The sequence below is a fragment of the Corvus cornix genome, chromosome 3 (assembly GCF_000738735.6).
Source record: "Corvus cornix cornix isolate S_Up_H32 chromosome 3, ASM73873v5, whole genome shotgun sequence".
Taxonomy (NCBI): Eukaryota; Metazoa; Chordata; class Aves; order Passeriformes; family Corvidae; genus Corvus; species Corvus cornix.
This window is the reverse complement of record NC_047056.1, coordinates 51,625,978-51,770,156: the sequence shown is the minus strand read 5'-3', so window position 1 is coordinate 51,770,156 and position 144,179 is coordinate 51,625,978. Positions and strand designations below refer to the sequence as shown.

Here is a 144,179-nt window from a genome sequence, read left to right as displayed (position 1 = left end):
TATAACTGTATTATCAGGATGCTATGAAATGTATATTTTTATATGATTAAATTTCGGACCTTGATAAAGAATTTTTCAACTCTGTTTCCTCTTAATGAAATGTCCATTAAACACTGCTTGCATTTGTCTCTCTATGTACATGAGTATATACAAAAGAGTGGATAGAAATGAGAAAAGCATATCTATACTGAAATATTATAAGGGAAACAAGTTGTCTCTCACAGGAACTCCAGACAGCCACTGTGGTGCTTCCTGACAGAGTAAAGCAGCAGGAGACAGCTAATGAGGCAAGTCATCCGTTATCATTGCAGTGCTTAGCCTGATTTAGTTATCTGAATCAAAATGACAGATTCAGGAGGAAGGCTCCTGGGAACCTGACTGAAAATGTTGTGTTGATGTTACCATGCATTGATCAATCTAGTGGAGTGCCTCTTTGTCTCCATGCCAACAATGAATAGAAACAAAAAGCAGGGGTTAAAGGGCATGCTTTTGGAAAACTGATATTAGGGGAGATATTTTCTTTATAAACAAGTTTTGTTAAACACTGAAATAAGCTTCATGCCTGAGACAAGTCATGGCTCTTCAAAATGTGGGAGGCTTTATAATGTAATTTCAGCTTGTCAGGAACAATTTTCCTCCTTCCTTTTAAGATTACTTAGAAGTTTAGCTTCAGAAGCTACACTCTATGTCACTGGTTGCTTATTAACTTTATTCTAACATTAAGAGAAAGAAAGAGACTTTAAGCATTTCAATACCAGCAAAATGCCAGCCAGTAACTTTTAAAAATGTGTGATCATATTTTTATAGAATATTCATCTTATTAGATGGGGAAAGTTAATCTTCATAGCATTAAATATTTTTAGAAAATATGCAATTTAGAAGACAGAAGGTAGTTACTATCTGCAAAATGAAGATCCAAATGGTGACTAATTTTTATGAGGAGTTAAACTTAGAGCTAGGGTTTTTTGAATGAGAGCTCTGGACTAGGCTTTCTTGCAAAATGAATAAATGATATTTAAAAAAGAAAACAAAGGGAAAAAGCAGTCTTTGAAAAGAAAATCAAGTCCATAGAATCAGAGAATCATAGGATATACTGAGTTGGAAGGGACTCATCAGGATCACCAAGTCCAACTCCTGGCCCTGGGGAGGACACTCCAAAAATCACACCATGTGCCTGAAAGCGCAGAGAAGAGCAGGGCAATTCCCTCCCTTTCCCAGCTGGCAATGTTGTGTCTGATGCCCCCCAGGACACAATTGTCCCTCCTGTCTGCTGGGGCACTGCTGACTCATGTTCAACCTGCCATTGACCAGGACCCCCAGGCCCCTTTCTGTGGCACTGCTGTCCAGCGTCTCATTCCCCAGTCTATAAACACAACCAGCCTTGCCCCATCCCAGGTGCAGAATCCAGCACTTCCCCTTGTTAAACTTCATACAGTTGGTGATTGTACATGACTGTAATTTGTAGAGGTTTCTCTGCTGGGCCTCTATGCCCTTGAGGGAGTTGATAGCTCCTCCCAATTTAGTGTTGTCAACAAACTTGCTTAGTATCCCTTCAAGTCCTGTATCCAAGTCATTAATGAAGATGTTGAAGAGAACTGGGCCAAGGATGGAGCCCTGTGAAATCCCACTGGTGACAGATCACCAGCCTGATGTCACCCCATTCCCTGTAACCCTTTGTTCCCAACCCATGAGCCTGGTGTTTTCCCTTTCCCTCTTCCAAGTTAGATTAACACTTTGTCACGGAGGCCCAATAGCTACTGTGCTTGAATTCTTTCTCCCCCCTGAGAAAAGTGCATCCCATCAGGTTTCAGTAGACCGGGTGTTGAATAGATCATTCCATGGTCAAGAAACCCAAAATTTTTCTAGTTACACCAGCCTCAGAGCCACACATAGACCTGATGGATCTGCCTATTCCTATCAATATTACCCCTTGTTACCAGAAGGATCCCGGAAATCACTACCAGTGCTTCTTATCCTTCAACCAATCATACCGAGTCCCTGAAGTCTCTTTTGATTACTATTGGACTTCTCTTTGTTATTTTGTCACTGCTCTCTTGAACAAACAATAACAAATAGTAATCACTCCTTACTAGTGTGGAGAGTTTTCCAGTAATGCCCCTGATCGGAGGAAAGTGTTAAAAGTGGCAGAATGGAGAGGAGGATTATAGACTCGTTAAAGTGACTTTGTGGCTGGGAATGCTGAGGTCTGGAAAATAACAGTGTGGGAAACCCCACATATTGTGCCTCCTGCTGTTTATCCTCTGCCTGTTTTGGGAAGTAGAATCTCTGTGTAGAGATAACATAGGTGTTCATGGAGACTGGGAGGCACTCTCACAGACATGCCTGAGCTCCCTATTTTGGAAGAAAGATCAAAGCTCAGAGATCCTAAAGAGCACAAGGAAGTTCATAGTATGGTGGTAAACTACACATGTGCAGACCTTTTTTAAATTGCTGCAAACAGCAGCCCCACAGCTCTGTCAGAATAGATCTTAACGGAGCCCACATTCTGGCTGGTGTGTCTCTGCCCAGGGTATTGCTTCAGGATCTTCCAGTTTGAGAGGTAATGGAATAAACTTACTCTTTGCATTTCAGCCATGGTTTTGTGGTTTTTCTACCTGCCTGCCTGTGGTGACTCACACAGTCCCTTACCCAAGCCCTTGGGAAACAGCAGACTTCCCTGTGACCTGAGTCCAGTCTGTATGTTGGGCTCTTCATTCCCCTTAGAAGGGAGTCACCTTTTAGAACTACTCTTCTTTTCCTCTTAACAGAGGAGGTCATGATATGGGGTACAGATGGTGTTGCTTTAGGAGGCCCCTCTACCCCAGAAGGGCCTTTTCCCACCTCATCAGTTGTCTGGACTTCTGGTTCCAGGGCCTCATACCTCTTGCAGAAGGTGCCAGTCCTACTTACTACATTTTCAGAATGAGGAGTGACCTTGCTCCTTGTACATGCGGTGACTCACTTTCAGCTTTTGTCTTCAACAGACCCTTGACTAATTGCCTTGCGGGGTTCTGAGTCCACCAGCTTCTCAGCTACAACTGATGTTTGAAACTCCTGAGGGTCTTGAGACTGTAGCATCTCTGAAAACAACCAGTCTTGCTCATTCCCCAAACACCCAAACACTACATAGCCTATTTACTTCCTCCTGTAGCTCCCTCACCTGGAGATGCAGGTCTTGAGGCACAAGACACCTTCTGCAAAGGAGCTGTTTGGTTGCACCAGCCTTGCAGGAGGCATGAGGCAATACTGGCAACCTGTGTGCTGGAGCATTGCTGAGTGGGAAGCTGAAGTTTTACTTTTGGTGGGGCCAAGGCAGTTTCTTTTGTAGACTCAAAGGGGTTGCTGATCTCAAAAGGAGCCATCATTCCCTTTTTCCAGCCATTCAACAGGCAGATGGTGCTGAAATCAGAACCTGGAAATTCCAGTATCCCAAACAATAAGAAGTCACAAACCTGGAAGAATATGGTAATTTTCCTATTTATATTTGAAATAAGAATTTATAATAATATCAACAACAATGACTATGGAATTAAGCAACTACAGCCAAAAGGCACAGACTGTGGACTTAAGAAACAGTAATTACTACAGTGTTGAACACTTCTAAATAAGGATACAGAGAAGAAGGAGTTTGGAGATGATAAGAATAAGACTCTTGACCCAAATTTAGAATCATAAAATTGTTCACATGAAAAAAGCTTTTTAAATTATCCAGTTCAACCATTAACCCAGCACTGACAAATCCACCATTAAATCATTTCCCTGAGTGCTACAACTACCTGTCTTTTAAATAATTCCAGGGATAGTGATTCAAACACTTCCTAGAGCATGAAAACTCTCGGTGAGGACATTTTTCCTAATAATGAATCTAAACCTCTCCTAGCACAGCTTGAAGACTTTTCCTCTTGCCCTGTTACTAGCTCCCTGGGAGAAGAGATGACCCCCACCTGCCTACACCCTCCTTTCAGGGAGTTGTAGAGAGTGATTAGGTCTCCCACAGCCTCCTTTCCTCCAGGCTAAACATCCCCATCTTCCTCAGCCGCTCCTCATCAGACCCGTGCTCCAGACCGTTCACCAGCTCAGTTGCCCTTCTCTGGACACACCCCAGCACCTCAATGTCCTTCTTGTAGTGACGGGCTCAGAACTGGACCCAGCACTCAAGGTGTGGCCTCACCAGTGCTGAGTACAGGGGGGACAATCACTGTGCTGGTCCTGCTGGCCACAATACTTGTGCTGCAGGCCAAGATGTTATAGACTTGTGTAATTTTTTTGTGCCTCTCTTCATCATCTCCTTCATAGAAGCCCTATTCCTCATCCTGTCTTTCAAATCTAGACTTTAAGCTGCCTCAGCTTTTCATAGCCATCTAACCTGATCAGACTATCTAAAATACTCATATACCTCATAATATGGACATGCATTGCTTTGTATGGAAGCTCGCAACTATTCCCATGTGACAGCAAACTAATACAGACTAATCTTGTACCTGGGTTAAAACAAAAAAAAAAGAAATAAAGAAGGATTAATGGAAAAATATGTAAATATGTGCAGAGAAAGAGGTTATGCTGTCCTGTTATGCCATATTCATGTCAGTTTTCTGTTCTGCTCATAACCCAACTGCAGGTCCAGTGCAGATCTTGTAGCGAGCTAACCATGATGCATTTTCGGATATTTCTTAATATTTTTTAAGGTCCTGCTTCTTTTGATGTGGAAGGTTGTAAGGATATTATGATGCTTGAAAAATGCAGGACTTTTGCAAATATGTAGAAGTTAAAAAATATATATTTATTTAGAAAACTGTGGGTTTTTTATATTAACTGTATGTCCTCATCTTTCCTGGGAGCACAATATGTATTTCCATCAGTTCTTCCGTTTGAGTGCTCTGTCACAAATATGGAAAAGCTGTTTTCGTTAAAACAACTGAAGCGTTCTTTACTGGAGCACCTGTATGACACAGATAGAGCTGGATATCTGTGGATCTGCATGTTCCTGCCAGAGTGGCATTATGCACAGCACTTCAAGGGAACTCTTAGTACAAGTAGTGTTTGCATAAATGGAAAAAACAAAAGTTAAAACCTTACAGAAATACAAAAAGTTTGGGGTTGTAACATTGCAACCATGTTACAAAGGTTCAAACTAGTGATCAAGGCTTATAGATTGGAAGATTTTTTTTATGTCAGAAGGATTTTATCTTAAATTGCTTGAATCCCCTTGTACTCAAGAGATGGGGGTGCTGGGCTGTTTTGGGGTTCTTTTAAGCAAAAACTCTTATTGGATAAAATAAATACATAATAGGGTAGTGCTATTTCTGGAGTGGATTCATCTACTTTTCTAGCACTACTTGTGTTATTGCTGGCATTATTAATGCAGTATGCAGACACTGACACTACTCAGTCTTGTGTGACCTGAATAAAACTAGTGTTTTAATAGTCTAACCACTGTAAATGTCATGGATGGGATGGAGACCTGTCAAACAGGCAATTTATTACCAGAAGGAATATGAGTGAAAATATATTCCATGATCTTATGGGGCTGTAGAAATTGTTATATTTTAGTTTTTTGAATTGAACAGCAAATGAGATACAGAGAGCAAATTATTTTTGTCTGTCACTATTAGTTGCAGATACACTGGGCAGAGTGAATGTGAAAATGCAGCTTTACTTCCTGTCTTAATAAAATATTTCACATTTTTTTTACACCAGTACTGTAGTAGATGGGAGGAATGATTGACTGTCTCAAAGCAACCAGGTGGAAAGTGTGTGTGGGGGGACAGAGAGAGTTCTGCATAGGTGAGACAGTGCTTAACAAATGCAAATGATGGTCTATCTAATCCTTATATACTGAGATGGAACAGCACCTATACCTATGACTAAGGGATTCAAAAAATAGCATTAATCAAACTCAGTAATAATGAAAGTTTTACATTAAATAGACTGAGTACATAAAAAGCAGAGTAGACACATGGTGCATAAAAAAAGCCAAGTTAATGTAACAGGAATTCTGATGAAGTGCAAGACTGAAGATTGCACGTCAAAAATGTATGTGGCTTAGTTTTTATACTCTTTAATTTCTTCTTGTCATTAGTTTTCTTGCCATGTTAATGTTTCTTTTTTCATCTGAGGCATCACCTAAGTTGCATAAATGGAGTGACATAAAGTGTCTTAAGATATAAGTCTAATGCTATTTACAATAAAATTGCTAAAGGAAATGGTCTATTCAATGGTAAACTTTAAACCAAAATGTAGTGCTCAAAACTAGTTAATTTGCTTGTTCCCATGTCAAAGTTGAAGGATACTTTTTATAAATTGTGTTCAAATTAGGAATCATATGCAAACGCTAGGCTTCCTGTTGCATTCAAAAAGGAAAAAACAGCAGTTTGAATATTACGAAAGGAGATAGCTTCTGCTGTAAGCTTACCCTTAGATGAATCTAAAATTAATTCAATCAGAGCCAACACTTTATAAGTTCTGAAAGTACATAACCACTTAGTTCTTATCTCCTTATTTGAGAAAAATAAATTAACTCTATCCCTTCCTCATTTAAAGGTATTTCCAGATTGTCTGCTAAATTGTTATTGCATTCAACTTTGTTGCTGAATCAGAAGTTTATTGACTATTCCAGCCATGTGTCATGCAAAGAGAGTTTGATTCATGTTCCTTATTCATGTTGACTTTCTTATCTCTGAAAGAAGACTCACTTAAAATATTTCAGCTGACTTCAGCCTGACTTCAGTATATAGTAGTCAAATTTGGCTTAGGAAATCTTTTTTTCATATTAGGCAGTACTGTATATTAAAAATGGCCTGAAATCAATCAGATGGTTTCCTTCTAGGAATTTCCATGTAATATGGATGGGATTCAAATATCTTTACAGAGAAGCACACTGAATTAATAACAGATGAAAAGTGAAAGACATTTCTTCTTGTAAGAGACATACAAGTTTCTTAGTATGGGAAATTGCAGGCAGTGTTGTATATGCATCACACACTCTCCTTGAAACTTGTCAGGAGCTCACAGGCTCCAGGAACAGTCTGTAATGAAGAGCAAATCACAATGACTTTTCTTCTCTGTATTTCTTTGTGATTTGGTGTAGTTCAGGTATGTCAGTGGCAGCGGAAGGGAGGACAGACTTTCAAATTGCATTTTTTGTTACCTAGTACAAAACAGGACAGAGAATCAGATTCCAGAAGTAAAAAGCTTTCAGGGCCTTGTACTAAACATTTTGAACAACAAAAGTGTCAGACCATTGCCCTTCTCTTCTTTGTGGTAAAAAATGTTTAGGACACTTTTAACTTCGGTAGCATTTTCATTCTTATCTCCAAATAGTGCAGCCAGCCTCCTCTAGTGCAATTTGATTCTTTGGGATGGTTTGAATTGTTTTCCTGCTTGGTTTTCTTCATAATCTTATGTTCAGTTTACAGAATTCAGTCATTCCCTTAATGAACTATATATGATGCCCTAGAAAAAATGGTCAAGCAGTAATAGTTCAGAGAATTAATTTGTTCATTATAGAGCTCTCAAAAGGGAAGTGTCCCCGTTGTGGTTTAGCACAGCTTGAGTTTTAGTTAAGGAGAACTCTACCAGCCATGGAAGTGATTTTTTTACAAGGGGCTGCAGACAGCTTTGTCTAGACCCAACAGAACCAATCAACTGGCTAGTTTGAATATTGACAACTCTGTTAAGCTGCCTAAGAAGCTTGACATGCCTCTGTGATCTACATTTAAGAACAAACAAACCCCGCGAAAGCTCTCTTGCTTCTGGCTTTTGGACAGGTAACTGGGGGTACCATTCCTCCAAAGGACTTGCTTTTCAATACCCAAGATGATGTTACAGGCAGTTATATATATGAGAATCACACATTTACTTCAGGATAGATCAGGTGAAAGCTGGATGTGTTTCCAAATGCACAGAGTATTATTTATTTTACATCTTTATCATTTTCTTTGAGTTCAGCCTTTTGGTATTGCTTCAGTATGGGTCCAGGTCTTCAGTTCAAGGTAGATTTGGGTATCTGACAAGTAGATAGTGGAGAAAATTTGGAGATTCTCTGGATTATTTTATTTATTTTATTTCTCAAAAAAAACCTGCAATAGGCTTAGTAATACCAAAATCATCTCTGAATTTAATGCAACTTTAGCCACAGTTTTAACAAAGAAAGGCTGAAAAAACATTAAAAAATGTTATAATTTTATGCTGTATGCTTTACATACAACTAATGTTTTTCCTTTCTTACTTAGAACTGTCAGCATTTATTCTGTGAGAATTCTATGCCCTAAAATTTTAACTTTTGGTTAAAAAAAGTGATATGGCAATCAAAACAATGCTGATTTTTTTTTCTTTTGAGGATTTACGTTTTTTTTAGATTAATGTAATTTATGTTTTTAAAAGTTTTTTTTCTTGTTCCATCAGCAAGCTGAGAAATTCATCTACTGTTTGCACAGTTAAGGCTTCATGTTCACCTGTCATCCTTGGAACCAGGTTGTTTCTTTTGTCTATATTAATACAGTGACAAAGATTCAACAGTGCAAAAATATTCACTGACTGCAATTTGTGTGACCTCCTAGTTTTCAAATTAGGTTGTCATTTATGCACATCTATAATTGAGGGTAATGTTTGTCCTGCAAATATTTATTACCATAATGTGAGAGAAGGCAAGAATGTAGCTTGTCTCAGAATGCAGTCAGCATAAGCATTAACAGCAATTAAAAAAGATAAAATTTTTTGTTTGTAAACTAAAAAATTAAAGGCTGAAATAATGAGAACTTTAACCATTTTAAAGTCATTTTACACACTGTCTTTTCTATACATCACTTCTTCCATTTAGCCAAAGGCAAAGAAGGGAAAGGGAATGAGTAAACAGCCTGAATCTGTTTTGTAAGAGATCATGTCAGTTGTTATTAACTGTTGTATTATGTTTCATTGGGCTGGTTGAAGGCAAACAGAAGGTCAAAATATTTGTTTTTCTTATTTGGCTTTCTTGTCTTTGAAAGAAGATTTACTTAAAATATTTCAGCTGACTTCAGTATTTTTTAATGTATTTTATTAGAATCACCATTTTCAGCAATATTTTTAGAAAGTGGAAGGTTTTTAAGAGGAACATATGGATGCAATACCTTTGGGAGGTGGGGGGAAGTGCTTATGTGCTGGTATAAAAATGTCATGCCTGTAAGGACTTATATGAAGAACATGAGCTCATTCTAACTTAACCCTGTAAGCAAAGGAAAATGATTATGAATTGTATCAATAAACATTAGGAATATTCCTCATTCCCAAGTATTATTGTCAATTAGCGGACCTAAAAGAACTTTATCCTTTTGTTTTGCCTTTTTTTTTTTTTTCTTCCAGATGAATGAAGCACAAGTTATCCAAGGTAAAGTGTAGGCAATGTGAGAGCCAGTAAAAGAACCTGATTTCCCTGAAAACCAGCTATTTCCATCAGGCAATGTTTTAAGTTTTTCTGCAATCTTATTTTAACCATACTGACAAATGAAGCTTATTCCCTGGAATTTTTTTTCATTTACAATCACAGTCTTGCACTCTTTTCCCCATGCTTTAGACCAATCTGAGATTTATATATGTTACCACATATTAGTTCTGTAAACTGTTTCCAGTAGTTTCAGGAGGTTGGTCTATTCAACCCTACACTAGCAAGTTCCTCGCAGAGATGGACGTTTTGTCCTACAGAATTGCTGTACCCAACAATGCTATTGCATTAAGTAAATGCTTCTCTGTGTCCATTCAGTGATGTGTGATACTATAGGCTCTGGCAACAGACATGCTTTCCTACAGCATTAATGGCTCAAGCACAAAAGCTCAGCACTACATAGATTTGAAGCAACCTGCCCTTCCTCACTGTCAAATGGCAAAATGCAGGATAGCAGCTTGATGTTGTAGAGTATTCAATAAAGTAGAAGCTTTCACAGTTTGGCATGATAGACAAATAAAAGCCCCTGACAAAAGTATGGGCTCTGAAATTGCCCATAATGTTGCACTTGCCAACATATGGATGAAATCCTTTCATCCCACCTTGCTTTGAGGAAGGAAATATCAGTGCTTTACTCTTACCTATGTATGGGAAGGTTCTTCACTGCTGATTTGGTGAAGAGAAGTGGCTGACTGGGTGTATCCATTATTTGAAGTAATTTTTCAAAAACCCAGAACTTGTTTGTGGACACTTTTCTCAATTTTAGTAAAAAACAAAAATCATAGCAATATTTTTAAAAGGACTCCTGTCAAATAAATATGAACTATTACATCCAGAAAGCCATGCTCACCTGGAAGATCCTATACAGCAATCTCCAAATAACCACTTTCCAAGTGCTCTTAAGAGTTAAACAGCAAAAAGAAACTTCTCAGGTAATTGCTTTCAGAAAATCAGGAATTGCTTGTAGTTTCCCACACAGCAATATTTCAGATTACTATTGTGATAGATAAATAAAGTGGGGCAGTCCATTACTAAATAGTGCATGAGTCATATTTAGTATGCAGTAGATCAGGTACTGAGAATTGAGTGATTTTTAAAACCTATTCAACACTGGAAAATCTGTGCCACATTTACACATATTGTAGAACTCCCCCTGGGATTCCAAATTTATTTCTAGAATTTTACAAACAGTTCTTTAAGATGTCATTATTTAACCTCCCAGGCCTGGGAGCAAAGGAAAAGAAAACTTCTAATTTTTCAAGTCCATCTATATTTTTCAAGTACCACCAGTCCTAACTATGTGCTAGAGACTTTCACCCAGTACAAACAGTTATTGGAAGGCAGAGTGGGATGCATGAGTTAATAAATTACTTATAATTATGACAGTTTTTCTTGAATTACCCATCTGTAAAATTCTTATATGAATGGCCCTTCAAATAGCTTGGAGCTGAGCAGGTATTCCAGTGAGTTAAACTGGCAGCAAAGAGGTACAACACACTAGTAATGAAAACCAGATAGCAGAGACTCTAGAAAACACCACTGGAGTTGTAAGATGTTTTTGATATGGTGATAATGAGACAAATCAAAGAAGCTATATATATATATATATATATATATATATATATATCTATATAAATAAACAGATTCTTAGGAAGATAAAAAGCAAAATGTGCAAAATACAATAGCTGTTTGTGACTACTGTCTCTCCAACCACGTGGGACCTGTTCAATAAAGCATGGTTTGGGTTGGGAGGCATCTGGACGTTTTTATTCTGCAGGGATTTTTAAATTATTCAGACCTGTTTTCTTCTAGCTTGGACAAGGAGACAGACATTTTAACTGAAGATGATGTGCAAAAACTACTATTTGGAATCATGGAAATGCGTGCATATTTATGTGTGGTCAAGATACTTTTGCTTTGAATGTAAAGCTTATTCATTATGCAAGATGGATCAGATTGTAAAAGGGGAAGGCTTTTTAAATTTTTATTTGCTATGGAAGATGAGACTGGGATGAACGATCAGTCAAGGAAAGGGAAAAGAAAAAGGAATGGCTCCATTTTTAAACTATCACTCTACAAAATTATCCTTATCTGATAAAGAATTTCTGCATGAGTTTAAGCATCCTCTCATGAGTAGTCAGTAACTGTGCATTCATCGTATTCTGGGCTTGACCTGAGATCATGGGGTCTGGTCTGCAGAAGTGTTCAACTTTCATGGATCTCACACAAAAGTGCTTTGAACATTTAAATGTTCTGTAATGCATGCTGGAAAATCAGATTCTATGCCCTCAATTGTGGGATATGCCCAGCCACTCCCCTGGAGGGATGTCTGCTGAGATAGAGATTTTGCAACCGCCCAGCAGGACTCCCTGGAAAGGACTTGAGTCATGGTGAGGAAAAGTAGACCCACAATCCTTTGGGATACCCTATGCAGATCATTCTGTAACCCATTGGTCTATCCCAGACCCTCTGTAACCCATTGGTCCCCTTGCTGATCCCCTGTATCCCTATAAAAGACCAATTCACCTCTGTAGAAGAGAGCTCGTCCCTGGCCTTCCCTTCGCCGGAGGGAACCCACAATAACGCTACCTTCGTGCGGAACCAGCCACACGGGTCCTCTCGTCTCTCTCTCTGGTCTGGTTTGGCCTAGAGGCTGCCCTGCAGAGCTGAGCTGGAATCACGAGCTGATAATCACTAAAGAGCTGACAGCTTCTGCAAGGGCTCCTCTGCCAGCAGCTGAGAGGAAGACACCGGACCCCGGGAAGGCGATTCCTTTCGGGACCATCTCCCCGGACCGGTCACCTCTTCCTGGGTCACAGCCTCGGACCCCACCACCAGCTGTAATACTCAACTTGGACTCTAAAAATCCATGAGTGCACTTGACCTCTTTGTCTCTTTCTAGTACCTATAAAATTGGGAATTATACCATCTCTTCATATCACTAGAGTGCTATGAAGATTAAATAATTTTTGTGATGCACTCTGATATTGCTATTTAGACATCATAGAGAAACCCATGAGAAAATTAATCATCCTGTCTTCAGAATGACTGTGCACTTCATAAATCCTACGGCTATACATTTGACAATAAAATTTACCGAACAGCTAATTTTCTAACTTCTTTGTTCTTGTTCTTTCTTCAGTCATTCTTCTTCTTTTCTTTCCCACAATGCCCAAAAGTTTTTTCTCCTACACTTGCCAGAGATTCCTGGTGATAATAGCCTTCCTCTAGTCCTGCAAAATTTATCCCTCTATCCCCTCCCTGATATGTTGGTGAATTCTCCTCTTCCCCTACTGCCTTCCTAAAGTGCATTCCAAAGTAAATAACACAAAACGTCTGAGTAATTATTCATTGATGTCTTATTATTTCTTCTGTGGAGAAGAAATAATAATTTTTATTGTGTGTGTAACTTGGTACAATGAGTTCTGATCCTGATCACAGCATTTTCATGATGCTATAAAATTAAAGTAAAATACTATTACTGTCATGGCTGTCTCATAATTTAGTATAGAAATCTTGCACCACATGCAGTTTAGTTTGAGTGTGACCTCATCAATTTCCTGGCATATGAGAATTAAGAGGGACAAAAAATAATGAGAACACTGTTGTACATTTTTCCGTTTTCCTGTAAATTTAATCAATTCAGTTTTTAGCATGTGTCTAGAAGACCAATCTGTATATTCTCTTTTTAATTTACATAATTTGTTTCCAAATATATAGCACACAAAATAGTTCAGGAATCATTTGCCTGTATTCTTCTTTAAAAATTCTCTGCAACTACTTTCCTTGCCATTTTTATTGAGAGACAGTTCTTGAACCCAAAAAGCATCCTGAAATATCAATCTAACACACTAGCTTTGGTTAATGACTTCTCTTAGATAGGAAACATTAGCTATGCCACACTAAAATGGATTTTTAAGCTTGTAGGGTCAGAAATATAGATTACATAACTCCCAGAATTTAACAGAGTTAGCAAAGTACTTGAACAGAGAATCAGGTTCATAAAACCAGGTTTAGAATAGCTTTGGTGTGTTGTTTTTATATTTCCCAAGGAAATAATTATTTTATAACACAGCTACAACTGTCTATCTTACATCAACACAGATCTGAGTTTTTCAGAAAGCTTCAGAAAAAAAAAAAATTAATGGGAAGATAAAACAGGGAAGAAAGACCACCAGAAATTGAATTGATGATTTATGCACGCTTAACCTTGGGCAATTCAATTTCCCCTGATTTTAAAAGTGAAACTACCTCTTTAATGGGAACACACTCTATTAGATTAGATGATTTGTAAAAATTTTTGATATAAATTCCCACACAAATATTAAAAGCAAAAAGCTTTTTAACTGTGTCGTAACTAGGTATAAGAAAATCCATAGGTATCAGTTGGGCAATTGGATTTTACTATGATAGGAGTGTTTAGAAGACCAGCAAGTCAGACCAGTTTAAAATTTTAGGATGACGCTTTTCTGGATTTACACTTGTTAACAATGAACATTGTGTTGTCAAAGGCTGTTTAAACACTAACAATCATTACCATTGCATATGCAAAATACTGAGACCTTAACAATCTTAACCTAAACCAGCTATGAGTCTGCAGTACCCTGGAATTGATTGGTTTTAGTTGGCACTGGGGGCTGTCCTTCACTTGACCAAGATCAGTCAGCCAAGGTTTTTCCCAGGGGAAGACAGTTGCATTTTCTTTCCTCCCCATCTTTCTTTTCTCATTGCTCTGTCCAATTCCCTAAAAGAAATGAGGTGATCTCATCTAGTTTTGACAACTTATTTTTTGGGATCAGCATGTAGGCTGGCTTATCTTATTCTGCAGAATTCTGGTTTCAACAGACGCCTTTCCTGCATGTTCCCCATCCTTAGCTCTGCTCTGGCATATTTTACTGCTTGAGCATGTTTTTCTTCTTCCTGCTTGTGCAACTATACTAGAGACCTCTCTTTGCTATGGCTATTGTTTTAATATTTAAGCTTAGCTGTCTTACACAATGTTATTGGTAGTGTGACAATGGTGCAAAATCCTTGGACATTTTACCAGTCATAGTATTTTAAGTTTTTTCTTTGGATTGAGGGCACCCAAATATTAATAATGTCTTCCTTTATGTCTTCCTTCTACAGGTCCAATTGACCTCTGCTTTGTCTTGAGGAGTGGTGAATCTGTCTTTCATCAAACTAGCTAGTAATTTTTCATGTTTTGTCCACTAACTTTATTATTCCTTCACAATTTGATGGCCAAAACGTTATAAATTTAGGAAAACACCATCACATGATTTGTAGACCTTACTTATAGCTGGATTCCTACCCACTTGGCTTCTGACCGTAATACCTCCACTGGAGAGATGCACCCTGGGGCCTCCAGGAAACTCTTGGGCCAGAGTTCATGCCCTTACTATGATAGTGAACTAGCTGTGTTCATAAATCCATAGTACTGATCTTAAACAAAGTTACTTTTCTGGAAGGTCCTGCAGAACGACTGTTTCAAAACCTCAGTCCTCTTAAAGCCTCTAATACTCAGACTAAATATACTCATTGATGACCTAGCTATGTTCTTGTGCAGTAATAACTTTGCACAGCTTTTCTAGCTTTGCATCATTTATCCTAATTTCTCAGTTCTTTTTAACTCCCTGCGGTAGATGTTTCCTCTTTCCTGACCACACCCATTCTATAGATTGAGTGGGAAATACATCCTGCAGTGGTTCTCAGGAGAGCCGTGTAGTTGTCCTGCCGTACAGGACCTGGTGTCAGCAGCTGTGCTTGGACATGGCAGAGCAACCTCAGACTGGTTCTGCTGGTCCTGGATCATTTCTGAACAGTGGGATTGGCATTCTCCAGTCCTTGTTAGAATGTCTCACTAATGTGTCTGAGAGGTAGAGATGGGACAGGAAATTGCCATTAGAGGATTTTCTGACGGAAAATGCCTTTATATCAAAAGCAAATTTTTCTGCAGAAAAATTCTATTATTTGTTGTGAAAGTTACAAAAAACATTCAACTGTTCATTTCTCAATCTGTCTTGTACAGTAATCAGGAAGCATGTCTAAGGATGCCAAGAGGATTGTTCTGCCAATCCCTACATTGCATTTGTTTGGATACAAATTTCTTTTCCAGTAGGTGACTACTGAAATCTCTCTTAATCATGACATGTCTAGAAGAACTTCTAACAATAAGTAACATTCTTCTGACTATACACATTCATTGAATTCAAACCCACATGCCTTTTAAGCCAAGAGGTTTGGAATGAAATTGCCAAATTGGAATTGCCAAATTTGGAATGAATTGCCTTCTCCACCCTGCTATGACCCAACCTCCCCACCCTAGAGTGAAAATGTTAAAAATGAAATCTTTATAAGAGATTACAATGTTGGTTATGTGAGTTTAGTTAAAATGTGAATATGTATCCAAAAATGAGGTTGCAGCTTCATAATATGACAAGTGAATGAGGCTGCCAGCTGAGTCAGAATTTTTATGTGAATAAAAATCTTTTGGGATGGTTCTTCCTGCTTTCACACGCATTAAAATTACTTTTAGGAAAGAATCTGTCATTACATTATAATTCCTCCATTTTGATGCATGCCAGAATCTATACAGTATTTCTATTAGTGAAAAAAAGCAAATGAAAAAAAGAAAAAAAAGGAGGAATTCTTGCAAGCAGAATAAATAGTTTAAATAGCTTGGTTAAGAGAGAGTGATTTTTGAACAAATAAATAGGGTTTTTTTGTTAATTGATTTACTCAGTCACAAGAGCAGATTGGAAGACTGGTGGATTTTTTATATCTATTTTAACCTGATAAATAAATCCTTCATTGATTGTACCTATCCAAATGGAGTGTAAGTATTTAAAAAAATCTGAAGGCAAGTCTTTTTCAGTTCATGACTGAAATGGAGTTCCATTCCAATAGCTAGGAAAAGTTTTATTTATTTGAATTTCAATCTTCAAAGAATTTTGCTATAAATTAGCTTAATTTCCAAGCATAATTGTCCAAACAACATAACAAAAAATATATTGCCTTTTGAAAAATGTCAAATGTGCACTTCAATAACTGTAAAAAGTCATGATTTATTTATGCAAAATACATTTTTCAGAAATGACCGTTTCTCAGTTGAAGTCTCAATTTCAACAAATCCTTCTTTCCCAATATGAGAGGTGATATATTGCTAGAATTCCTTTGGTCTTCTTTATGCTACAGTGATATTTGAAAGATAACTACTACTCCCTGCTTCTGTGGTCCTGGGTAACTGGCAACAATGAGCAGCCCGTGTAAAACTATGTCATGCATTGCTTCAATGTATTCCTGCTACCATATCATGACCTTGACTAGACTGTGCAAATTAATGCAAATTATCATCTGTAATTTGGTTCTTCTCTGCCAAAACTGGAGCAACTATCACTCCTGGATGCCATATTTTTCTGTCGACCTAGGTAGGTGGTTACTTGGGGCAACACCTGGCATTTCCTTTATATTTCTACTTCCTCATAATGCAGTTAACTCATTAATACTAAATAATATAAATTATGGCTATCATTCCAAGGAAATAAAAACAGAAAAAAAATATAAAGTTTACCTTTTCGTAAAGCAGTTACAGATATCACAAATAAATCTTTATCAAAATAAACAGGCAGGAGTTCAACTTCACTGTCATTGCTCTTTTTTATTGAAAAAACCTGTTAGATATAAGGAAATGTTCTTCCTCCATGGAGATATCATTACTTTTCTTGGCCATAAACAGGCTGCCACAGCAAACAGTGCACATTTGTCTAACATTCTAAAGGATAATTTTGTCTCTGGTGAAATACATCATTTTGCTCAGCAGGCTTGACTGAAACGAATGCTTCAATTGATTAAAAATATTTTATTCTCTGGCTCTGTGAACAACATAAACCAAAAGCAGGGATGTAGAGGACACTCTTCTCCATTTTAAGGAATTTTTTTATTTATCCTATATAATAGACAAGGATGTCATACCTACACTTAGATATGCTTAATTTACAGTACCCTAAAAAGGGGAATAATAACAAACAGTGTCAATGACATTTTTTTCTTGCATGTTCTCTGAGTTGCAGTATGAAATGGGGATTAGTAAACACAGCAGCTTTCCAGTAAAGAGTATTTTTTAGCTTTCTGTAGTGTGTAGCATGGCAAGCTGGAACATCAATATTTCTTCAAAATCACTTAAGTGCTTGTCATCAAATGAAGGATTAATTCCTTCACAGTAAACTTGCACACAGTGTGTAGGTTCCAATTCTCTGAAAAGCATAATGATCCTAGAGCTTTGAAAGATGCCAAGCCTGACATTTCAGGAGACTGAAAAACTGTACTCAGCCATAAAACAGAGATCACAGAGGGAACTAACTCCAGCATGATTCTTTCCTTCTATTAAGTCACCTCTCCTCCACACGGCAAGTACCACTTCTAAAGACTTGCCTTAGATATGCCCACTTTATCCCTGTCTGCAGAAAACTCTGGCAACCTGTGGTGGTGACAGTGTTCTGGAAAAAAATGTCTGATAAACAGTAGGAAGTGCTAGGATTTCCTAGCAATGTGCATTTGTTGCTTGGTTGGTTTTTAATTACCTTGATAAAGCTGTTGGAAAGATGGGTGATGAAAATAACTTTACCTACTTCGACTGCTACCAGTGTCCACACATCTCCAGGCAAATTTCATGTTTTTCTCCTTGGTATATTGATGACTTCTTTTCCACAGCTGCTTTCTTCTCACAGTCCTGTTCTGACATTTCATAAATTTAACTGTCCATTGCAATTTTGCTGTGGTTGTTCTTTTGCTCAATTTCCATTTCAGAGGAAGTAAATATGATGAACTCATAATAAATCTGTTGGTGTAAACAACACGGGAAAAGGAGTAGGATAACTATTCCAATTCACACCAGAAAAGAATAAGCTGTTGCTTTTGCTCTGCACCTCCTTTTTCAGACACAGGCCTAACCTAGGCAATCAATGTCAACCACTTACTGAAGTGATATGCATGCTTTTACTAGTCTAAAATATGGCTATCAAATATCTAACCCTTTAGCTTTTATCTATTTTCTTTATTTTTTTTCTGCTCTTTGAATTCACTGACATGACAAGCTAATTAAACATAGGAACATGTTTATACTGCAAAGGATTATCAGAACCACCCCCCCCCATTCCCTGCAGATTTCATGAAATCCAGGGTTCCTTTGAAAATTCTTGGATGTAACAAATGTGGGCTGATGACAAACTGATCTTTCTTGTACAAATTCATTGTGTCTTTACCACCTGTATGTAAATAATATAAAATACCTTTTTTAAATTGAAAAAAAATTACTTGAAAGGGATTCCACCTCAAGGCTGGAACACGACAACAAATACTTCAGATTCCACCATCATGTCTTGTCCTGTATGAGTGATAAATGTAATTACTTCTTCCAGCTTGTCTAGATTTAGCAGTATGATACTTGAAATATGTGTACAATCTGCAAAGGATCTTTCAGGTAAAAAATCCCCCTCTAACTCATTTTAGCAAGTATTTCTAAGCTTTGGATATGAGTTTCTACCCAGTCCTGAAGGAACTGCTTGTACTGAACCTCCAACTGCCTTGTCATCATGCCAGACCACTGAGCCCTGCATGTGGCTGATGAATTATTTCAATCTGCTTTAGGATTAACCTGTTTTTTCTATGACACAACACCTACTGTATGTCGACTGGAAAGGACGATTAACTAATTTTCAATTTGTTTGTGGACAGACTCCCATTTATAAAATAAACAGGCAAATCACTTCAAACAGAGAGAACACTCAAAGCTAAGTGGTACATTTCTTCAGCTGATACCCAATGACCTTTCAAGATGAAAGGATAATAGTCGACACAGAAAAGGAAGAAAAAAAGCCCTGTGTGCTGTTTGCAAGGTTTAGAGGTCACTTGGCTACAGAGAGAGAAGGATACAATGGAAGCTGCAGAAAACACTGCAGAGGCAAACATGGACTAGGGTTTAGATTTTTTCTTCTGAGCCTCACCATTCACCACTGGCCATCTCCATTTAACAAGAGCCTCTGTTTCCCTGACTAAGGATATGTTCTGTTTATTGTGTGGCGAAGGCTCCACTTATGTATTAGCTGCCTATCTGAACTCCTCTTTGGAGAGCAAATAATTGGTCAAACCCAAAAGCAAAATGGCATGCTTATCCCATTCAATTGTCTGGCGATCATATGACAGGGTTGAGAGAAGATGGTGGGGGTCTTACAAGACAAAGTAAGATATTATTCCCAATGAAATCCTGTGGCTAGATGCACCTCTGTCTTCAAGTACAATCAAGGTCTTTGTTCTGTCACAGATCCTGGGAGTCAGCTTGCTTCTCCCTTTGAGAAAACTCAAAGCAATTTCCCACACTCGTAGCAAGACATCACCAGGCCATAAAGATTGTTCTGTCCTCTGAGCACACAATGTTTAGACAGAAATAGAAAATTAAAAACAAATTCCTTTTCATTTTACTGACCTTCAGAAGCTGTACTCTTAAAAGCAGACACAGCATTTGCACCAACAGAACCTGAGTCTTCACTACACAGAATATGCTTTCAGAAAAACTTCTTCCCATGCTCACTTTTGATTAAAACTTTTTATACTGCTTCTCTTGAAAGAAATCAGTGTCAGCTTAAGGGCTGGAGATACCAGTCACTTCCTACATATTTCATATCCTTGCACTTTCACTCTTGCACACACACACATCCATCCTCACACAGCCACCAAATTAATAACTCTTCTCCCACATGCAGGTTTGAGAAACAATCCTGATCACTGCTTAGATATGTTAAACATTTTTTAATGGTAGTCTCTATATAGATAAATGCAAAACTGATCACCATTTTCAAGGCAGGAGTCAGCATTCAAAGTCACCTTGAACACTACTGTCAGAAATTATTGTTTACCCTTGGGCTATTCTGTCTGCATTTAAATAATATTAATAATAAAGAAAATGATTGAAAGGAGCAAAAAGCTAGTGAAATATAGTTTAGTTTTAACACTATTTTCTACATGGGAGCAATATGTTCCCACCTATATCTTACCATTCATCTGAAATATTATTTTTTATTGTGACTTCTTTTTTACTTTTTATTGTACTACTTCGGTAAAAATTACAGATTAGTTATATTTCTCCTCTCTGAAAGTTGTCTCCAGGTTTGGTTTTTGTTTTGCTATGAAGCTAAAGGTTTTATGTAGAGAAGCAATATTTGGATGGTATGAAGGCTAGGTTGCATATTTAGCAGGAGGTTAGAAAAGCTCTGTTTGTTTAGCTTTGTGAAACAAAGGCTGAGAAGGAAGTCTATAAATACATCAGCAGGGTAAACAACAGGAGAAAAAAGGACCATTGAAGTGAAACGCCAGTGTTGTCACAGGAACAAATGGATGTGAACAGCTGGAAATAAATTTAGCGGGAAATTAAAAGAAATGTCCCAACTCTTAGAGTAGTCAGGCTCTGGAACATAGCCTTCCAATAAGAAAACATAGGACACAAACCCCCCCAAATAGTTTTGAGTATAGAGGTTATTAATAAATGAGCTTTCTGAAAGGTGAGAAAATATATCAAAGAATTTCAAAGATTTTCTCCAGCCTTAGGTTCTTGGGATTTTTATAGTGTTTTTAGTTATTTATTTTGATTTGCCGTAGCTGAAAAACCTGAATGGAATTTCAAAAGCAAGCTAAAGGAACTAGATGTTGAAAACAAGTTAATTAGGTCTTTAATTTCTGCCTGGTCTCCTTTGAAAATCCCAGTGCTGAAATGGATCTCTTTAGATACGAGTAAGGATTACATTACCTTGCTCTTGAAATATTCAGTGCTCTTCTGGGAAACTAAAGCTCTCGAATGATTCAGGGAAATGCAGGCATAGTGGCTAAAAGGTGAGTAAAGCGTTTTTAAGCAACCACCCCTCCCCATGATCAGCTCTCAAACACCCACAGTTGTAATTATCTACCTGCTGTAACCCACAGTCAGTGGGTCCAACTATTTGCAGACCAAGGCCCAGCTCTGTGAAACCCAACTGTATGACCTTGGCTTGGTTTTACCAATTTGGTAAAAGTTATTGCTGAGCTGTGGTAGAGTTCTTACACTGAAGATGTGCATGATGAGAAAAAAAAAAAAAAAAAAAGACAGAAGTGAAATTTTTGAAGTGATTCTAGTTACTAGCTCAGGGAATAAAGAGAAAAATATCAGTATGAAACAATATAAAATACTGAGAAAAGAAAGCAGATAACTGAAAGGTAGAACTCAGCAAGAGCCTTGTTCCAAAGCTAATATTCCTCCCTCTGCCCCAAAAGGTGTCTGGACAGCATAAGATCATGAAGTGTCTGCATGCTAGTGACTGGTCTAGTAACACATTAGTCTCATGTATAAGCTGACATGCCTATCTAACAAGCACATTAAAATAAAAATAATTGTTGTACACTTGTAAGCTCTGCATGAGGTAAAAAACCTCACATTTTGCCAAAAAGATGTTGAAATGTGATTCAGCAGAGGAAGGGTTACCTGATATGAACAGGAATTCAGAATAATATTTTAGGATTCAGAGGTTCAAGACAACAATTGGCAAACTCAGTTTGATATTTTTAGGCATATTTACTTTTTTAAAATGCTATCCTCCTGACAATTTTGGCCAAAATTCTTACCGCCTCGAAGGAGCTGACAAAGCACATGTGTCCACTGTCACCTTGACTGAGCTGGAAGTATTTTGTGGATTGTGACAGAAAAGAGGATTTAAAGGATTTCTGCTTCCACCACAGGCCATGTCATGGCCTTCCACCATATCTATACATGTCAAAACTGTTTCCTGTCAGATCGAATTGGCTCCTTACTCCTTAATATCATCAACACTGATGAGGCAGATGAGCACATTTCTATCTAACTGGTGTTAGATCTGCGCTGCAAACTTTGCCTTTTCGATGGCAATGCTGTAAGGAAGCATCTGTAATAAGTAACAAGATGGTACAACACAGAGCAAATTGCTTGGAGACAGTAACTCATGCAGTTGCTAAGAGAAGCAGCTAATAAATATGGTTTGAATAGAAATGCTAATGAAATAGAGCTGGATGCTTGTTATGTCGTTTAACACTACTGCATATACAGCAGTTAATCTTTTTCGGGATTCTCTTTATTGTCACTGAGGTCTATGCCTGTTTTTACTGCTTTTATTGCAAATCAGATAAATACTGTCATATGGCAGGAAACAGTGAACAAATGTAGTGATGTAAGGTTACATTCAGCTGGACAACATCTATCTGAATGATTAATTGAAGGTGTATGCAAAAAGCTACTGAAACTCAGCACTTCTGTCAAACAGCAAAAAAAAAATCAATAAGAACACCACTGTCTTGGTCTCTTGTACTTTTGTGAAAAACACAAAGACAAATCAAGGATATATTTTCAAACCTGCCAGGAAGTTGCTGCAAGATGAAAGTCTTTTATTTTTTCCCCACTGAATTATAGCTTCTATTAATAAAATGGCATCTGCAGTAAGGACAGAATCTAATATGCAACAGTCTTCCTATGCATTTCATCATCTCTGAGGTTTTAAATGTATTCTTGTTCAACCTTTAGTTAAAGATCATTGCTACTATGAAATCAATTTTTGCTCTCGTCCTGGGTAAATGATTAAGAAAGATTTTAGTACAGTTATGTCAGAAAAGGGGCATTTTGGCACAAGATATTTACATGTATGTGACGTGTCATGTTCAGTTAGCTTAGTCCATTGGGATACCGTGATGAAGGAATACTAATTTCTATAGACAATTGACCACATGCAAGTCCATCTTCTTTACAGTTCATGTACATCCATGTGGGACTTCTTCACTGGGGTGCTAGTGGGGAAACATCTTTTGTCATGAGTCTCTGAACCAAAACCAATTTACATTTCAGAACATGTAGAGCAGCATCTAAATTACCTAGCCACTATGCCAAATCTATTTTTAGCAAACACACAAAGAGACTGAGTGTTTCAAGCCAAGGAGATCAAACCACGTTGGGGAGTACCAAAGACAGCTAGTTTCTAATCCTGAAAATAAATGTCAACAGTTTCAGTGCTTGCTTTATCAGAGAATGAAGAAATTGTATTTGTGATTTTTTTCCCCCAAATACAAACTCCCAGTCCAGTATGTTGTGAGATTTTTAAGATCAAATGAATGGTCTCTGAGAACTTTTGAAAATATTCAAAATGCAAGAAGCTTTCTGAGTGCCATATGAACTCATTCTGAGGCCAGTGTATTTATCAGAAAGACAAAATGGATTTGTTCTTTAATACTCTCTTTGAAATACTACAGTCATAGAATTAATGGAAACGGTATGATGTCTCTTTCCTGACTAGAAGTATGTGAATAATCAAAGCTTACAACTTGGTTCCTGTTCAGTAGTTTTTAATGTTATTCAGAAATAAATAAGAGTCCAATCCAGAATGATTCACTAATTCACAGACATAATGAATGCCTGAATAGTTCAGCCTCTAATGAATGCAGTTTCCAGTATCTTAGTAAGATGTGCTAAACATCAAATAGATAATATTGAGAGTAGTATGTCAGTATAAATACCAGAGGATTTTGCCTCCATAATCTGTAGCTGCTTTTGAAATACAGATTTTTACTTCTGAACGCATTCAGACATACAGTGTAGCTCCTAGAAACTGAAGAGCACAAAAGCTTTATGAAGAATATTGTATGAATGTTCCTGAACTAGAATCAAAAAATAGACAAGGAGAAAAGAAGCTTCTGCAGTGTCATGGTTTGATTCAAGAAGTAGAAATGGGATGTAAATGGTGCTTAGTGTACTTGAAACAGACTATACCTGCACTGGTCTGTTGCCAGTGTTAACTGGCTGCTAATGGCTTTTCTAGAAGCCTTCACACAGGTGGCCACAGGGCAGAATTAAAAAGCAATGAGAGGTATACAGTGACATCTCTGTATGAAATTCTCAATCTCCTTGTCAGATTGTTGACATTTCTGAGTAATATCAAGATCATGTAAGTTCATAAAATTTGTATAATAAGATTAGATAACTTTGCTAAGCTGATATACTTAGTAACAAGAAAATAGTTTTAATTGCAAGTGGAAAGAGATGGAAATCTTCAAGGAATGATGTATCCTCTCCTAAAATTCTTAGGTGGAATTAATTGCTGTCTGGAGATATCCACTTCTCTGTATCACTCATCCTCACCTAAGGTAATGATTCTGGGAGATCTCTTCCACATCTCATATGTTTAATTATGTGCATAAGGCTTCTAAGGTGAAGACAGCAGAAGGTGAAGGCATTGCAGTAATGCCATTACTACACATCACTATAGATTTATAAACTCTGTTTTGCTTTCATTTCCTGAAGAAAGCTGAAGATGACTAACAGATAAGGTTGAAATACTGGGTTACTAGTAAATAATCTAGTAATTCATAACTTTAATGACCTTTATGAATACTCAGAAAAGTTGGTATGGTTGTTGTTTCAAGATAAGAAGCTAACAACTTAGATTAAGGCTTATGCTTGCTTACAAAAATGCAAGAGGAAACAAGAAAAAAACCAGAATTTTGGTATTCCTTTTGATTATGGAAACTTGTATGTTTGGCTAAAGATGAAAAGAATGAGGAAGGCATTTTTAAGTCAAATTCTTGCTCAAAGAAGAACATTGTTTTTGTCATTAAGAAGGACCTTTTTTATAACCACCTATATTAGCAGAATGTTTGCTTACCAATGCGTAGCAATCAGATCACAGAATCTCAGAGTTTCTGAGATTGAAATACCGCATCAGTTATTTTTATACACTGATAAGGTCCCTCTGAACCTTTTTTGCTCCAGGCTGAACAATCACAACTCTTTCAGCCTCTCCTTGTGTGAGAGATGCTCCAAGTCCTTGACAATCTTTTTGGATCTTCAGTGGACTTGCTCCAACCTGTCCAGCTTACTCAGATACTGGGAAGCCTAGACTCAGAAATCCAGATGGACGCATGGGCTGAGCAGAGGAAAAGGATCACCTTTCTTGTCATTATTTATCCTGACAATGAAAATGTTTCATACATATATATATATATACATATATATGAATGAAAATACATATATATCTTTTGCAGGAAATTACTGTTTTCAACAGTATTTTTGATAGTGTGAGGAAATGGATGTTCTGAAGCTTTCAGATGTACTAATTGGAGAGTAAAAAATGTTCATAGTTAATCTGAAAAATATTTCACATATAGAAAAGTTATTTACAAGAAAAAATTGGAAATAAAGAGAGAAAATTTAAAATAAAATGTATTGCTTTACCTTGAAAGAATATTCTGAATATTTTATATCCTTATTTAATGCAGGAAATTTATTTGGAATTCTTTAAATTGTGATAGGATAAAAAATAATGTGGAAGGCTTAAAGGTTAAAAGGTTATAATGGAAAAAACCCCAATAAATAATGATTATTTGCTGCTATGGTAAGGGAAAAAAAAGTGCAAAATATTATATCTCTCAATCTTGAGGAAAATACCTGCTACATTTACATAACAGTCTGATCTTCAGAGAATGATTATTTACTGATTATCTGATTATTTACTAATTTCAGTTCAGTCCTTCTTGCTTCACCACAAAACATTCAAGTTTTATAAGATGGTGCATAAGTTCAAATACTGCTGTCTAATTTTCTGGGTTTTTTTCTTAAATAAATTCTACTTTTAAGAGACACTCCTTTATTCAATGAGTGAAATGTGTGATCTACAATAAAACTACTGAAATTATCATAAAAAATGTTGTTGCAAAGTTCTGGCATTGTGGTATAGTAAAGGGAAAAGATTTTGTCTTTTAATATATCCAATATATTGCTTTGCATTAGATAACAATTGAACTGATTTACTCTTTTATAGATTGTTCATTAGTTCTGAAGTCAACCCTTTGAAAATGATGTCAGCTACATGACTTACTTTAACAACTTGCACTGATGCTAGAGTTCTCTCAAGTGGTCTGTATTCAAGGAAATCATCATCTATTCACAAAAATTTCTCAATGATTTTCCTCTTTACTCATTCCCTTTGTACTTCATCAAAACTGATTTTACTATGACATGCTTTAGGGTGGTCAGGTCTTTCATGGCAAACCTGTCCTTTCTTTTTACCCCCCTAGAGTGTTTACAGCAATGATCAAACAGAAGCTTACATTTTAGAGGATACTTTTTTCAAATTTCCTTTGACTGCTTGGACTTTGTCTGGTTAAAGCTTGCTTATAAACATTTCTGGCATTAACGGAAATCAATGAGAGACTTTTTCTTACCAGAGTAGAATATGGGGCAGTCATGGATGAAAAGCCAGTGACCTCACAATTGGGAAGTATATGAGGTTTTGTACAAGTAATCTTGTATTGAAAACAGAAGTCTTTCTGAAGGCGTGTTGGTAGTCCTAAGAGTAAAGCTAATTTATTTTTCTTGTTATTATACCTCTAGCTGCCAGGTCATTTTTTAAATAAGAAGACTTAATAGATGTCAGTGCTGATTTAAAATTCATTCTAAGATTTATAAATCTCACTTACAAGGTGAAGGATGGTCATAAGCCAAAATAAGCCAAAATGACAGACACCCCCACCACCATTCAGGGAAGAAACAGAGAGCAAATGTTAGCTTCCTTTTAACCCTACTACCACAGAAAAGTTAGAGATGTTAATAGAATACAAATATCTCATGTTTGGTTTGCCTGTGCTGTTGAAATTACAGTTTAAGTTTTGGGTTTTTTTCCTAGTGTGAGTAACACTGTAAATACATGGATTTCACTCACTGTATTAGTTTTGGACTCTACATATCACAGCCAATCTCTCTTTTTTTTTTTTTTCCCCAGTCCATTATTATCCATGGAAATCTTAAGAGTAGGAAAATAAAATAGGAAGTAGTGGAGTCCTTTTTTTTGCACATATAACAAGCATTATATTTGGGATAAGAAGAACATCTCCTATAAATTATTTCAACTCAATTAAATGAGTGCAGCAATCAATTAAGCAGCACTGAAGGAGATGTGAAAATGTTCATTCCCTTAAGAAAAGGTGAATTTTCTTCATATGACTGTCTCTCCAAATGACTGAGACTTCTGGTGAAGTGTGTGCTATTTCAAGGTAAGATGCAAACAATGAAAAAGGAAACAAATGATGAAGCCATCACCTCTGACCTCATTGAAACAGAACTCTTAAGAGAAAAATGCACTTCATGCCTCCAGTCACAGGATTCTGATTTAAATTAAGGCAAACATACTGTGCAAGCTGCATATTTTTTTCCTTTTAAATTTAAATCTGTGCATAACAGGCAAATGCATTACCTATGTTATAATAGGTGTTCCCAAATCTACTTTGATTTAATGAGTAGTTGATTGAGGAATGGATAGAGCTCCTTAGGGGGCCACAAGGCAGGGACCTGATGGCCAAGACCTGTCCCATCACCTCTGGACACCAGCCCCCATCTAGGGAGCAGGACAGGCTGGGGGGCAGCTAAGAAACACCTATATCTTACATAACATAGATAAAGAACCAACTTTATTTGGAGACCACTTGGACTGAACTACCTTAAAGAATGCCTTGCACAAGGATTTGAACATCATTTCTCCTCTTGCGTACTTAGTTGATGTCTAAGGGGATTATATAGTTGTTTCCTTTTATCAAGTAGATAGTAGCATATTTAAAATAGAATATAAATTAAAAACAGCAATTGTTATATTCTATAGACAAAGGAAACACAAAAGTGAATGGAAAAAATATAGAACACTTTGTTCTTACATGGCTCAATACATTCAAAAATAATTTTGATTGATATTGAGTTAAAAGGTGTCTCTGTATAGAATGTATGGTTAAAAAAATGACAGTAACTTACTTTTAATAACTGACTTTAATTCCAGTTGTAGCCAGTAGTTCATCTTAATTCAGGATTTTTCATTTATCTCCAGGGCCCAAGGTTACGTCTATTAAAAGGTAAAGTGCTGGTAAAGACCCTGCTCTCTCTTCCCTTTTTCCATGGGTTCTGTCCTTGGCCATGGTCATCATATTGGACTCACGATCATTAGCAGTCTACTGTCATGGGAACAGCCAGCATTTCCATAGGAAATTTTGGTAGAACAACAGGGAGAAAAAAGTGTCTGGCAGCACAAGGACAGGAGACAGAGGAGAAAGATGAACTGGAAAGACATTATTCTGAGATATAAATCCTGTAGCAACTCAACTCCCAGGGGACCTAAGACGGAACTTTTTTACTCATTTATTTAGATTCCTGACAAGAACAGAGACAATCATGCATATTCTGAAAAAATGGGTAAAGATTGAAGTACCCAAGTTGTTGGAATAAGACTGACAAAGACAAGAAGATTGCTTTCACATTTACTAACTGGAACCTCGTGACCCAGTGATCATTCCTAATTAGTAGAATGTCTTGCTCTTCTGTTAAATCTGAAGAGAAGAAGCAAGCTGAGTGGAACAGGGCTTTGTACAGTTTACACAGCAAAAACTTTTTGTCAAGAAAAATTCCAAATCAGGCCACCTAATCAGCACAAACTGGGCCCTACTCCAGTCTATTAGGCCCGAGTGAGGCTCTGCAGTCCTGCCAAATTCTGAATGAGACTCAGTTCCTGAAAAAGTGGCTCCCAGGATAAGATCATGTAAAGCAGAAAGACTTTTCAGCAGTTCTCTCATCTAGGCTTTTCACTTCCACGACATCCCAGCTAGCTTGCTGCTTATAAAAAGATCTTCTAACTCATCAAGTCCCAAACTTATCTGGAAACTCTCTTGAAATATTTTGTATTTATAGCAGTAAACAACAACAACAAAAAAACCCAACAAAGCCAAAACCAAACAAAAAACCCCCCAAACAGCCCTAAATCAAATGATTCAGGCTGTAATTATGCCAAGAATTCAATAAAAATAACGCTGACTTTGCCGCTGAACAAATCACCTCTGAACTGGTGCAGAGATCTTTGACCAGTACCAGATATTGGAGCAATGCCTGATTCATTCCTCCTTTTTTACAGCGCTTAACTTTTTAGTTGATAATTCCCTGAGAGGACTATGTCTTTTTCCACTTGTAGTGAAATTAAAAGTAGGGTTTTAAATGCTAATTTCTTTGAAAGAAGAGGGAAAAATACTAAAACTACTATTAGAAGCTTAGGGTTTTAAATACTTGCTAAGACACCTTCCTAACATTCACCATATGGCATTTTATCACATGAGCCGTGTACAGGAGGCACATAAGTTTAACGTCCCATAGGAATGGAATCACATCAATTTTCTTTACGAGTGTGTCTATCACTTATACAATTATTTGTTATGCAAATATATTGTATTTATTCCATAAATTATTTTATTTATTATGTAAATATATTTTTGAATATTATTCTTATCCAGACAGTCTCACATCTAACTATGTATTTTTCCTTGTTTGGTTATCTTTATTTTGTATGGAATACTAATCATTATTTTAAAGTGCAATTTTCCGTGAATGGATTTCACTCATTTTTCCCCAAACAGATCCTGATTTGACATGGAGGAAAATACTTTAAAAAGAATTTCACCCACAGGATATTATTCTGTTTTATTATAAAGACTAACATATTGTAATTGGAGTTGAATAGAATATAGCTTTTCCAATCTATTAATGTTTTCAGGTTAAGAAAAATCTCCCCCACACTTAATAAAACCCAAAGTTTTGCCCTAATCAGCAAAAAACCTTGTCTGTTGCTCAAAAGCACAATGATCTGTGAGAGTTAGATTCAGTAAGGATACTGCTATAATAATTACTTACACGTACAAAAACTTCAAATGGAAAATATTCATAATGGTTTTCTTCTTCACAGACAAATCAGGACCAAGTGTTCAGGACTACAGTGTAGATTTCCAGACAGAATTAGAGACTTGAATTTTGCCTTTCCTTAACCTAAATAAGCACACAGACCTATAGACTTTTACCAAATCTGTGCCAAGTTTCTCTTTCAGTTTAGTGAGAAATTTAATTAATTCTGAAGTTAGACTACCTCCTAAAAGTTTTCAGTTTAAGTAGAATTTTGGACAAAAATACTAAAATAAAATATATTGGAGACACTTCAGCTTTAAGCTTTCATTTTCTATGTGACAATTTGCAAACGTACATGTATCAAATATGTCAAAAAGTAGTTAAAATACCTAAGCTTAAAGATTTTTGAATCTGACTTTCCACAAAGAGGAAATATCCACAGATTTCCTCCAAGATGTTTCAAATTAGTGTTCTAAATTTAACCAGCTGAAGAAGGGTATTTTGCATAAACTTATCTATTGAACCAGAAATATGGGCTTTTAATTTTTGCTTTTTATTTCCTAGCAGCAAAATCTATTTTAGGATTAAAGTGGGAAAAGGAAACAAAGTTTACATTGCAAACATATACACATTCAAATAAATTAAAGTATTTACAAACAATCTGGATACAGTAAAGGACTCCAAGATTTCTAGCAGACTTAATTAATAGGACTACTGCTAAAATGAGTCAATTTATCCCCTCAAGCGTAGCATAACGCTCCCAAGTAACTTAATCAGAGTCATAAAAACTTATGGAGAAGATCAGACAATTTTAATGATCTTCTTCATTGCCTCTGAAAAGCTAATCTAAATAAGACAGATATCTGTATAGACCTAATGATACCACAGGTATCCAAATTTACTCTCTTCTGGTGACTGAGACACTGGAATGGTTCTTTTCATTCCACTAAAAAAATTGAATTTTAAAGCATAAATTCATTTGTGATTTCAATTCTAGACCAAGCTCAATTAGCTCAAAAATAGAAAGTAGGAATAAAAAAATGGTCACAAGGCTTTCTCAATAAATTAAGTCCATGTAGCATTCAGAATCATGGTCATAACTTTTTATGCTAGTTACAAGTATACGCTCAATTATTTTTTAATGTTGTTTGCACTTTAAAGAGAATATAGCTGAGACCAATAGAGTGGATTAAACCATTTCATTTCTTTCTCCTGTGCTGTTTAAGAAATTGAGCTGAATTATAGAACAAAGTAACTAATGATTAAATACCTCCACTTTGGGTGACTAACTTGAAACATCTTTTATAGCCATGACTTTTAAAGCCATGATTTCCAAAGTCAGAAAAACAACATTTTTATTAAGGGCCTTCAAGAAAAATGTGATGATAAGCCAAATATTGAGATACTGAATAATTCCTAATCATAGGTTTCTATATTCCTGTTTTGTACAAGATGATTTGTTTGCTAGATTTTGGCAAATAATAACTGAACAAGTATATCGAAAACAATGATGTTGAAAAGGTGACCTGAGATCAAGATATGGAGTGGCAGAGATTTGCAGACATAAGTAAGGATCTAATGTATCAATATACATGTCAAATAAACTCAATCTGGCTTGATGAGGCACTGGTGATAAATAACCAATATGACTGTATACTTAGAGATCAATTCATGCACTGAAGTGCTGTTGACTGAAACAGAAGAAGCATGAGAGAGAGCAGTCCAGATAACAGTATATTAAAGGTCATGTAAGATATTTATAACAGAGCTGTGAAGTAAATCACTTGATTTTGCTCTTTGGGAGAGAAGGTATTTTTCCATGCTCCCAGGCCCAGAATGGGTACTAGCATGGTAATGCCAGGGTTCCCTATCCACGTGCTTCATTGATTTCCTTCTAGCTAGGGAAACCACCACCACTAAAGGAAGTTCTAAAGGAGGTTTGGCCCTTGTGGTATTGTCAGAACAGAGGGGTTTAGTGCCCCGATTAGATTGTAATAATCAAGCTGGAGCCTACTCATATGTACCTTTAAAGCATTGATCATATTATTCACTTACCTCGTTACCCTTCTTCCTGTTTCTTGACCTATCTCTTCGCTATCTTCACTCCAGTCTTCTCCAAAATAAACAAAGTTTTCTTCCAATTGATCCCACTTTTGCTGCACCTATTGCTTTTTCTGATACTGTAACCTAAGTGATCTCAACCTTATACGGTGTTGTCACCCTCACAAGACTCTTTTCCCAAAAGCCAACACTTCAGGTACCTTTGAAGTTTCTCCATTTGTCATTTGTTATGTGTCCTGCCTACTGGTTTCACATGTCACATCCACATCCTGCTCAGTTAGCTTTATTGTGAGCCAGGGCTTTGTTGGGGATCCAGTCATTCACTGGCAGCTGTAATATCAGCTCACAGTTTCCCTCTTCCATTTATTTGTACTCACGATGATGGAAGAAAAAGGAGAGACATCCATTCAATTCTGAGTCCAGCCTGATCTTTGTCATCTGATTACACCTCCTCTAACTTCACAGAGATACAGTGAGCACAGAAACTTACCATTTCAATTTTATGTTTCCTTTTCAGAGTTCAACTGCCAAGGCAAAAATCTGCCTTTAGAGTTAGCCTTTTGCCTGTCATTGCTATTAAATAAGACCCAGGTGAAAATATCTAAAAGAGAATAAAACTTAAGATGAACCACCTAAGCCAGTCATTTTTCCAGACTCTACAATAGAGAAATTTTTAATTATCTCACAGGGTTGGTTATATTAGGATAGGATTTGGAAGGGAAAGAAAAAGAGGCAATAAAATAGCAGAAAAAGACTCCAAAGCATTTAATACAGTGGAGGAAAAAGGAAGCAACATAAAACAATGGAAGGAGATGCTTATTTTACTAAGAGGCTGATAGGAAAAATGCAAAAGAGGTATCAGAGAAGAAAAACAGAGGTAAATAGCATAAGATGAATAGTATTGCTGAGATTGCTTGTTTACCAGCAGAATGTCTGGACTTGCCAACCCAGAGAGTCTCTTTTGCTTTTATGTTCCTAAATTGCATAAGCAGAAAGGGGTAAGAAACAAATCCAAAATGTGTGATAAAAATATTTCAGAAGCACTTTGTCATCAACTGTACCAGAAGAACTATTTATTGAGAAGATTCTCATAGGAAAGCAACTATGAACTGAGCTTGCATTTCTCCAATAGGATGAAGAGAGGAAGGAAGGAAGGAAGGAAGGAAGGAAGGAAGGAAGGAAGGAAGGAAGGAAGGAAGGAAGGAAGGAAGGAAGGAAGGAAAGAAGGAAGGAATTTTCCAGAGGAAAATAGTAAAAAACATTTTTACAAATATTGTTAGCTGGAGAGAAAATTTGGTATCTTTCTAAATGATACTTCTATTATCTGTCTGCCAGATAATCCCTGGATTTCTCTGGTTTTGCAGGCATGCAGATTAAGAAAGAGGAGAAAAATTATATAAATCTTTACATTTTGTCTGATCACTTCCTCTGGAAGAGGAATATGCAAAAAATTTAAAGTTAATGACCTTTGCTGGTATGCTGAATGGAACTGAGCAACTAGCATGACGATATGGTATCTTCATGTCCAAAACAGGGAGATAATTTTTGCCATTAATAACGCACTTGCATATGCAATTACAGACTAAAAGGTCTGTGTAGGTGTGAGACATAGCAATCACAGGGCTGAAGCTTCTGTATATGACAAAATCTGGTACTCACTGGAATAACATTACAACACAAATTCAATACACAGTAGGTTAAACATCATAGTGCAAGTCTTCAATACTCTTAGGCATGACAACAGCACCAAGGTATTATAGTGATTTGCATTCTGTGTGTCCAAAACAGATTAAATACTCTGTTCAATGTGTCAAGTCAGTTTGCAATGCAAAACAGATGTATATTTGCTTTGGCTTCTGCAACCAATATTTAAAACAGAAACTGGGAAGCTGATGCAGAGAAATACCATTTTAACATTCAATTTCATTTTACTGCTTTGTCCCTAGTTAAGCCTTCATTTCAGCAGTAATGAATGCACACAGTTGTTGGTTTTTAGTATCTCTTTTCTTTAGCATAAAATTAAAATGTGCTCCTGTTGGAGCAGAACAAATATAAATTAAAAAATTAGGAAACAAAGACTCCTTCTGCATCTCACATCTCTAAATCCATAACACTCTATTAGAAGCCTCATTTACTTTAATAAAAGGTGTTCTGTAGAATTTAGATATTCCACTGTTAGAAATCACAAGATTCTTGAAAAAATCAGTTATAAAACATTATAGCATAATGACTATATGCTAGATCACAGTTTTGTGTCAAGATTTGTAAAACAAATTAAGATGAACAAGTGTTTTAGATTAACTCTCAAATCACTTCAAATTGACCACTACTGTCCCTTTGTGTTTCCAATCCAATTTTACCATATGCAAATGTTGTTGAGTCAAACAAATGGGTAAACGTAAAAAATAACCCAACTCCACAAACCTCTCATCCTCAAGAAGGCACATTTTTGATCTTATGTGTTCTTCAGCTTGATTTGATGCCAGTCCTGTTTCTATTAAATTCGACAATGTAAAAATCTTTCTCTTAATTTCAGTGGATTTTAGTTTTCTAACATGTAGCATTTATAAATGGTGTCCAGAACTTTTCTGTGAAAGACAAGCAATTACAGTAGTTGTAGTTCCTTCCAGTCATACTATAGTAAGAATCCCAGGAAGTTATTTCCTTGAGGGATTTTTCCCCTATTTGTACTGAAGCCAGTGTCTGCAGGGTCACTTTTGACTGCAGTATTAAGCAAGAACATAAAGATATTAAACCCACACATTTTGGTCAAGAACATATATTTACAGATGCTCTGAAGTCTCTGAGAATTTTTTTTCAAACATTACATGTTAAGCATTTAGAGACCAATTTTTTTGTTGTTGTTTTAATTCAGTCAGTTCTTTCCAAGAAGGATTCTGACAGAAAATCAGTATCTTCCCTATCATTCATGAAAACTTGTTCTTTATTCCTGATCAAAAGTCAAAAATTCCTGATGCTCCTTTCTCCCACCTAAACAAATTGGATGTAAATTAGAAGAAAAAAAAAAAAAAATGCACTAGTCTACCTAGACAGAGCAAAGTAACAGTTTGCTAAACTAGCAAACACTCCAAGATAAGATTGTTGGAGTACAAGAAGCTGAAAATTCACTGATGGAAAAGAATCATTCTGGTTTTTTTGTTATGTAACGCTACATGCAAGGACATCTTGTGTTTTGAATATTATTTATTTTATGTTGTTTTAGTGACAGTTCTTCCCAGCCTCCAGACAGAACAGTTTAGAATCTGTCAAAAATAAAGATATATTTTCCAATTCTATTTCTGACTATTCAGCCTGAGATCTCAATGTTACATATTTCTGTGTGATTTATAAATGATCACAAATTATAATGGTTATTTTATGTCAAGTTTTATCCTCTGGTGTTTTGTTGATTGCAAGATGCAGACCTAAGCAGATTTTTCTCATGTAGTTTTAGGAATGTCAAGGTGAACTTTAATACCCACTTTACCCATGTGTCTTGACCGGCATTTTCTGTATCTTGTACCTGTAGTGGTCACATAAAATTGTTTGTGTAACAGAATTTCTCCAAAGGATTTTGTAGTTATCAGAAGCAAGGTACTCTTCAGGTTTACATTGCTTGTTTTTTGGGGTTTTTTTTGGTTGTTTTTGTTTTTGTTTTGGGGTTTTTTTTGTTTGTTTTTGTTGTGGGGTATTTGTTTGGTTTTGGGTTTGTTTTTTTTTCCTTTTCTTTTTGCTTTATCCTGGACTGTAAAAGGCAGTTTAAAAGCTACCTTCTACTACTGTACACCTTTCTTCAATACAGACTTACAATGCAAAGTAACACAGTTCAAGTATCTCTTGGCTACTTTAGAAAAGATTCTGTACATAGGTGAACTCCAACAGCTAGCAGTAACCTTTAAGAAACCTACAGGGAAATGGGAACTGCAGGTTTCTAGGTCTATCCCAAAGCTTCAGAAATGAACTTAAAGCAGCATTGAACTCAAAGCAAACAGTGCAAATCAACAGGTCAGAACTGCCACGGTACATGCAGGTAATATTGGCATCATAAGTTAAAAACCGAGCAGGGAATAACAGACTGCACAGGGTGGAAGACCGTCCTTGAAAGACAAGGAAGAGGAATATGCAAAAAATTAACAAAGTTAATGACATTTGCAGGTATACTGAACAAAACTGAGCAACTGTCATGAAATGGAAGTATTTAAGTCAATGGCTGGTTCAGTATATGGCCAAACTGACAGGACTATTATTAACACTTTATGCTTCATGTAAAAAGGAATGAATGATTTCTGCATTAAGCTTCACTACTGGTGTAGCCAAAGTGATGCTTTATTAAAAAGGAAGGTGTTACGCTAAACTGTGAATTCATAACACTGTGTGACTAGGATGAAACAGCATTCACTGAGGAGCACTTATGAGTGAAAATTAAGAGTTTTCCAGAGCTCTGGGAGTATAATGCACATTTTCACTAAATGTTAATGGGATTTTGGAACCTAACTGCATTAGTGACCTCTGAAAATCCCTATCAAAGTGACTGAATTGCAAACAAAAAATAGAGTTTCTCATTAATCTCCACTATTGTGCAAGTAGACTGGAGGGTAGCCAGTATTGTAGCCATCTTAAATGATGTGTTAGGGGTGAACCTAAAAATTATAGACCAGTGAACATGATTTTAGTATTAGGTAAATTAGCTGAAAACACATTTAATGAGACTTGTAAAACACACAAATGAGCATAATATAATAGAAATCAGCAAAGCTTCTGTAAATGGGAAGCACACTTCTTAAGCCTCATTTTACTCAAAAGAATTGAAATGATGGAAAAATAATTCTTAAATATAATTTAGTTGAATTCTGAAAGGCCCTCTAGGAAATATCTGGCCCAAAGGTGCTAGTAAGAGGAAAAGGTAGTCTTAGGAAACAGTGTAGTATTAGTTTAATTTTTAATAGGTGTGCTGACATAAAAGGAAATTTTTGAAAAACACAGTGTCTATTAAAATTAAATATTTTCAAATATAACAGAGGTAATAGAAATCAATAATGGAAACAATATTACGCTACTCTGTAGGGAGGTGATGGGTCCCTATCTTAACACATATGGTTGGTTTTGGTCAACAAGCTTTAACATTGCATAAAGGTCTAAAATACAGAAAAATGCAAACAGAATAACAGGCCTTGTGATTGCCACTATTTCTATCATGCTGTAACATAAATTTTAAAAGGCAATTACTTTAAAACGGAAAGAAAACAAATAATTATCGATAGTAAAAGAGTAATTACACTGTATTTATAGCTAATTTTTCCAGTGTCTCTGCTGGCAAATTGCTTGAGCCTATTCACTGTCATTGAGGCCAGTATCTACCAAGCACCTACGTCTTTCCTCATAAACTTTCAGACTTAAAAAAAACCCTCAAAATTTTTTCTATTGAATATTCTCTGTTAAATCTGAAAAAAAATCGGTAATTATTTCAGAGTTGTAGTTTTGTAGACCAAAAAACTTTCAAGGACTTTTCTAAAAATTTGATAGTGTTGATATCCAAGTTTAAATTCCTAGAAATGTTCCTTAGCACTTAGCTAATATAGAAATAGCCATTATGGCTGAGATCCAGGTTCATTATTAGAAAAAAAAAAGATCAAAATAAATAGATAAATAGATAAGTAAAGACAACCAGAATTAATTACTTGATTTGCTACTTCTCTGTGTAATTTTTAGTACTTAAAGCAAAACTCAGGTTGTTACAATATTGCTACCAAGTCAGAACAAAATACCAAGCTTGTATTTTCCTAGAACTGCTGTAAATTAATATAAAATACTTTCATCCAAGACAAGGCAAGATTTATGCTTACAGTAAAAATTTCATTTACCACCATGCCAGTCAGAAAACAATTATAAGTCTACCAGCCACCTCTCATCAAATAACAATTGCTCATTCCTTACATATGTTTAGAAACAAGCTTGCCCTTTACAAATAACCCCTAAACTGCAGCTCCTTCTAGCTGTGCTGATTCAGAAATGGCACAGTCACTTGAAAACTCAATTTACCTAGGCCTAATTCTGAGTCCGGCCTGGCTCCTTTGAAGTACAATGTAGACATGCATTTGGAAGTCCATGTTTAACTGAAATCCATGAAGTTTATGAGTTTTGTGATGAGGCACAGTTCTGAAACAGAAATTTCAGGTAAGATAAACCATAATTCTTTTCCTCTAGGGAGAGAGAATAACTGTTATGCAACTTGAGTACACCCACATCCGAATCCTACAGTCTGCAGCTTAATCTCTAGGATTATTATAGGTCTCACTATAAAGAACTGAATCTCAGTCCCTGGAAGAGCTGTAGACACAGAACTTCGTTTAGTTGCCTAAAGATTGCTCACCAAAAGCCTCGGTGTGACTGAGGCGTTTCACGAGGGAAGCAGATAGGACAGTGAAGTGAGCAGAGACCTGCAGTTTTCTGAAGCAAGGAGACAACTCCATTAAATTTCATCTGGCACTAGATGGAATAAACAGCAAGGCCGTGTCTACTCTTCTGAATGGAGTCCTAGAAATCAGTACATAAGCAGTAGGACTGTGACTACAATCACTTTCAGTACACTTTCTTAGCAGACTAAATACACTTACACAAATGATATAGAAGGCTTTTGTGAATTGGACCCTGCATTTTCAAAGCTAAGCACTTTTTTTCCATTTACAGAAACCATTCATTTAATTCCAAGAGAAAAAGACATACATACCATTTCATAACTTAGAATCTTTATTTGCTCGAGTGAATTATTGAAAAAAACAAATTTAATTTCATGTTTTATTTTGCCCACAAATAAATTTCTGAACACAGTACGTCATACAAAGCTAAGTTCCTTTTGTCAGGGAAAAAACATCATCATATTGAATGCCAAAATCTTTCTAAGCATATCTTGCTTGCAAAAGAAGAACTTTTAATTAACTTAGATATAATGATACATCACCTTACAGATGTAAAATATCCCATCTGTCAGCTTCTTTCTTTTCTTCCCCTAATGTTGAAATCTATGAGGCCAGAAACCCCCAAAATCCTGGCTGACAAATTGCTTAAGTGTCAACAGAGTGGTTTCTGTGAGGGTTCTATTCTATCTTTGTACTTCAAATCCCACACCTGTAACTTTTTTACTGTTCCTCTCTCTAAATTTCTGATTTTCAGTACATCTGATGAGTACAGAAACTCATTTGTAATTGAGAAAAAATAGGGCCCTTTATTTTTAGATTGTGTATCAACATGCTCTGCAGTCCTACAGCCTTTCTGTTCTACAAAACACACAGAGTATTCCCGCTGGTTGTCATGAAAAAATTGTCAGCTCCCCGCTCCTTTTGTACTGAGAAACTTATAATTTGTGTTTGCCACATGACTACTAGTACACGTAGTAGCATATGAAATACATAGTATTAACATCCCTATGAATTTATGACTTATCATTAAACACACATTCAGATATTCCCATACCTTTCCAAAAAAGTCTTATTGCATGCACAGACTTTCATGATGCAATGTTTGCATGCTTTTATGAGAAGATTCTTCTCCAAGTACTGTAGACCATTTGGATAGTGCTTCACTTGGATATTGAAATGGTTTTTATATTGGGTGTATAAGGAATTTGGTTTTTTCAGTGTAGTATTCAGGGTTGCATTTCAGCAGTATAAAGTTTAGGGAAGCTGGAATCAAAGAGGAAGTTTATACATTATAACTTCCAGTCAGCAACTTTTGCAGTGTTTTTAAGGAGACAGAGATGCTTGTTCCTGTTGCAGTGGGGATACTGCAACATGCATATATCAAACCAGGAGTCCCGTGGAAAGGAAATATATATGGACAGACAGATTCTTGATAGCTGTTTCAGAGAGATGTTTATTTCTCCAGCCGCATGGCCGGAGCTCTGCCAGGAACTGTTCCAGTCACGGGACCAAGGGTCCTTCTGCCCGCGCAGGGAACACAAACCAACCAATGGGAACGAGGCTGAGCAGGGGCAGGGAAACCCCGTGTCTGTGCCCTCAGGGCCCCTCTCCCAGGGCTACACGGCGGGGGAGGGACCCCAACACCTCACCCGTTTTATTTTAATAAAAGGAGAATGAAAACAACTGGATAAACATAACAAGAACAGTTTCAAAACAAAACAAGCCACCCTCCTGAGTCTTTAAATGTCCAAACAGATTCTGTGGAACATCTTAGGGCTGACAGAAGGGAGACAGAATCTCTGAGCATGCTTTGTGGGGAAACTGAGGCAGGAGAGGGTTTAACTTCTTCCCTCCCCCTTTTCATCCCCCACTCGGCATTGGAAAGGGATTTTTGGGGAAACAATTGGCAAAAGCATGGTTTTGTGAGGGAAACCATGGATGAAAAAACGGATTGGGAATACACTGGGGGTAATAGGACATAGGGTAAAAGGGAAAGGTGGGATTAGGAAAGGGAGACTGTAGGGGGGCTTACAATGGAGATATTGTCTAACATGACTACGATTTTTTGCATATATACTGCCTTTTACAGGAACACCATCAGGCCCAGTGACCTGCGATGCTTGTAACCCTTTTCTACCTGTATAATTTTGAATTCCACCTCTCCATCTCCCAAGCTTGGGATGCATTTTTCAGGGTTATTCTTTTTAATAGCAGTTCTATGCACGAATATGTCTTGCTGGTTGTCACACCTTGTTATAAAACCATAATTTTGCTTAACATTATACCATTTTACTATCCCTAAGATCTTAGTTACTGATCTTTTCCTTTTTCCGAGTGGCTGCTGTTTTCTGTCTCGCTGCGTCTTTGCTCTCTCCTTTCGGTCGCTCCCGTGTTGGAATTGTCGGGGCTGCTGTGCCTGCGCGCTCTTCCCGGGGTCGCGTTCGGGGCTGCGCGGGCCGGGCCGGGCCGCGCTCAGTTCTCCGCCGCGTCGCCTCCTCTGGTCGCAGCTTCGCTGCGATGCCGGGTGCTGCACCCACGTCTCGGCCGGGCCCCCGAGCGACGACTCCCCTGCGTCCGCTCCAGCACGCGTTTCGGCTGGGCGCGGCTCCGTTCTACCGCCACCCGCTGCCCGCGCCCGTGAGCCGCCCCTCTCGGCCGGGCGTTCATGGGGCTCGTCCACCACGCGCTGCGCGGGGCCGGGCGGGCACCGCCGGGTCCCCGCTCCCGCCGCTCCTCGCTCCCCACCGACACTGCGGCTCCGTGGCTCCGCCCGCACGCGGGAACTGCCTCGCTGCTGCTCGCAGAGCGCTCGGTGCACGTGGCCTGGGCCGCACGGTCCCTGCGCCAGGCTTCCCTTCGCCAGGACACAGCTGACATTGCTCAACAGTCTCGGTAACTAAATAATATTCACGAAAATATTCTTCCATCGGCATATATTTTGACTCCAGTATTAACTGTGTCCAAACGGTTTTCCAAAAGCCCTTGGTAAGAATTAAATCCCAAGAAACATAGAAAAAGTTCTTAAACAACCATGCCAGGAAGTGTTTCAGTTCTTTTTGAGCTTGAATCAAGCTAAAATTTACAAATCGTTGTTCAAGAATCATTTTAAGTTTAAGATAAATGTCCATATGCGGCTCTGAGAGCCAAGAGTCTTCCCACGGTTCCTCCATAGTTTAGATATGGAATAGCAAAGCAAAACCAAGAAGAGGAATCCAAAGTTTCCAGGGTTTACTCACACAAATCAGTCGCTTAGGGATCGGGGATCGTTCTCTCCAATTCTCCACCATTTGTTGCAGTGGGGATCCTGCAACACGCATATATCAAACCAGGAGTCCCGTGGAAAGGAAATATATATGGACAGACAGATTCTTGATAGCTGTTTCAGAGATGTTTATTTCTCCAGCCGCATGGCCGGAGCTCTGCCAGGAACTGTTCCAGTCACGGGACCAAGGGTCCTTCTGCCCGCGCAGGGAACACAAACCAACCAATGGGAACGAGGCTGAGCAGGGGCAGGGAAGCCCCGTGTCTGTCCTCTCAGGGCCCCTTTCCCAGGGCTACACGGCAGGGGAGGGACCCCAACATGTTCCATCTTACATAACCAGAAATTTCATTGCAATACAAGAACTAAGTTTTGAGGGCTGTTAATTCTCTTGAATTTTAAAACCTTATCTGTGTTAACTGACAGCTCTCTGTTACTTATTCTTGCTCAGGTACACAGCAGTTAGAAATAAATTAGAGACCCAATTCCTAGTAAGTCTGGAACTTTTCAATACAAGCTTAGTATTTTGTCTAGTAAAAGATTTAAATCAGATTTATGTCCTTCCTGACAGCCAGTTCCATTATTCATTGTCCTTCACAGCTTCTTAATCAAGAAGTTTTCCCCAATCATTCATTATTTCTACTTTCTTTTTGTTTTCTAGCTTTCCCAAATAGTTATTTTTGTTCTTGGAAGGACAGATGAAGCTACTGTAAGTTATAGCACTGGTAAAACAGGTAAGATTCAGCTGGGGTGTGTGTGATTGATTGAATGATCTGGTTTAAAGGTGTTCTGATGAGATACATTGTTGTAGTGGCCCCTTAAATAGATTTATTGTATCTCCATGGAAGACATTGAAGTCAGATGAATCCTGGGCAAAGTGAGTGCATTGTGCCACATCAGCATATTTCTGATAGTTTAGTGCAGTATGAATATATTAACAGTAATATCTTACAGTATATCAAATACTGTTTTGTATGTGGCATATTGTACTGAGTTTATAACCCTTTACAAAATACATTCCTTGTGCTTAAAAATTCTCTGTGTTAAAAATACTATGGGCTTTTTCACAGGAGAAGGTACATTATTCCTAACTTCCAATCTATATAAAGTAAATATAACTCACATTTTTCATCTTGGACCGTTGAAAGTTCTGTGAAAGAGCTTCTTCCTTTCCTTTATAACAAAACTGTAGTAAAAGAAAGTAAAAAATAAATACACTGTCCATTAAATTTCTAAACTTTCACTTAAACTGTCCATCCAAACCTAATGTCATTCATGGAGATAATCCAGCATAAATTTCATGCCATTTTTCTACCAGTATAGTTTCTCCTCTAGGAAGTTATTGTAATCTGGAAGTTGCTATGGAATTTTCTTCTCAAACTGGAAAAGAAAGTACATATGCTAGAGAAAACATTTAAGAGCTAACATCCTTAACTTCTAGAAGAGGCCATAACCATCTTCTCAGAATGAAAAAGTAAATTATTTAAGTCCATAATGTCAAATAATTGGAAGCAAAATATGCTCAGAACCTTCTGTTTGCATTTGGTCTGACATTTTGGGAATTAAAGGCATCCCTAAAGCATCATCAAAATGGATATATACAAGCTTAATGATTGCTAAAAGGCTGATATTCCGGACCTGGAAAAATATAAAAGATTTATCTGTGGTAAGAGTTTTGGCAGACCTTGTGAGAACTGGCTCAAATGAAAAAGGTTACGTGGTGGGTAGAAGATAAACTCAATTTTTAAAGAGTGTGGGAAGAGTCTATGGAATTTTTACAGTTGTTTTACATGTGTGACAACATTAGACATACCAGTATAAAATCAAATTAACTAAATTAATAAAAATACAAGGGAATAAGGAAAAGGATATATTTACTTTTCCATAGGTATAATTTTATCAGCAGCTCTTACTGTGCTATAGCTCAAGAGAAACTACCTACTCAAAGTAAATGCATAAAACCAAAATATGATGTTTGAGGAGGGCTGAGGTGTTATGCTTTATCTCAGTTATGAATATAACTTTATAGAGAGAAGTGAAAAAAGATTCTTCAGCAGCAGCATAAAAACTGTCTGTTCAGTTTGCCAATACATCTAACAAGAGGAAAAAGCATACATTTTTTGGAAGATCCAACATGCATTTCCTAGAAAGCAATTTAACAACTTGGAGAATACATCTGCATGAAATAGAATCTTACTTTGTTTCAGTTTGGAGTTGAAAATTCTTGAACATAATCTGCTCAAGGTTATGGCTGCCATATGGTTTTTCTATGATAAATTGCTACAGTGTGTAAATAAATAAGAATACACAAATCATAGAAATTAAGTCATGCTATTCCTAACAGAATATTTTAGATCTAAACCACTGTTGGCAGATCAATGGTCAAGCAATTTTCAAATTAGTGGAGGATATTTATGTGGATCATTCCGATAGTTAATCAATTTACAATATGTTTAGTACGCAGTCTTCCTAGCATTAGTATGAGTTACTCTGAGAGCAGTCCTTTCCCACTTCTATTCAGTACTTCTCTTTTGTGCAAATTGGATGCTTTAAAAACTGCTAGAGATGGAATATGATTGTTTTGTCACCAAGAGGATCAAGTGGTTACAAATCTTGCTGAATTTTTTAAGGGGAGGAAGAGGAAAAACATCAACTCTTCTGGAAATCCCACCATCAGCAACCCACAGCAAGGATTTAAAATTAGTTATCTATGCCTATGTCCTCATATTCCTTTGCTGTGAAAGACATAAGTGAGGATAAAGGTGAGATGGAAACCAGAGCTGGCATGGAGTGGGAATGAGGAAACATGGACAGATCTTAAAAACATCACACAGCTCCTACAAGCACAGGCATGACCAGGAGTTAATCACAGCAATCTCTAGGTGCAGTGATGAATGATAAATAATCAGACTCATCCTGTGCTAGTCGTTTGATATGGTGTTTTGGAGAATAGTGCCTAGAAAGATTATCAACTGCAGTGTGTAGAGGAGGAACACAAAAATGGGAATGACACTTTTTTTTCCCCCTAAATATACTTGATTGATGCAAAAATGTGTGGCTTTTGTGGGAAACAGCAGAAAGGGAAAACAGCAAATAATATTGTTTACTTTGTATAATTATGCAGCTTTGCTGGTAACTGTTAGAAATAGTTGGATCCCTGTTTCTGGTACACTTTTTAAATAGTTCCTGTTAAGATGACTCAGATGTTTCTGAAAATAACATTAGGGTAAGAATCATGTTGTCAATATAAAAGAAATTATATTTTTAAGTGAAACCTTGTGCCTGTACTTTGGACAATGAACATGAAATCTGGAGAGTATGTCAGATGGGAATCAGAGAATTTCCTCTGTTTCTGTAAATGCTGACTTTAATTTCCACCTAATTACTTCATTTATGATATTCTTTTTCAGGCTATTTATTACACTCCAGAATTAATGTAAAATGAAATAGTCCTATGTAACAAGAACACTATAACTGCAATAACAAAGTGCTAAAGATTTAAAGAAGTGTCCAAATTTACTGACCTCCATAAATTTAACTGGGTGTATTTAAATTACAAAATTATTTTTAATAGTATGACAATGTGTTAATTTGTTCCTGTGAAAGACTTGCAACACAGTGAAATCTCAAAGCTATATGAAAAGTGTTGTTATTTTCCCATCCTTTTCATTTGATAATTTATTTAATGCTGAATAGAAAAACAAAAGTCTTCTTCCAAATGAAAATTAGGACATTTTAAAGTGTCTATTTATTTTGAACTACAATTACATCCAAAGATTTAACAATGGAATAAAAGGAAGAGTTAGCATTTTTAAACAAAAGCAATTATCTATGTATCTGCAGAATTTATTTAATAGTGGTCAGTCTAGCACACATCAATACAGATAAGTCTGTACTCAATAATGAACACAAATCATGATTTATAATAGACTAAGCAAAATCAATATAATTTGAAGAAAAATCAAAGTCAAAATGAAATGTTTCAATAGGATTGAAACCAGGAACACAAGCAAAGGAGTCCATATAGGCACCTGTTTAGCAGGAAATAAACCCCCTCTCCAATACCTTTACTGCTTCTGTGGCCTCCATTCAAATATCCATCAAATCCATAATTATTCACTTTCTCAATGACTTTTCACTGGTATCTCAAAATGAATTACCATAGCATGCTTATGCTTATCTGTGTACTTTTTGTTTTCAGTTATTTCAAGTGCCTATTCATTACTTGGGGCACATTAAAAGTATGGCAATATCTTCCACTGTGTCTCTTGTGGTTTGTATTTTACTTTTATTACAACATAGTAATCGGTTATATAAAGCTGAAGGCTTTTAAAACATGACTATTAAACTTTTATCAATAAAATGCACACTATACACATTGGTTCAAAAATAATAAAAAGGAAAGAATAAAATCTAGGATAAAATAAAAATATAGGTCACTGTTTCTGGCATGACAGCTAGAAAGTGTTTGAAAATGGAATAAAACTTGGAGACACAACCTAGAATAGATGAGATTAGAAAAAAACCAATAACTTTGCCTCCCCGTCTAAATTTTCATATGGTACATCCTCCCACTAGGTCTGAGGCAATCAAAGAATATTCAAAAATTATTAATTTCTGCTAGCCTATAGTATGCCTGTACTCTAAATACAACAGAAGTGCTACCCTGTGTTGAATGCACAGTCCTTTAACAGTGGCAGTAATTAACCTGAAGAGCAGTCAGGGAAGAGAAAAGCTCAGTTTTCCCATTTTCATCCTCAGAAAAAGACCTGGATATGCAAAGGTGTCCTTCTATGCTGTATTTTCCAGAGAAATAACCTTTCTCCTTCTTGCTTCCAGTATTACTCCTATCTTTCATTTGTGAACAGCTTTTCACCAGTCCTGTGGTGCTGTTTTCTTCCACCTCCTATATGAACAGCTGCTGGATCACATCTTCAATAAAGAATCAGGAAAATTAAGCAGTTTAGAAAAAGGAGGACAAATTTCATGCCATATTCCAGTGTCCATATTTTGTGCCGGGTCCCTGCCAGCAGTTGTGTGGGCCCTACAGAGGGAGAAATGATCTCCAGCATGAGAACAGGAGAGATTGGTCAAGGTCAATGAGAACTGCCTACTGGGAGTCTACCTTTTCTCAACATGTATACTAGAGACAAACACAAGTTATTGGCAACTGCATCAGCTGTGAGCTGAGAACAAAAGATGTAGTACACAGGTTTTAAAGCCTATCAATCCATGAGAGCCTATGGGAACAGAAAATTTGACTGGCAGTGCAAGGAGAGGATTTTGTCACCCACTTGGTAAATCACAAATAATTAAATATTATTAACTGCATTTCAGTATGTCCCATTAGAATTAAAACTAATATTTTATCTTTGACAAAGAAAATTTATTGACCCTATACTGAATATTCAGGTCACTGGTGTTATATATGTCTCTTTCCAGTAAAATATCCATCACCAGTATCATTTAGCCTCAAAAGATAAATCTGAGTTCATTTTCTCATGAATATTATACTCCCCCAGAAGATATGAAATATACAGGCTTTCAGAGTTAAACATGTGAAACCAAAGCATTTTCTTGGTTAATTTTCAAAACTGGTCATTGCCCAAGGGAGGTAAATTCAAATAAACACAAAGATACTGAATCTTACTGCTTTCAAGTACTATGAAGGCCCTTCTCTATTCACTGAGGGCTGTATACAAACTGGATGTTATCTATTTATAACATCCAGCACATACTGAATCAGTATCTCCTGTGATAGAAGAGTTACGCATCTGTGTAGGTGCAGTTTGACACCAGTATAGCTGATGTAATTCCAGTGTACTTAAATCAGCTGTATCAGTGTAAGCATTTTTAGCAATACCTCTGGGATTACGTCAGGGAAGGCAGGGGGTGTTTTAATTTTACCAGCCAACTGTAAAGACAGCACAATAAGTTTGATTAGAATGCAACAAAATGCTGATACCTTGTGCCATAAAATCCAAATTCTGTTATGGAAACTATTCAAAGATGGAAAGAAAAAAAGAAAAAAAATAATAATAATATGGTATTGTTCATTCAGGGGGAGAGCCATCCAATTTTCGCAGGGAGAACACTTTCTTTCCTGGTTCAAATTGTACCTTCACCTCAAAAATGTAGTCCATTCCTGTAACATGGGGGAAATTGGTTAGTGCTCTCCATGGCTGGGCATGCCTTATAGAATAGGTCTTCTGCATCATGGGAGATTGCTGTAATATCTGAACAATTACCCCATAGCAACATTATCCCTAATCCCTAAAGGAAGTGCCAAGGGTGCTGCTCTGGGTAGATTTTCAACCAGTGTCTGTCCTGTTGATTTCTAGGCTAGGTCTGAAATCAGAATTGCACCTCCTTCCATTTCACCCTGAGGCACCTGACTCTTCCTATAGAGCTGAAAAATCTTACAGACTGTTCTGCAGTCCTCAGCTGAGGGCAGGTCTCTGAAGATTTTAGGAGTATAAGACCTTAACTGACCCAGCCCTACCTAATTCTAGACAACAGAAGATATGGCAGCCATTAAATATTCTGCAATGAGAAATGCTCCATTTATGATTTTGTTCACATCTTTTAAATTCATGCCTTTGAGCAGGACTTCCAGCATTCTGAGATAATAACGAGGTAATGAAAAATTGCTGGTTTTGATGTCTGTTTGGCTAGCAGCCACTAGCAGTGGTTAGGATCAAGAGAACGACAGATGTCCTTTAAAATATATCAGTTACTGATGGGAAGATCCCAGATCTGAAGCACCATAAGTCCCTTCAAGGGAAGGACATAAAGTTGGAAAATATCACAGAGGTAGAATTAGATTATACAAAATATATATTTCACATGAGTACCTTAGGCATCTCTTTGATTTCTTGGGTCAATCAGTGCTAAGTTTAGTTATAAAGGATGAAACCAAGCAGTCAGACTGCTGGAAAAGATTGAAATAAAATAAGTATGTTCAGGACAATAAGTAAAGGATGTTTATCAGTTTATACCACATGTCTAGATTTAGAAATGATTTGCTAGAAACAGTGTTGGTATGCTTCCCAGAGATAATGTTTCTCTCTTTTGCCTTTTCTGTGTGATACAGACGCTTTCAGATGGCAGATATTAAACTAGAAACAGCTGTATCCTCTCCACAAAATATTTTATTACTGACAAGCCATATGTCTATTGCCTGTCCTTAAAAAGACAACTGCGTGCCACACAGCATGCAGAGAATTGGGGCATATAATACAGACCAAAAAAAAAAAAGGAGGAAAACCTCTCTGTCAAGACTGGTGTAGATTATGTTGTTGTTGTTTCACCCTGTACCATAACTAATTGTTTACACAGACAGACACAGAAACAGAAGACAGATACCACTTAACTTTGTAAGACAGGGCATTTTCCATAAAATGTATGCTTGTGGCCTCCCCAAACTGCAGCTTGGACCTCCAGAAGAGACTGCCTTTTCCTTCCTGTCCATTGTCACAGACCAGGGTTTTCCTCTCTTCTTAGGTATTTTCCACAAGCCATTGCTTTCTCACACTCAAGAGTTTAAATTTGCAACTGATTTCATATTGCTTTTTCCAAAGGTCAATTAAGGCTGTTCTCTTTTGGCTGCCGGAGTATGTGCAAATCTCAGAATTTCTCATGAAAATGAAAAGCACAGATTTTTTCAAACAGAAGACTGGCTATAGAAATTATTCAAATGATACAAAAGGGCAAGAAATAAATGCAACTTTTAATTTGCCATAACAGACACACTCACAATTTTGATTTGGACTTAGAGGAAATGACATTCAACAAGTTGATGAAAACTTTTCTTTTGAAACATCCTTACTACAGAGTATGTGAAAGCCCACTTAACACTGTAAGAGATACCTGTGGGTACTGGTCTGCTTCTCCACATGGAACAAGAGTCTGCAGTATCATGTGAAATTCCTAACTTGGCTTCTGCGCATCATACAGATAACATTTGCTTCTTTTTAATGGTGTGATATCCTTTCAGAAATACTAACACTCTGCACTTAGAGAATTTTATCTCCAGTATAGTGGCCAATTTATGCCATCAGCAATTTAACCCAGTGTAAAGTAGCACATTAATCTTGGAATATTGTCCAAAATTCAGGGACAATACAGTTTATACATATACATGTAGATTTTTTATATGTATATATAATCTGACAAATCATTGGATACAACACAAAATCTGACCAATCATTGAGTTAAAATCTGAGTAGAAAAGTACAACATGCCTCTACTGTGTTGGAGATGATACTTCTCTGGAACACCATCAGATATAATTTTCTGGTTTGTTTAGCGTATGACTGAGGATGGACAATTTCCCTCATGCAGATTTCTGTTGCTGAAAGCTGCAGTAACTGCAAGATACACTCAATTCAAATCCTTTTTAACAGTTCAGAGAAGTCAATGGCTCAATCCTTCATATTTCCTTTTTTTTATTTCTGTAAGGACTAAATTTAACATTCTTTAGTGATCTGATAAATTTACTGGAAGAAGGGATTTTGCCATTCTCTCCCACAGTGGCCCAGAGGGAGACTGAAAATTTAATACATTTTGGCTCCTAAGTTCCAAACAATTCCCGCTCTAACCAATTATAGATGCAGTTCATCATGCCTTATTTTCAGTTGTCCAAATGTTAGATATCTTAGTATTAGCCATCTGACACAGCCTTTATATGCTGTGTGCAGAAATGTGTGAATTTCAGGAGAATGATTAATCTCATCCTAAAATAGGTATAAAAAATTGAAGATATTATTCAGTTGAAAAGGTTCCTGTTCCTTTCCTTTAATGATTAGCTGAGATTCAAACATTTAAGAACTTTTGAACATTTGAGTTCACCTGGAGAAATTCCAGCTATGGTGTTCATTGTGTTTTGTTATTTTTAATCCTGAAACATAAGCATGAGGTTTTCAGCATGAGAAAATACATCAGAATTTAGATATATCACTTTGAATACTGAGAAATAGAAATACTGAAAAATAAGGCGTGTCATGTGTGATTTCACAGAAGAAAATGCGAACACTGAAAGTTGTCAATAGAGACTTGTGAATTGGAACTTCAAAAGTATTTTCTTCTTTACTGTTAAAAAGAGGTGCAGGTTTGTCCTATTTTTCACATAAACACCTGCCTCTAGATAATCTGCAAAGGTGCATTTTTGTCTTCTTCATTATTCATAAGCAAAAGTTCAGGTCTCACTAAAAAAACCACATTAGATGTATAGATTAACTACGATTGCATTTGTACAAAATATTGTATGATTTGTCTCACAAATGAAAAAGTTGAAAATGGAGAAGATCATTTGTCGAATATGCTTAGTGACAGAAATGCTGACAAGAGGAAATCTATGGACTTTGGTAGCACAAGAATTTAGATAAGCACAGAAGAAAAATTAGTTGTTTACATTACTGCTATATCGTAAAAGCCAATGCATTGGAAACACTCATCAAGAAATTTCTTCCATTATATTATAGCATTTAATAAAATCACAAATTCCAAAATTATCAAAACTCAAATGCAAATGTACATGGAGCATCCTAATGCATAATTGTTCCGTTTGCCAACCCTTTCAACATTTTTGCAAAAATAATGACCTTCATATTTTTTCCTGCCCTCCTCACTATACAAATTTTTTGGACAGAATTCTGGACTGATTGACAGATCCCAAAGAAAAAGCTCTCCAGGATCTCACTTTAGCCTCCTCTTATACACCACAGGAAAAGGTGATACCCTACTTAAGAAAAAATTATAAAAGATCTTCATGTAATTGTAATGTGAGCAATAAGGTTAAACATGCAATATCTATACATGAGGAAATGGGACTTTGATGAATTCCCACGCTGCAGTAATGGGGTTGAAGCAATAAAGTTATCTATTTTCTCATGTCTTTATATTTTACCCATTAATTCACAGAAGGAAAATGAAATCACTAGTGGCAAATAAAAATGACTGCTCTGCAAACAAAAATAAAGAAAAAATTATTGCTTCATGGAAATACTAAGGAGTTCAGTTTGCTTTAGAGTTTTTTTTTTAATATCTCCAAATATTTGCAATAATAGAAGGTATCAAATTTAGAAATACTGATTTAGAAATTTGATTGCAATTTTCATGTTCTAAGTCTTCCTGTCATAGCTAGCTTGAGGCACTACTGCAGTAGGGGAATTTCATTTATACAAGTTCAATTAACTTCTTTTCAAAATACAGCAAGATCCATTGTTCCAAGACAGTAGTTTAAATGACTGAAAATGGAAAGCAAGAGCACTAAGAGCTTTTTCTCTTGGAAATGCTGGAAATACATTTTTCCTTCTCTTTTTTTTTTTTTGTCTCTGGATGGGAATTGGAATTAAATGCCATTGGTGGTTTCCCAGTAACAATGGGAGCTAATTCTTCTTGGAACTGATTTTCAGTATTATTTTATAGTCTACCTGACTTACCTTAATAGAAATTTTAAAAAGCTGCATTAAAAGGGAAAAGAAGCCCCAGTCACAGACAGCTTTCTGTTTTCTGTTCATATCACAAGAATTTGTTTGTATCCCATTTTGTCTTGCAGGCTTTGGTTCATTCTCCTGTTGTCACTGTGAAGATGACATCTGCACCATTATTTTATTATCATATTTTAAAACCACTCTCTGTAACTATTATTTTCATGAAAACCATTTTGAACCATGCTACAGAAAGGAATAATTGTCCCTGTGAAGTTGCATAAATTTATCAAATATAAACATTAATGTAGCTATACTCAGGAAACATATTTTAAGGACTTCCATGAAAAAATCCCTCGGTCTGTTGTATACTAATTAGTTTTAAGTAAAATACTTAAGTTTGTACTAAAGTAAAAAAGAACTACATTTAACCAAAACAAGAGTATCTTTACTATGCATTATATGTGAGTGAAAAAAGCCCCATAATTTATAAATGAGTAATTGTTTATATGTGTCTGTTGGACTAAAATCCACCTGTTTTGTACGCAAGGACCAGGATCCTTTGCTGTAGAACAAGAGTCTTCTCAGTAGAGACCAGATTTCGCATACATAACCATGATGAAAATAGAGACTAATAGGTTAAAAACTGTAAGGCCCATCCTAAATTTTAGTAAACCTGGAAAATATGGAGGAGTTACTGTATTTGACTAACTAAAAGATACTCTTAATGGACCTCTCTAATCTTTATGCAACAATGAGCAGGCACTGGAAATGGACAAGTTGTGCCACCCAGTCAATTTTATCATTAATTTCTGTTTCTGTATAATCCTCCTGGAGAAATGCTTACTCTTTTGAAGTTGGCATGATTTTCAAGGGACAATCAGTAAAGTTGTTATGAAGCCCTCACCCTCTCTGGAGAACAAATGAGCTCATCCAGTTTCACAGATGTGCCACCCTATTCCTGGACTGAATTGTCAGATCTTTAGAGACAGAACACCTCGTGGTTTGAGGCAGACATTAATTTAAATTTAGATCAAGTCCACAGGGAAAGCTTCCTATCACAGTGCACTTAGTTGAAGGGAAGTGATAGAAAACCCATTGTTAGGTAAAAAATTCAGCTTTAAAACTTTTGGTAAGTGTAAATGGCTCAATGGGAAACAAAACAGCTTGTAGCTAATAAATACTCTCTTTCCATCTCTATATTGTCTGAAGACCTTTTCTGAAGACTTTTATTCAAGCATACATTCAAGACAGATAACAGGAAATGTTCAAAAACAGGCCTTTTGGCAATCTGTAATTAAGACACTACAGTCCTTGAGATGGAAATCTCAATGGAAATTTAATTTAACCCAATGTTTGTGTTTTAAGTATTTGGTTTGCACAATACTAGAATTTAGTCAAAATTACTTTTCTTTTTTTGAGATTGTAATAAAGCAAAGACAAATTACTATCCTACTCTCCCACTGCAAGGACAAGCAGCCAAAATTACGGAAGAGAGTTTTCACACAGGGTGGAAAGAAACACTGAAGGATCATTTACTCTATCTTCTTACAAATTTTTCCTTTTGCTTTGACTTTTTCACTGTGAGGGTAGTGAGGCACTGGAACAGGTTGCCCAAAGAAGCTGTAAATGCCACATCCCTGAAATGTTCAAGGTCAGGCTGGATTGGGCTCTCAGCAACCTGGTCTAGGGGAGGTGTCCCTGCCCATGGTAGGAGGGGTTGGAAATAGATGATATTTAAAGTTCCTTTCAACCCAAACCATTACATGATTCTAACATTTAAATGAAGAAGCCTACAACATATCGTTTTATTAAGGACCAGAAGTATTTCTATGTTCAAGGAGAGACCTTTGAACATGGGCCTCCTTGTTTTATCCATTTCTATTAAATGACATTTGGGTGAAAAGGCAAAGACTATTCCTTCTGCTAAATGGTTATGTTATGGTCCATTTAAAGAAGTCCAACCATGAAAATCACTCTAGATACCCAGTAAAATTGGCAAGAAGCTGACTTTTAAGAAGCAGTAGCACGCAAACTAAATTGTTTTCCAGTAGGATTGCAGCATTTTTAGTGCTCCCTCACCCTGCCCCAAATAAGTCTTCACACAGGTCCGGGAAAACAAGGGGATTTCCATTAATGTTATTATTACTGGATTTTTACTCATGTGAAATACTACTGTCATAGCGAAACTATAGATAATATTTGTAGCTTTCCATAAACTTTTATTCCCTAGGAACCAAATTAATGCTTTAAAATTGATGTTATTTTAAAACAGACAAAAATGATAAATGAGAAGTTGAAACATAAAACTGCTTGTTTCAACAAGAAAACACCCTATTTGAACTATCAGGATCTCGAATTAGTATGTCTTTTTACTAGAGAAAAAAATTACTCCTGTTACACAATACTTTTATAACAAATAAAAAAGAGAATCTTAAAATGAAATTTTTTAGGTAGGGTATTATGTAGGAAATCTCTACTAAAAAAAAAGCAAAATAGAGGCCCATCAAAGGTAGTTTCATTTTATATAATAAGACCCATGGACAGTCACAGCCAGATTATTGCTTTCCTCCACACAGATCCATTCCTCAGCACTTTTGGTGCCCATCATCAGCATTCCAATCTGCAGGCCTGCGGCTGCAGCCACACACGGGCAAACACTCTGGAGCGGGGGAGCTGATTGTATAGCCCGAAGTGTATGAATAAAGGCTTATTACAAAGCAAATGCATAAGGGTCTCCTACAGTGTCACTCCCCTCAAGCAAGCAAGGCGGGAAATTGATCATGATTCTGAAAAGTAATTAAGTTTGAAAGGAAAAGTAAATCCTATTTATCTAAAGCAAGCTCTGGTTTAACTAAAGGGAGCATCTCAAGCCCTAAAAATGCCTTCCTGAAGAAAACTTACAAAATAAAGCAGTTATGAAGAGTGAGACAAAATAGACATAAATGGAAGGCATGTAAATTCATGTTATGCAAACAAGGCTTTAAGTTAAGTACACCAGACATCCTCATATTCATACAATAAGAACATGCAAAGTCTACAGCACTGACAGAAATATTTTATGACATGTATTTGATGACTGTGAAAGATCAGTAGCTCACTTACCATAGTGAAATCTGGGAACACAGCCAGTAATCTTTAAAAAACACAATTAAAATACATTAGTTAGTTAGTTTATAACTTAAAAGGATAGCATGTTCTAAATATTGGACTTTTCAATTGTAAACCCTCTGATGGTAGAAAGTCAGAACATTTAACTTCTGTTCTTGTGAATATCCTTGTTTTGCCCTTTTTCTCTTCTTAAAAAGTACCACATAAAAAATATCAAATAGGGTAAATATTTTCTAGGGGAAGGATTAATTCCACTTATTCTGGCATGTCTAAAAATTTGCATTAATTTCATATAATGTAGTTGAAATTTGCTCTCCACCTAAATCAATGGCTGCCATTCCTTGCAGCCTTGTATTTTTTTGTAGTCTGGCTCAGTTTATGAGTTGTCTCACAACTAGATTTTATAAAACCTTTTGTACAGCTCACTGTTTTCAAGCATTAAAATCTAAGCTTATCAAGTTGTGAAATACAAAGCCCTAAGATGCTTTTATAAGTCACACCAAAGAGAAATCAAGAAACCTACGCCCATGAGCACTTATTTTTTTATGAGGTCACACAGTATGTGAAAAGACAAGAAAAAGAGATCATTTTACCGTATTGAAATCCATTCAGTATGTTTGCTGCTCTGTCTAGAAGACAGCAGCACCTGAAGTAGCCAATACCAACTGCTGGAGAAAGGAGAAATGAGAGCAGCTCTGAACAGGCCATCCAGCCAATGTCATGGCATGCAGCTCTCCCACCTTGCAGTCATTGTCTTGCAGTGTGACTCATCCAGCTCCAAAGTAATCTAATAAAGACATGATTCAGGGCAGTGTGATAGGAATCTTGATTGATTTTGCATGCACAGGTTTCTGACATGTACAAATGGAGAGGACTATTTTGTAGGTAATTATTTGATGCCTACAGAAAGCCAAAGACATAATTCATAACAAAAGCCACTTTTCTTTGTAGGAGACAATATTTTGTGTTATGTAAAAGCTGTGTGGAAAACAATATTTATCTTGTAATGAACTTTAATTAAATAAAATGTTAACTCTGAACTAGAGACATAATGAATGTATAAATGTTGCCTGTAAGTTGTTCTCAAAACTATGGGATGAATTATTTTCAGCCATAATTTTTGTGACTACTCAGTTTCTTGGATTTAATTAGCAGTTTTACCAAGAAAAACATTTTCACCTTATGACTTGAAATATTCCAGTACTGAATTTTCAGATAGTTTTTCTAAGTTCCAGCAATCTATTTGGGAAGGTCCATCAAATCATAACAAAGAAATCACATAAATTTACCTTATGGAATGCATGAAAATTAAGTAATACAGTTCAACTGCCACACAAATAACCAAAACAAAAACAAAGATATGAAATTTTTTGTTTCCTCTTTAAAAATTCTCTGTTTAGAAATTACTGATGTGCTTAAGGAAGTAATGAACTTTTGATGGGCAATTTACAATCATACAAACCAATGGATGTATTTGACAGACATTAAAAAATGCATGTTTACCACTACCACAGAACAAAGCAAAATACAACTTTATTTTCTTCCATGTTTATGAATTAACATTCTAATTAGCAGTCAATACCACAAATCAGGAAGATTTTTCATATGGAATCTCTTCCTTCCTTCCCAGTCTTCCTCTATTCTGTCCTCCACAGAGAATCATAGCAAATCTCCAACAAACTTCAGAAGAACAAGTTTTCAAAAATGTTAATGAATTGTTGTCAACTTTATTAAACCACTTCAAGAACAATCGACATAACTGAACATTTACAATTTTTTTGTCAGACACTTTATTAGGTGGTATTTTGAAAGTCACTTAAATTTTAATTATGTTTTGTATCAAAGGAGTTTTCATGCAACCTAAAATTCAATTTCATTGCTTTTTATTAATCAGTAAGTACCACATTATTATATATTCTATAGTATTACAGATAATTTATATATACATTTGTGTATGTATGCATATAAATGATAAAACATAAATATTTCACTGCTTGTTTTCAGCTTTTTTTACGAAGAGTAGAAAAAACTAAAGGAACCAGAGTTTTTTCTCTTCTCTTCTCTCAACATTATACTCAGTGTGACAGTCTCCACTCAAATGCCTCTGGGCATGTGTACATCTCTAACTACAATAATCAGTGCTGGAAACTGTTCCAAATCCTTCCTGAAGAATTTCTAGTTCTCTCTTCTTTCACCCATTAGCTTCATTTTTGTCTGAATAGCTAATGTCAGTCAATCAGCATAAGGAGAATAGCAAGATTAAATTCAGTGAAGGGGGAAAAAAATGGTGTGGTAAGGATAAATTTTACAGATCTCAGAAGTCACACAAGCACTGGCATAAAATCTGCAGAATGTGAAATCATAGCTTAGTTACTGCACACAGCCACCTCTAGCTTTTATTCCAAACTGTCAGTATCCATTACAGCTTCAATTCATTTATTACCATACCTATCTTTCTTTCTGCCTGTAATCATTTATAAAGAAAAGCAAACTTCTATTGTATTTATTGCTGCTGCTGAGACTTGAATGAAACTGTTTTCCATAGATATTAGGCAAGTTTATTCCCTTACCATGTAGAGTTATGTTGTGAACCACATCTGCATTTAGACCACTGCCCATCATGTATGCTCATATATCTTGCTCTAAATTAATTAAATTGTTGTAAAACTACATAGACTAGCTATGTTCTCATACACTTTAACCCAATTCTATATTTATTCCTCCCTGAAAGTGTAATGTCAGATTAAGTTAAATCACCTTACATTTTAAGTAAAGGTTTTGTAAGCTACAGGGTAGTTTAAGAAATTGTGTTCCATGCTATTCATTACCATTAATCTGTTCAACTACTCTAAGTGATTTTATTTCAATGATTTCTCTTTAAATCTAATTCATTTAGTGATTTCTAAAGGTGTTTTCTCGCTTGCTCTCTCTCTCTCTGCTCAGAAAATCCAGGTGTTTTTTGTTGGTTTGCCACTGACTAAATTGTAGGCCCTATTCACATCTGTCTTTATCACTAGCATCCCTGTCCGTAATATTGGCAGCTGTACACATACAGAATTTTGCAATGCCCAGCAGGAGGAAATTGTCCCCTCCAATAACTTGAGGTTTCTTGATGAGAGAGTGAAGACATTGAGGAATACATTGCTGCCTGTGCCTGCAGTCGCCCATGTCAATGGCTCTTAACTATACCAAGGAAAGTATTACCTTCAACAAGGCTTGATGAAGTGAAACCCAGACTGCACCAACTTCTGTATCTAAAACAGTCTACAGTGAAAGGAGTCTAAGGACTGCTATATATCATATCCATCATTTCATCCATCAGCTTTCTCAGAAGTTTTGGGAAAACGGAAGATTTGATATTACCTCTCAAGAGCATCAGATTTTAGTCAAGTTACTGACACAGTTACTAGCTTAAAAGAGGGCAACACAAATTCTGAAGAGAGGAACAGTTATGCAATACAGTGAAAACGTACCAGATTCTTCCCTATCTGTAACCATTGAATTCTTCACTTCCCAACCACTAATTTTATTATCCTCTGCCTTGAACATCCACATATTTTAAAGGAGCTTTGGGGATGAAAGCTTAGGTTCCTGGGGGAATTTGCACAAGCCAGGATGATCCACAGTTTTGAATTTCTTTATGCACATTGTGTTAGTGAGGATTTTAATTAAACTCAGTGGCAGATAGTCTGAAGCAGCTGAGGCCCATAGCTATTGTGTATGAAGGAAAAGCATTGAAGGAGTAGATGGATAATTATATGGAAATCAGAACTCATTTCAGGCTCCCATGTAATTATCTAGGTCGTCAAAATAGTCCCTCAAAACCAGGAAATCTTTGTAATTCAGACGCATATATATATTTTTTTTTTTTTCAAGTTATAATATCAAGCTGGGACAATATTATATGTACATAGTATAATTTTAAACCACATATTTATGCCACAAACCATTTCTTAAAATATAAAATGGCCTCACAAAATAGCCTCATTTTTCTCTGCATCCAGAAGTATCTCAAAGCCTAACCTACCTCACATCTGTATAGGATGTGCTGTTTTCCTAAAGCCAATACTCCAGTTTCTGGAGAATGAAGAGGAAAAGAAAGGTGAGAAGCCAAGACTTGCACAAATAACTCCTCACTGCTGTCCAAAAAAGGAAATTATAGTAGAAGGTCCTTTGTCATAATTTTGTCATGATCTCATAAAAATCTAAGACAAGAGTGAAGAATCAACTGTGACACTGGATAGGTGTCATCAAAATCTGTAAACATATATGTTAAAGAAACTGGTATGTTATTCAAAAAGTGCAAATACTGATTGCTTTGGGAGTATTCTGCTTAGGCTGGGTGCAGTGTAGTAGCTTCAGAACTTCAATTAGTACTGAATTGTAAAAAGAAAACCCTTCTCTCATGTTCAGATTGGAATTTCTGTAAAGTATGATAATTGCTATGTCCTCACCTGCAACTCCTTGCTTAAAAAAAAAAAAAAAATCAATGAAAGTCTTTAAAAAGATTTGACTTGTTCCCTTTATTGCACAAAAGAGCCTTTGAGCTAACAAAAATGCTTGTTTGTAGATTCTAGATCGCTTTAAAGTGAGGCTGAGAGAGACAGGCATAACGCACATATTACATCAGAACACCCCAGTCAGCATCATTTGAGGGATAACCATGGTGGTAATCGCCACAATGGACAACACTCATCTGTGGTGCCTGGGTATATTCCTGCTCGTCCCACTGCAAAGCATCCCTGCACCATTGCCACGCTGTGAACACCACCACTACTGCATCCAGACTGTACTCATGCAGCTGGTGCCAAGGGCTGTAGCTTTTTATGGTACGGTGTAATTAGCTTTTCCTCTGGAAAGCTGAATCCTACTGCCCTGAATACAGTACAGCCCTCTCACAAAACAACTTCCTGAAAAGAGGTGGAGGAGGCAGTGTTCCACATATCCAGCCTCACTACTCTACTCTGTTAGGCAATATCTGCTGGCTCCTCGGATGCCATTGGGAAACAGTGAAATTGCTTGTTCAGTGCCTGCACTCACATTTCCCTCTGTTTTTACATTTTTTGATTCTTTGAATCTCACACTCCCTCCCTTTTTCCATTCCTTGGCACATATAGTCACATGATTCCTCCCTGCTCATTTCTCCATAACTTTTTCTCATGTCTTCTTGGAAAGGGCTTGAAGATTTTTTTGGACTGTTGTCTAGGTTGAATCCAAAAAAAGACTGTTTAATCCAAAAGAGAAACTGTTTAAAGGAAGAACATAAACCCGGCCACTCCCTGCCATATATTCTGTACCTACTCCCCCATCCTCCATACTTCTTGCAATAAGCATGCTAGAGGGTACAGCCTTGCATCTTATTTTAAGTGTATTTTCATGGACCTGCTGTCCAAAAATTTATATACTTCCTTTTTGTAAGTGTCTATATCACCTGCAATCACAATCTTTTATGGCAAAGGATTCCATAAGCTTTCTACCACCAAGAAGAAATATGCTCCTTTATCTGTTTTAAATTAAACTCACCATTTTCTTCAACCTCCATCTAGTTTTGTTACTACAGGCTCATGTACCAAGGTGTAAGTCTGCCATCTTAATGTTTTTGTGAACTTGGTTCATATGTCACTCCTAAGAGGAGCATCACTGATAATGGCTGATATTTTATTCTCTTCTCATAAGCCAACTGTTCCATCTCCTCCATAATTTTAATTATCCTTTGCCTTCGCCACTTTGTTCTTCTTGAGATGCAGAGACAATACTGGCCAACCATGCTGAAGACAGAAGCTCATCAAAATTTTGTGTGGCAAACTGTCTCTGTCCTGCTCTCAGTTGCTTTCAAGATGATGCTAAGCTCTACATTTTTCTTCAATTTTTTTTTTTTTTTTTTTTTTCTGGCTACAACCACCTGCCAAGAAAGTTATTTCAGACAAATGTCAGCCCAAAATCTGTTACTTAAGTGTTATTTCCAAGTTCAGTACTGGAAAAAGGTAACATACAATGGAAAGTTAAATGACTTCTCTCTGTCACACTCGTTGAACCAGACTCATATTTCAAAGTATTTCTCTTGTTTTCTGTTGCAATCATTAAATGACTCTAGCTTCTTGTGTGTTAAAGATCAGTTTTTCCTTTTCAACTTTCCCTGTAATCTGTTTACTGACTTATCTCTCTTGATATATTGTGAGGAATAAGCAAGCAGGTTTAGAAAGCTATGGCTTCATGGCCTTCCTGAGAAACTTGCTTTACCAAGGCACAGCTGAGGCCCTGCCTTAGAATCAACTATGGTCGTGGTTTGTGGTAGCTGCAAAGAGCAAAGCATGACAAATCTGAACCACATAGACAACATAGTATACACAAATGTGTATTTAGAGAAAACATGTAACATTTAAAATATCCCTTGAAATCCTATTCCTAACATACCAAACTTTGGAATGCTGTTTACACACATGCTTTCAGAAAACCCTACTAAACATGCTGTAAGTTAAAATTTTTTAAGCTCTCATCCACATCTAAAGCTGAAAAAAACATTCAAATGCCTGAGTTTTCTCGTTGTCTCATGAAAACTGTCCCCACTGACCAAGCTCTTCTGGCACCATAATGAAGCCTCTCCTCATTGGGCCTATTTTGAAGCGTTTTTATTGTTTCTTGCTATGCACATTATGTTGGCTAGGTAACTCCCTAGCTGGTTTGTGTTCTCATTCAAAGTGACAGCCTACCAGTAAATAAAAATGTTCAATTACCAAATGAGAACTGAAACTGCAGTCCTATCACTTCACTTCAGACACCATTTAAAAAAAGAAAGAAAACCCACCCAGACAACCCAAAACATTAATGGTAAAACAGGAAATAACACTGATTTGGGATTGATTTTTGAGTGGGATTCACTCATTAACTGTTCCAAACACATTAAGAGCCTGAGGGGATCTTCCATGTCTCAGTGAAGGAGAGGCAGTTAGTCAAAACTTTTTATTTATAACAGTCACAAGAGTATTCAAACCAGGAGCTCCATCCCTGCAAGCAAGGGAATTATGCAGCACCTGAAGTCACACTTCCATATCATGTTTTACAATAGTATTCTGCATGTCATAAACATTAAAATAAGTTCTTGAAAAAGGGGGGGAAAAAAAGCCTAAACAATTTAATTAATTTTCTTTTATAATGGACGAAGCTCCCTATAGGTTTTCATATATACATAAACAAAGTTCCCTAGTCTTGGTTTATTAGTTTCTCTCAAGAGTTCAAATTAAGATGTTCTCTATTAAAAGTAACTTAATAATCTCAAAGTGAAATAAGGGAAGTACAGTTGTGTAACATATATGCTCTCGTATTTTGAATGCTTCCTTCAGTGTTCCCCCTTCTGCATTTCCCTCCTGCTGCAATTGAAGTTAAGAGGTACTTCTATCTTTATAGCATTACCTTCTTCTATTCCCATCCTACTAACCTGCATATAAATGCAATGGTCCTAACACTTCCTGACTACTCAGCTAAAATTTGTTCCTTCTAATCCTCACATAATTGAACACCTAGACTTTAACCTCCGCATTACTTTTTCAGAATCTTTTCATTTTTCTATTTAATATTCTCAGTATTGCCCCATGTTTTCCTCTATTGTCTCTGGATTTTGTGTTCTGACCACCTGTAAGTTAGTAAACTATGAACAGCTAGGAAAGTTAATTCAAGTAATTGAAACTTCAAGTTCAGCATCTCTTTATATTTTGTTTCAAATGCTTTTGAAATGATAAGAAAATGGTATAGCCAGAAAATGTGTGGTGATTTTCCTTCTACAGTATCTGAAGCTGTAGTTACTTTGATATGCAAGTTGTGTTCGGAGGCTGCCATCAGACATCCAATTTTAATTCACCCTTTCTAAAACTGCCAGTCACACAGTTAAGATCATGTCTGCTAAATACACTCAATAGTTTTAATACTTGAGTAATTTTACACACTAATTTTGGAACAAATTTTTATTCAAAAGTAGATGAGGAAACTTGGGCTGTACTCTGCCTCAGCTACTTGGTGCTCAGCTCAGTTAGGCACTAGCACACCTGCAAAAAAGCATCAGTATTGACAGGCAGCAGTCTGTAAACAAAATAAAATCTATACAAAGTGTATTGGTCACTCTCTTCATCTGCCTTCTTTTTATAAATATTAAGATACAAGAATTCATTTTAGCTAGAAAAATGTCAACTCACATACTTATTCTCTCTTATGTGACTAAATTTTGAAAGCTATCGGCTTCTTTGTGGCATCTAACCCAAAGTTTGGACTTCTATGTTCAAAGATAGGTTATTACATACTGCCAGCAAAGCAGAGGAGAAAAGAAAAATATCTTCCAGCTCACTAATTTAGTCAGGACTCTTTTAGGCTCGTGTTTCTTTGGTTTTGATTTTGGATTGTTTTTTAGATTATTTAAGTACCCCAATTTCCATTGCTTTCCTCTCAAAAAAATGGTATGAATTTTAAGCAGCAAATTTGTAGCTACAGCTTTATACCACTGTGGCTATCAAACCTTGTTTTGATAAATGAATAATTCAGAACCAAGTTTGGTGAAACACTTGCCTTCATGGTGCTCAGATGTCCTTGCTGTGGACTGAGGCAAACATCCTTTTGGTTTTTTTCCAGGCTCCGTTGACTCTCCTCTGCATTCCTTTCCCCTATATTTCCCAGTTCTGAGAATAATTAGCAACACTCAGTAGTGATAGCATGCTGCAGCAACCTAACAGTGATATCTTGCCAACACCAGCTGTGCTTCAGTATTTATTTATTAAGATCACACTATTTACATAGGACAAACTTGCTGAGACAGCAAAGAGATGAATACAGTTGCAGCAGCTGAATTTCAGCTTGACTTTTGAAAGGAAATAAAACCCATACTCGGGTAACATTTATCTCTAAGAAGAGGAGATACAAGCCTTTAATTCCACTTTCAAGTTATGTTTTGCTGGCTCTTGAGTTTAGTCTACAGGTGATGGAAGGGAACCTTGTACTGCAGGGTGTAGTGGATGATTCTTCTTTTTGCACTGCATTTAAACAGCTGAGTGCAGAGACATTGGATATGCAGGAAAAGGATGCATCTGTGAGGCAGGCTTCCCCTTTGCATTGCTAAGGCCAAGTCAGAGGCTGGCTTTGTAAATCATGATACACTTGAATTTTCACATCTGCTTGTCAGAATGGTAGAGCAACATGAAAACTGATGTCAGCAAGTCTGCTGCTTTCTAGTTCATCTCAGGTAGAAAAAAAAACATTAGGCAGGCTTATGATTTAATGTGTGTATTCTTTACAGTAGAGTGAATGCCAGGAATTTAAAAGCCTAGACTCTTCCTTTAGATGGTCTTTGTAAAAAAGGCTGCTGAAGTGCTACAGAAGTTCACACTAGAAGACACTGTACATTTAGAAAATTACTGGCTTTCTCCCTCTTATTTTGAAAACTGCGTATATTTTCTGTTCCTCTACCCTCATTTGATTATTAGTACATATGAAGCAGTAGTGATTTCCAGCCTCCTGGAAATAAAAGAACTGCCACTGAAATGTGAGTCAAAAATGACTGTTTAAGTATTCAGAAAATGCTTTGCTAAACCCTTCATGATATACATAGGCCTAGGTCCCTTAGTGATTTCAAAAGTAATATTTTACAAGGAAAAAGTTGAAACCAGAAAACATTTTCTTGTCTGCTTATTAAAGGAAGGGGAACTGAGGGTGACCCCAGCATAGATTGCAACCTTAGCAGTGGGGCACCATCCCACAAGATCTGACCATGGCAGGCAGAGCCAGGTGCTGGGAACAGAGTCCATCAACTGTAAGCCATGAACCAGGGCCAGGGAACCTGGTGAAGAGAAGCAGTAGACACAGCTGGAGACATGACCACATTGTACACTCCAGATCCATCCAGGAGATGGAGACAGAGCTGGAGGCAGAGCTGGAGACTCTTTCAACATAGCTCAGACAGGGGTTAGAGGTCCTCAGCTGAGCTGAAATGGGCCTTCTGGGCCCTTGAGAAACCCAGTGGGGCTGGTCAGGGACATTCAGTCCTATTTGTGCTCTCAGGGCTCAGACGAAGAGCCATCCTGAAATATGTCATTCAGTTGAAAAGCAGTCATGGAAAGAAACATTTAAAAAGTTGAGGATGATGAGCATTTATAGAACAGTGTCCCACACCAGAATTGTGGTCTTCTCATCACCTCACTGAAATAAAATACAAAGTGTATGAAGGCAAAATTTACTTTTAAGAAAATAGTGCATTATGAGATAATAAATGCTTAAATAGAAGCATAATTTGAATCTTTTGCTGTGACCTTTTCTAATTTTTCAGTGTTGAGTCATACAACCTGAAAGATTTATAAAAAAATTAAAGTAAAATTTGTATGACAGGCATGGCAAGAAGTCAAAACTGTGTGGACAGTGTTTTTGTGTCACCTCCAGTTATCAATGGTTCATCTTTTTGCAAGTATTTTGCATGCATATTTAAAGCTTCTCAGGATATATAATTTTTCCAAAGTGGGCAGCTTCTCTGATTTTAATCAGAGTTGAGTGATTAGCATTCTTGAAGATATGTGTGAGAAACATTCTTAAGTATGGTTCACCTGACCTCTCCAGCTATGTTAAGGATGATGTTATTTTTTATGAGCCGTGAATACAGAATCATTGACTGCTAGTAGGTAGCTATAAAATCTGGAGTACATGATCAAAAGTAGTTATCTTTAGTAGCTGTGTTCTGGTCCACATAAAATAAATTGACCTTATAGCCCTTTTTCATTAGAGAGCATCAATACCACAATAAACATTGCTAGGGAATGTTCAGTCTGATATCAGCCTCAATACTGAGGCCAAATGATGGCATGAAATGCTGACCCATCTCCAGCCCCACAGGCAGCAAATATTCTGATTCAAGAGTCAGATAAAATGCAAATGCTTTCTGTTGTGAGAGTGTTCACATACCGTGGTTTTTTTGACTAAGCTTTTTTATGAACAGTTACAGAAATGCTAATTTTTAAAGAAAACCTGAAGCCTCTCAAGTCATTTCAATTTACCCCTCACTGCCTGGATACCTATGCAAGACAACACTCCCAACTTTTGTCAATTAAAATCATCTCTTTTTCAAGCTGGTTTACTGAGGTTGTTCCCTATCTTGGGACTCAAAAACTTTTGAGTAATCTATTTCTTAATATGTATATAGATATAATACAGCTAATAATTCTAAAATATAAAATAATATATATTTGGTATTTTTCACATAACAATATTCTGTTGTTGTATGGACATCTAACCCAGTCTCCTAAGCAAGGCTAGATTGTTAAAAGCATCTTACCACGCAGCAATACTGTGAGGCTTACACAAAAGAATTAAGGACATTTATCTAATGCTTTTTCTTACTGGATCTTGATTTTATAAATGTCTTATTGCAGATTTCAGAATTAAAGGACTTGCTCAAACCACCAAGCAGGTCATTTGGCAGTTTGGAAAAAGAGCAGGGCCTCCTTACTCCTGCTCAGGATCGAGCACCATTTGAAACACTCGTAGAGTGCCTACACAGAGCTAGAGGGCACAACACAGGTCTGGGGGAGGATCCCCACCCTCTGAAGCAGCAGGTGGAGGCTCCACAGCCTAATGTAGGGCTTCTAAAGACAGACCCTATTCTTAGGTAGCTGAAAAAAGACTTAGTTCGAGATCAGGACATCCCAGTGTAGCTGTCTCCATGCAAAGGAGGCAATCGTAGCTGTTCATTTAGTTTGGGATTGACTGGCTCACTGTGTGCTCTGAGCTGTTCAGCTCTCCCCTGACTAGGAGAAGAATTAAAACACGCTTGCATAGACAGACATCTACCTGAGATGCATACATGAGAAGACAGGTAGTCACTTACCTTTTGTGTGAACCCCTTTGACTGGATCTGAATCCCAATTCAGGTACCTGTGGTTCCCCCTTTACATGAACAGGTGCAAACCATCTTGATGCAACCACTGTCTAAAGAATTGGGAAAAAAGGAGATTTAAATGGAAAATAAATAACCAAAAGTTTAAGTTACAGTAGATTATAAAACTTTCGAGTAACTAATATACCTTTTTTCGTCTGTTTCCACATGCATACTATTCAGTGTTGAATGAACAATGTGCATCTGTTTGAATTATCATAAAGCAGCTTTTAAACGATTTATAACAAATATATATAGTAAAAAAATTTACTAATATTAATGCTGTCTCTGAATGTATATATTATTCTCTTTTACACATACTGCTGGGTTTTATGTATATATAAATAATTTCATTTAAATTATATATATTTTTTTCTGTCATATGCATAAAAGCACACTCTTTTACAAAATTATCTTTAGAAAATGTTGTGTGAGGAATAATGCATGAGTGTGTAACTGAGAAAAATTTCTTAACTTTAAATGCAAAAGAACATACATACACCATGTCCACAAATTTATTTCAGAAAAAATAAAAGAATTCTCTGGCTATCATGAGTTACTAAAATATAGAGTGAAGGTCATTATGTAACCTTAACTTCAGTGTATTTTTGTGCCTTCCATGATATGTATACATTACCTCAGTACAGAACAATACATAAGATTTTTTAATTTAATTAAAAAAATGTGAATTTAAACCTAAACATGAAATAGCTCCTACTGTTAGAAAGAATCCAGCAACGAATAGCTGCAATGTCATAAAGGCTGCAGGATGTTAATTAACCCTCAGGCAAAATTTTCTTTTTTGACATTGAGGAGGTCATAAAATCACTCAAATATTTTCTTAATTAAAAGTCATATGCAAAACATCTGTCTTGGTACATGTTTACTTCTGCAATATTGTGCTCATGTTAAATGATGCTCTTGAAGACCTTGTAAAGCTTAATAAGGACAAAACAGGGGGACAGAGCTGTTATAGAAACAAAACTACTTATCTAGAAATTGCATTAGAAATTGACATAATTTAAAGTTAGAAGACATTTAATGAACATCCTACAGAAAATCTAAAAAAATAATTCCTAGAATGCTTGAGAAATTTTTTTTAATGAATAAAATATCTTTTATTGCAGTTTTTCAAACCGTCATTTGTTAATATTTACACTGTGTTTCTAAGCACATTGACATTGGAGACATCAGATGCAGATGTTTTTAAAGAGGAGAAAAGTGGCATAACTAAAGCTACAATGACAGCTACAAACAGTGACATAATTTCTAAAAAATTATGTTTCTGTTCTGCCATCACATAGTGAAACAATATGTCATTTTTACTAGAATAGGACTAAACCTACTGTATTTCCAAGTCCCAAATCAATTTTCATAGTGTTTTAACCCATGGGGCTTCAAATGAATGGCAATTAATAGTAAAATAAATAAATGCTGGCTGTAAGGAGGTTTTCTCTTTCAATGAAAGCTACGCTGACTTGAAAACCAGAAGTGATGGTTTAGGGACTAAATCATATAAGCTGCAGGGTTTTTTCTTTTTTTCTTGCTTTCTTCTTAAGAATGATAGCTAGTTATTGTTCTACGAATGCTTGTATATATGCAAAAGCAAAAATAAAAGACAACTTTTGATATTTTTAACAACCTAACAGGAAGTATTATTCTTTAAGCAATCAATAGTGATGATCTCGTGTCAGTGCTGGAAATTGCGTTATATGAAGGAAAAAACAGAAAAACAAAGAACCCCAATCATGGTGAGAAATAAGAGCAAGGTTCACTCTATGTAATAGATCAATTATTTTCAGTCATATAAAAAATAAGCCTCAAGCTTAGTGAACATAGCAGATTTTTCCTTTGACTCAGTAAGCATGGAACTACTTTGAAAGCAAAGTACTTTTGTTGCTCTTTGAGTATGTTAAAATAATGTAGTGTAGTTATGCTCTTCACATACATGAACTGTGATTACAGGATAGGCAAACATAATTTCACTTAGCCATTAAGTAAAATTTCTTATTTCAGAAGAATATACTAATTATATAATGGGGAAAATAAATTGAATAACTTTTAATCTAATTGTACATTTCACTTTTGCAGGTAATTTAAGCTTAGTAAAACAATAAAAGTGTGATATGTATTAACTGACAAATCACTTTGGGTGTTTCTGTAAGTATATACAAAATTAGAAAAGTTGACAAAATAGGCATCAAAAACTGACTAATAACTGTTATGAGACTGAAATAGAAAATCCAACAAGCACTTAGCAGACATTAGGTGGAATGCTGACTGAAAATTGTGAGGATTTTTCGCTATCTCTGGTATTGTCAGGGCAAATCATTGTTCAGCAAACTGTTGTAATGCTCATATTTAAAAATATGGCTAACAATAAACTGAAATGCCATTACTTCCAGCAGTGTCTCTTAATAAACTCTGAAATAGTAAACATTATAATAGATTTAAAACCTTATTTTTTGTATAAGATAATAACTAATTTTACAGATGCAAAATCAAGCAAATAAAACTAACTTTGCTATCAAAATTCCCACAGTGTGCCATCTACAAACTTTCACACACTTCTACAGTACTATGGGATTAAGAATTATCAGTATTAGGAAACAATCACTCTCCACACTATGTCTCAATATCAAATGCCCTTATTATCTATTTGCTCATGTATACGATGTATTTAAAGATTAAAATCAGCAACAGGGAATTGTCCTATAAAGAGCTATTTTTCATTATTGCTCTAGGTTTGAAAGCAGCCAATTCTTTCAACAGCAAGTAAGAATAAATATGAAAATATTGCTTTTTAACTCTGGGATCTCTATCATTTTACAGGTAAAAATCAGTCTTGGTAGGCCAAATCTTTGATCCATTTTATGTATGTCTGACATATATCTATATTTTATGGTTGCTTAACCAGTCAAATATAAAAATCTACTAAAATCAATCAAGTCTGAGGCTGAATAACCAGGCCTAAGTGACCTTAAATAAGGTAGACTAATTTAAGTGCTGCATCAGCATTTAAATATTGCCTTTGCTACTGATGCACTCAAGTGTGGAGTGGGGTGTGGGTTTCAGTCCATTTGGATTTGGTGAGTGCTCCAGCCACACACCATTACTGTTACTGTCAGCTCTTCTGCCTTCAAGTTATTCTTTTCTGACTACCCTTTGAAAAGAGCAGCTTCCATAACATGCAGCAGTTGTGTACCTCTGCTACTGCTATATGTTGAATGTTTTCAGAAGAAATAGAATTTCCCCCCAGCCATTTACCTCCTATCAAACAGCAATCTGCCACCTGTGCATCTGACATCCATGTTTCTTGCATTTTAAAGAATTTTTTTTTTAATCAGAAGGTAAAGTTGAGAAAGACATTTTCATAGAATGTGCATAGAGTAGGTCCACATATCCCAACTACAGACTAATAATTTTCAACAGACACTCTGAGAGAAAGGGGAGAAGAAAGTGGGAAGTCTCAAATGCAAAGAGAGGGGTTACTTTTAGTTGTTACTGAATAAAATCTGCAGTTTTACTGATTGATTACAGCTCAAAATAGTTACAGATGTATAAAAGTTTGCCTAGCATTGAGGAGAAGTGCTTTTCTCATAGAGAAAAAACATGAGCAATTTTAACCCAGTACACATACTTCATAAATTATGCACTGAAAATATTCCAACTTTGACAATACAAATATCTGATATGTGTGCCGGTATTTGTTACCCTATTACATGAGTCACAACACATTCACTTTAGAGTTTGGATAAAGGAACAGAAATATTTTGTGTCTTAAATACTTTAAATTACTATAAAAACGTGTTTGCATCTGTCTAATACACCTCTAATATTCGTTGTAGTTTTTCATTCAATAAATTTTGACACCTTCTATCACCTTAACAATATTCTTAGCCTCTTTACTTGAATTTAATGCTCTTTAGAGCATAATAAGTTATTCTTTTAAATATCTGATAATGGGTAAATATGGGCAACATACCAACAGAAACATAAGCTTCAATAGTAAAGTGTCAGGGTCCCTTTCCCCCGCCATGTAGCCCTGGGAGAGGGGCCCTGGGGGGTTTCCCTGGCCCCGGGTCAGCCTCGTTCCCCATTGGTTGTGTTCCCCTGCACGGGCAAGGACCCTCGGGTCCCGTGATTGAGCAGTTCCTCGGCAGCGCCCCGGCCATGCGGCTGGAGAAATAAACATCTCTGAAACATCTACCAAGAATCGGTCCATAGATATTTCTTTTCCACAGCCTCCTTGTTTGATACATCGTGTTACAGAATCCCCACTATAGCAGTAAAGTTCAGTGAAATCTCTACTAACAGCAAGGTATTAAAGACTTAAATATTTAGTGTTTATTTTTTTACAAGTGTTGTCTGTAACATTTTACTTTTTTGTTATATGAAAACTTAGTTGGTTAAAAGGCAGTGGATATACACAGCAATAAAGAAAAATTGTCTATTAACCATGGCTCTTCATCTTATTCTTCCATCTGTAAGACAGAAAAAAATCTAATTTACAGAAATCTTAAAGCTAGGCAGTTAGGGTGAGATAAAATAAAAGACAAATGCAGAAATCCGTTCTTTTCAACTCATAAGTGTAAAGACATTGTAAGTATTATTTAATAGTTTTTCCACTGGTAATAGATAAAAATATAATACTTCATGGAACACGCAAAGAGAAAGTTAGGATTGAGTTCTATTGAGCTGAAAGGTTAAATTCAGTTAACGTAAAACAAATTTATTATATTTAAAACAGCCTGTTAGAATTAATCAGATCTTTCCTGCCTAGGAGCTACCTCTTAGGCAGGGGTTGATCAGCCCCAAGATACCTCTTCATCGCTAATAGCTGCTTCAGAGTTGTGTGGTGGAAGTTAAAATCTTGTTGTGAATTTCACTGTAAATCCAAGTATTGAACAAAACAGGGACAGCCCATGGCATGGGTCAAACAGTGTGGTGTCTGATCTGTCTGTGGGTGTCCACATGAGAGGGCAAATCTTTGCTTAAGCACAGAAGAATCAAATCTGTTTTATGAAATAAAACCAAAATAGACCATACTGACACAAGGTTTTATTCAGTAGCTCTACAGAAGGAACTGGAGACTGAGGAAGGTTGGGTTTGTGAGGGATGAGAAAGGCCTGAAAAGCTGCATCCTTTATCTCCTTTAGATTTCCTCCATGGTGACAAATAAATGATGGGAACCGTTTTTTTCCCATGTGTACTCCAGTCGTGCACTTCTTAATTTGCCAAGTCCCAGTTTGGAAAACAGCACAAATAATGTCTACCAATAGATGGTCTACCTAGTGATAGACTGTGTAGATATTTCTTTTAGATTCAGTTATCTACATTCCCTTTGAAATAAATTAAAAATTCTCCCAGGTTTGTCTTAACAAGAGATATATCTCTAAAATGCAATGGAAGAATTGGCTGAACTAAATCAGTTTTCATGAAATAAGAAAAATTCTGTTCTGAGGAGTGTTGCAAAGACATTGGGTGAGTCTTAAAGTATACAAGGCCTGTATTAAATATTGCACCAGTTTTTATGAAACATTCAAAAAACAAACCCCCACATTTTCGCCATTTTCTTTGGGAAAACTTGACCTTGGACAAGAGTGAGAACATACTCAAGGCAGCTGCAAGGTCAGGGATCCAGCCAGGCCCACAGCAGCTTGGACCATCCTTACCACCGGGCAACACTGAGAGTTTTTAGAGAAGACATCAAGTCAGAGTTTACAGAGAAACTTACTCAAGCAAGTGTATTCCTAGTTTTACTTTGAACAATACATTTGGGGGAAAACTTTCCTTCTCCAAACTCTACCTGACACTTTCATTTTAAAAAAATTTTTAAAGATTAACTTACCCCCTCTCTCATCTTCAGACTTCACAGAGATAAGATGCACTATGAAGTATTTTGCAAATTCTTTTCGTAATAATCACTTCCACAAACCACAGTATAAATAAATGCAGCTTGAATGGCAGCTTAATTTATGTATGAAGTTAGACTTCAAATTTTGATTTGCTCCTGAGTTCTTCTCTGCCTCAGCTTTTGATCTTCCTATAATCTTGATAGTCTCAGTCAGAGCAGCATGAACTTTAGCTGTTGCTAAAAATAAATTATATAAAAAACTGTTTCAGCTGACAATACTCAAGATTCCCTTGGTTCCTAGAACAAAGTGTATGAGTGCAGTGGGGACCACTTAAAGGTCATTTTTTCAGTATCAGATAATCTTAGAACTAAGAAAATAAACTGAATGTTCTTGGCTGAAACAAGTCAGACCATTTTCAAGACAACAGTATAAGCCATTAAAATTTAGTTCTGGCACATGATCATTCGAAAGAGTAATGACTTTCTCCAAAAATTAGATGATTTAATTGCCTAAGCTACATAATAACATTGTGAGCCTCTGTGCGTTCTTCCCTTTAAAGTATTTTATCCTTTGTGTTGAATTCCACAATTTTTTTCAGCTGTAGCACAATGGTTTAGGCAACAGGGCTTCACTAACCTGACTAAGAGCGAAATCTAACCTAATTTTGTTCTCTGATATAATAGGCTTAGAGGCTGATCCTGAAAAGACTAATGCCTGTCTTAACTTTCTGTGCTGCAACCAGCTCCATTGGCATCAATGAAACGCCTCGGAGAGTACAATGAGTGTACACATCCATTAATCTTTGCAGAACTAGAGGCTTGGACTCTCTGTGAATGAAACAGGATAGCACTGTGGGCTATAAAGCAATGGGCTATAAAGCAGAAGACTATGAAATGGCAAGTACAGGTGTAAGATTCCTCTGAATATTTATCTGAATTTTTTGAAGTTGAGTTTTAATTATTTTGAGCTGCAGAAAGTATCTGCAAAAGCTATATTTTTTCTCACGAGGTCACAAAGAAATATGTGATTTTGAATATTTTTGCTCTGAAACCAAATCCACTTTCTTTTAAGAATGTAATGCAATATTGCAACAAATTAAAATATTCTCCAGCATTATTTCCATTTTTTCCAGTTGAAGTATGAACACTTTATACATAAATGAAGTGTATTCTTGTATACAGCAACATTTCTATCGTTAGAAGTTTTATTGGATAGTTTTTAATTGTCTATTATTTCCAACTCAGGCTATATGCAAATCAAGAAAAAATAGTCATCCTGAGAAGTTACTGTACTTCTCTTAGATTGGAAATCCACAGATATATTTGTACCTTATCTTGACTGTAAATTCTAAAGAACTGCAGATCAAACAAGCCTTTAGGCTTTTTTCCATTGAAATCTTGTCATTTTTAAGGATTTGGAAGTGGTGAATTTGTCACTTATATGGAACACATTTTTCCCTGAGTAGCCACATCACAGAATTTCATTTTGGAAAGTGATAAATATTGTTGGTTCCACTCTGTTCCAGACTGAGACTAACAAATGTCATCTGTCTTCAGATGGTGTTCCAAGACCTATTCTTTGCACACAAATGGGGTAGGGGTAGTGTAGGTGTCCTACACAACCCCTTTTCCTGTAGATACCATTAAAGCAGCTTTTCCAGCTTATGATTTAAGGCTGTTGTATTATCTGAGAGATTGTCTTCCTAATTTTGAAACAATAGAGCATGTATGGATTATAGCAGAAAGTAAACTTAATTATATCAGATTAGTACAAAGCAAAGGCTATTTAGAAGAGATCCTGTTACTGGATGACATGGGTCATCTTGATCTCTGGTTAATATATATCGACATATTATGTGTGATTTCAAACTACCAGAGCTTTAAATAAAGAAGAACAATTGGAGGATGAAATGATGAATTTCAGATAACTGACAAACATTTACTACTAAACCCAGATATGCTTGTATTTGACTTTTTGCTTTAAGTTCCATGAGGCTGATAAAATTTGTAAAGCTCAGCACAGTTCGTATTTATTTTATGGACAAAGCACAACGGAACATATCATCTCTAACCTGGCTGAAAATACACATCAAAGAAGCAACATTACACATTAGTTTCTGAAACTAGTAAGAGAGCATGAAGTATATGAGCTGTACGGAAAGAAAGAAACTTACAAGGCAAAAAATTGATTATGCGTTATTTTCCTAAGAAATTGCTTTTATAGAACTAAGTTCAACAGAAAAAGTCTGAGAAAGAAAACCGTTATGAGCAGCCCTGACTTGACAGGAGAAGTGAGTGCCTGGCTTATGCAAGTGGTCATTTCAGAAATCTCTTATGTCCTTGTTCCTCCCAAGAAAAGGATACACCAGCACAGCAAGATTCAGATGCTGAAGAAAATTCTTAAAGCAAGATTCTCGATAGGGTCTTTCTTTGCTTTTGTTTTTATTTTTGCTTTCTTTTCCTTACAGTCTGCACTGTAAGGAAAAGAGGAACTGTCATTATTAATATGTAATTTGGAGTCCTGATGCATATCTTCTTCTTGTTTCAGTGCATTCTTGCCTGCATCAAGTGGATTTCTAACAGTAAAGTTCATAACACCCCACAAAGAGAAAGTAAATTAGAAGAATAATATAACTGCACTTAAATATTTATTTAAAAAGCTTATCCTTGCCTCTCACACTACAGAATGCTATGGCTGAGCTGAAAAGTGATTTTAATAGGAATTCCAAGCTGAGGAGTCCAGCTGAATATGTTGCACTCAGATTATGTTAAATGTTAGATTTCTGACATTAAATACGTAATACGGGATAGATACTGTTGGTGTTCTTGACACCAACACTGCAGGATACTGACAAAAGATTGAAGAGCAGTGTGTTCTTTTTTTACTTTCCTCAGTGTCGCGGGTTGGGTTTGTAACCGGGCAGAAACACCAATTTAGTGTAGTGGTTTGGTCTAAAATACTCATTACTGTTTATCTTCTGTGAGATAAGAATTAGGAGAAATGCAAAGCAGGCACCAAACTTGAAAGAATATAAAGAAGTTTATTAACAGACCTAAAAGAAGGGAAAAAAAAAAAACATTATACCACCTTCAGAACTCTCCTCCTCCCCCCACCTTCCTCCCTTCTCCCACTGACAATGTGAAAAGACAGCCCTTAAGATGTTCAGTCTGTTTACCACTTCCATAATAACCTTGTTCAGTCCATTTAGAAAGAGAAGTCTCTTCTTGCTCATGCTATGAAAACAGTATCACAAAGAGACAGCCACCCACTTCCAAATACGTTCAGTCCATTTAGGAAGAGGAGTCTCTCTGCCTGCATGTGAGTCCCTTCCCCCGACTTGCAGCTTGTTCAAGGTCACACACAGATAGCAATTGGTTTTCCCGCGTTCGAGGGTCCACTCTTGAAGTTTTTTGGGGTACAATTTTAAGGTTGAGCTGTCCAGAAACAAAAACAGAGGCCCTTCTCCTTCCGTGGGAGCAAAGGGTCTTCCTCATCTTCATTGTTAGGACTATCTCTGGGAGCATCTCTAGGAACTGAGGTTTTCTCCTTTCCCATTTGGAGCAAAAGTCCTCATCAGGTTCATCTCTAGGAACTGAGGTTTCTCCTTTCCGGTTTGGAGCAAAAGTCCTCATCGTTTACATCTCTCCCTGTCCAAACTTCTCATGAAATTACAGCTGTGTCAGCATCTGCCTATCTCAGCGCAGGTGCTTTTGCTCACGAGTTGAACACTCCACCCCCCATATCTTCATGGAATTACAACGGGATACTCTGATATGTCATAGCTTCACAACAGAATTTCAGCTTTAAGCATCTCCTCTCTCTCTTCCCTCAGGTTTTCAGCTCCTCACAGCAATAAAAAGGGTTAATCTCACCTCGGCCTTGCAGCTTTGCAGCTGGAATGTTGAATTTTTCTTATCGCAGTGGAGAGGGGGGAGAGCTGAGCCGCTCCGGCTGCCCACGGCAAGGCAGTGGGGGGGGTTCCACGGCTGGAACAGGTCCATGGCTTCAGGATGGCCGTGGCCCGGCCCAGCCTGGCCCAAGCAGGGCCTGGCCGGGCCCGCTGGCCCCCACACGGGGCCCGCAGCCACCTGTCCCAGCGCCAGAAACGAGAGAGAGCTTGGAGGGGGAGTTTGCCTATTCTTAAATGTGGATCACAGAGGCGGTCACAACTTTAAGTGGCTTAGAGAATTGTCCATATTCAAACTGGCCAGCTGATAGGTTCTATCAGTTCCCAGAGGAAACTGTAAGCACCCCTTAGCAAGGACATCCTTTCCGGGACTGTGCTTGCTAACCTATGACACTCAGTTGTCATTGTTCACACTGGATTTACATTTTGGTTATATTAAAAAATAAGTAAAATGCTTTCTTTTCCCCTCACAATATTATTAGCACTAATGTTGGTAATGATATTAAAAAAGTACCTTCCATGAATATTTCTGATGAGTGGGTAAAGGATAGCTCATACAATTACCTGTCTAATAGAACAGTTCTATTCTAAAATGCATGAAATCCTAGGAAAGGGCACCAGGATGGTCTTGATGTTCAAACTTTGCAGACTACTGTTCAAATACCAGTGTTTTTCTAGCTGTCCTCTCTTAAAGAAATCTTGTAACCACTACACAAATGCCACTTTTAATGACTCTGCTAAAATTTCAAGTAAGCCCTCCATCATAGCCAAGGTTCCTATAATACACAACCTTTCTGATAACCATGACATATAAATTGCCTGCAGAAGGAAATCAGAAGAGTATATCTCAAATTCAGCTCATCTGTCAAAAGCTTAAAGATGATTTCTGACCACAGTGTTATATGAATGTGTTTGGACTGTTGGTAAACGACAGCTATTGGAGAGATAAAAGCACCAGCTTGGAAAATGAGAACTCCTTTAAATTTAATCTAATGGGACCTATTTCTGAGTAGTTACACACCATGAAGTTTTGATTTTTCTATTTAAAAACCCTAAGATGAAAAGGACAGCAGGAGAAGGGTTAGGATTGAAACAGCAAGATTATCTTTTGAGATAATACAGAAACATGGCAGTAACAGGAACCCCATAGATTATTTGCAGAGGATTCCATGAAATAGTGAACATGGTGGTAACCTCAAAAAAATATTCTGAGGCAGACTACAGAACACCAAAAAAATCTAATACATTTATAAATATTTAAGGATTTCTGCAGAGAAGTTGGCTTTTTATTCAGAGGAAAGAGGAGGAAATATCCAGGTCACCAAAACAGTGGCATACATATATAGTTCAGATTAACTAGCTGCAGTTAGGAAGAAGCTGTTTTCCCCAAACTGATAAGGGACTTTCAACAGGCCCAGTGGATAACCATGAATAAGACCGGATGTTGTTATTGTGCATGATGTTATGGAGTAAAGTGTCACATTCCATGTGACACAATAAGAATTCAGTGCATTTAGGCACACTACCGTGTGGGTCACTGGCAGCTCGAGCTTTCCACCGATGCTCGTGGGACAGGGCCCAGTCATGAATGCTGTAGAGGCCTGCGTGGCCCATCACAAATTCACTGTGATTTACATCTGATTAAGATAAAAGTACTTAAAACAAATGTACAGATATAAAATCAGAGCTAAATTAAGAAGCCATTTACCACAACTAGCGCTTTCCTTGTAAGGGCTTTTCAGAGGAAAGTTTTTGTTTAACTGTTGAATATTCTGAAGTATTTTTTCTTCCTGACCGACCTTCATATTCTTCAAGGACTTCCTTCAGAAACTGAGGATTAAAAATACTGCTCTTCAAACAGAAAACTCCCATATGTAAGAGACTACTGGACAATGCCAGCTCCAAAACCTGCACTCATGACATATGTACATACATATGCTCATACACATACCCACTGATAATATTGCAAATGAAAGAGGAAAAAGCAAAAGGAATGACTTTGAAGACAATCAAGATTCATTTAAGAGCTGAAAAGAGACTGTTGAACTGTCTCTAAGTTGAAAGTCTCTAAGTTGAACAACTTTCTAATTTCTTCCTCATAAAGATATTTCCTGAATTAATTTCTCTTTTAAATTGACCTGCAGCCTATATTGTTTTTTAGAAAAAGTTAGTATTACTCTCGGCCTTCATATAAATATTTTCAGTGATGGGAATAATCTGTATCAGGCCATGTCAGCTTGTTCTGGTGGTTAAATATTTTTACAGAAAATATTTTCCTTGTATCTTGGTACTGAACACACCGAGCCTCTGTTTCCAGCACCCAGGATATTGTTATATTGTTGTTTTTCATTATAGATATGTCTAAACTAGGATCATTATTTATTTTGCCAAAATTATTCTTTGGAATTTTTTTCTTCATAAAATAATTATTATTTCTTTTTACAAAAAAGGTTTTCTGGCTTTCTGCTTAGGTACATTTCATGGTGCTTTCTTAAATTTTAACCAATATTTCACTATGATTCCCATATAAATATAAAGCAGAAACACAGAAATCCAGGAGTATTTGTGCTATTATCAAGGTCGGAAGGAATATAGTCTGTCTTGTCCTACTGTCATCTTTTATATACATCAGGATTATATTAGTCTTTTTGGTTCCATTACAGTACCATCATATTTTCAGATATCATTTCCCAGAATAAAGTTCTTTTTCTTGAAGAAGCATGTATTTCATCTTTTGTTACAAATGTAGCTTCTTAAACATTAATAAAATTTATGGGTTGAACAAATTTATCTATATCACAACTACGGACAACTTCTCCCATGATTGTATTGGTTGCACCTGTATTGATCTTAATTCAATAACCTTTTCTTACCTTCTCTAAGTAAAAGTTAGAGCACAGTGTCATGTATCTCTTGATTATAGCTCTTTGCTTATAACTATACTTTATTTTTAATCAATTTGTTCACTAATGCCAATTTTTTTTAAAGTTAATTTTGAATTAGTCATCCATGTTGTATTGAAAAAGAAAGTTAAAATATAAAGAAGATAAAACCAAAATTTTATCTAGAAAGACACTGGAATGTGCTAGCTTCTCAAAGTGTCTTATGATTTTTACACCAAACTCCTTATAGTAATGTGGTAGCCAATCTAACTGTCGGTTGGACAATGATGGCATCTTTGCACTATTTGTCCAGGAAACAGAAATGAATTTTGTATTTCCATCTTTTAAATGAAGAAGGTAAGGTTGTTGCAAAAATGGAAATAATACATGATCCGAAGTTTAATGTCCTATGACTTCTTGATTTTTTTTTCCTTTTTAAGATTTCTAAAAGAGATTTTAAAAAATAGTTCAGAAATTATTTCCAGAAATTCTGAATAAAACCTTTGACAATTGGAAAAGAGAGATATTTCTCATTAGATCTATCTCTCTTTCTGGTTTTTTTTTTTTTCAGAGAGAAATAATATAGAGAAATCATTAAGAAATTTAAATAATCCTAACTTACAGCATAATGAATAAACTGATATGTTATTTTGCATGCATTCAGTCAGAGCTATCAATTTAGTGCTGATTTATAACCATACTACTTTTAATATTAGCCTCCAGCTTTGAGGATATCTGAAAGTCCAGGCCAAAAATCAAAAAAGCCTTGAGAAATGCTAATTACACTCCTGCAAATCAACTATATACTGGAGGAATAATGCAACAGACAAATACAGATCTGTGGATTTGATGAATCATGGACATGAATTTTCGGGTTATTAAATGCTGGCATATACAGCAAACACATGCTGTATATACTGTGTATATAGTGCAAATACATATTTGAAGATTTCATGTGTTAGGTAATCCTGAGTAGAGGAAAAAAAAACATTTTAAGAAAATGTGTATCTTGGTGTTAAATATCAAGTCAGTAGATGACTTCTGATTTTGGTACAGAATACATTTCCATATAGAAGCATAATGGATCAAACCAACTTTTCTAACTTGTCACAGAAAACTTGTGCTACTGCTTTTAGTGAAATGCTGGAGCACTACCATCCCCCAAGTTGCAACTACAACAATAGAACTCATTGTTTCCATAGAAACCAAGGAATTTCAGATGAGGGGGGAAGTAGGCTGCGGTGTATTTCTGCCCCTTCTTACATGCGGTAAAAATAATAAGCAGACATGCAGGATGAAGAAAATACTCAATTCTCTCCTCCCATTTTTGGGAAGTCATAGAGTGCATGAATGTCAGTCAGAAGAGCATCCCAAAAAAAGGGAAAATAAAAGGTGCCGTGCTCTGTCATATGCATCCTATATATGGATTTGCAGCAGGCTAGTAACCAGTCAAAAAAAGCAATTAAAATAAATAAATCAATACCTTTATTTATAAACTATTGAGAATCTTCCTTGCAGTGTCTTGCAGTGTTGCAGCTTGCACAACATTTGATATGAAAAATCCTTGGCAACATTCCTGAAGTCTGAAGCCTTTCAACATGCTTTGACTACCAGTGTACAAGTCCTCAGAGGTGTAATATTTCTATGATCCAACTCCAAAAAGACCTTGAAATTATTAGCTTCAAATTGGCATTATACTGCTGTGTAGGAAGCAAAAATGAAAAATGAGAATCTGATCACTTTTTTGACTACCCATACACCTTATTCACTGGGCAAAATTCCTATAATTTTCTCCTAACTTATTGTTTAAAAAAGAATGTTGATTTTTTTTTACAAGTCACCATGGGATATTTTAAATTAAGCGGCATCTATAATTTCATATTTGAATAAGTAGCACAGAATGCACAGACCAATTCCAGCATAGCAACCCTAAAACTGAAAATGAATGTTAATTTGCAGGAAGAACATTTTTTGTGACTGTGAAGAACCGAAAGTAATAACTAAATATTGCATCCTGTTACAGTCTCAAAAAGACATGTTCCTGACCTTATTCTGCTAATTAGGAAACCAAACCAGTGCCAATCTGCAATTACCTTTCCTGAAGTTCCAGAGCTGAGTTTTAATAATGTATGCAGCATAGCACATTCCTATAAATAATAGGACCTCTTTGGTAAGAAGACTCAGGCATTTGTTAATGTGTCTTTAAATTAGTCCAATTAACAATTTCAATGTTTTATACCAGTAAATACGTAATTTTAATTCAACAACTGAATATCTACTCCCAACTATTTGGACCTTTAAAACATACAGATCAGGAGTCAGAGAAGAAAATGTTCTGTGCTTTTTGTCACTTCTATGGAACTTCTAATTCTTGTCAGCATCATCCTCCATAATAAATTGATATTTATCTGCAAAAGCACAAATCTGTAGTGTTTAAACAATTTCATGAAACTAGTCACATGCTTTAAAACCTTAGCAGCCTCTCAAGCCACCTGCCGACTGGTCTATCAGACCACTGAACTGTTCAATTACTGTGATTACTGGTATTACTTGACTTAGTATCTGTGTCTTCTGCCAACAGAAGAGAAGGAATATATATATATAAAACAGGAAACTATATACAAATTTTCTGTAGTTCATGTGAGTTCGGATTAAAATCCTCATAAACAATGTTAACTTTCTGTGTGGTGTATGAAAAGACACTGATGATTTTCTTTTATGATTATGTTTTGAAGACTTTAATTTCAGTAGAGAGCTTCTTAATGTCCTTAATTGTCCAAGCTAATGAAAACTTTGCCTGTGTTAAATTCCCATGGACAGGTGCTTTCTAACTTGATATCCTAAGGATATGAGGATTATACCCACATAATATACTTGGGTTTGTACATGTGAGTGTCCCCAAGTATCTTACTCAGGAGAAAAAAAATCTAACCAGCCATGTAGGGTTCTCAAAGTTATTCTGTTCTTAGGCTGCCAAGGAAGATAAAGACTTGATTAATGTAGCAGTAGAGAGGGGAAAGGACAGGCTCTCATACTCCATGATGGAAAGAGAAGCAATGGAAATCCCAACTGCTTGGAAGCTTCAGATAGGGATTGCACCTCAGATACAGCAGGATGCAACCACAGTATTTATTATTATAGTGGTCATGATTTATCTGTTCATACAAGATTAGTGAGTGCCTTGAGGACAATCTGGGTCAAATTTTTGTTCTATCTATTGCTGTCCCACTAAAAGAGCATATTGGCTGTGAGACGACAAATGATATCTTGTCTCCGAACATATAAAATATCTCAAAACAAGTAACTAGCCACTTCAAAGACAACACTTATAGGAACTGGCGAGTATTTTTGCTACCAATACTGAACTCTGAGTTTGAGGGAAAAGGCTGACCAAAAGGACAAGACTTCTCTTAGCATAAATATGTAATGATGTTACCAAATAGCATTCTGAGCTAGAGACATGAATAGCTTTTACCTTAACTACAAAAGAAACCTAACAAACAAACCACCAACTATCTAACCAATCAACAAAAACTTTATGTGTAAGACTGTATTCAGTTTGGGGGAATATTTTTTATTTATACTGCAAGTTTTCCCATAATATAACGTAAATGACACCAAAAATTGCTACTGTGTGCTGAGGAATGCAGGGGGGATGGAATGTTTTAAAGGCAGAAAGACCTGCTAGGTTTTGAGCATACCTACGAGTTGTGTAGGTAACTGGGTTATTTGCGAGTGTTAGCAAAAAATGGAGAGGCTTCACACGTAAATAAGTAGTTATTGCTGAAAATACAGCTTTTCTCTGTTGCACATCTTTGAGCATGGTTCAATTCCCATTTAAGCATTAGGAGGATATGTTAGATTTTAGAACAGAGAAAATAGAGGACAGTTAGGTATAAAATATTGATACACTTGTATCAGCAGAGTCACGGTCAGGATTTTTCTGCTGATTTCTCAATTCAAAGTCATCAAAGAAGCAAGCACTCTGACAGTTCAAAAGGTGTGGTAACCCCTATTTATCTGCCATTCCAAGACAGCTGATTCCAGTCATTCACCTTCCCTTTCAGTGCTTATAAGGATAGTTTTCCTGTAGTCTTCATATTTTGTGCTTGTTTGTTGGCTGCCTTAGTGATAATTGTTCTGATCATCATTTTACCGAGAGAACTTCAGACAAAATTCCTCCGGAAGCTTGTAATAGGAAGCAAGGAAAGGTTACAACCATAACTTCATGGAGACATAATTTTTTGGGGGTATGTCAGTGCCGTGAAATGGACCATTGTCCTGAAGTTGTACTGCAAGAGCAGAGTTGCACTGTTCCCTTCCACAGATTCAGGGCAGAATCAGGAAGAGTGCACATGGCATGGGACAGCCATGACAGGATACTTAGTCCACAAGGCAAGATAGACCTGACTTTTTGGCACATGAGTCTAATGAGTGCACATATGACCGCATTAACTTGCTCCTGCTGCTTCCAGGTCTAGTGTTGGTGAAGATCAGCTGTCCGTGCACTTCTCTTGAGATAAACATGTATGATGCTAGCCAATTTCCCTATTCTTGCATTTCTGCCATAATACAACTCTGTATGCAGTTACAGTCCCTGGGGTGAATCCCGATTATGAGATTATTGCTACCACAGTGAAAAAATAATTGATATTATTAATAACTATTATTTATACTAATAAATGTTCAATAATAAAAATTAATTCTATTAAGCAATAAGCAAAGAATGCTGTTGAAACTTACAATTTGGTTAATGAAAACTGAAAACCCCAAATTTTATATGAAAAAAATATAGATACTCTACATTTGCAATAGGCACTCATTTCTTATATCAGAATTTACCAAATCATCTGCACATTTTTACCAAGAATATTAACATAAATCATTCTAATACCTGGCCTAAAAGTACTGCAGCTGGGACTCCTGCTTGCATGAATGCAAGTCAGTGCTTCCAGCTGCTCAGGTTACCTCAGAGATACCCAACTAGCGCCAGACCCTTCATTCCCTACCCTGAGTTCCAGTGATGCCTTTTCCTGGTCTTAAAATCAAGAGTCAAACACAGTTAGAATGGGAAAAGGGATTTTACCTGGCATTTATTTTAAAGATCCTTAGGTGCACACATCCAGGTGGAACGCACCGAAATGCACACTGCAATGCACACACACAATAGATTGAGCATAACATTATACGTCTTACTAGTTAGCATATCTATCAAAGATTCCCCTATGAGAGGCTCGAGTGAGCCCCCCCCTCCCCAAGGAGCCTTCCCCTGGATGGTTCTATCTTAGTTTACAGAATGTGTTCTGGAGAGGACCTTGGGGTCTGGGACGCAATGATCCCTACCTACAAAGCTTCTAAAATGTTTGGTCTCTTAGCTGAACAAACAAGTCCAAGAATGTAGGCAAAAAGCACTAAGAATACAGAAGTTGTAAAAAGATATAACAGGGGTATAAAAGAAAAAGCAAAAAATCATCATGGCATCACCAGGGTGGACTTATTTTCTACAGAAATGAGAGGAGACCTCAGAAAATGTGAGTAGCTTGCCTTAAGAACAGCATTCCATATCAAGCAATTCAAATAATATAAAGTCTTGCACAGTTACAGCATATTAAATATGTATTTTCCAGTCCTTCATATTGACAGGTCCTTACTGTGGCTGTGTCAGAGTAGCTAGACAAACTATAGTGGATGGGATGGTATCTGTATATCCCAGTCAGGCAGGTAGGTAAAGTAAATAAATAGTGTAGCTCAATGCCGTATATTTCTAAAATTACTAGCAGTTGTGTTTAAGAGAACTGGTTTTATTCTGGGCATTCTGTTAAAGAAACTTCTGGAGATTTTTAGGAAATGCTAGGCTTTCATACAGTGAGAACCAAGCTCCTCTTACTACATGTCTGAAACCCCTAGTCTCTTCTTAAATCTTAGCCAATTTTTTATTCTTTTCCGTACATATTATCACCTATGTCATTCGCCATTGTCAAAATAGTTGAGTATAAATAGTCACTTAATTTATAAGAAGATGTGTGCTTTAAGCAGAGCAATGTAATGGACAAGCAGAATAACCTCCTGCCATGTCATGTGTAATTTGGAAATGCCATGCAATACAATGCTTGAAATTCCTTTGATATGTACATGCATTATATAATTTTTTGTATACTCAACAGAATAATCATTACATAAAATAGACAGCATTATGGGGCAGGTATATTAAAGCCAAAAACTCAGCCCAGAAGTGAGAATTATAAATATCTAAGTTTTGTTGTCTTTCTCTGATCCTTAGGGAAAGTGTCTCAAATAATCTTTTTGAACTGACTCGCATTCATCACTTCAGAGTCACAGAACACAGAGGACATTGTATGTATGCAGGGATTCCATTAGGGGATAAACAAATGGTTTGCACCCCATAATGTCACCCAGGTTTTATGAAACAATCCTCTATATGAGGCAGCCAAAATTAAAAGCTTAGCCTGAAGATTCCTATCTATTCTTGCCTGAAAGGTGGGGACAATGATTGAGCCATCTGGTAAGATTGTTTTTTTATGCAGTAATTAGTATTTAAAAGGACTGCTGAATATGGAAAAAAAAAAAAGTAAAATGGCATGTGTTATTATTAAAAGAAAATCATTACAGCTGAAAGCTTTAGTAGTTATTGTTGAACTCAAGTACATATCCACAGCCAGTCATTATCTTTAAGAGAATGCCAGAAAAAGTGAAAAGTACAGGTTTAAACACCATTTTACACATTAGTGTTTCAATAAAAGTTAAGAGGCTTCACTACATAATAAATCCTGGACACACGAAACAGTAACAAATCTAATAATAAAACTACTAATGATCAATGATGACAAATAGTACTCAGGGTTATTATTTCAAGCAATTGTCCATGACTACTTAACCAAATTTTTAGACAAATGTTTTTGGCTCTGCTTGTATCTCTTTCCACTCCTGCTGATCTGGCATAAATGTTACTGGAGAGTAAATGTTAAAGTCTTTTCAAAGAGTCGCAGAAATTTAATGTAAAGGGCCTAATTCTCTGGTGGTGCAACCATGGAATTTTGCCAGTACAGAAATTTGGCTCTATACACGTACATACAAGCAGTTGTACACCAGGTTTTGTGTGTACAGCCAAATGCAGGATAGAAGCAATAACACATAACTAAGCCAGGCTCTCACAAGCAACCCACGTCCTGATTACAAATAGTAAATTGTCACATAGGTGCATGATTAATACAGAGCAAAATTCAGCCACATTCCAAAAATACTTCTATGAAACAAAAGCATTAACAGAAATCTTTCTGAAGAGGCTAAATTTGTCATTATTCATCATGCAGTATTACTGTATGTGTAGTGCTGGGGTTAGCAATAAAATAAGGAAGAATTATGGTATAAAACAGAAATTCAGAGCAGTTCTTCAGCAAAACAAGCAAATGTAAGAGTAAAATAAACAAAGAAAACAATGAAAAAGCAGGGTGCCACTGAGGATGTAAGCAGTATCTAGTCCAAATTCAACATGAAAGCAAGGGCATCTTCTGTAACCAAAATTTAGCTGAGAATATGGTTCAGTTGTGAACTCTGAATTCATAAAGAAATGTAGTGTCTTTTCTAAGGCAAAAGTAAAAGGTATTTCAAGCATATTCTGGACCCCTGCAAGATTCTGTTAGTCACTGTCACGGCTGGAGAACTATTGGGAAACAAACCATTAAAAATCCCACAGGGCATTTTGCTAGACATCCATATAAATTTTAGTTATGTTACTCACAATGAAAGAGTGAAACAGCTGTACAACAGGCACTTGGACAGTCCTCTTGTGTCACAGCTGGAAAGCCATGGATGCATTGGGCTGCCTTGCTGAGAGGATTAATGTGTCTTTGCAGGACTACTTTTTGTCCTGTGTCCTCTGCCTCTTCTGATCCCACTAGTGGCCTGGTGTTGAATGAGCCATTGAGCCAACACTGATGGTATTTATACATCAGAGACATGAAGCTGAAACCCTCTGCAGCAAGTTGGGGTTCAGATGTGGCTTTATTACTATTCAGTCACCTAAATCTGTCTCCTGCTGGTGACCTCCCCGGGTTAGTGGGGGCATTTCAGAGGTAAGCATCTCACAGCAGTAACATCAACAAGAACTAACATATCTGTTTGGAATTTATATGAACAAAGAGATTCCATCTTTAAAAGCCACAGAGAAAGGAATCTTTTACAACTATTTTCCTTGTGGAAGACCACATTTTTGGCCCTTTTCTTCCATGAACACTCTTCTTTCACATACGGCTTGTAGAATTTAAGAGTCAAAACAGATTGAGGAAGGATTTTCAGGCTGAGGTCTTGAGATTGTAGAATAACACATCTTGGATACTTCTCATCTCCTTCTTTCTTGCTCCCTTATATTTTCTGGAATAGGATCCTCTCCTATTTTTCAACACACATTGTTTCATCAATATAAGAGCAGAATGCCACAGCTGAGATTACAATGTTTTACCGTATTTTACAGTTTAGCCAATTCTGAACAGAAAACCTAATAAATTAACAAGGTTACACTGCACCAGCTAGAGCTGTCTGAGGCTGAGCTGAGACACAGAAACATTTCCTAAAGGAACTCAGTCATACAGAGATGAGCAGCCTTTGTTCACTGACGATTATTCTGTTTTTCCCAGAGACATTTATTAATACATAATGCAAGAGAGCCTAGGCTCACTGTGTTCTTTGCTTCCTACATGATTCCTCTGTTCCTTCAGGAGCAAAGAGAACAATCCCATATGACCTTCTTGCATTGTACACATTTAAGAAGAAATACAATCCATCTTTCTCTATTTAATCTACCCTTTCTGATTACCTGCTCATCTGATCATCCAGCAAAGATATTTAATTCCAAGAGATCAGTGCAAAGGTTTTGGAAATACCACTTCCTGAAAGTGACTTTTCAGCTATCCTTCTCTTGTCAAATTGCACATTACTCTCTAGTGATGAATAATAGGCTGTATTGTTACTCAACATATATGACAGGAGAAAAGAGTGATAAGTAATGATGAATTTGGATCATTTTGATAGGTCAAACTGAATTCCTTAGGCTTTGTGAACAATAGACTCTTTTGCAGCCATGGGTATATATCTGAAGCAGAAAAGGAAATCCTACTTTAAAGGATATTCATTGCCTATAGACAAGATACTTTCAAACCAAAGGTTTTGCAACAAAGCAAATGCAACCTTCCATAGTTAGATAGTGAAATTCTTTCATTTACTTCTGTAAATGAAATTAGTGAGACTATTATTAGAAACATTCAATTGGCTGCTGTGGGCTTGAAAATTCATTTCAGAAGAGAGAAACTAGAACAAAAAGCAGAAACTATGAATAAATTCAGAGCAAATATGACATAAAAGCCAACAAAACTTGACAAAAATACAGAACTCAAAATGTGACTTAAAGCATAACATTTTTTTAAATCACTCTATTCTATTTGCCCTCTCCGAAAAGATTTACTTCGAAAGAGTCACTAAGGTAAGAGAGAGTTCACATGTGAAATAAAAGGGCACAATAAGATCAGATTTTCATACTGCACAAAATCAGACTGAGTGGAAAGAATTGTATTTTTCCACCTAGAAGATAATTAAATCCCAGTATAACCTATCAAAAGTTGTGACGAAGTCTCTATCATTTTAAATCAAGACTGCACAACTTGATAAAAGTATTCCATTCTCAAATCAAAAATTTATTCAGTAAAGTTCTCCACCTCATATTGTACTAAAAATGAGATCCATTTCTTTAATGGACTTTTCAGGCTTTTATATCTATAAACATTGGCTTCTAATGAGATCCCTGTAGCAAATTATTCATTGACAAATTTAGTAAGATTAGTCTATATTTAGAAATGTACTAGCAGTCTCATAAGCTATTTCATATGTGGTAACACAATCCTTCCTGTGTAAGCTAGAGGTCATGCTATATAACTTACTGTTTTAAAGATTGGCTATTTGAATTACCTTACATAGAGGCATATCTCTAATTTTCCACAATATGTATCCCTTCCATGTATTTTTAAACATGTTTTCTAAAGTCTTCAGTGAACCTGACTAGGAACTCTCCTGATTCAAGACTATTTAGGTAATATAAAGGAAGTAGTGTTGCAGCCATAAAGTGTCCTTTAGTCCTGTATTTCCAAAATTTCTCTCTCTAGCTTTCATATTCTTCATAACATATTGAAATGATCCACATATCTTCAATTTACATGATTAATATAGTACAGCTGTGGAAGTCCAAGGATAGAGGTAAGAAGGAATTCTTCCAGAGTCAATATGTCCATTAGGTCGCTAACATTTCCAAAGAATAACAACAAAAAAAATTTGAGGACAAATATTATCACTTGGAATTTTCAACACTCAGAGTTTTCATCTCTCTGTTCTATATGGAAACTTGAAATACTTCAGATTCTTTTAAAGCTGTGTCTTGAAAATATATTTTTTTTACTAGGTCAATCCATTCCCATCTACTATATTTTCCTCTTTCAAGTTTTTTGTGTTTTGTGGTTTTGTGGGTTTTTTGGTTTTATTTCTCATTCTTTTTTTAAGTATGTGTCATCCCTAGGAAAAAATTCTATAAAAGTCTGAGATAATTTTAAGTCTTACGCAACGGCTTTGTTCACTGCTTGCTGTCAAGCAATGAACAGCGTGAGTTATATTTAAGAAAAAAAAATCTAATAATGTCTACAAAATATATAATAAATGAAATAGATAATAAAATTTTAGTTTGGACATTCATGACAGTAAAACAAATACAAGGATACAAATAAAAAAATACAAGGATTTATCTTCATCTCTCAAACTATAGAATATATGTATATATATTTACTATATAATTCCATACCAAGTCTTCAAGAATTATAATAATAGGGCATAGGTCAGGTTTCCCAAGGGATTCATGATCCTACACATGGATTTCTTTTGAAAAATGGAGTCCATCTACAATGTGTCCAACTAGTTTGTTTCTTCATTATCTGGTCTTACAACTGAAAAGGTTACCTTTAATATAAAATAAACCCAAAACCAATTGAATAAAAACATCAATCAAACAAACAAAAACACATATAACCAAAAGGACGAAATAAAAAAACAATCCCAAACACCCTCAGAAAGCCTCCCTTCCCCTTGTCTCTCCTGCCAGATTTTATTTTGAGATTTCTGATGCTAGATTCTTCCTTATAACTCACCAGCCCTCAGAGAATTCCCTGTCAGAAGGTTCCCAAATGAGCATCATTAGGAGATCAAAGTTTTCCAACAGTTGATCTGTTGCTTAGTTACCAACTCCCTGGAGCTGTGACTTGACAAACTGCTTTGTCCTGAACAGAAGTCAACATTTTGTCCAAAGGCGCTTCCACCTGAAAAGAGGATCATCATATTTAACAACCCATGGTGTCACCTTGGATCACCCTCCTTTGAAACTGCGGCATGGAAAACATTCCAAAAAAAGGAGGTAAAAAGACGACAGAGAGAGACACGTCCCAGATACAAAATACATTTTACAGTCTTAACATAGAGACTCATGGAGCATCTACAGTATCAAACAGAAATAAAGAGTTCTGCACAGACAGATTCACTGTGTCATATCACATTTGAGTACGAAAATTAAATTCAGCCTCCTGAAGCTCCAAATGTGAAGGACATTCAAGTCAAAAGTTCTGGCACAGACTTAACTTAAATTTAATAGAGCACTGTTTAATTTAAGATGTTAACATTAAAAAATATCTGGATGGCACCCAAGACATTATAAAGCTATGATTTGCTAAATATTCATCACTTTGTACATTCTCTAAAACCATCTTTCCCATGCAAATAATTAAGCATTTCATTTTTAAAAATTGTGTCCTGAGAATTAGCAAAAAGTCAATTCTATGTTCCCAATTCTGAATGCAAATATGGAAAAGAAAGCACTTACTACAAAGGGATCATAAAATTTTTTTCTACAGAAAGGTCAGACTGGACAAAAGAATTTTCATGTCAATTTCACCCTTTATGTTCTGCTCAATCTTCATCTTGCAAGAGGGATGAATTTTATTACTTTACAAAATGAAAGCCTATTATTTCTGCAAGTGATTCTTGATCAATAATAAATTTCCCATATAGTTTTATTTGAGGTCATTTGATATCTGAGCATTTGTCATTCTTTTAAAACTGAATTAAATAAGATTTAAAATAAAATCAAATGCCTCCTTCCAGTTGTTTGTTCATTTCTGGTTTTGGTTTTGTTTTTTTTTTTTTAAGGAAAAAACCAGTTTAATTCATCAGGAAAACTGTCAAGGAAAGAATTATGCATTATATGCATATGAACATGGATCATAACAATGCATTATACATTCATGTTAAGCATCCATATTTGATGATAAAAGAAAACAAAGCATACTAAATATTCTACACTGACACAGATCTACATATCTATACATACCACAGAATCATAGAATATCTTGAGCTGGAAGGGACCCAGAAGGATCATTGAGATATACACATAGTCATGCACAAATACATGTGTACATATATATATATATAATCTAGCATTACAGATTTGTGTGACATAAAAGAGCAATTCTCAAAGAACCCAAGACTTTAAACAGCTTCATCAGTTTTTCCATCTCCTCTCCTTATTATCTTTCTAATCCTTCACACCCCACCCAAATATTTTTAAAATATGCTTATTCTGTATAATTTACTTCAATTTCTCAAAATTTTGGTAATTGTTTTAAGGAGGCAAACAGACAAAAAACCCCACCCCACCAGAAACATTTATCTGTCTTTAAATTTCATAAAGTTTTTTCTTCCGCAGTCCTGTAGGATTCATAGGCTTCATGTTTTTCTGCTCTCCTTTTGCAGGACGAAACAATGGTGTATGTCTGAACTAGAAATCAGAGGCTTAGTGTGAAACTAACATCAAACTGCAATTAAATAGAGAAATAATGCTCAATTTTATTCAAATGAAACCCATGACATGACAAATCTCTAAACAATGGCAGCATTATCTTGAAATCAAACTGTGGTGAAATTGTCTGATTCTTTATGCTCAAGTATGCCAAGAATTCAAGAGGCTGCACTTGTAGGGCCTCCAACCTCATTGCAGAAATGAACAATTACTTGACTAAACCCAAAGTTTTACCATCAAAGAGGAGCAGATGACGGATTGCACAGCGGCATTCAACAGTCAGCATCTTCTGAGCACCTTCTCTTGTCTATGGCACAGAAGTGGCTAAATGTGAAGTGTTATAACAGAGACCCATTTGCAGGTTGACTTCTATCCAAACTGGCAATTCTCAAGCAGTTGCTACGGGCAGACAGATGCACTTCTCAGGGATTGCAAACCTTTGGAGAGCACAGTAGTACAGGATGACATCTGCAGGGGGATCTTGACTGGTAAAATGATATTCATGGGCTGTTGTGTAGTTTCTACTCAGCAGGAGGGAGAGATTTTCCAGTCCAGAAGAATGTCTTGGTTGCAAAGCTGAGATGATGCCAGGGCAAGGTAGCCCTGATGGGCTAGGGCAAGCCGCCAAGGCCGCATTCTCATGCAGATGTGAGCCTGTCACTGTGCAGTGACCTGAAACTGGTACAAGGAGAGCAAATGTGGGCCCCTTTCAGAACGACTGGTCTTGCCCATTCAACTGCTTGGAGAAATTAACTCTGAACTTTGATCATATTTCTTAGGGAAGGAAAACTGATTAAGAGCTCCCCCCCGGCACTGAGGTAAAAACCCAAAAATGTCTAAAACAGACTCAGAGAGCGGCACAGTCCATGCCATATTCTTGCACGTTTCCTGTGTAAAGGCTTCTCGTGAAAGCACAGCTTCATGTTTCGAAACTATTTTATCAGCTGTGTAGAGAAGGGAAGTTCTAACAACTGCCTACTGTAGAAACAGAGGCCATTCCATAGCATTACTAGAAAAATCTTCAGCAAAAAGCGAGTTAGGGATGAGACAGTGGCTCCCACATCCTCACTGTGATTTTGATAAACTGAAGGTGCCATTCTCTGGGGAGGAGTAGGAAACCAGAAAGCAGCGTTTCAGAGAGTGACCTCCACAAGTGTAGCAGTGGATGTGTCACAGTGCATCCCCGCACTCAGATCTGGTACTCTTTACACAGTTTGTTGGAGTAATTCAAGTTTTGGTGAGGATTCCAGAGATAAAAAGTAATATTACTGGGAGAAAAATCCCATCTTCAGCATATCTTTGTGGTAGAGTGTTCTGCACAGTATTTTCAAAACTCACACAATTGGATATGGTTCATGGAGCTGGACACGGTTCATTAGGCAAGTGCTTATAATGGCCTCCTGTTACATCTGCTGAAAGTAAAATGCTTTGATCTTGCATCCAGGAGCAGATTTTGAGACTGTCTACAATATCATGCATGCTGGTGGTAATTTACCCTTAATTTTCCCATTCAGTTTGCATTGCAAAGCAGCAGGGAGGTTGGCTTAACTCTAAATGCTGTAGTGTCAAAAGAATCAGTGGGATTCAATGCCCATATTCATGTGAATTTCTTCTCTTCATATTTGAAACAGAAAGATCCTATGTTTGTTTATTAACATGCCAGAACCCAGCAGACAGCCAAAAACTCTAGCAGCTTCCTGAATCTTTATGAAACTCCTGAATATTGATTAAAATCAATTTATCATTTTACTTATCTTGCTCATTCATTTGTATGTGCCTCTATCTGGTAAATCAAATTCCATATTAATTACTACATTAATTCATTATCACTCCCATCAGTATATTGCTAATATTTATTGACAAGCCACTTCATTTTCAGCTCTCAGTGGAGCTTCTGATACGTGGTCAACATTCTGTTGTTTAGGGGTGGTTTGATTTTTTTTCCTATCTTTTATGGGTATTCATTTTGCTGGAAAAACCCAATTTTTTTTTTTTATTATTTGTTTCCAAATCCCCAGATTAGTCTGGAACCAGAAAATCCAGGAGAGTTTTTGTTAGTTTTGTTTCTATAAAGCAGATTATTGCATGCATCTGTTGTATTTTATGTTCAAAATGGGAAACAAACTAAGCATCAGTCTGAAAGGTCACAAGATACAATGACTCTTGTTGAATAAATTCCTTTGATAAACAAATGCAGTCAAAAAAACACAAGTTGAGCCAGAAGACTTTCTTGCTCAGGAACAGATATTCCCAAGGAGTGATTTTAACCCCAAGTAAATGGCAGTCTTGATGGTTTTTTCATCATAAAGAGGACTTTCCTATCATGGCCTCCAGACTCTTCCCATCATACAGACCCTCAAATCTCATCTCAACCAACAGCAGTCTCTTCTTCAGCAATAGGGTCTCTCAGCTGGACACCAGGTGCTCACCAAAGCCACTCTGTCACTCCCCTCCTCAGCTGGTCAGAGAAGAGAAAACGTAATGAAAGGCTTGTGGGTCATGATAAGGACAGGGAGAGATCGCTCACCAATCGTGGGCAAGACAGACTTGACTTGGGGAAATTAGTTTAATTTTTCACCAAGCAAGTCAGAGTAGGATAAAGAGAAATAAAATCAAATCTTAAAACACCTTCCATTTGTGCCTCCCTTCTTCCCAGTCTTACCTTTATTTCTGATTTTCTCTCCCTCATCCCCCCCAGTGGCACAGCGAGATGGAGAATGGGTGTTGTGGTCGGTTCACCACATCTTGTATCTGTCACTTCTTCCTCCTCAATGGGAGGACTCCTCACATTCTTCCCCTGTTCCAGTGTGAGGTCCCTTCCACAGGAGATAGTCTTTCATGAATTTCCAACATGAATCCTTCACACAGGTTGCAGGTCTTCATAAACCTCCCCAGAGTGGGTCTCTTCCAGGGAATGCAGTCCCTCAGGAACACACAGCTCCATTGTGGGTCCTCTGCAGGGTCACAAGTCCTGCCAGAAAACCTGCTCCAGTGGGTTCCTCTCTCCATGAAGCCATGTGTCCTGCCAGGAGCCTGCTCCAGCAAAGACTTCTAACCTTTCATGGCCGCCTTTGGACATGTACCTGCTCTATGGGAGGGTCCCTCGCTGGCTGCAGGTGGATATCTGATCCACCATGGGCTTTCACGAGCTGCAAGAAGACAGCCATGGTCTGCACCACAGGCTTCAGGGGAATCTCTGTTCTGTGCCTGGACCAGCTCCTTCACCTCCTTCACTGACCTTGGTGTCTGCAGGTCTGTTCCTCTCACAAATTCTCACTCCTCTCTGCTGTTCTGCAGCAGCTTTTTCCCCTTCTTAAAACCATTACTGCTGGACTCATCCTTTGCCAGTGGCAGTTCTGTCTTGAAGCCAGATGTCAATGCTTTCATTGGACACAGGGGAAACTTCTCACAGAAGCCACTACTGTAGTCCCTCACTGACAAAACCCTGCCATCCAAATCCAATACACCTCCTTCTCAGCAGTTTGCAGTGGGAATTTGGCTACACTTTTCTTCCTCTCTTCTCACTAGGAGGGACTGTGAATGATTTAGATATATAAAAATATGACAGCCACTTAAAAATACATACAAACAAAATCCACCTCAACAATAAATTAACTACAATCTGCTTCATAGTGAAGGGCAGGTGGCAGAGTTAGTTTTAATAAATGAATTAAATATCTGTTCTGTAAAATATATCTTTGAAGTGCAAGTACAGAAACATGAAATATAAACCTAATGTATTCTTTTGAATTTTTCATGGTGGCTTGGAGGAAAACAAATTAAAATAAAAAGAACAATATAATTTGAAAATATTCCTTCTGGTATTGTTTCACTGGATTACTGTGAGGGTAGTAAGGCACTGGAACAGGTTGCTAGAGAAGTTCTGGATACCCCTTCCCTAGAATTGTTCAAGACCAGGTTGGGTGGGATTTTGAGCAACCTCAATGGAAAGTGTCCCTGCCCATGTCAGGGGGTTTGGAACTAGATGATCTTTAACATCCCCTCCAAACCAAGCCATTCTCTGATTCTCTGATTGTCTTCATTTCCTATGCAACTCACTGGTAAAAATCTAAACAGACTAAGACCTGTATTTTGAGTGTAGCACTGGTCTTCATAAAGTAATTAATACATTATTAATTATATCCCACAATTTTATGTCTTCCTAGTCTCCTTAAAAAAAAAAAAGACCACCAACATTAATGCATCAAATTTTAATTAAGTAAAAAAAATCTACTTAATGATAAACATCATTACTCCTGAGATATACTGCACCAATGCAAAAGGTGAAATTTTAATAATACTTAAAAATAAAAATTCGGGATCTGGGAAAGATCATTCAGCACATGACCAATGTGATTCATTTTATGACCACTAGAATGTATTCACAAACTACAGTGATGAATAGAAGCTATAAACTTGTGGGAATCAGGAGCCCAAATCTTACTTCTAAATGCTTTTAAATTCCCCCTGAGGTTATAAGCTCTTAGGGTTCAAACAGCTATTGTTGAATTCATTTCACTTTCTATAGGCATCTGAAGTTGGTAGTCTGCAACTAAGATAGTTGTCCGAGGATCTTTTTAGCAATTTTTGCCTTTCTTGGGGAGAAACTTGAATTTTTCAAAGAGCAATTGGTCCCATGCAAATATATATATGAATGGTGATACGCCTTGTCCTCTCTGAACTTCTCTGAAGGGTGAATATCTTAAACTTTGAGTATTTATTTTTCAACAGTGAGATGAATTTCCCTATGACTGAACATATACTACTACTTTAAAAGTCCTTAGGCATGAACTTGGGCAACACCACTGCAATAATTACAGTGGACTTAATTACATTGACTTTAAGCAGATTCTTGCCAAAATATTATTATTTGCCAACCCAAAATGTTTTGCTGAACTGCATCATGTTTCTACTTCAGTCTAATTACAGAGTTGTTATTATATAATGTATAAGCATGCAGTTAGTCACTCACCAGCAACTTATTTTTAAAGGACCACCTCTCTTGCAACTTAGTCAACAAGGTCTGATCCTTCCCAGCCTAATTTTAGGTAATAAAATAATACCTCTGTAGACTTGAATTACTGTCTAGAAATGCCATGTCTTTTCATTGTCTCCTGAAGAAGGTGAAAGAGGGAGAAAGCTGGGGGTACGTAGGTCCTTAATTTGGTTTTGTGTAATGCTGAACATGGATGGAGTGATTCCAGCCAAATGTCCACCTCAGGAATCACAAGAAAAACAAACACAGCTACCAAAATATATATGATAGTAAGGTGGTTAATAGGATTTCCATAAACCAGGCCTTTTATAATTTGTGCTATCCCTAAACTGCAATGCAAGTCATGAAAATTGAAGCTTCTGTCTCAGTCTTGAATTTTGTTTAAAAAAGCCCACTGCTATTTGTGCTTGCCTGAATTTGTGCTCCTGTTATGGAACTCTGTCTACTCCGCAGAGGATGTGGATCTATGACAAGTCTCATTTTGGAACCTGAACTCTAACAAAAAAAATCTTTAGTGGGTGATCAGCAGTGTTAAGTCAAGACAACTTCCTAAATACATGGGATGTGTGAGCCTGCAGATGTGATGTGTTGATATCAGTGCTGATGAGGTCAATGTTAAGTCTACCTGCTTGAGAATAAGACTGATGGAGTCAGAGCTTGTACCTGTATTTGGCATCTGGGAAAGTCAGATTGCAGTCTTACAGAGAAATGAGTGGTACCATGTAATCAAAAGCATTTCAGACACACGGAGGTTACAGGAAATGTGATTGTAAAACCATAAAACAACAAAATGTGACCACCACAGGTATAATTCTTGAAAATACATCTAAACTATCTGTTAAAACTAAATATCATTAAATTTAGCCTACTAATAAAAACAAAACTGAGTAAAAACTTTTGCAGAAAGATAACATAAATCAGAAGCTTCTGTGACTTCTGATTAAAAAAAAAGTAGTCCAGTTGTTAAATTTTGTAACCCAAATGCTCTACCATTGTGATGCAAAGCTCACAGATGAAGTCAGCACAGTGAATATTTATTACACTAGTTGTATTGGATAAAACACAGCAGTCAGCAAAAGTGATAATGATTAACTTACTTTTTGGAAAAATTATTTTAATTTTAATAAATAGGTTTCTACCAATTTCCCAGTTCTTCTCTGCCCCCTTATTTGGATCACCAGGTAAGGTTTCAGATTTTTGAAAGGTTATAGTCCAGAACAAGCGACAGCTGATCACTTTAACAAGTTAAATTAGATGGAAGAACCTGGTTGCTTCATTTCTATACGCCTGCCGAATCTCTCCCTGCAGAACCTAATGACATTGATAAATGCATTTCTTTATCAAACATTAAGACACACATTTATTTAAACAAGTACTATCCATGTTTCAAAAGTTCTGAAGGTGTTCAATTCCTTATTCTAGTTACCACTATTAACTGACTGCTACAGAAATGACCAAAATAGGTGCTGATTTTTTAAAGTCTGGCTAGAAGAAAAGAGCTACACTTATGAGCAGTGTCACACTTGCAAGGGTTAGTAACTAGAAAAACCTCACCAAGTAATTTACATTCCTGGGTATATGTTTGGACTGTGAACTCTTAGGCCAGATTATCTTGATTTCCCATTCAGAATTCTTATGCTACTTTCTGAGAACAGAGGAGGAGGCAAACATGTCTTTTTTGAAACAAATAAATGGAAAGATTAGAATTCCTTAGTGTCTGGATTTTTTTAGAAAATACAAATATTTTTGAGAGTAATTAATTGTTTCTTGGGCCCAGTAAAATCTTTACTCAGTAACAATGACTCGCTGGCAGATTAGCTTCAGTTTTTTGACCTGTCATGATTGTAATCCATATTCAAATTACACCAGAATTAATTCAGGGAAATTGCAATAGTTTCAATGCTGTAATGAGAAAAAATTTAAATCCATCATTCCAAACTGCTGTATATGTAATATTTATTCCCTATCGTTTGTTTTCCAGCAAGGAGAAAGTCCATATTCCATGTGTATTTCCACATGAGAAACAAAGTTTCCACATTCAAATGCAGCATCTGTATGTTCAGTTTTATTTTGCTAGCCAGGGTTCATTTCAAAATTATATCTTTTACAGTATTATAGAAACAAGAACATAAATCAATAGAAAACTGGAAGCATGCCTCTTTAAGTTTATTTATTTTTTATTTTTTTCTTTGTCATTGGTAGGACACTGTCCTACTTTGCCCTGTTTCTGAAATGAGCCTTGTCCTGCTGTTTCACTGCATGTTCCCAAATGAATAGAGTTACAAGATAAAAATGGAATTCCTGAATATGCCACAATGCAGAAGAATACATCTCCTTTTTAAGTTCTTGTAATGAATTTTCTAAAAATAAAACACAATGAACACAATTTTCTGAACAGTGAGAGATTTGTATCGGAATTACAATTTGAGCTATTGTACGTTTTTGCCACATTTTCCCGAGGTTTGTTACTTTTTAAACTGATTTGCATGTAGCATGAAAGTTACCCAGCTGTTCGGATGAATACATTACTTTTGGTTTTCAAACACACAAAAAAGGAAGGAAGAGTCTGTGTGTGTGAAGGAAAGGAAAGGAAAGGGGAAACAGACTGGATTATATATTATGCTTTATATATAAAGGAAATATAATCATACAGGCAAAGCAGAAAAAAAGGCAGGGAGAAATAATCTTGGCACATAAATGAGAGGTAAAAACCTTTCTATGCTGTGGAACTTACTTGTTAAGTAGAGCTTACTGAAATCTGGGAGGTGGTGAAGGACACTGTAGAAAATTAAGATCGTCTTAGCTTCAACAGTTCTGAAAGCTGGTGTTGTTGGCTTAAAGAAGACAGAAGATAAAGGTCTCTTAACATGTGATAAAGTTCTAAGGCAGTGTCTAACACCAAGTTAGGAAGCAGAAAAAACACCCTAGGCCACTATCTGCTGCAATTTTTTTTAAGGAATTCCTGCACGATTTTGCTAATCTGTTCCCAGATATTACTAACTATTTGTGCTGTATTCTAAAAATCTCCTGAGAAAATATCCTTTTTAGATTAAGACTGAATAAAATACAGATTTTAATTGTTTTTCTAGCTGGGATCAAAGCCTTATATATGTGCCCATACAAGACTTAACAAGAGTCAGGGTCCTGTTTAAAATTGATATTATTTCTGTATCACAGAATAGCTGTGACAGGAAGGAATCTCTGGAGATTATCTAGTCCAATCCTGTTCTCAAATGTTCATCAAGATCATGTTTAGTTGAGGTTTTAATATTTCTAAGGATGCAGGCTTTAAAACCTCTCTGAGAGACCTGTATATGACCTTGCTTTCAGTATACACATTCTAATTTGATTTACAGAATATATTTTTTCTAATGTTTAAAGGGAAGTAACTTTACTTCCATTTGAGCCTATTGCCCCTTGTCTTGGCACTGGACACCACTAAGAATCTTGCTCTGTCGTCTTTACCTCCTCTGGTCTGGTATTTTTACACATTGACACAATCCCCCTGAGTGTTTTAAACTTCAGGTTGAACAGAGCCATCTTTCTGTTTTGCTTTGTGAGAGAAGCTCCGGTATCTAAATTTTTGTGACCCTTTTCAAGACTCACACCGTGTCTTTCTTTATGTCTCTGGGGAGCTCAAAACTGGGCCTAGCACTACAGATATATCTCACCAGGGCTAAGTGGAGGGGAATGATCATTTCCTTCATCCTACTGGAAAGATTTCTCTTAATGAAGCCAGAGGCTGTTGACCTTTGATGCAAGGGTACATTGGTGTCTCTTGATCAGCACAGTGTCCATTCAGACAGAATTTCTGCACTACCCCCTGGGCTATATTGACTGGTCTCCAACCGGACTTTGTTTTGCTGACTGAAAGCCTTGAGCCTGACAGTTTAGTAATAGCTTCTTTGTTTCAAGGCCTGGTTTGCTGTCTTACGTACTTTGGTATCTGGCTCTGTTTTTCTTGTCCGATTCAGTCCATCTCTGTCTATTTTTCTAGACTTTGTCTAGCTTTTCTAGACTTTCTGTACTTTGTCATTTTGTTTGTAAGAATATTATGGGAGACAATTCTGAAAGGCTTGATGAAATCAAGATAAACAATGCCAGCTACTTGTCAGCCCTTGCCTACAGAGCTGGTCAATATACCATAGGAAGCTGTTGGATTGGTTAAGCACATAACTTAATAAATTCATGCAGACTAATCCCAATTTCCTTTTTGACTTTTATATGTTTGGGAATGGCTTCCAGGAAGATTTCCTCTCTCACCTTCCCAGGGACTAAGATCACAGAATCACAAAATGTTCTGAGTTGGAAGGGACCAACAAAGATCAAGTCCAACTCCGAAGTGAATGGCCCATATAGGGATTGAATCCACAACCTTGGTGTTACCAGCACTATGCTCTGGCCAACTGTGCTAGTCTCAGCTGATGCTGACCAGTCTGCAGACCTTTTAAAGATAATTGAGTATAATCTTGCAATGACAGTGACCAACTTCCTCAGGTCTCATGATTGCATCCCATTAGCTCCTATGGATGAGCACACTCCTCACGTGTGCTCAGTTTGTTTAAATGTTCCCTGACATGATCCTCCTCCACTGAGGGTAAGTCTTTCTTGCAATGGGATTCCTCACTTGACTCAAGGGGCTGAAACTGTTCAAGGCAAGTTTTACCAGTAAAGAACAGTGAGTGAAGGTGTTCACTCTTCTCCATGTGCTTTTAGAACAAATATGAAGTTCTTATGCAGAACCTAGACAGGTTCCACTTTTCTACTGCTAATTTCCATCTGATCCTCCCTTCCTCACCCCCAAGTGAAAGGGATGATTTTCTTCTCTGAAATTATGGGTAAGTTAATTCTGTAGTGAATTCATACCTCAGCAGTCCAGACACACATTTTGTATGGATGACTATATTTGTTTTTCTTGGTCAGCAGTCTCCATATGCCTGGGTATAGCACTTACTATAACAAAAGATAGCTATTAGAGATAGAATAAGTAATGAATATGAGCAGCAGTTTACTCTATGAGTCACCAATATAAGTATCTTTGATATATTAGCTTTAGTTAGCCTAAGCAGAAATTAGAGGAGTCAGGGACTTCCAAGGGCAAAAGATTAGAGGAAATGTTCCAAGTAGCCAATATGCTTTCCCCTTATTCAGATATTCAGATGATGACAAAATGTTACAATCATAATTATACCTGGATTAAGGTGAAGCACAGGTTCCCACATAAATATTTCTGAATTGTTTTTAAAATGTCACTGCTGAACTTCTGTAAAATAAGTTCTCAACCTAAAGAGAAATGTCCTTGTTAAGTGCTTCTTTGAATTTTACTTGTGGTGTTACATATACACATCCTACAGAAAATAATTTATTTCTTTCTGTACCTTTGTAATCTACACAAAAACATAAATGATTTTGTTACACATATGTTGTCATACCGAATGATTTGCCGTGTATGCACTTTTGCATTCACATTTCTTCTTTTGGCTGTTCAAGTATAATTTTTTCAGCCACTATAATGAAGATGTGGGGGTTTTCCATTTGTTCTGGTGGGCTCCTGGATTGATTGTGATTAATCACCTGACCTCTGAGGAAGAGAAAGTCAAGGTGAAAAGTGGATAATGCAGATTTGTCAATAGGATTTTTTGCTTCTTAATATTAATTTAGGATCTAGAGCTTAATTTGAGTTTTCACTTACTGGTTTCAGGTTCACATCTGGTAGGTTTAGAAGAAGAGGCAGCTGTGTCAATGGGCCATTTAAGTTTTTGATCTCAGATTAGTTGACTCCAAAACCTTAAGAGTGGAAGAAATTTTATGTAAAAATAGAAATGGGCAAGAAAAATTTTTTCCAGACAAATTTCAAAAGTTTCCCTTTTTCTTACTGAGACAAAGCTGACCTTTTCATGTTTTCAGTGAAGAAACAGCCATAAATCCAAAATAAACAGTACTGCAATAGCAACATACTCAAAAGTAGTGTTATGCCTGGTTGGCAGCTGAAAACTCATGTCCTACAAACCAGTGCAGTGATTTTATTGTTAAAAAGCAGGTTATTTTAGAGACTCTGAAAGAGAAGGGGTAAGGCTAGTGGGAATGCAAAAGAACCACTGGACTAAAACAACCATTTTTCATAGATCTCCAAAACTGAAAATAAGGATAGGAATTCTAGAAAAAGTGCACAAAGCAGTAACAGTGTCATCTTTGCTATGAATAAATTGAATGTGGTTTCTCTGGTTATGCCTAAATGTTCTCAAAAATCCCCAGCAGAGAATGCTGTAACTCTCTGTAAGATGAGTAAACTTGGGCTGCAGAAGACATTACACGTGGAGTGGAAAAGGAAAAAAACATATTAGGGTGCTCTATAACTTGACCTATCATTCTTATGTATAATCAAGATGTATCTGGACTGTGAACCTAGATCACAAAATTATTTCCAATTTTTAAAAGACATTTTCAAGTTCTACAGTTTTAGAGTTAGCCTTGAGAAGTACACAGAAATACAGATTTTCCAGGATATTCAAACATATCTGTAAAATGAATACTCCTAAAGAATAGGGTATCGATTCCTTCTTCTAGAGTCTTGAAAATATGGTGATATTAAGTAATATGGATCTAGAAAAAAAATGTGATAAGTGAAAACAGTCACAGGAACGTAAATTCCAGAGATTGATTTCCTTCTTTCCTTCCTTCCTTCCTTCCTTCCTTCCTTCCTTCCTTCCTTCCTTCCTTCCTTCCTTCCTTCCTTCCTTCCTTCCTTCGAATTGGCAATCCAGCTGCTAGAAGTGAAGGGAGAAAGGAAGAATTATGACAATCATTCTTGGATGAAAAACTAAAATTAAGATCCTAAAATAAGAGGGAGAGAGAGGAAGAGAGACAGATGGCAATAAGGGGTGTGATGAGAAATATGAGGGAAACCAGGAGATATTCCATTTGCACCTTGGTCCAGAAGAAAGAGAACCCCAAGAGGGTGCAGCTTTAATAAAAGCAGATGGACAGTTAGAAGACTCCCCAGGTCAAATGATGCTTCAGTTGTGCATATGTAGGCAACAGAAGGCATAAGAGATAAGGAAAAAGATATTCATTACAGACAACAAAATAGAATTTAAATTAACCCACTAAGGCTTACCTACCCTTGAAAAAGATGAGGGAACATAGCTTATAGGAGATTCATATGATCACCCACAGAAGCAGTATCCAAGATTGTGGGGTTTATTTTAAGATTAGCTTGGGGTTTTTTTTCAAAGTAGATCTACTATTTAGTAATCAAGAATATAATCTTTTGTTTTTCTAGAATAGCTGCACATCATTTTCATCATTGCCTTGGCCATGTAATGAGAACATCAGGGGAGATCTGACAGGAAGTATTTTGCTCCTAACTGAGAAGCAACAAAAGGGAGCAATGTAGTCTTCCCAGTGGCCTCTCCACCCAAAATGTCACATGACAGTCTCAGGATTAGGCCATGTTTTCTTTGCTTGTTTCCCAGCAAGTGAGTCTGAGGACCAGTAATGCCTCAGGTAATGCCTCTCATCTGTAATGTTATGCTTCAGGAGAGAGATTCTGACAAACTTATCTGGTACCACTATGGCAAACTGCAGGTAGCAACCAAATAGCTCTTGTATTCAGGAATGCCAACAAATATCTTTGGAGTGGAAAATGTAAAATGAAAGGGAAAAATTAGAAAGAATAGTAATAAGAGACGTAGCAGGGTAGAAAGAATCAAAACTCTAACACAGGACACCAGAAAAATTATCCATATGCAAACATTTGGAACAAAATAAGGTACAATGAAGGAAATATTATTGGGAAAGCAAAGGAACTGAGGGTATCTTCACCTTCTCCATCTATCTTGATTGCCTTTTTAGGATAAAGGAAAGAGCTGAGACAGTCTGGGGTTTATTAAAATCCTCATTCAATTTTCCTTTGTTAATTAAGAAAAATCAAGGAAGAGATACACAAGCTCTATTTGATTAGAAGTATTTATGCAACTTTATGTCCTAACAGATTGCATTTCAAAGTCATCCGCAAAGTCATGAGTGCTTTAAAGTAGTTCTCTTCTGATCTTTTAGATTCAATTATTCAGACTTTTTTTTCTGGAGATGCTAACATCACATCACATGCAGAGTCTGTCTCATATTTGTCCAACATAGTTTATAAGACAAGGCTTTAACCTGGAACATTTAAGCAGTTGTGCTTTGCTTTTATGCAGCAGCCAGACATTCAAGCTGTCATCTTCATTAGCATCAATTCTCTTGTGCTCCTGAATCCCAAAATCTTTCTCTGCAGTATCTGCTCCTCCCAGTGCTCTCCACAGATGAGTAAATTTTCACTAGATAAAGAGACTAGTACATTCAGGACTAGATCCTAAGCATTATCATCTCTTCAGTCCCTTCTTCATATTTAAATAGATAGATAAATATCTCTTAGGTACTTATCTCCTCTTAAGTAGGTAACTCTTCCTTTGTTACAGTGGGTAACCAAAGTGTCACACAGAGAGACACGCATGTTTTATCAGTAAAGTATATAAGCCTGCCTAAAACGTAAAAGATCTACTTTATACAGCCTAAACTTTAAAATCATGCCCAGCAGTTATGCCTGCTCCCTTATCACCTTTGCAACTCCTCCTGTGTCAGTGTTATTAATTTTCCCGCTACATTAATTTACCCACAATTAATTACTAATTTTAAACAGATTCTTCAGTGCCATCTATACATTGTTGTGAATTTAGGGTGTCCAGTAGGTTACGCGTGGGTAGATAATTTTGTCCCCCTAAGCAGATATAGAAATATGTAATAAACTTCATTGACATGCTCACAGTAATTTATTTTCTCTTTCTGTGCAATTATAGGATAAAAGCAGTAGGATCAAACTTTTACTTAGGTATAACTGAAGGTATAGTTAATCTTACAGATGTATTTAACATTCAAATTCCTCTGTCATAGCTATGGCACATTTTTTCTGTGCAAAGCACCTGTCTCAGATACCTGTGGAATTAATATTGAGTAATTACTCAGAAATGCAAAAGCCACAGTGCCTTTTTCACTTTTACTATAGGGATACCAGCCATGGATTCACTTGGGAATTATTAACCTTCCTCATTTAGTGTATAAAATGAAACCAAGAGATAACAAAACCTTGGAATACTTTCTTGAGCCTGGCAACAAGCACTATGCTGAGCTTCTTTTATCGTAAATCAGCATAACTCTTTGTTTACTTAAACTTGCTGACATTTGCGTCCCCAGCTTGTTAATGTTCCAGAGGTGACTCTCAGAGCTGCAGTGTGTTTCAGCTTTTAGCAAGGCACCTGGGTTAAAGTCAATTAAAGAGGAGATATTCAGCAGGTCTTCAAATCAGACCTAAGTATTAGAACCATTCAAGAAATGTATGCTTTTATCTGAAAGCTGGATTGAAATATAAATATTTCATTTTGGGTCATTTTTTCGTTCTGGTTTGTATAATTCTTTTTCCTTTTTGTTGAAAAGAAAACCTAATCACTTGGGGCTCATGCAAAATATTTTGTTCAGTCTGAAACAGAATATTTTATTTTGGCATATTTGAAATAAAAGACAAAAGAAGCAACATTTTAGACACAGAAAATGTATCCTAATTTTTCATTTTTGTCTAATAACCCAGTTCTCAGGGGATTAATATAAAGTTATGAAATGCACAGGGTCAAGACCTTTCTTGATGTAAGGATCTGACCATTCACAGCACATAAAGCAGTCTCAAATATTTTGGTAGATGTAGCTCTCCCTCAGTCTTTTCTGTCAGAGCCATGATATTCTGCACAGACTATTTAAATATTCATGGAACAAGAGGATAGCATAAAAATGACTTCATGGCCTGCTTTTTCAGGTGTTCTTCTGGGCAGGATACATTAATTCAAATCCCTGCTCTGAGTCATCCAAAAATAGAACTGCGAATTTGAAGGGTTCCAGCACCTCATTTTTTGGGGAAAAGAGGCTTTGTGTAACTGGATTTTATGCCAAATGCTTATAAGCTGTCTTCACATTTCAGAATGCTCTGTCACTCTTATTTGGGACAATAAAAATTTGTCTCTGAGCTGTGTTTCTCAGTGAGGGACTGATTTATTGACATTGTAATATCCAGCTATACTAGGTATCTTTAATAAAACATATATACTGAAAAGAAAAGGCATCAGCCAATGAAGAAGTTATTCTTACTTATCAAATATCATAAAAACTTGATAATACTAAAATTTTTCTCAGTCTAAACAATTAGTACTCCAGTTTTCTTTTTTCTTTTTTTTTCCTCCTTTATATGGTATTTTAAATAATCGTCATGTAGAATAAAAGAATAAGTCCTTCTAATCACATCCAACGCTGACTCTGTTTCAAAGGAAGAAATTGTTCTGAAGCTCTCTGTAGAGGTCTGAGGCAGTGTTTGAAAAACATAGTTTTAAGTAAATGCCCAAGATGTGTATATTTTGGCACTTTGACTAATGTCAAATATAATTCTACACAAGTTAAGGAAATTGCATTTGTGTGCATGCAAGAGAGACATGTTGCTACAGTGGACCTCATTCTATAATCTCTGGGACAAGGAAAATATGCACTGGGATCTGATGGGGAAAAAAGGCAACTTTGAAACTGAAAGCATCAGAAAGTAAGGAACAACAATACCTGGAAGATATTCCACTCCACCAGACATTAGAGGTCTTCATCAGTAGGACTGTCATAGAGCTTTGCTGCCTCTTGAAGTCAAGACTTCCTGGTAACTAGAGGAAAGAATATTTTTTTGGAAAATTAGCTCTTTGGCTGAGCAGTTGTGAGGAAGAACAAAGTCCCTGACAAGAAGTGGCTTAGATATTTTTGTAAGAGTGGTAAAGGACTGTTGCACAGGTCCTCAGGTACCCGGCTTCCTTAGCCATCATCACCTGCTTTGTTGGAAAAGGATCCTCAGATGAGACTGTTCATCTCTGCTGTGCCAGAGGACGGACTTCCTTCCTTCCTTCCTTCCTTCCTTCCTTCCTTCCTTCCTTCCTTCCTTCCTTCCTTCCTTCCTTCCTTCCTTCCTTCCTTCCTTCCTTCCTTCCTTCCTTCCTTTCTCTCCTCTCCTCTCCTCTCCTCTCCTCTCCTCTCCTCTCCTCTCCTCTCCTCTCCTCTCCTCTCCTCTCCTCTCCTCTCCTCTCCTCTCCTCTTCTCTCCTCTCCTCTCCTCTCCTCTCCTCCTCTCCTCTCCTCTCCTCTCCTCTCCTCTCCTCTCCTCTCCTCTCCTCTCCTCTCCTCTCCTCTCCTCTCCTCTCCTCTCCTCTCCCTCCTCTCCTCTCCTCTCCTCTCCTCTCCTCTCCTCTCCTCTCCTCTCCTCTCCTCTCCTCTCCTCTCCTCTTCTTTTTCCCTCACTCCCTCCATCTCTAGCTCTCTCTCTCTGCTGCCTTTATAACTTTCTCCATTAACAATCCATGTGTGCCATCAGCTATTAGCCCTGCTAATATAACCGTCTGCAGGTAAATCTGTCCTGACATCTTTTGTGCAATCAGACCTGTGATTAGGATTGTAAAAGTGGCAGAGATATAATATGGTAGATGAAAGATACTAGAAAGAATTTTGAACAATAATGGAAAAAAAGCTGGAGACACAATATTATCACACAATGAAAGACTAATAATGCACTTTCAGAAGAGAAGATTTGGAAACCAGAAACAAAGAAACCAAAGTCTGAAAACGTGATTCAGATTTAAAGGCAATATTAAAAATCCTGATATGGTGAAGAAAATAGCAAAAGGTATTAAGTATTCATGCCCAACTGTTTCCCTTGACATTGCATTTGGTTATTTTGTTTACCATCCATCTGAACTGCTTCTTTTTGACAAATTTATTAAATGAAGCCTGAAGAAAGGGTCTGTTGCTTATCTATTTGATCATCTCTATAAAAAATGCATATAAGTGATCTCCCTTTTTCCACCTGAATTTCATTTCTTTTGTCATCCATCTGAATGGTTGTAAATAAAGATGAAATAAAACAAGTTTGGTATTATACATTTTATTTTCTATTTACAGGTTTCAGATTTGAGGCTAAGGCTCAAAGTCTGAAAGAAGGATAGAGCAGATTTTCTATTTTCCTATTCATAAGCAGAAGAATTGGATATTTCTGAAGCACATGAAGCAAATAAAAGTCTCTTTTATTATTATTCATAACTAAAATTCTGGTCTATTTTTATTCTTACTGTAGCTTTTATAGAGAGCTATGCATCTGAGTCAGCACCTCAAAGCAAAACTCATTTCCAATTCATGACATCTCTTTTTCCTCCAATTACTTAGCTTCATTTCCTTCTTGTTTCATTTTTTTCCCTTTTGACTCTCACTCACTCAGATGAAATTGCTACACAGTCTAATTCTCCATTTGAGAGTGATATATCATATTCTTGAATAGGCTTTAGTTTAACTAGCCTTTCTTTGGTTTGTTGTTTTTTTTTTTTAACTGCAATAATTACATGGCCTTGACATATAGAGCTAAAGTATAGGAAGCAAAAAGACTGTATGGGAAGAAGTCCCATTTGTGCATTTTATTATGGCTTTTGCGGTCATATCTTCGAAGTGTCATTTTTCACTCTTCCTTCCCATACTGTTGTGCTGATGGCCTGTCAGGTTTCTAAATTTATCTCTTTCACGTTTTTTGCACTCTTCATCTTCTTTCAAAGCTTGATTCTATTTATTCTAGCTCCTCTACTTCTCTTACTTTTCATACTATATATAATTTTTTCTGCTCTACTGTATTATCAACTGTGATTGTCAACACTTGAGTTATTTTCAGCAATGTTAGGATCCAAGGCAATGTCAAATGTATGATTTTGTGTGCACTTCCTCTTTAAATCTCAAGGTACGCAGTGTTCTTGAATAGTAAGAATTTCCAGAGAGGATCCTATAAAGCATCTGACAGAAGTGCTAAGATATTAATTAAAAATTCACACTAGTATGTAAATATACGTCTAATCATTGCCTTTGCAGTAGATTTTCTTAGCATACATCCTGCACATGCCTAGAAACATGTAGGCACTTTTAAAGGTTCCAGTGCAACAAGGTTTTTAGTATATGCCTTGGGAGGTTTTTCTGTGAACCATCCAACTACAAAACACAAGAAGAAGATCCTCATCCAGATCTATGGGGAGGAAAATATTTTTTCATTATTTTCCAAAAAAAAAAAAGCCTTTGTTTTAATTATACTAGAGGAAATGGAGTCTCAAATGTTCAGAAAATTGCTAACTGAGTTTGTTCATGGTCCTCCACCATATTTGATAACTTGACATTGCTGCAGCCTCCATGACCACAGCGCTTCAGCATACGAAGAAAAATTGAAATGTATTTTGTTTACTCTCAAAGCAAAGAAGAAAAAAGGAGTGTCCTGGATCTTACATATACTATTTTCCACGCTAACTCTGGTTGGTTTTTTTCAAAAGACTCCTTTGAAAAAAGAGAAATGACAAGTATAGCAGTAAGTCTGCTACTAAAAATCATGCCCTCAATTCACTGGATTGGATATTCAAAAATAGATCACAGAAAAATATACCCCCTGTAGTACTGCCAAGGTCAGTGAGAGTTAAGACAATCTGAATAAATGCGGATTCCGCAACTGAAAACTTCGCATTGTCCATCAACTACTTCTGAAGTTTCCCTTGATTTGAGCAAGTCAGATCATTGCTACTTACTTCTCTTAGCAAGTTGCTTCTCTCCAGACACTATTTAGTATTATCTGAGTGACACGATGACAACTGTATCAAAGTGCAGCATCTCTGGGTCAGATTCTTCAGTGAAATAAAGACAGCACTCTCAATTTACTTTGATGACATAACCAAGTATCCTAAAGTATTATTATTACTGCAAAATGGATATGCCAAATGGAGAGTGTCCAGCTGCTCAGAGGGGAATGCTTTCCAAATAGAGGTTGCCCAAAAGACTGACAAAGGCTCTCATTTGAAATTCAGCCAGGATTACTGGCAGATTTGGAAGACTCTTTTGTGGGTCTTTTGATTTGCAGACAGTAGAAACAAGGATCTCACCCCAAAGAATAATATACCCAATAATAAACCCAGAAGTAATAAAAAATTATTTGAGTCATCAAGCTGTAAGTAATCATGCAGTGGGGAGCAAGGAGAAGCTAAGTACAATTTTAGCATTGGTACAGCATATTGCTCACACTCGCTCTTAGTTCCATCACCCATTCTTGACCAAAGAAGACTTACTTTTTTTGGTTTTAGTTGTGATGGAAATACTTAAGTGAAAAACATCTGAAACATTTTCAGTGAATCTACAGAAAGATCACAGTCATACCTGTGTTGATTCTGCAGAGCTAAAAGGAGTAACACTAAAAATACCTTTATATTGGTCAGCAGCTCCAAATACCTAGAGGGAGCACAGCTGAGTTAGGCAGTGCTATTTTTGTAGAGCCACTTTATACAGAAGAATAGAAGTTCAAATATAATGACGATGAGGTCATAGCAATGCAAAGAGTGAACAATTAAAATCTCTCAGAACTCTTTGAGGAGGATTTTGTGTGGGTAAGAAGTGAGCACATATCCAGCAACAAGCCAAGAATCTGTATCCAGTGGAATGGTGCTGGCAGCAGGAGCAAAGGGTGCCCAAAGTCAGGTGAACTGACACTCTCCCTGCACTCTAGGTGCAGGACTCCCATTAATAGTTAACGGCAACAATACACAGGGAACAAGGTGAGAACAACTCCTTATACGAGAGTTCAAGAAAGCAATTAAATCTGAATTCCCAAAGAACAATCTTGGCAAGCTTACAATTAGTTCTGATGTGAATATCCTTCTTCCCCAGTGTGTTTACAGTTACAGACACACAACAGAGGCAAGAACTGTGGCCCTGATTCTGTAACAGTTTATCTGTCATGACTGAGGTATTTATATCTTCCTTGCACACCTGTACACAGTGTTCTGTAAGTGGTTTTGCAAATATCATATTCCATATGCTTTATTATACATATGTTACTGTATTTAATACAGAGATCCATTACCCTGAGGATAAAGTGGCTTCTGTCATCTGGATATGTTTATTTTTGAAAGCTTTTAGCACTTCCATGGCTGCATGACAAGTTTAGACTATTAGAGTATATCCTAAGTGTAAACTGAGATTTGAAATCAAAGTACAACTTCATTTATTCAGTATTTTCTCTTCATTCATTTTTTTTCTCTTTCTCAAAAATGCCCACCAACTATTTAACAACCCACAGTGCATTGTACTGTTATCTATGAAAGTGTGGTTATAATAAATAACATTTCTTAAGATCACATGTACTCTCTCAGTGTTCTTCAACTGTGTGGGCAAAATAGGACTATAAAAATTTCAGTAGTCCATGTCCAACACAGTGCTGTTATTATTTATAGCATTTTGTGGGTCAGCTTGCTGAATACTGCAGATGTAGGTATGCTCGTCTGTATGTTTATATATGCATAAATACACATAAACAAAGGCAGGCAAAGATATATGTTAGTATATACCAAAAAAACCTTCAATCTGTAAAGGGCCACCCATAAAACTTACTGTAACTTAAGTGCCTGACAACAGTTTGGGTTTCTGTTTTTCCCTAGTACTGTATTCATGAGTTTATAATCTCTGTTGTTTACAAAGCCACAGAACAAGTCACGACTCACTGACAATTCAGTATCCTCTCTTTTACAGGGGACACCAAGAAGAGAGTTACGTGAGCTGCTTTTGCCAGCAATAAAACAGAAGTGATTCATCTCATTTTCCACTCAAAATATTGACTCTTCTTACTGAGAGGTTTTGGTCAAAATCTCTTCTGCTTTCAAAACTAAAGAGGCCTCTAAACCTATGATCTGCAGAGCCAGTAGACAAGTTAGCCTGTTTTTAGAGTAGTACCATGACTGAAAAGTCCACATTTTCACTGAATAAATGCCTATTTTCTATGGCAGCTGCAGGGGCTGCATGCAACTGGATCGCAGAAGGAACGATGTTTTTCTTCCCAACTCATGTGGCTTTCTCCATAGATTGTATAATGACATAGTCTAAAAATTTGTATAAAAGCTTGGGTGCAAATAAGGATAGCAGGACCTAAACCCAGTATTGAATAGCGTTAAAAATTATTGTGATAAAATCCATGCTTCATAGCTATCAAAAAGAAAACTAGGACTCTTTGAATTGATGTAGAGCACAAAAGGAAATAATAGATTATTTTCATGCATAAAACAAAAATGATGCTTTCATTAATTAATTCCCTACATACTTACATTGGGTTGCAGAAAACAGTTTGAAGTTCAAAATTACCTTTTTTTAAGAAGTACAGTGGAGAAGAAAAAGGCAGATTACATTTCATTTAGGTACACCACAATTAGAAATGTGTGAATAAAATTTTTATTAGTAGTAAAAACAGTGAAAATATATTAAAATTTAGTACATGTATTATTTAATTTTTTTCTGCCATATCAGGAACTGTTTACCATAAAACAACATAATAAGCTTCAACTTCAATAAGTATTGCGCTTTTAATTTTGATTGAACAACAAAAAAGCTAGGAAAAAACAACTCAATAAGAGCTTTTTCTGACATTTTACTAAGTTTCAAAAAAACCCTCAACTTTCAGAATAAAAATTAATATGCAGACCTTCAATCTGTTTTCTGTTGGCTTAAAAAGCCTAAAAATAATTTTTCAGTTTTCTCCAGTGGATCACTTAGCCTTGCCCAAGTTCAGCTGGTAATGAAATATTGCAATGACAGAGAAGTTAAAGGGAGTGTAGTTATGAACATTTTGGTAAATATGAGTGGAAAATCCCCAGCAACTTCCATCATTAATTATGTGTGTGTATATATATATATATGTATATATATATATATTTGCCTTCAAGGTTTTTTCTTGAATATCCAAGAGCAATATTTGTTGACAGTACCATTCATTTAAAGAGATTTTTTTAGATAATCATTCCGTATGGAAACCAAACTGTGAGATACAACTGGAATATGATACTGGAAACTTCATTCTACAAATTACAAGGCACTGATGATTTTATATCAGCTTATAACTTTCCAAAACTGAAAGTCTGTTCTCTTGGAAAATTCTAACTTCTCATCTGCCCATCATATGGTGAATTACCTTACCTTATCTACTCAAGCTTTAACTCTTATTAGCATTTTCTGACTGAGGTACGGGAAGATCTTCCCAAGCCAGGCTGCAGTTGTAACTTTGATATGAGCTGCAGACCACTTTTCCCCAGGCATACCAAGGGAAGGAGAGAAGGCAGGGGTAGGAGGCCCTGTATAACCACTGGTCCAGTGCACAGTGGGAAGGAGGACCCCAGCTCTGGGGAGGCTGCTTTACTTATGCTGTAGATAGAAAACAAAAGCAGCTTTACTCCATTGTACAAAAAAACCCAAGGCAAGCAGCAATGTCACTTATTAGGAGCAATATCTGCTAAAAGAAGTTATATACTTTTTTTTCTCTGCTTCTCTGCTGTTGAAATAGGAGAGAGCTCTAGTGAACAAGGAGTGGAGGTGTGGGACTGATGCAGATTGTCCTAAATTTCAGCAGCCTTTGAAACCAGAAGCTGGGTGTAGGCTACTTGAACTTTGCAGTCCGTAGAGATTTGCATAAATACCGTGAGCAGTTAATGCTTGGAAAGCTTCCTGAATTTAAAGAAGCCTGTTTCCTTGTGTTAAAGGAATACGATACAAGCTCTTACTGTGCTAACACCAGCGTCCATTTCCATCTTCTTCACCAGAAAAATACCAACAGAGTTCACTAAGTCTTGTCTAAGGGTTGAGGAAGGGATAATCCATTCACAATACAGTCTTGTAAAATGTGAGGAGATCACTCAAGACAGTGATCAAGATGATATGGACATTATTTATAACTAATAAGATTATACATAGACAAGAGAACTATTGAAACCATTGAGCCTGGAGGATTTGTAGGGTACCCTAGAACTGTGTGAAAGTCATGCTTTTGCCTTAAATAGAAGAGAAGGTATTATAAAACTGAGAATACTCTCCATATGTATCAAAGGTTGCTGCTTTTAAAAGGTCATCTCACACGAGCCTTAAATTCTTCTGAAGCCTTTCCTCTAGACCATAACCTAAGCAAAGTATTCCTACAACTCTCAATCATGTGTTTCTGTCATTAGCTGTGGCACATTAGGTGTCCCAGGGCTACTCTAAGCAATAATTGTTCTGTCACTTTGCAACATAGCAGACAAAACAGGGGCATATACAGCCTAGGAACAGTCAGTGGTGAACATCTGCTTGACTTATTACACATATAACAAGATACTTAAACATTCAGTTGTCTGTTAGCCTGTGCAAAGTGAAATTCTACATGGAGAGAGAAAACATCCTTTGCTTCCATTTGAGCATCCATTAAGATCACTGTCCACTTCAGGGCTCACTGTTGAAATTACTGGTCAGAAAACTGAATGGTCAGAAAAGCAGAAAAGTGAGGTTTTTAAAGCATTTATTATATTGGACCTGCTTTTGAGTTGAGAAAAGGAAAATAATAAATTCTTTTGGTACTTAGAAACAATTAATATTCAGCTCTCACCTGATCCGGCACTGAATTTGTCTTGGATTACTTGGAAAATTGTCTTCTTCATAATCTTTTTGTTATGGGCCTGTAAAGCAATCCTAATGATCTGGACAAGCCCTGAAGCATCTCTAAGGCTTTATGGAAAAATTAATTGAGGATTCACTGCCCTTGGAATTTACTACAAGTGGAAGTTAATAGCTCAGGCAAATTCTCTCCCATATGTTAATAAACTACCATGGCACTGTGGTACTTCTGTCTTGGCTTCTCCTCAGTTATTATTCCTGTATCATCTCAATTAGCTTCTACAGGTTCTTATTAATGTAATTCCCACCTAATCCCCTTTCCCTTTTTCCCTTTCCTGTGTCAGCAGCATTTCAATACATAATTACTTACTGTGTACACTTGTTTATTCCATGTATTTCAGCATATTTTCTAATGGCCACTTCCCATTCTATTCTACTCAAACACTAAATCCATAATTTGCCAGAGAGCCTTTCCAGAACTGCTACAACTGGCTTGCTTGCTCTCTCTTGTTCTCTCTCTCTCTCCCTCCCCATCTAAATCATAAGGAAAGGATTTAGATTTTGGCTATAGCACAATAATAGTGTGCTTGACTTTCCTGTGCTACTACTACTACTACTACTACTACTACTACTACTACTAACAATAATAATAATATTTACAACAGGGAAAGGGTACTGATATTTAAGTTCCTACTGGTCACCCTCGAATTTGGTTCAGCATGTCTATTCATCAATAACTGTTTTGTATTTCTTGATGCTGTCATGACAATACATGTAGGACTCAGCCTATTCTAGTATTTCCAGTTTTAAATAATCTAGAAATATCTATTAGGAGTTAGGAAGCTCTGGTATGATATTAAATTTGCCACTGTCTTGCTGTGTGCTCTCTTTATTTGCCTTGTCTGCCAGGTCTGCAGCTTGGGAAAAGACAGGATGGAGCCATTGTGTCCTATCGAAACCCCAGCAGCTGAGTCTGTGGAGTGACCACGTATTTGCTTCTAATTCATGACAGGAGGAAAGTTATAAAAGCATGAAAACTCATGTAAGCATGAGCTGTCTTCATGGTGCTGTGCAAGAACCAAATACAAATATACTCAGAGTTCATAAATACAGATATTTCTCACCCCACCTACTTGCAACAGCAGCAAGATATCATTTGCTCCTCCTATTAGAGCTTAATTGGTAGTTTAGAAATAACATGAACATACATATTCTCCCACATTGATCCCACTGCACTTCCAGCCTACCTAATTTCCTAGTGCAGGCTGTTACAGCATTGCTCACGTTGGAGCACATACAGAAGCTCAGGAGGCAGACACTACTGAAGTTCTGCAGGACAAAGAAACAATATTGTAAAGAGGAACTGGGTATTTTATCCTCTCTTCCCTGCTTCCCCCCTCAGTATGTCATCTAATTTAGGTAAATCTCAAACCAGTGTAAATAGAAAATTCCACTTTATTATCAGAAGCAGTGGTAAATTATGGTTAACATATTTGTTAAATTAGACAAACCTTTGTGGCACTACTGAAGTGTAAAAGGCCTGAAGGCCAGTTCAAATACTGTTAGTATAGTCTAAACTGAAACATGTTTTCTATAGAAAGAAGCCACTTCTCTTAAAGAGAAAAGCCTCTACATTTTCTTAAAAGAAACAAGCTTATTTTTCTGTGTCTAATGCAGCATGTCTTTAAGAAACTTCTCACTATTGAGGCTATAACATTTTATTTCCACAGGGAAGTTAAAGTGCTTCTTTAAAGTATTTTGAGAGAGATAGAAACAAGAACAATATTTTTCTACTTGATCCTGCATTTTCTACCAAATAAAATATTTACTCCTGTGAATAGTCCTAGGAATTTTAGATTTCACTTCCATATGAATTTTTTCTTACTTCAATAATTTTTTCTTTTTTTTTTGCTTTTTAATAAAAAATAATTTCAGTCTGACCACTGGCACCACTGACCAGTACATTTACTGCCAGGTCTTTGCAAAATAGTCAATAAACACAAGTTTGATACCTAGTACAACTGAAACAGAAAATAAATGGTATTAAAAATTATAAAAATTAGCTGCCTAATAAATTTGGTTTAGATTTTGGCTATAGCACAATAATAGTGTGCTTGACTTTCCTGTAATAATAATAACAATAATAATAATATTTACAACAGGGAAAGGATTCTGATATTTAAGCTCCTACTGGTCACCCTTGAATTTGGTTCAGCACGCCTACTCATCAATAACTGGTTTATATTTCTTGATGCTGTCATGATAATACATGTTGGACTCAGCCTATTCTCCCAAGTACTCTATTTTGCTCTGACCTTTGCACATATCTGCTCTTTTTTTTTTTTAATCTAAATTTTACTTCACACAAAAGCAAAAAAGGAAATAGCAATTATTGTCTGAAATTAGTGCCGAAAAAGGCAACAGTAATTGCAAAAAAGGCAGTGTTTTGAAAAATGACAACTGTAGATGCTTAAATCTTGGCTCAGGTTTTCTGCCTGTATACAGTCTTTGTGATTTCTTCCAGTTAAAGCTTTGTTTTAGTCTCATCTTCTACAACATATAGTGAAGAAGTTACTGCACATTTCTTCATAGACAGCTACTGATTCACTATGCCCCTATATTTTCTTGAATAGTCAAAAGACAGTGATCATGATCTCATCTTTAAAACAGGCACTGCATCAAATACAACAAATAATAACCGTTTCCAATTGTAAGGTAAACTTTGGCAGGGAAACTAACACCTGAACATGACTTTGGCATGTAGATCTAGGAGGCTAATAATTTCAAGATGCCATTCAGATTCTGAAATAATTCAGTGCTTCCTTCCTCCTTCCTAAAAACAATCTAGGATTCCACTTTCAATGCAATTCCAAATAACCTTTAAATATTTTTTTTAAAAATACCCTAAACGATGTAAAAAATGTTGAATGTTAAGAAAAAATATTAAATATTTCAAACATCTTGTTAAATTTAACTCAGAAACAGTGACACAATTAACAAAAATTAGTAGATTCAAAAGCTTTGTTTACACTAAGAGAAAAAGTAGGCTAGGAAATATCCTGTTAAAATGTTTGATGGGCTAGTCACTTTTGAGAGCAGTGATTGTAGAAGTGATCCTCAGATGAAACACTTTACGAGAAAGATTTGTGGTTTTCTATAATTAGAAAAAAAATGCTCCCAGTTCTAGTCTGCTGAGCTAGGGAAAAAAAGAAGGACAGGAAAGAAGATCTCAATATTAAATAACAGAAAAATAATGGTGACCAATGACACAGAGAGTGTATCATCGTTAAACAGAAACTATGGTCATAACAAGATTTCCTTGCAAAAGTAATTTTGAAAAAAAATAAAAATGTACAGCATACAGATCTCTCATCTCTATACCTTCCCTCCCACAAAAAAAACCCCAACAACAACAAAAAACCAAATCAAACCAAACCAAAAAACAAAACAAGCAAACAAAAAAAACCCCAAAAACCCCACAAAAAAATAATTCTTTCTCACGATAAAGGCAAAATACACTGTATTTTGAATTACAATGCTTGAAATCCTCAAATGCTCTAAGTACTGCCTTCTGTAGGAGTTTAAATGAAATGCCTAAAGCAAATCAATATTCTCCTGCCTTATTCTGTCATAGTTAGGTCTTTTGTGATTTGGCAAAGTTTAATATTGCTGAGCCAGCGGTGAAATCTGTGAGGATCTATATGGCTAAGAGGCTCCTACACATGATTACCTGCACTTAAAAACAAAACCCAAAATACCAACTGATAATAATTCAAAAATATTTTGTTCTCATCCACATGCCCTGATTTATTATGAGGAAGACCCTAGGAAACTTTGAAAGGAAAGCTCTCCAGCTTGTAAACATCCATTCCAAACTGAACCACAGGTACATCCATCTTTGTATTTCTGTCAATACATACCTTACTGATTGCATTCATTACTAAGCAATGGCTTATATCTTCAGTACAAAACAGATTCCTTAAAATTTTCATGAAGCACAAATACTTCAGCTGCTGCTTTGGAGAAAAAATATGACTAGATCATTTTGAGCATCTCTGTGTCCAGTTTAGCAACTTGATTTGGAGTGTTGGGTTTTTTCTCTTGCAAACAGGAGAAAGGAAAAAGATGAAAGCTTTATAAGAGGGGCTGTGAAAATCAGCTCTCCTACGCTACTAAATATGAAAGTTTAATTCCTTTCTGCCTTTCAGTTTGCTTCTGTGTATATCTGCTGCTGTGCACTTGGAGTAGGCTTCTGACATCTCCAGGGCTAATAATGGGGTTGCCAGATAGCAATGTTGTTCCTGGAGCAGGTTGTCACAGACCAACTGGCTGAGGCAATTATGGCAAGTAAAAGTAAAAGCAGTGAGTTAACAGAGGCAGGCTGTTGTTCTGTTTGCCTGGGGGATTTTCCCAGAGATATTAGCTTTGACCATTAGATGACCAATTACAGCAGCTAACAGAAATTGAGCATGTCTGTCTTCAGTGGGGACTACTGAGACTGTGAAGAAAAATAGAATAGCATCTGCTTCATAGCACATATAAGATCCTGAAATCCTGGTTAAAAGACCCAGCAGAGAGGGAATAGGCTTGAGGATGGGCCATATATTAGGGAAGGGTTGAACTGCGGAGAGGTATATAAAGGAGGTTCAACCAAAACTCCTGTATCTCTCAGCCAGTAGGGCTTGAAGAAAGAAAGGAACAAGGATGGACTTTGCCTTCTCATTAACAACTGAAGTCACATATGGGAAGTTGCCTATTTTCATTCACAACTTAGGCTGGCAGGGCTCAGTAGAACAATGAGCTGCTGAAAATTGATTTCTTCTTACAGCCAGTCTAAATTAGCATAAATCCAGAGAAAAAACTGTTGGTCCTGTTCACAGGAACCATTATTAGTTTAGGGAGTGTCCTGGTTTCAGCTGGGATAGAGTTAATTTTCTTCCTAGTAGCTGGTACAGTGCTGTGCTTTGGATTTAAGATGAGAAGAATATTGACAACACACTGATGTTTTAGGTGTTGCTGAGCAGTGCTTACACTAAGTAAAGGACTCTTTAGCTCCTGCCTCATGGTGTCCTGCCAGCCAGGGGGCTGGGGGTGCACAAGAACATGGAGGGCACACAGTCAGGGCAGCTGACCCTAACTGGCCAAAGAGACATTCCATACTATATAGCATCATGATCAGCATATAAAGTAGGGGGAAAGCTGGCTGGGCACTGCTGCTAAGGAAGAGGCTGAGCATGGGTTTGTTGGTGATGAGCAACTGTTTTTCATTTGCATCACTTGTTTTTCTTGGTTTCAAGTTCTCTTTCATTTTGTTACTCTCGTTTTCTGTATGATATTTTATCATTGTCATTATTATATTTTATTTTATTTTAGTTATTAAACTGTTCTCATCTCAACCCCCAAGTTTTATTCCTTTTACCTTTTGTATTCTCTCCCCATCACACTGGGAGGCGTTGGGAATGGGTACTGAGCAAGCAACTGGGTAGTGCTTAGTTGCTGGCAGAGGTTAAACCACAAGAGGGGCACTCATTTCCTGCAGCAACAAAGGCAATAACTGCTCTATCCTATGAACAAATTTCCATACTACACCAGTCAAGAACCTCAGCCAACTGATGTATGACAACTCTTTACAGGCAATGTTATACCACTTTTTACATCATTCCATTATCTCTTTCAAATTTCAAGAAGCTGAAGGCTCCAGGGTTTTTTTCTCCAGAGGCTCTACTGAATGGGAAAAACAGAACAGAAAAACATTCAGGGAAAGATATATTCTAGATAAAAAGGAGATGGAGAGGGCCAAAGTAGCTAAGACACCTTATGCTTTCCATAGATATATGCAGGAGTTCAGTACATAGAAAGGGGGATTAAAAAATCATAAAATAATTGCTGCCTTTATTAATACTTCAATGCTACACAGACATGAGTGGTCCTGTGAGATCTTGCTGGAACTGGTAGTGATTCCTTTTTTTACAGCTCTCTTATCCATTGGGAGGCAAAGTCCAAATGACACTCCCACTCCAAAGCAAGAATTTGGGTAAGCTTAGATATTTGTTTTCAATGAAGCTGTCTTTGTGTCAACCAGAAGTTTTTATGGTTTGTTACAGACTTTCCAACAGCTGGTTTAATTGCCTGTTTCTACCTATTCCTCTAGAGCTCTGGGTTTTGTAGGTATCATAGGTAGGAGCATGCATATTTTTGTTTTTTTTGAAATGCCGATGCAAGTTGAAGCCAATCCTTAAATTCTTTAAAATGCATTTTACAGTTCACACTTTCTTCTGATTTCACCTCTCACTCACACTGTTTCATGGAATTTTATGCTCCTCTTGTCATTCATTTAAAAAAGAAAAAAACAAAGAAAAGAGAAATAATAAAAAAAACCTTTCAAAAACCAAAACGGGATCAAACCAAGGAATGTACACTTCATAATGAGAAAAAAATGAAGATTTTTGAATCATGTGTAGTTGTGGTTTATGCTGCAGCTGCTTGCCCCATTCCCACCTCAGATATGTCTGTTCCTCACTTAAGTAAGCTGTAGGCACTTAACCTCAGGGGTCTACAGCCTGGCAGACAAGAAAAGATTAATTTGGTGCCAGGTTTGCCTTCATAAATGTGATTATAAATTTCTGGTCTCCAGGTACTCCTGCACAAACAGAGCAGCTGAGCCATGCCTGCCCTGGGAAGGGGAAACTTGCAAAGTCTGACTGAGCTCCGTAGGGAGGACCAAGAGCCACTGCTGCTGTAACAAGGTTGGCCTTCTTATGAACTTATGAATCTCTTATGAACCAGATTCCTGCATTGTAAAACCATTGCACCAAACACGGCTTAGCAGTATCCATCACAAATCCATCTGGATTCCAGGCACATCTAAGGAAGAGAGCTACAAACTTACCCACACACACCCACTGTACTTTATTGTGACACATTTTCTGAGCCTTCACAAACATAAACAATGATAAATGCAAATATCTACCTAGAACAATAACCTTTCTGATGTCAAAATGCAAACAACCCTGAAGGTTCACCTTATTATGGTATGAATTACTTCTAAAAAATACAAATATCTTGAGTCATTAAAACATGGACACTTACATTCAGAATTCAACAGTACTATCTGAAATTTTCTCACAGATCCATATATCATATTTTGATATTTCATTCTTTAAGTCAATCTTCAGGTTTTTTATATATTTTAAAAACCTAAAGGAAGGAATAAACATGTTAAATATTCTTGTTCAAATAAGGTCTTTGACTGGATAGCATAATTTTTAGCCACTGTATGAGTAGTAAAAGTATGCAAGATGTAAAAGAAAAATAGTTGCTCTGAAAAAGTAAAGCATTGAAAGGAAAGAATGTGAAGAAACTAAGCTATAGAGATATGAAACTAAACTCTGTACAAGCAGTAGAATATTTTTTCCAGAAATTTTTTCAAAAAATAACTAGATTTATGAAGATTAAAGTCTTAGATTTTTAAAGCTTTTTCTAAACAGAATTTCTGCTTTCTGAGGTAAGAGCCAGTGAGCTTGTATGTTCCCAGCTGTACCTTCCCAGGCTACATTTGAAAACATTCCCCTTTGTAGATACAGGACTAAATCCTGTATCCTTTGCAGATCAATAAAATAATCCCATCTATTTCTATGAGTTACAGATATGGCTATAGTGCTATTTTTTTTTTCCACATTAGTTAGCCCTTATTGCACATGATATTTCTCTCCACATTATACTTTCTCTCAGAGACTGTACCCAACAATATGTGAAGGAATCCCAGGCTTGTCAAGATAGAAGAGATTCATACTGCATTAATCTTTTAATTCCTCCCTTTTCCAAGCTCAGTGCTTGAGATTCTTTCATCATCATTTTCATTCATGTCTGAAATTAAACATCCTTCTATTGTTAAATTATGGTTCCTCACCAAAATGGTTTCTTTTCCACTGAAATCTAAGAGCTTCCATGGGGCTATGCTTTGGATTTGTAATGAAAACAGTTTTGGTAACAGATGTTTTAATTACTGCTGAACAGTGTTTACACAGCACTGTGTCTTTTTTTGCTTCTCGCTCTCCCACCCGCGAGGAGGCTGGAGGTGCACAAGGAGCTGAGAGGGCACACAGCTGGGACAGCTGACCCCAATAGACCAAAGAGTTGTCCCAGACCATATGGCATCATCCTCAGCATATAAAGCTGGGGGAAGAAGAAGGAAGTAAAAGCATTCAGAGTTATAACATTTATCTTCCCATGTAACTGTTAAGCATGATGGAGCCCTGGTTTCCTGAAGATGGCTGAACACCTGCCTGCCCATGGGAAGTGGTGAATTAATTCCTTGTTTTGCTTTCCTTGATTTCCTTGCACAAGCAGCTTTTCCTTTACCTATTAAACTGTCTTTATCTAAACCCATGAGTTTTCTCACTTTCACCCTTCAGATTCTCTTCCCCATCCCACTGAATGTGAGTGAGCAGCTGGGTAAGGTTTAGATTCCTCCCAGAGTTGAACCATGACAGAGATACTATCCATAGTTGAATTCAGCCACATTATGGGGCCACCTCTGAAGCCACATTTTTCACAAGAACATATAATCCTGCTTTAAAGCTGATAAAATAGATGTTCTTTGGATTGAGTACCATGCAGGTACATTGAAACACATCAAGCCACAAAAAACTATTCTGGTGTTCATTTTCAAAATCTGAAAAGAGAATGCAAGAAAAAACATTCAATAAGAGTAAATTAATATTCATCAGTAGAACAGATGCATTTCTAGCCAATGCTTTTCCCAGCACAGTGCTATTTCCTAAATATACTATTTTCTTGGGAAAATTCTTTCTTACATCCTCCTTCTTTGAATAGGCTTCCTGTTGCTCATATATAAAAGATATTGTACTTATAGGATAACCTCTGCATTCTCTACAGGTTTTTTTACTTTTCTTTCTTAATTCTTTACATATTTCCTAATCTGTACCTAATTGTGGAATGTCACTCTACATCTGGCATATACTGTTATTTCTTCTTTTGGCTTTTACCTTTAAACAAAGACTCCTCACTTTTCTGAAAGTGTTTAAAAGGTTGATCCACTGCAGTTAATACACCGTAAATACAGCCGTGCTTTTTATTAAAATGTTTCTATTTTAATTAAAACCATTCCTTGTTTGCTATCTGTAAGGCTCAGTCCTGCCTACCACATCCTGAAATTACAGAAAAGAGTCTACATGCCCATATCTTTTATGCTGCTAAGTCACTCTACTATGAAAATAAGGTATGTCAATAAGTTTGAATTAAATAAATTCAAATAGATCTGTGCAGTGCTGGAGAAGGATAGGCTTAACAGGAAAAGTGTAAGTCCAAAGGGCAGACAACAGAGGAGAAATGTGTCCTTAATCAGATTTTGGGTAAAATAATAGGTGAAGAAGGACTCACAACCCCTAGGAGCCCTTTACCTCTTGCACAAATGGAACAAGCCTGGCAGCCTCATTCTACCAAGAACCACATCATCTGCTTCAGTCAAGGTCCCTGGCATACACTCAGCTCTGGTTTACGAATAATCCTAGAGGGCAGCTGAAAGGTATATCCTCCTCCTGGACTTTCCTGGGTCAGAAGTAGAATATCCAGCATCTTCAAGCAACTGCTGAAACATTAAGTGTACAATGCAAAATGTTTGAAAGATGTCTAAGAAAGCTAGGTGGGTTGGTAAAGCAGTAAACCCTAGCATGTTTAGTTAAATGTCCTGGTAGAGAAACACAGGAGTGAACTTAAGGTCACTTACACCTTTATTAAAGGCTATCTATATCTGGAGCTGCATACTGATACCCTCTTCCTTGATACACGTCCATGCTAAACCTGTCTAGAGAAAAACAGAACATAAACAGAAGAACACAACTGGAAGAAAACTGCAACTACACTTCTGCAAACTATACTGCATGCTTGACTCCAGTTTAAAGCAAAGGCGTCAGTTCTCATTTTTTATAAATCAGTTCACCAGTTTCTTCTTGGGAGGTAACTGCTTAGAGTTCTCACATGGTTGCTCTCCTAGAGGAATTTAATTTCTCAGTTTCAACATGCCCAAGGCATCTGCTTTTCTTACTGACAAGACACAGTCTGTCACTGGCATCAGAGGAATTATCAGTACATTTGACAACAGTGATGTTCAGCACTGAATATAGCTATTATATCCACAAAAATAACATGGCAGCTTACTAAAAAAGTTGTGAAAAGAAGTACTTGGAAAGCTTTCATTTAAGTAAAAAAAATTTTAAAATTATTTTAGTTTTACTGTTAACATTTTAAGAAGTGGCTTTTTAGGACAGGAAAAAGACTGCTTAGTCACAGCAAAGTCTGCCTGGACATACCCAGAAGACACTGAAGGAATGATTGGCAGTATTTTACATAAATTATAGATAAACTAGTAAATAATTTTAAACTGTTGCTCAAAGAAAAGTTGATCTTCACAGCATTTGGAAGAAATGGCATTTGCATTTTTTTTTTCTATTCAGAGAAAACTTTCAGATACTTTTGTACTTGGTTTTTTTTTAATGATACTTCAGTCTTTGGAAACTGTGCTGCAAGCTTCAAGAATTCTTAGGAACTAGACTGTAGACCATTATAAACTATGTAAAAAGTGACATAATCCAGTTTGAGCATTAAAAAATATCTGCCTATAAGGGTTTTGTGGTTAGAGGCCTTGACTTTTTACTAGAAACACAAATATCCTGTCAATAGTACAGAACAAAAACACGTTTCGTATATATATGTGTTTTATAATTTAAAAAAAAAAAAACGGTTAGCAAAGTGGAGGCCAATTTATATTAAAAAATATGAGTTAAAGGATATCTAAGTCCATCTATTGCCTCTGCAATACACTTCCAAGATCCCTTTGTATAATAAAACACTTAGCTTCTTCTTTTGGGGTGTATCTAGTATACAGTTAAAATCATGGCTAGGTTCAATACTTTAAGAACTAGGAGTATTATTTGCAATTTATTTTTTATTTACAAGCTAAAATTCAATTTTGAAATGTCTAAATGTGGTATGAAAACTTTAGCAAAATTTCTTCTGAGGTTTTTTGTTGTTTAAGTGAACCTGGTTCCTCTGAGATGTCTTCATACTCGGGAAATAGTGCTTGCCTGATTAGAGTCTGCTGACCTCAACACCTGTCTTCTCGTTTTTTATGGTGAGCACCAGTGCTCTGTTCTTCTAAAGGCTGATTTAGACCTTTCTTGGTAAGCTAACTTTTTTTGTCATTTGTTATTGACACTCATAATACCAGATAACCTTATGCAACTCATGACATAATTATTCTCAGCATAAGGCAACCAGGCATATCTTCAGTAAGTTGTCAAGAGTTCATCAAAAGTGTCCAAAGATCTAGCTTGGAAATTCAAGTTATCTTGGAGGAACCAGACATCCATTTTAATTTTAGTGGGGTAAAATTTTATAATACAAAAACAATTATTGTAACAGTGACAGTTTCCTTTATCTTCCTTAAAATCTGAAAGTACTGATAGTGGCAGTATAAGATACTGTGGCTGTTTACATTACAGTAGCACATTGAAAGGTCATAAGAAAAAGCTGATAGATAGCTCTCAGTGTTAGGTGAGGCTTCAGAGTCTGAGTTTACAGCTTAAATAAACGTGGCAGAATGAGCCTGGATTGAAGTAACTCTTTGACTAAGACTTCTAAGACTTAGAAGAAGGAAGACCACATCTTTGGGTATGGTTAAATGCTTGCCTTTCTATGACATTTCTTCATTCTCCATGCCAGTCCCTAATTTGAAACCGGTCATTAAATTTCAACAGAAATATTCTTGCCCTTGCATTTTTCAATATAATATCAGTAACTTCGGCTCAGCAGGACAGGGGATAAGATACCACATGCAAAGCAGATCGAAAAATACAGTCTGTTTGACATCAGACGTACTACAATGGGAGAGAACAAGTTAGCATTTCTCTTCTGACCTTTTGACATCATATAGTATCTATTTTAAAAACAACAACAAAACAAATAAAAAACCGGTGTAAGATTCTGGTTGCATTAATGCACACATAAGCCTACTGCCTCTTAAAATACTGTGCCTTGAAAACAACCTCATTGAAAAATAAGATTAAAAAAATAGCCTTTGGTTTTTTGTTGGGTTTTTTCCTCCAACAGAAGGCAGCATATAGTCCATCAGTTTTATAAGAATGTTTTATAGCTTGTTTACTGCTTAAGACTTGTACAGAAGGTCAATACAATGCAGACTAGCAGTAGGAAAGTGGCAAGTACCTATTCATACTTGAAAGAATGCCATCATACATCAATTGTCTCCAGAATCATTAAATTATGGTCCTGAAGAAATGAAAGATTAAATTCACAATCTAATAATTCTCTCACAATTCTTTCATGAAAGATGCTGGGAGCATTTTTTTTCTTTGGTAAATATGTTTGAAACATGAACATGAAATAATATTTTTATATGCAAACAAAAGTGTACACTGGTCACTAGTAATGTCTTCTATGGCCACTGGAAGTATAAACAGCATTCTACTGTTTGCAAATATGACTTTAAGTTTTCATGGATTCCAGCAGTTGACATAATCTAATATAAACATATGTCAGAGAAATAGGGTAAAGTTCCCTTGGTTCCTTTTTATGCCTATGCTTTTCCTTGCATTTTGTAGATTTTTATCTGATAGGACTTACATACAGTGAGAGAATTGAAGATTGGAATCCCAAAAGTTTGTCTGTAATGCCTTTATAATACGCCTAAAATTTTAGATATCACAGCATGGAGACTTCAGAGGCAGCTGAAGATTAGACAAGTTCTAAAAGTGCCTGTCAAATATTTTCTTCTTCACTTTATTTTTGAAGTTAAAATATTTACTAGCAATTGCAGAATATGATTTATCTTATTGGCTGGCCAAGGAAAAAAACCACTGTCCTCCTAACATTCCTGCAAAAGAAATAAAAAAGTCTGTCTAAGGGATAAATGACCTATCACTCAGAAGGATTAAAGTTTTTAAGCACTCTGATAAAAAGAAAGTGAGCACAAAGGAATGAAATCAGTTCAGAGTTTACCTTTGGGCCACATGGAAATTCCCAAATAACACACCTGCCATGTTTTAACACAGACTGTTGGAAACTTGCCAGCATGTGCTTTTTTTCCACATTCCTCCAAATTTCCATTTCCCCCAGCCACTCTTTCTCCCTGTCACACACACGGACAAAGGAATCAGAAATCCCTCTCATGCCTTGCTTCGACAAGCCAGAGAATCCCCCAGACTTTTGATTCTACTTAGATGTACTCCTATGAATAGTAGGGATGCTTTGATAGAATAGCCACCTTAAGGCCCAAATAGTTTAATTTATTTAGCTGATTAGCAGCAGCAGAGAAGGAACTCACTAGTTAGTAGCACTAAACTGTGTTCTACAAGTAATTCAGTTGAAGTCAACAGGAATGTAGAAGGAATTAAATGTTCCTCAGTTGATCAAAGCAAGTCAAATATTGAAAGTAATTATTAACCTATCTGATGTCATATTGACATGAATACCAAGTGAGTGTCTGTATGGAGTCCACCCACACAACATTTGGATTGGTCCCTGTGTGGGATGTGGCAGAACACACACTAAACCAATTTTTAATTTGAAGCTGGAAGACAATAAATTCTTTGGAAGGTACATAAAGAGACATCATCATAGGTTGTAGCAAGTATTAATAAAATCTTAATTACTTGACTAACATGAACAAAAAATCCTCTCCACTAACAGAAATAAGTAACTGAGGAGTAAACATGAAAGATTAACAATGTGTTCAAACATAGAAGGCAAGGAGAGTAATGAGACAGATACAAGAGAAGGAGAGGAGTTTGTGCTGGGTGACAAAGTACTTATGAGTCAAACATACAGCACTTTCACAACCAAAAAAAAAGGTGAAAGGGAAGCAAATGCTATAGGGTATTAAGTTGTATTAAGAGTAATAAATTTAAACAAATGAGTTAATTACCCTGTTCTACTTGGTGTTTATTAAGCATCAGTTGGAGTCCTAGATTCAATTTTAAGCATCACATTTGAAAAATGACAGGCAAATTAGGGAGTTCAGAGAAGAAATAAAAAATGATGAAACATTTAGAAAACAGGTCCCACAAGACACCATCTAGGAAAGAAAAATGCTGAGGGGAGACATGGCAACTGAGAAAATATGCTAGGGGATGTAACAAAAGGGACAGTGAGCAATAATTCTTGCATAGTCTTCTTTGACTGACAAATAGTAGGTCTATTGGGAAGCTACAACAAGGAAACTATGCTTTAGATAAACATAAAATCTTTATAAGAAAGGTCTAGGCTTTAGGGAATATGTCACAGAGAGGATGCTTGATCACCTTTGCAGGAGGTTTTCAAGGTTAAATAGACAATATTGGTCCTCAAGGTTTTGGGATAGTGTAGTCTTGCTACCTTGTAGGGAACAGAATTTTTAGCTTTAGACATCCATTGTGAGCCAAGTCTTCCATGAGTCTTTATATGGATGTGGATATGCAAATGCACACCTAAATACTTCACAGCTATATATGGAGGAGTATATGTAATAGATAATCCTTCTGTTATGACACATATGCACTATCCAATATCTCATAAGTGAAGACACAATAAATGTCATAACAGGGACTGGTCATTTTTTATACAGAATGGATTTTCTCCTTTCACTGTTCTCCAGACTGCTCTGTCCAGCTTTGTACTTGACAACTGTGCAGTGCAGAAACTGCTTAAATAGTGAAGAGCAGGGAAATACAAAAAATGGTTTAAGTTTCAAGCTCTAACTTCCAAGTTCTTTTCTCAAGTAACAAGTGATAGGACAAGAGAAAACAGCTTCAAGTTGTGCCAGAGGAGATTTAGATTGGATATCAGGAAAAATTTCTTCATTTAAAAGGTTGTCAAGGACTGGAACAGGCTGCCCCAGGAAGTGGTGAAATCACCACCCCTGGAGGTATTTAAAAGATGTGTAGATATGGCACTTAGGGGCAAAATTTAGTGGTGGACTTGGCAGTGCTAGATTTACAGTTGAACTATCTGATCTTAAATGATTCCAACCAAAATTGGATCTGTTGATGAACAATATTTGCTTGGTTCTAGCATTTATACTGCTTGATTAGTAGATATTATAAAAACTATTTTCCTAAACCTGTAAATAGATGTTGAAAACTGACAAAACCTGAGAATTCCAGCAATGCCATCTTTATTCATGAAAATAAACTAGGAAGAAGAAATGGGCAGGAAATAGATTGAACATAATTTTTTAAAGTTTTCATGTTCTTTACTCGGTATTTCCTTTTGCAGGTGTGGCTTTTTTCCATTTCATAAGAATCTCATTTTCAGAAGAGGAAGGAAAGAAAAATGTCAATGAGATATACTGGAGGTCTAAATTAAGATACTCAGTTGTCTTTTGTTGCTTTGATAGCAACAAAAACTGTCTCTCTCTTTCTCTAGTGCTGAAGTCTGCATATGGTTTCTGGTCTGAATAATTTCATCACCTTCATACTGTAGCCAGTCACTGTGGCAAATCTAATTAAGTGTTTCCTCATTTTATGTAGGACAGAGCAACAGAAATCTACTGCCTTCATAAGTGATGTGAACAGCTGTAACACACACTGTAAAATACTGCCTTCAGAAATTGTCATGTTACTGGAAATTCTCACTATTGTTTCATGTGTGAAACACTGCAAGTCCCCTTTAATTCAATAAGATTTCAAAACACTATCATTTGATAAAAATCCTAAAATAAAACTGTCAGCAGAACACTGCAAAAGATCTAGAAAATTTATTTTAATATTCAATACTTGCTGGTGTTATCTGACTAAGGGGGAATGGAGGCAAGTTATAAGTAAATTTCCCCCTTGTAACTGAAGTCATGTTAGATCTTCTGTTGCCAGAAGACCCCATGCATCTCTAGCAGGGCTATGATCCCTTTTCTCCATGCTTTGTAAAGACTAGTGCATAGGCCAGAAAGTATAGAAATTAAATAGTATGATGGTCCAATAGATGGGCGAATAAAGTGGTTGGGGTTTTTTTTCACTTTTCTGGTTTTTAAATGAACTTTTTTATTCTTAGATTTCCCCTTTTTCAAATAATTCAGTATGAATCCAAAAGTCTGGTTTTTTTGTTTGTTTGTTTGTTTTTTCTGCAGTTTTATTGGCTGGACTGAGCTCTGCTAACTTTAACTCCCCCTAGATATCAAGGATAGCCTTTGCAACTAGTCTTACCTACAAGAAGAATCCTGCTCTGCCCCATTCCCATCATTAACAATCCTCCTGGTACCTCACCTTCATGTGCAAAAGTAACAAACAGATCCCTGTAGGGCTGTCAGTGATGTTTCAACAGCTAAAAGACAGGACCTTTTGCCGAGTGATGCAGTCAGTTTCCTTCTCCTCTTTCCTTCTGGATATTGTGTGATCTTGAGTTACAACCATGGCCTCCATTAGTCCATGGAAGTGTCTCACATCTGCTGGCATGAAACAGCAGTCTGACAGGACTTACTCTAGCAAGTTGCCTTTGACTCCTGATCACACAGTGAAATTTTGCTGTATGCAGATGTTTAGAAAATGCCCTACTAATAGAGACATCTAAAGGCTACAAACAAAGAACAGCCCCTCCTTCTATGCCCCTGTCACTACTCAGAAAGATGCCTTTAAATTTTTCCTTTCCCTGTAGAAATCTTTGCATGGATTTGAAGATAATAAAGGTGCAGCCTTTAAATGAAGTGTGCAAAGTCTAAGTACATTGTTGTGAATTAAGTCACAGTAAATTAATCACTGATTATACAAATGAAGATAAAAAGTGGAGCTCGTGCATGGCATTCACAATGCAGTGTAAACTGTACAGGGCAGGGACTGCTTCTTGCCATGGCAACCTCATCCCAGGATTTCTCCTCAGCCTCCTACATGAAAAAGCTGCACCACTGCTGTTGTGCATTGTGTCACTGATCTAAGGAAAGGGACAGCTCTCACCCCATCCGGAGAGGAAACCAAAACTGGGGACTACAAGAAGGAAAATGATACTTGTCCCAGAAACAGGGAAACTGTCCAGATTTACATGCCTCGTCCAATGTAACACCATAAACTTTATGCAGAGAATTTAAAGAACTTCTGGTTTTTCACATAATCCTTTCAGAAAGCTGCAAGAACTGTACTAGTGATCTGTGGTGAAGAGAGGATACAGAATTTTAATTTCAAATCTGTCTCAGGTTTTCCATAATATAATGTCTTTCTTAATGCTAGAAATTAACAAAATGCTTAACAACTTGCTGCAGTTGAAGTGCACTATGATATATTGACAACTGGAAATGAGTATAAGTCATCAAAAAAGATGTAACTGAATGAAACACAAGCCTATATATATATAAATATATATATATGAATATGCACTAAATATATAAAATGTATAAATGTGCATATATATTTTATGTGTTTATGTACTGTGTATAAAGTATATGTATTTAATGTATAAATACATCTATATATGGACATCTTACACTTTAAAAATAGAAAACTTGACAAAGCAGAAAAGCAAATATATTTAGCTCATATGAGATTTACATTTCCAAAGATATTAATTCTGTTGATGCCATCAGTTATAGCTACACTACAAACCATTCATGCTCATTCTTTCTAGGTGGGCTACTATTAAAACCTATAGAATGGGAGACAGTATGCTGCAACATTCAGAACTGGGGCACAAAAACCCTTATTCTTCAGTTACATTAGATGAATCAGAGCACTGTATTCCTGATGTCACAGTGTTCCAACTCCAAAATCTATGAGTAATTTCATTATGCCTACAGAGCAATAAAATTTGGTGACACGGGATGAGTCGGAGAAGATGAAAAGACTACATATTGGGATGGTTATGAAGTCCTACCACACATAATAGAATATTTAGCTCCTGAGATGACAAATGGAGTCTTTGGGACAATAAAGTACTAAAGACCCTGAGTGAACAAATCAGTAGAATGAAACTACCCTGGAGTTTAAACCAAGCATGTATTTGCCTAAATGAGATGATAGAACAAAAATTACTTGCTATTACGTACCCAAGATAGTTACAATTTCTTCAAAAGCAGAGTTGTACTATTGCAAAAAGTGCTTATGAATAAGATGACAATTTTGAATTAAATTCTTTAGAATTTTTTTATTTTTGTTTAAAATTAGAATATTAAATTCATGTGGCCATACACCAGCTGCAGATAATGACTGGGTTTCTGTTTGCTTCAGAAGGATAGCATTATAGAAGCAGGGCAGTAGTCGGTTAAAAAAATAAATGAAGCATCATCACCTTATGTATATGACAGCTTGGTTTTCACAAACTCTTTAATATATGTGGCTTACAAATAAAATGTAAGAAGTTTTGCCATGATTTAGATGCTTACTGTTCTAAGTGCTTTTTTCTGAGACATTAATTTCCACCACATTCCAGCAGGAGCCACATCCCCAGAATTTTCCTTGTCATAGCACATTCCTCTGTAGAGAGCCAAAGATAACACAGTAATGTTTTTTGGTTTTTTTTAAGAAAGCATAAGCTCCTTGAGAACTAAATTTCCTTTAGTTGCTTCTTAATCAATATGAATTCTTTCCACTCACTGGGAAACAGTCTTTACAAAATTAAATTTCAATATTTTTTAAATAGCAGAACATATCACACAAGCTGGATTGCTGCTTCATCCAGCACTGTGTGAAATTTGAAAACAAAGTTCCTGCAGGAGATGGTCATTTTAAAAGAAGCAAACAATGGAGGCTGCAGAGAAATTCTTTCAGGATATTTGCACTATTCTGAGTAACAGCATTATTTAGGTTTCTTTTCCTCACTTCAATTTATTCAAATACACTATATTTATAACAGAACAAAAGACCAGCACTGAGGAGCCTACAGTGTAAATGTATGTGATAACTGGACAGTGGACCATTTCTTTTGGCAAAGAGTTCCATTTGGAAGAGAAATCAACAACAGAAAAGTGGTTCTAAAAATAAGCCAATATAAGGTGATCTGTGTCTTAATCTGCTTCATTGTTTGGTAAATAATCTGATATAACTGGAAAAGAAAGACATCAAGAAGAGTTTGTTTATGTTGCTATGGTTAGTAATCTCCCACTTCAGGATGTAAGCTTTTTTCCTATTGTCTCTTAGTGCCTGAATTAATTCTTTCTCTGTACAGCTCCATTTCATCTTTGATTGACTGCTCTGGTTACATCAGTGACTCACTTGGTAGGCTTAATGGATGCATTTCCATGTAAAAATAGCTAACAAGTGTTGTGTTTCAGCTAACCAAAGAGAATAAATAAAGTTCTTTAACACTACATGTTATGGGTTTTTTGCTATTGTTGTTATTGTCCTACTATGCACTAACACTAGATACAATTATGTTGTACAATATATTATATGAATATAAAAGCTGTTGTTTTTATTACAGGCTGTCTGACCAACCTCTCTTCTTTACAATTAGTTCATTTCTATAATTTTACAACAGTTTTAGTGATTCTCTTCAGTCTGAAGAAAGATAAGTAGTACTCCTAGGTGAGTGTGTACAAACCTGAGTCCAGTTGATTTGAAAAGTCAAAAATGGAAAACTGCTCCTAAACAGTAGTTTGCTTGCTTAGGAACACAATAAATTAGTATACAGATAAAAGAGCACACAAATGCCTCTGTCTGTACTGCTCTCCTTTGGCCAAACTTTCTTCTTTGAGTGGTCTCAAACTAATCAGGTTCTGAATTATGATTTAAATAGTCAATATTCTTATTTAGTCAACTCTTTTTGGAGTTAATGAATGTATGAAATAATTTTTTAATTGGCAAAAGTAATGAAAGCAAGCAATATGGGGTAACTGACAAAAACTTCCTATTATTATTTTACAAGAAAAGGAATATCTCACCTTTTCTCAGATCTGAAATTTTCAATCTCATAGTGTAGGATACTACACTTAAACAGGAATAATCAGCTGCAAACAATGTGTGTCGCAGCTGGCTGGAGAGAAGTCCTGTAAAAGATCCTGGTCCTTAGGGTTGATTACAAGCTGAATGAGTCAATAACGTCATCCCAAGCAATCACACCAAGGATACACATATGAGAAGGTAGGCAGCAAGATTGTACATGAAGCAATCTTATTGCTTTGGCTTGTATAAAATCTCTACTAAAGTTTCATCTTCCATTTTGAACAATTCACTTCTAAGAAAGATGTTGAGCTACTGAATAGGCTGCAATGGAGAGCAATCAGAATGATTACAGACCCTCAGAAGATGGACCACAAGGTAAAATTGAAGAAACAAGGTCTGGATAGCCTAAGAAAAGGCTAAACTAGAGGAAGGATGAAAAAACTCTTGTTTGTTGAAGCAATGAATGTACCTATACTAATGAGAGTGTACTGGTAAGGCTGGATAACCACGTTAGATGATGTGTTAGAGAGATTGCAACATCTCTTTCAATAAGCTGGGCAAATATGTGCACTGGCCATGGAAAAGGCAGATTGTTTCATCACCTGGAGAGGTAAGCTAGGTGGCTTCCTTTCACCCAGCTCTATTCATTCTGTCATGAATAAGACATCATTTCAAGGGGGGAAAAACTGAATACTTATGAATGTCAGTTTTTGACAGATAAATACCACCACCAGGTACTTGCATGCCTGTTTAATTAAATAATGTCACTGCTTTTTAGAAATATTAATAAAAAGAACATCACAGTGTTATGTGGCAGATATAAATCCACCCATTGCACAGATGAATGAACTTAATGCAAAATGATTACATGATGTTTCTCTAGGGACCCTTTCCTCATTTTCATTTGTGTTTGCCCTACTCATACGTCAACTCAAGATTTACTTTGTTGATTTTATTTAAATGGAAAGCCCTATTAGTGTATCTGTTATATAAATACATATGATTCTATGTATGCTGTACACTGTACATACAGTTTCTATGTACACTATCAGCAATGAGATCATACCCAGACTAAACAAAAGGTTCTTCAGACAGTCTCTGTTAAAGAAAAAAAAAAAAAAAAAGATGTTAATGAGATTTCTTGTGGGTCCTCCAAATTTATTTTCATAATCCACGTAAGAGTTTAAATATTTATGAATGCATTAAGCGAAATAAACTTTTTCTGTATATTTTGACCTATCTCTCCAAATGCTCTATTTGTCTCACTTAAATCGTGACTTTATGATCCAAAGTTTGATTTACACTTAGATTCTAAGTTGTATACTAAGATAAACCTTTACTGATAGTTTCTATGGTTGTTGCAACAGGCTTTCATGGACCATATGAGATTTCTGGCTGTGAAGTGTTTTCATTGACTTTATTTTAGCTAACATGCTTTTTACTTAGCAAAAATAAAACTGAACAAGATATCATTTTTAGCCCCAGATGAGTATATTTCCTGAAAACCAGAAACTGTTAACTTTGCAATATCAACAAAAATTGTTCAACATGTATCTTCAAGATTTATGGTAGAGTTCCATGTGTTACATCTCAATTGGAAAGATTTTATCTGTGACCTTTTTTCACTCCAAAATTTATAACATTTGATTTTCACTACTGCAGATTAAATCTCAGTTGTTCTCTTGCAGTAATAATAAAACACTCTTAAAACTACTTTCTTGTTATTAAAATGTCCATTGTTTATAAATAAACAACATGATTACCTCTTACTGTGGCTCCTGATTGGTAAAATAATATTGTAACATTGTTATAAATTTTCTATTTTATTAGAACAATTCCCAGGAGACAAACACTTCATCTGCATAGCAAAGTAATTCAACAATTTACAGTAATACTGCGTGGAAAAAAAAAAAAGTGTTTTTCCCTCTACAAAAGAAAAATAGTACAATTATCAGCTTAGTACTGTGATATGACTCTAAGAAGCATTCCTAGTTGCAATTACATCTGTACAATGCCACCCTTGAAAAAAACAAACATCTGAACTCTGCTAACCTGTCACTTTAAGCTGTTCACCTTCATAAGACCTGAAAGCAGAAATCAGGCCCCAAACTCAGGTATTCTAACTGGATTTCACAAAACTTCTTCACTTTTTAATGAGGCATCTCAGAATTCTGCCAGGTTTTCCACTCTCTGCTATTTTCCATGCTGCATTTGGAAGGCATACCTTCTAAAATACAGCGGACTGTTGGGAAGCAATTTCTTCTCACAGCAGCAAGATGCAGTCCACCAGCACTATTTTCTTTCTCTGGAAGGCCTGGCTCCAAGGTTTAAGTTCCTACTAAATACTGAGTTGGGAAAACTGCAACTCAAGTGACAAAATCTTTATTTTGATGTGGCAGAGGGTCCTTGATAAATGTCATATTCCGTGATTACGTGATTGCTGAGCTCGGGGTAGAATCACCATGGGACTTTTCCTGGCACAGGATGCCCTGCGTGATGCTCAGAGAGCAGGATGAGACTCCAGGCTCTGCAGTGAGATGCTGCCCCTTGGAGGGTTTCTGGCTCCAGCTCCTTCTGATATCAGCAGATCCTTGGCACCTGAGCCCAGCGTCCTTGGGGAGAGGACCACAGCTTTCATCATTGCCTGTTGTGGGCATTTGCATGTGCGTGCCATGGCAGGACATGTAGGGATGGGGATCAGATAGTGCAGCTAACACAGCTACCAGGCAGTGATCCCAGCTGGGACAAAGCAGAGGTGCTCCCCAGTCCCTCTGCTCCCTGATTTTGTTCTCAGCAATGTCTGATCTTTCTCCAGCTATTCATGAAAACTTCCCTTTGAGCTACTTTATCCTCAGCTGGTTAATTCCAATGGCAAAAGTTAAGTTATGCTACCAGCCAGCTGAATAGTCCTTCCTGTCTCCCGCATATGTCCCTTTAATGTGACAAGGCATTTCACTGATGTTTGTAGGACAATAGCACCGATTCTATTTCCACCTGAATTGCAAAACAATCTACCCACTTTTTGTGTTACACCTGACTAATTCTAAGAAGGAAAATATTTGTGCCTCTTAGAGTATGATTTATTTTCAAAGCCACTACAAACTGCTAATGTCCAGTTTGCTGGACATGCAAAGAAAGGTTGCAAAGAAGACAGTTTTAATCTGTGCAATGCATGTGAGATCATCATACTCAGTTAAAAAAAAGAAAGCAAACATAACCCCCCAAAACAACAACAACAACCACCAACATCCCCCCTCCCCCCAAAAAAAACTCCAAAACAAAACAAAACACCCCACTTGCTGAGATTAGCTGGCAATGAAGTGTTGAGAAACCCAAATAAATGGACAGAAAATATTCACTTATTCAGTAAATTAGAAGTGCTATTGTGACAGATATGTGTAACCATACAGTTTATTTCAGAACTATCTTTAAGATGTTCTTAGCTTTCTAATCACCAGTTTAATCATTCAAGAGAAGAAGGAGATCATGCATTATTCTAAATTTCAGGCTCACAGGAAAAAGGTCTTAATTTGCAGGAGCTTTCAGATGCAAGTACAAGAAGCCATTTCATACTATCTCCAAATATATTAAGTGTTTTCAGTAGCTTGGGGAAGAAGGGGTTATTAGAAATTCTTAAAATAAATTCTGTTACAGGATAATACTGTGGTAGCAGAGGAGATGGAGAACTATGACTGCAGCCTCAAGAACAATCTGCAGTCAGCATTAATTGCAAAAATGATCATAATGTTGCCATCTGTTTCAGTGGAACCCATTAACAGTTTGTGGTACTTTGAATACGTAAGCCTCTTTGTGCTCCTGGAAAGTTATAGCAGCAAAACTCGGTTGTTTCATGAAAAGGAGTTCAGTGTTAGCAGCTACAGCTCAAGGAATATTTATCCTACTCCCACCTCCTCCCCTGTCCCTTTTTTTAAGCCTTTTAAAATTCATTGCAGTTGTATAATGTATTAGGACATTAAGTCTTCCAATTGCTGCTCACTATTAAGAGGCTCATTTACAGTCTCCATTATGATATAACAGACCTTTTTATTCCTTCCATATGAAGTCACCGGTAATGTTTACCTCTAAGATATCTGACTTAAGTGCTCTGAAATACTCCATGGAAGATTGACTCTCACGCCTGCTGTCACTAAGAGGCAATAATTTGGAGAGAACAACTTTCTTACTTAGATGTCTCATATAAGTGCCTTAAGTTAGGATAAGTCACTAGCTGTATAATAACTGTAAAATTAAAAGGTGACACAGAGAAGATATTTACATATTAGTGCTGCCCTGCCAATAGAGGGAAATTTGGAAATCCTATTATATACTTTACAATTCTAACAAGCGGAAATGCAGAAAAACCACAGTTTATTGTCTGAATCTTCAAAGTTAATATTCTCTTGTCAAATTTACATTAGGTTATTATCATGCCCTGGATTACAGATACACTTTACCCCAACTGTTTATCTAGAAGATGACCATGTATTTTCAGTGATGCCTTTTCCTGGTCTTAAAATCAAGAGTCAAACACAGTTAGAACGGGAAAAGGGATTTTACCTTGGTATTTATTTTAAGGATCCTTAGGTGCACACATCCAGGTGGAACGCACCGAAATGCACACTGCAATGCACACCCACAACAGATTGAGTATAACATTATAGGTCTTACTAATGAGCAGACCTATCAAAGATTCCCCAATGAGAGGCTCGAGTGAGCCCCCCTCCCCAAGGAGCCTTCCCCTGGATGGTTCTATCTTAGTTTACAGAATGTGTTCTGGAGAGGACCTTGGGGTCTGGGGCACACTGATCCCTACCTACGAAGCTTCTAAAATGTTTGGTCTCCTAGTTGAACAAACAAGTCCAAGAATGTAGGCAAAAAGCACTAAGAATACAGAAGTTGTAAAAAAAGTATAACAGGGGTATAAAAGAAGAGGCAAAAAATCTTCATGGCATCACCAGAATGCAAAAGAAATGCAAATTAGGGTGATGGAACCATTAACTTTTTTACCTTTTTTTTTCTCAGAAGTGCAAGGTGTCCCAGCTTAGTCCTCAACACTATTTCTGAAGACATGGAAAAAGGGTCTTACAATACATATGTACATATTATACAATTAGCTGCTCAGCATCTCTCCGTTCATGATATTTTGATGCTGAGACATGTATTTCAACTGGATACAGAATGTATTTTTATCAGTTTAGTTCTGTGAAATTCAAAATTTAGGACCTGAACATCAACTTTTTCTGGGTTTCATTTTGCTTGTGCTTTGGCTCAGTAGAATGTTATTTATACCTTTTCAAATCAGTCTCTTCCTACTCATCCTCCTAAACTGATGTATGAACCACAGAACTATGAGATCTTCATCTACAAATGCTGCTTTGAGAAAACTTGTTGGAAAGGAGGGCAATGGGAGTTGAGGAAAGAAGAAAATGATATTTAAGAACTCAGGCTAGAACAGAATTATTCTTCTCTTAAGCTGTGCATTTAAATATTATTGTTTCCATTTAGAAACAAAACCTTTTTGTTCTGCCACTTCCTCAGAACCTTCCAGAATAGGCAGGGATTAGCTAACCATCTCCAAAAGAATTTAAAATTCAAAGATGTGCAATAATTATTCTTGGAGAAAAAAAAACAACCAACCAAAGAAAACACACAAAACCCCCTAAAAATTTAAATTACAACAACAACAACAACAACAAAACCCAAACACAAAACACCTCACCAATCTCTAAGAATGATAATTAAGAGTCTGAAGTACAAAAGGGTAATGCACTGTCCTCTTCCTCAGTAGGGAAGTTAATTAGCAGTGAAATCATGTCATTTGCCCATCTGTTCATAATTGCATTCACCGCAGGAATTAAGCAACGGAAGTGACGTTATCCGGGCTCAGCAAGGCAGCCCAGTGCATCACACGCACCTTCAGCTCTGCACGGGCACCTGCTCCTGCTCCTGCTCCAGCTCCAGCTCCAGCTCAGCCTCCTCTCCAGCCTTCTCCATGGACCAGGAAGCCTGGATGATTTACACCTGTTGCCTGAGCAGAGCTGTCCTGGATCATATCTCTGAGAGGGGGGAAAGAAATTAAATTTTAAATAGGTGACAAATGCTCTGGATAGGAACGAAGCCATATTGAGGGGGAAATTGCCCTTCCACTGGCTGGAGGCACACACACCTTGTGTGTGTACATCCCAAACATTGGGTGCTTAGCAGCTGCTGTAATATCAATGAGGGATTGAAACAGGCCCTCATTAGATTTGCGCTGAGCTTATTGCTTGTGCCAGTCTCATTATTATTGGTGACTAAACTGGCAGATTGTCAGGATGCCTCATGGCGAGATGAGCTTTTGCAGCTCTTTGTTTGTAGTTATTATAAACAATGAAGTGAAAGCAATCCCCTGGGCATAGTCATGTCTCAGATGTTTTTTGCAAGCAGCAATCAGCTTGCAGAAGCAGCAATGGTAAACAACTTCTTATTTTAAGAAGCGATATTAATTAAAGCACGAGGCATGGTTCTGAAAGAGAACTTGTTAATTATTTAATGTCACCTGCACTATCAAGCCCACCAGTTGGAAATTGTTTCGTTTTGCCTCAGATGGGCTCTGCCTGTCATCTGAACCAGTGGAAAATAATGTGTGGTGCCAAGTGCCAAAAAAATAGTCAGGGTACATCTGGGAGTCATATCACATTTTAATGTACAATCCAGGTTTATTACTGCTAAAGAATTCTGAATGTGAATAGTAGGCCATATTATGCAGTCTGTATAAATGCTGAACTTAATTGTGAACATTACATTCCTCATAAGAATATGGAGAATATTAAGCAGGCTGAAACTGTAGATATTCATGGTTATTGAAATTCCTGACCATCTACTGATATCACTGCATACTGGTAGATGGTTTGGAAACTCTGCCCAACTGTTAAATCAAATAGTGTGAATCAAGAGTTTGACATCTGCTAAAACACACACACATTAAGGAGAATTTTTTTAAGCTTTTAGCAGAGCTTCTGCTGCCATTCCTGTAGCACAAGAAAAGGCTTCCAACTTTGCTTGAAAGACCTACAGTTATGACCAGAGAAAGCAGGATGTGAGCTGGAATCACTGGGTCTGAAACCGCTCAGAGGCAGGCATGAGCCTCCTGACTTTGCTTCAGGAGAAATGGAAGCCCCACTGAGAGCCACCAGGACTCACTTGATTGCTAAACTCAGCATGGGCAGAATGTCATTGGTACAGCTCAAAGGTATTTCTAGTTTTAATTGAGATAGAAAATTCCACCACATAAGTTTTTGTCATGAAAACATTCTTGTTAAATGCTGAAAAAGTGAACACAATTTTTAAATATAGAAAAAGTGAAAAAAGGACATTTTTTTACATCAGTGAAAATCTAGGCTTCTTTCAAATGAGTACCAACCAGTGACTTATTTTTTTTTTTCAGATTGGCATAGACTATGCTGTTGCATCTCAGAGAACAGTATCTGATATTTGTGTCTATTCCTAGCACTATGTAGGAATATTTTGTATATTTTGCATACCAGAATATGTAAATAGAAATTCATGTGAGAAAGGACCTGGCAGAGCAGGCTTGCAGAACTAAGAATCATCCCTAAGCTGACTTCAAAGCATTAAATTGCAATGGCAAAGCTAGTGCTTTAAGGATCGTTAATCTCTGCTGGAATATTTGTCTGAATTGCCACCTCTATTGTCTTGGTACACATACCTAAATTCCAGCCTGTAACAAACATCAATTTAATAGAATACAGCAGTTCAGGTTTTCAACTCCTATGGAAAGTATATGAAACTCTGATAAAAAGTTTAAAAACTTTTATTAAAGTAACTAGTGTTCTGAGGACATTTTTGACAGCAGAGTCAAACAAAACAAAATAATGGGAGAAAAATAAGCAAGAATAGCAAAGTTAAA

At 36.6% G+C, this 144,179-nt stretch overlaps 1 long non-coding RNA gene across 1 annotated transcript; it reads right to left on the bottom strand.

The window, feature by feature from the left end:
* Positions 1–45,624: 45,624 nt before the first annotated feature.
* LOC120411758 lies at positions 45,625–108,595 on the bottom strand. The gene is made up of 8 exons (XR_005604272.1): positions 108,511–108,595; positions 103,571–104,645; positions 100,613–103,459; positions 91,183–91,350; positions 67,287–67,387; positions 56,029–56,222; positions 55,430–55,460; positions 45,625–52,477 (listed from the first exon to the last, which is right to left on the bottom strand). It is a non-coding gene; the product is annotated as an uncharacterized LOC120411758 (long non-coding RNA).
* Positions 108,596–144,179: the final 35,584 nt, after the last annotated feature.